The 142,954-nt window shown below is 45.8% G+C and overlaps 3 protein-coding genes and 1 long non-coding RNA gene across 8 annotated transcripts in view; 3 read left to right on the top strand and 1 right to left on the bottom strand.

Annotated features, from left to right (window-relative positions):
- Positions 1 to 1,993: 1,993 nt before the first annotated feature.
- LOC308670091 (uncharacterized protein) lies at positions 1,994 to 62,962 on the top strand. Of its 5 annotated transcripts, none has more exons than XM_081331296.1 (16): positions 2,020 to 2,226; positions 5,880 to 5,966; positions 35,386 to 39,117; positions 39,900 to 39,981; positions 42,968 to 43,032; positions 45,072 to 45,325; positions 47,458 to 47,618; positions 50,225 to 50,377; positions 51,697 to 51,826; positions 52,697 to 52,771; positions 53,733 to 53,822; positions 55,382 to 55,533; positions 56,692 to 56,853; positions 58,323 to 58,393; positions 59,198 to 59,302; positions 62,106 to 62,962. In XM_081331296.1, exons 3-16 carry the CDS (start codon positions 36,639 to 36,641, stop codon positions 62,258 to 62,260), a joined length of 4,134 nt encoding a protein of 1,377 aa, XP_081187422.1. In that variant the 5' UTR covers positions 2,020 to 2,226; positions 5,880 to 5,966; positions 35,386 to 36,638; the 3' UTR covers positions 62,261 to 62,962. The 5 variants fall into 5 exon arrangements, with proteins under 5 accessions (XP_081187425.1, XP_081187422.1, XP_081187421.1 ...); XM_081331298.1 differs by having other exon boundaries at positions 2,076 to 2,113; XM_081331299.1 differs by lacking the exon at positions 5,880 to 5,966 and having other exon boundaries at positions 1,994 to 2,113.
- A 33,681-nt stretch (positions 62,963 to 96,643) lies between these two features.
- On the bottom strand, positions 96,644 to 122,659 carry CD9 (CD9 molecule). The gene is made up of 8 exons (XM_081331076.1): positions 122,285 to 122,659; positions 106,065 to 106,167; positions 102,179 to 102,276; positions 100,885 to 100,959; positions 99,956 to 100,048; positions 99,137 to 99,205; positions 98,114 to 98,197; positions 96,644 to 97,037 (listed from the first exon to the last, which is right to left on the bottom strand). Exons 1-8 carry the CDS (start codon positions 122,348 to 122,350, stop codon positions 96,972 to 96,974), a joined length of 654 nt encoding a protein of 217 aa, XP_081187202.1. The 5' UTR covers positions 122,351 to 122,659; the 3' UTR covers positions 96,644 to 96,971.
- On the top strand, positions 121,740 to 128,522 carry LOC308669985. Its single transcript, XR_014026901.1, has 3 exons — positions 121,740 to 121,771; positions 125,850 to 126,112; positions 128,157 to 128,522. It is a non-coding gene; the product is annotated as an uncharacterized lncRNA (long non-coding RNA).
- A 13,807-nt stretch (positions 128,523 to 142,329) lies between these two features.
- VWF (von Willebrand factor) overlaps positions 142,330 to 142,954 on the top strand; it is a 141,675-nt gene continuing 141,050 nt past the window's right edge. The window contains exon 1 of the mRNA XM_081331929.1: positions 142,330 to 142,500. Coding sequence (XP_081188055.1) covers positions 142,471 to 142,500 — 30 coding nt within the window. The 5' untranslated portion in view covers positions 142,330 to 142,470. The remainder of the gene's footprint in view (positions 142,501 to 142,954) is intronic.

Genomic DNA, 142,954 nt, shown 5'->3' on the forward strand with positions numbered 1-142,954 from the left:
TGTTGCTAAGAGAGACATTTGCTAAGTAAGTTTTGCACCATATTATGACCTATTTTGCCACAGTTGTTAAGTCGATCACTGCATGTGTTTAGCAACATGGTCCTTAAGTGCCTCTGGCTTCCCCATTGACTTTGTCAGAAGGTTGCAAAAGTGGATCACTTTTGCAACCGTCATAACTATGAGTCATTCAAGCCTCTGAATTTTGATCACCTGGCCAGGAGGATGCTGCAATTGTCGCAAGTGTGAAAAAACGGTCCTAAGTCACTTTTTCCCTGTGCCGTTGTAACTTCAAACATTCACTAAATGAACTGCTGCAAGTGGAGGGCTACTAATAATCCATACTTAATTATCAACCTGATCTTGAGTAGGCAAAAGGATTCAAAAGCCAGTGTCGGATTTTGGCAGGTGGAAACCAGTCAACACAAGGAAGAATTAGAAGTAGCATCAGAATTACAGAGTTGGAAGGGACCCTGTAGGACATCTAGTCCAACCCCCACCCCACCCAAGCAGGAGACCCTAGACCAGACATGTCAAACACAAGGCCCGGGGGCTGGATCCGGCCCGGGAAGTGGTTTCATGCGGCCCGCGAAGCCATGCTGTAAACAGTGAGGGAACGGCCCCCACTGCCTTGGCCCTGGCCCAGAGACCCTCCTTCTGCTAGAGACCCTCAGATCTGTCCCACTCCTGCCCAGGCCCCCCATAGGTACCCTTGATGCCAACCACGTAGAGCTGGCCATGCCCACCCAGTAGGCCATACGCACTCTAGCCACGCCCACCCAGTAGACCACGCCCACCCAGGCCACACCCACCCAGCCCCCTGAGGGCAACCACAATGCTGATGCGGCCCTCAATGAAATTGAGTTTGACACCCCTGCCCTAGACCATTTCTGACAGGTGGCAGGCCAGATTCTTCTTGAAAGCTTCCAATGATGGAGCACTCACCACTTCTGGAGGCAGGTTGTTCCACTGGTTAATTATGCTCACTATTAGGAATGTTCTCCTTATTTCTAGGTTGAATCTCTCCTTGATCAGTTTCCTTGGACCCCCTCCTCTCCGTGAGACCCCCTCCAATATTGGAAGACGGCTATCATGTCCCCCCTCGTCCTTCTCTTCGTTAAACTAGACATACCCAAATCCCAGCGACTGTTCTTCATAATGGTTTAGCCTCCAGTCCCCTGATCATCTTTGTTGCTCTTCTCTGCACTCTTTCTAGAGCAGGGATCTTCAAACTTGGCCCTTTTATGACTTGTGGACTTCAACTCCCAGAATTCCTCAGCCAGGTATGCTGGCTAAGAAATTCTGGGAGTTGAAGTCCATAAGTCATAAAAGGGCCAAGTTTGAAGACCCTTGTCTAGAGTCTCAACATCTTTTTTTTTAATAGTGTGGAGACCAAAACTATATATATATATATATATATATATATATATATATATATATATATATATATATATATATATATATATATATATATATATATATATATATATATATATATATATATATATATATATATATATATATATATATATATATATATATATATATATATATATATATATATATATATATATATATATATATATATATATATATATATATATATATATATATATATATATATATATATATATATATATATATTTTTTTTTTTTTTTTAAAAAAACCACCTACTCTTCTCCAGCATTAAAAAAAAACACCAAACAAACTACCAGGGCTTCTGCAAAACCTTGCATCTATCAATCTCCCTAGCCACGATTCCAACCCCTTCTAAAGAAAACTCGCGTGGAGCACTCGAGGCACGGAGCTTCCACCCCCCCCCGCACCCCCTCGGTCCTTTGTGTGTCTCCCCCCCCCTCCCCAACCTGGCCTGGGAGTCGCTATTTCCTCGCTCGACTTTGTGCCTGGAGAAGCCAATCAGCCGGCAGCATTCCTGGCTTCCTGTCTCGGGTAGGTGTGCTCCACCTCCGCGCTCACCTGGAGAAGTTGAGCAGAGCCCGACGCGGAGCCCCGGGAGGGGGGAAGCGGGAGGCGCAGGCAGCCCGGGAACCGCCGCGGGGAGCCCCATGGACTGGCCAGCCTCGCCCCCCAGGCCGAGGAAGGGGAGCCGCTTCAGGTAAGCCACCTGCCTGGGGACTTGGAAGGACTTGGGCAAAGGTTGCTCCGCTGCCACGTTCCAGGCTGAAGGCGAGCGGGGAGACGCGCCGGGGCCTGGCGCAGGAATTCCAGGTGAGCTGCGTCAGGTCGAGCCCGGAACCTGATTGAGGCTGACAGGCAGTTCGTTGCAGGCAAAAATTCCTCCCCCCCCTCTCTCTCTCTCTCCCTCTCTCTCTCTCTCTCTCTCTCTCTAAGTCTCTCTAAGTCTCTCTCTCTCTCAATTTCTTTTTCAAAGTCTCTCAATCTCTCTGTCTCTCTCAAAGTCTCTCAATCTCAGTCTCTCTCTCTCCCTCTCTCAATTTCGTTCTCTCAAAGTCTCTCTCTCTCTCTCTCTCTCTCTCTCTCTCTCTCTCTCTCTCTCTAAGTCTCTCTCTCTCTCAATTTCTTTTTCAAAGTCTCTCAATCTCTCTGTCTCTCTCAAAGTCTCTCAATCTCAGTCTCTCTCTCTCCCTCTCTCAATTTCGTTCTCTCAAAGTCTCTCTCTCTCTCTCTCTCTCTCTCTCTCTCTCTCTCTCTCTCTCTCTAAGTCTCTCTAAGTCTCTCTCTCTCTCAATTTCTTTTTCAAAGTCTCTCAATCTCTCTGTCTCTCTCAAAGTCTCTCAATCTCAGTCTCTCTCTCTCCCTCTCTCAATTTCGTTCTCTCAAAGTCTCTCTCTCTCTCTCTCTCTCTCTCTCTCTCTCTCTCTCTCTCTCTCTCTCTCTCTCTCTCTCTCTCTCTCTCTCTCTCAAAGTCTCTCTCTCTCCCTCTCTCTCCCTCTCTCAGTCTCTCAATTTCTTTCTCTCAATCTCAATCTTTCAATTTCTCTTTCTCTTTCTCTCTCTCTCTCTCAATCTCCCTGTCTCTCCCTCTCTCAGTCTCTCAATTTCTCTCAATCTCAATCTTTCAATTTCTCTTTCTCTTTCTCTCTCTCTCTCTCTCTCTTTCTCTTCCCTCCCCCCCACAGCTGGGGAGACCCCTCCCTCTTCTCCTAAAGTTTGTGTATTGTCTGTTGAGTTTTCCTTCTGAGTTTTCCCCCCTCCGTGGGGAATGATCCACCATCCTGAGCTGGATCCCTTTTGTGGGAACAAACGCCAGGCTGGAGATGCTGGCATTCCCACGCTGGCCGGGAATTGTCCAGGAATCTGTGCGCCCTCCCGCCCCCCCCCCCCAAATATTGGAAGTTGTTGTTGTCCAAGGCTGTTAAAAGGCAAGAAGCTCCTGCCATGGAAACTCCTCAAACTTATGGTCCCCGACTTGACAATAGTTCGTTTAGCGACCGTTCCAAGTTACAACCGTGCTGAAAAAAGGCCATTTTCACACCTGGCAACATCCCCCCAGGGTCATGCGATTTACATTTCGATGCTTGACAATTGGTTCATATCTGTGAGGGTTGCAGTGCCCCCCCCCGGGTTTTCTCTGTGTGTGTGTGTGTGTGTGTGATGTGGTCTCCCTTTTTTTGCGCCCTTCTGACAAGCGAACTCAACAGAGAAAGCCGGATTCACTTAACAACCGTGTTACTAATTTAACAGCTGTAGGGTTTTGCTTAGCAAACATGGCAAGAAAAGTTGTAAGCGTGGGGTGAAACCCACTTAGCCAATGACTTGCTTAGCAACGCAAATTCTGGGCTTATTTCGTGGTCGTCAGTCGAGGACTAATTGTAGTCAGCAAGGGCGCTTCCAGACTTCAAATTTTGGGGGCCACCATCCCCTATAGCAGGGGTAAACAACGGTTGGCTCTTTTATGACTCGTGGACTTCAACTCCCAGAATTCCTGAGCCAGCAGAATTCTGGGAGTTGAAGTCCACGAGTCATAAAAGAGCCAAGGTTGCCTATCCGTGTCCCTCTCCTTCCGGGACCAGGGCAACGACTTAAAAATCTGTGTGCAGGATCCCTGAAAAGAAATCTTTGCCATCCCCAAAGTTGAGGCTGTCCCCCCCCTGCCAAGTGGTTTTTTTCCCCAAGAGACGGTCCTTCCCCCCCCCACCCCTCCCAGCGTTGCAATATCAGCCAAGGGGGCCACTGAGGACAATCTCCAAGGCCAATGAACCCAGCTGGAATTCCAGACACCTCGGCTGGTTTTTTTTTTATTCCCCTGGGATCTGCTGTCTGTCAGCTGCCCTCCTGTGACTGGCTGTCATTAAAGGTGATTAATGCTTTTTTGCACAGAGAGAAAGGGGATATTTTCCTTGTCCACTTCCTTCTCAGAAATTCCTCTGAAATTATTTTCTGCATTTGCCCAACATGGGAGTTTAGGTTGAAAGGAAAGTGGGCAGTTGATGGTTTGTCACCCCTCTGATGGTTTCTCCCTCCCCCCCCCACAGCCCTTGTTGAATGGACTAGGCCAGGGGTAGGCAACCTTGGCTCTTTTACGACTCGTGGACTTCAACTCCCAGAATTCCTGAGTCAGCATGGCTTAGCTTGGAAACCTCTCCCTTTCCCCTCAGCGTGGCTGGCTCAGGAATTCTGGGAGTTGAAGTCCACGAGACATAGAGCGGCCTAGGCCAGGGGTAGGCAACCTTGGCTCTTTTACGACTCGTGGACTTCAACTCCCAGAATTCCTGAGCCAGCTTGGCTCAGCTTGGAAACCTCTCCCTTTTCCCTCAGCCTGGCTGGCTCAGGAATTCTGGGAGTTGAAGTCTATGAGTCATAAAAGAGCCAAGGTTGCCTACCCGTGGACTAGTCGATCAATTAAACCACGCGTAGCTCCATTCTGAAGGCATCATGAGTCAAGTGAATGTAGGACTTTTGTTGACCTGGATTTAAGGTTCATCATATTATTTGAACCCATCCACGTCTTTAAATTATCTATGTTCTTTCTTTCTTTCTTTTACTTGCTCTTCATGTATGCAGTTAATTTATTGAAGTTCCCAATTTTGCAATATTACTCTTCCTCAAAAAAAAATAATCTAAAATAATGTGTACCTGGTTGTTAGTGGAGTATTCTAGCTTTTGTTTACAAGTTTTAAAGTACAAGTATCAAATACATCAAGTATAATTGTCTAACCGGCATTCTCCCTAGTTCTACATATATAAACTTTTAATTATCCTTTTAATTTTATTCTGATTTTGTCATTTAATTTTGTTAAGCTATTTGGTTTCAGGCAGTCAGATCGATTTTAGATTAGTTAACGTTGATTTTACTTCAGCGTAGAGAGAACAATAAAACAGGGAAGACTATAAATGGGTCTAAATAATATACCTTCTAATAAAATAAAGGTAAGTTTCAGGTCTTCTAATTTCTTGAGACCTTTTGAATAGAACTTAAAAATATTTCTAGCATTGGTTGGTAACTGGGAAATATCACCTGGTAATTGGTACATCTGTAGTTAGATATATGCATAAAATTAAAAAAATGAAGTCTGCTTTAGGTACTTGACAAACTTTAGCGATCATCTCAAACCCGACCATCCTTCTGTCTTCATTTGTGCCAAACGCCGCCTCATCTGTTTATTTTGAAAGATTAAGAGAGACATTTTTAACAATCCAAATCTGAACGATTTTTCTTTCCCTGGTCTGGTCCAAGTTGCTGTTTAGTCTTTGCTCCTGTTCTTATGTATTCTCTGGGCGTTATCCCTCATAAAAGAATGGTGTATAGATAGGCTGATTGTATTAGTGAGTTGCAGGAGTTGATACTATATTTTAATTAAGGTGTAGTCATGCTGCTGGAAGCCATAACTTCAACCATTACAGCCCTGCTACAGAAAGGATGTACGGTAATATTTTTGCTGCTGATTGCTATTTTCTAGCTCTTGAGACGGTCTCGGCACTTCATAGATGGCTTGGGTGGTCCATGCTGTTACCAGGACGAGCCAAAAAGTCTGGCCTTGGAGATGGTAGGATCAGTCCTCGACTTACGACAGCTTGTTTAGTGACTGTTCAAAGTGACAATGGTTTTGTCAACGCTGCTAACATCTCTCTCTCTCTCTCATTCTCTGATTCTGTGTTTCTTTCTCGCTTTCTCTCCATTTCTCTTTCTTGCTTTCTCTCTCTCTGTTCCTCTTTCTCTCTCTCTCTCTCTCTCAATCTCTCTCTCTCCCCCAACCCACCTTACAGGGTTGTTGTCATGGGGAAAAAAGAGGAGGAGGAAGGAGTACTATGTATGCTCGCTGCCTTGAGTTACGAAGGAAGGAAGGAAGGAAGGAAGGAAGGAAGGAAGGAAGGAAGGAAGACTGTCTTTGGTATACTTCTGTACAAGCCTGGAGATGTGACGTCTTTAAGAAGCATTTAATGCATGTAGCTCTTTAAAGCAGCTGCATCTTTTTCCAGCTGCCTGCAGTAACCAGAGGGAGGGAAGGAAGGAAGGAAGATGAAGGAGGGAGGGAAGGAAGGAAGGCAGGCAGGCAGGCAGGCTGTCTTTGGTATACTTCTGTACAAGCCTGAAAATGTGACTTCTTTAACAAGCATTTAATGCATGTAGCTCTTTAAAGCAGCTGCATCTTTTCCCAGTCTCCTCAAGTAACCTGCAAAAAGGCCCGCTGCCTGTGGCAAGCAGAGAGATGCTGTGCTTGTACCAGGGTCTCTTGTTTTTCTTGTGATTCCTTCCAAAGCTTCTTAAACCACCTTGGAAAGCCGACTGAAAGTTGCACCACAGCCGTGTACAGCCAGGGTGGACTTGTGGCTACCCTCTGTGCATCGTTTTCTCCAGCGCCCTGGATGCCACAGTTGGCTACCATATTTGGAAGGGAGCAGCTGGTGCTTCCCTTGATGGAACCAAAGCAGCTGCAAGCCCAAGGCTGGATGGGGCTTACATACACACACACACACACACACACACACACACACACACACACCCTCCCCTGGAATGCCAGCATGAAGAGTTCCTCCTTTACAGCGCTCCACCCCCACACTATTTTGGGAGAAGAAGGGGGAGAACAACTGCCCAGGACAAGAGCAAAGAGTGTGATAGACAGGCCACTGTGTCACCCAGTGCAAGGTGATGGCGTGGCCAAGATGACCCTTGGCACAACTGGCCAGGAGGATCTGCAGGCCGAGGGGCAGGATAGCAGGCCCATTCGAGCCGTCCCCAAAAAGAAAAAAGGCCTTTTCACGCAGGTTAATGAAGGTGGAAGCTGTTTGGGTTAAGTTGGGGAACAAAATCCAGGCTTGTGGAATAGCTTGTTCTCTGTTGCCTCCCCTTCTTGCTTGACACCTTATTACTAATTTAACAACTGCAGGGAGTCACAACGATGGGCTGAAAAGTGGTAAAACGGGAGCAAAACTCACTTAACAAATGTCTCACTTAGCGACATAAATTTCGGTAGCCGTGGTTGTAAGTTGAGGCTACCTGTAAAACCTCCTCCGGTGGTGTGACTCTTGAGTTAGAGTAAGCAGCTACCCAGTGAGGGAAACACAAGGTACACGAAGTTGCTGAGGCTCCCAGCTGAATCTTAAACGGGCAATTGTCAGTTGATTGCAAGGTTTGCTGTTAACGAGTTTCTCCCACTCTCACACCCACACCCACAGCACAGAGACCACACCCTTGCCCTTGATTACTTGACAAGCACCAGAGCTTCAGTCAATCACGTCTTTGTCCTCCTCTCAAAAAATGACTTTTTAAGGAAGATAATCACTTCTTATGCATTTTCTGCAGTATATCAGACTGCTATTTATTTATTTATTTATTTATTTATTTATTTATTTATTTATTTATTTATTTATTTATTTATTTATTTAATCAATCAATCCCATTTAGAGCCTTGGTGGAGCAGTGGGCTAATGCCTCCTTAAGTAACACCAGCTGCCTGCAATTAGTGCAAGTTCGCATCCCACCAGGCTCAAGGTTGACTCAGCCTTCCATCCTTCCCAGGTAGGTAAAATGAGGACCCAGATTGTTGGGGGCAATTAAGCTGACTTTGTAATAATGCCGCTTGGGGTGTGTGTGAAAGCCCTAATAAGCAGGCATATACATAGAATGAAGGCTACTGCTAAGCTTGTAAGCCGCCCTGAGTCTTCGGAGAAGGGCGGGATATAAATGGAATTAAAATAAAATAAAAAATAAAAAAATATCCCGCCCTCCTCCGAAGACTCAGGGCAGCTTACAATCTAAAGCACAAATCAATGTGCTTAGCAATATAGCGTATCATATGTGGACTAGCAATATAAATTAGCATGTCCTCTAGGTTTAATAAAACACTTCTTTGTGGCAGCAGCTCAAATCCCGGAATACTGCTATCCTATCTCCCCTATTTCTTCTTTTCTTTAGACTAGCCCAGGGGTAGGCAACCTCGGCTCTTTTATGACTCATGGACTTCAATTCCCAGAATTCCTGAGTCAGCTATGCTGACTCAGGAATTCTGGGAGTTGAAGTCCATGAGTCATAAAAGAGCCGAGGTTGCCTACCCCTGGACTAGCCAAACCCAAGTCCCACAGCCGTTCTTCGTCTGTTTTAGCCTCCAGGCCTTGGATCATCTTAGTTGCTCTTCTCTGAATTTTTTCCAAACTCTCAACATCTTTTTTGTGATATGGTGGCCAAAAGTGGCTGCAGGATTCCAGGTGTGGCCTCACTAGGGCTTTGTAAAGCGGTAATAATACTTCACGTGTGTGTGGTTCCTTAAGAGAATCTGCAGCCATTATTGTTTGTTTATGTATTTGTTAAATTTGTTTGCCACCCATCTCTACTGGGTGTAAGCCGCCCTGAGTCTTCGGAGAAGGGCGGGATATAAATGGGATAAAAATAAAAATAAAATAAAATCTCACTGGGGGGAGGGGCTACTCTGGGCAGTTTACAACAATATGGTTCCTTTTTTATGGATACTTCCCCCCCCCAAACAAAATGCAAGTAAAATAGAATCTAATTTGGGGTGATGGCAATTCAACACAATGCACCCAAATTCCTGAGAACGGATGGACCGAACTTTGTAACGTGTTAAAAAAAACAACACCTTTAAATGTGCAACATAAAGGGTTTTTCCCCCTCATATTTTGGTGTTTCTCCCCCTACACCGAATCACCCTTTTGCACAAAGTTGTACCTTTAGCTTTTCTCGTTTTAGTAATCATGAAGCTTCCAGTTGCCCATGGGAAAAAAAAAAGGTTGTCTCACAATTGCCAAGTGTGACTTTATGTAAATTAATGGAGTCGGAAGTGTACAACTGCATTGCTGAGTCCGTGAGACGCTGAAAATAGCTAATTAGAGGGATGAATCTAACCAGCAAAGCTAGTTTTAAACTAGTCCTACATTTGTGGGCGGTGCACAAATTTGGGATACAGTCACTTGACGTGAACCTCATTAGGTTTCCAAGCTGAGCCATGCTGGCTGAGGAATTCTGGGAGTTGAAGTCCACGAGTCATGAAGGGGCCATAGTTCCCCCACGCTGGCTGAGGAATTCTGGGAGTTGAAGTCCACGAGTCATGAAGGGGCCGTAGTTCCCCCACGCTGGCTGAGGAATTCTGGGAGTTGAAGTCCACGAGTCATGAGGGGGCCATAGTTCCCCCACGCTGGCTCAGGAATTCTGGGAGCTGAAGTCCACGAGTCATGTAGGGGGCCGTAGTTCCCCCACGCTGGCTCAGGAATTCTGGGAGCTGAAGTCCACGAGTCATGTAGGGGGCCGTAGTTCCCCCACGCTGGCTCAGGAATTCTGGGAGCTGAAGTCCACGAGTCATGAAGGGGCCGTAGTTCCCCCACGCTGGCTGAGGAATTCTGGGAGTTGAAGTCCACAAGTCATGAAGGGGCCATAGTTTCCCCCACGCTGGCTGAGGAATTCTGGGAGTTGAAGTCCACGAGTCATGAAGGGGCCATAGTTTCCCCCACGCTGGCTGAGGAATTCTGGGAGTTGAAATCCACGAGTCATGAAGGAGCCAAGGCTGCCTACCCCTGGACTATTCTAACAGAAAATTCCCATCTCGGGATCTGAAATAATTTATGGGTTAAGTGCAGTTTCCTTGTTGTCTAGAATCAAGGGTGGAGATTTGGTGGCCCTACCGGTATGGCTGAATTACACGTCCCAACAGCCATCAGCCAAACCGGTATGGGGAATTGTTATGAATTTATTTCAGCCACAAGTATAAACCGGAAATTCTGTATCCTTGTTTAAAGTAGGACGTTCCAGGAAGTTTCTATACAGCAAATGCGCACAAAACTGCTTTTTAAATCTAATTTCCTTTTCTCTATTCACGTTCAGGTAGAGTTTAAAAACTCATTTCTGTTTACTGCAGCCTTGAAAACATTCACCTCTGCTTGAGGTCAAGGCTGGGCTAGGTAATAAATTAGAAAACTCTTCCCCGAGCCTGTAGTTACAGAGCAGGTAGCGTTTTTCAGCGACTGAGTATGAGTTTCTCCTTGCTGTGGTGGAGAAGGTGTGTGTTGTCAGTTTTCTGTGGAAATGGTTTGCTGGTGGCTGAGAAAGAGACTGGCCCCGTGCCTTTCATGCCTAAGGCAAAACTGGAACTCGTCCTCTCCCAGCCTCCAAATGCTTTGAACCATTCTACCGAGTGGGCTCTCAGTAGCTATTCTATATTCCAACTTTCAAAAGTTATTTTTTTAAAAAAAGGAGAACGAACTTCAGTTTTCAGGGAATGGGACTTAGAATAAAATAGAGCTGGAAGGGACCTTGGAGGTCTTCTAGTCCAGCCCCCCACTCAAGCAGGAGAACCTATGCCATTTCAGACAAGTGACTGTCTAGCCTCGTCTTAAAAGCCTCCAGGGATGGAGCACTGACGATTTCTTTAGGCAAGCTGTTCCACTGGTTAATTGTCCTCACTGTCAGGAAGTTTCTCCTTAGTTCCAGCTTGTTTCTCTCTTGACCATTTTCTACTGAAGTTGGGAACATCAAGAGCAAAACCAGGTTTTTGGCAGTTCCTAGCTTCTGTTACTCGTCCCAGCTTCTGCTACCCTAGCAGTTCGAAAGCACGTAAAAATGCAAGTAGAAAAATAGGGACCACTCCGGTGGGAAAGTAGCAGCGTTCCGTGCGCCTTTGGCGTCTAGTCATGCCGGCCACAGGACCACGGAGACGTCCTCGGACAAGCGCTGGCTCTTCGGCTTTGAAACGGAGATGAGCACCGGCCCCTAGAGTCGGAAACGACTAGCACACACGTGCGGGGGAACCTTTACCTTTACCTAGTAGGCTCTTAGCCTGCTTACTTTGTTCTGGTGGCCCAAATTAGAGCAGGACCAGGAGGATTAACCCATTTAACAAAACACTATGTCACCATGTCTTCTCCTTGCTGGTTGAGTAGCTCCTGTTGATGGAGAACTTCTGCCTTTTCCAGCGAGGTGCCATCTTACCCCTTATTATGTAACAACGAAGTGTCCCAATGGTGCTTTTTCCAAAACGCAAGTGGAGTTTCTTTTTTTTTCTTTGAAAACATTTTGCTTCTCATCCGAGAAGCTTCTTGAATTCTGAAGAACTCAGTTCAATTCCAGAAGCTTCCTGAGAATTCAAGATGCTTCTTGGATGAGAAGCCAAATGTTTTCAAAGGGGAAAAAAAATCAAGAAAGTCCAATGAATTGCTTTTTGGAATAAAGCACCTTTTGGACAACCATGACCTGGATGATTGAGAATCTCCACACACACTGAACAACTAAAATGAAATTGCTGAGGGAGACATCGGTTTGGGTTGAAGTATTTGTGACACATCTCCATCCCTGTCTGAGCACAAAGTAGATATGGGTTCTTTGAGGAACTGGATAGGGCAGGGGTCTTCAAACGTGGCTCTTTCATGACTTGTGGACTTCAACTCCCAGAATTCCTCAGCCAGCCTGCCTGGCTGAGGAGTTCTGGGAGTTGAAGTCTACAAGCTGGGGTCTTCAAACTTTGGCCCTTTGGTGACTTGTGGACTTCAACTCCCAGAAATCCCCATCCCGCGTGCTTGGCTGAGGAATTCTGGGAGCTGAAGTCCAAAAGCAGGGGTCTTCAAACTTGGCCCCTTGATGACTTTGTGGACTTCAACTCCCCAAATTCCTCAGCCGGTGTGCCTGACTGAAGAATTCTGGGAGTTGAAGTCCACAGGTCATAAAAGGGCCAAGGTTGCAGACCCTTGGGATAGGGTGAAAGGCGGCTTAAATGGAAACCCCGATGGGTTCATTTTAAACAGGGTGACCCACTCCTGTGTCAGCAGATCTGGGACCCAAGAGTCCTCCTGCCTGAAGAGCAAGCGGAGGCCACGGCCAGAAACAAGGGCTATTATTGGACCCAACTTGGCCTGGTGTGCCAGTTCTGGGCCTTCTTGGGCCAGGAACCCCTAACCACGATGTTTCATTCCCTTGTCAACTTATGTTTAGTCAGGTATGTCCGATGGGGTGAGGAGCTGCTTCTGACAGTACCCTAGATAAAATATAGCACCCTGGCCACTTAACAAGGAGCAGGTTGACTAGCACTACAGGCACCGTGTGTTTGTGGCATTGACTGCCCAGAGTTTTCCAGTCTGGATTCAAGTTGTTGGTTGGTTAATCTGCAAAGCCCTTTTAAGCTCAGCATTTAAGAAGAGACATTTTCTCCCAATGAGTTTCCATCCCCCCCCTGAAAGGCATCAGTGTTCCAAATTCTGCAGGTTTGGCTTTGTTGTATCCGCTTGTGCCTTTGATTGGACATTGTCAGCCTCCCAGCGTCTTTTGAAGTGGGCGTTGCACAAATTGGCACGCCGATAACATTGGCTGTTGTCTATAAACGAAACGAAACGAAACGACAACATTTGAGAACTGTTGCTTCATGGGAAAGAGCAGACGACCTCATGCAATTCAGATTTTAAAAATGTTATAGCAGGGGTGCGCTTGGCTTACAAATTCCCACAGCTAAGCGAGGCAGTGGCTAAGTGGGCTTTGCTCCGTTTTACGACCTTTTTTTGCCGCAGTCGTTAAGTGAATCGCTGCGGTTGTTAAAGTGAACTGTGCGGTTGTCAGATGAATCTGGCTTCCCCCATTGATTTCGGCTTGCCGGAAGCCGGCTGGGAAAGTTACAAATGGCGATCACGTGACCCAAGGACGGTGCAACTGTCATGAGTGCATGCCAGTTTCCAAGCACCCAAATTTTGATCACGTGACCATGGGGATGCTGCATGTGTGAATACCATAACAAATCAATCAATCAACCAGAATAGAGCTGGAAGGGACCTTGGAGGTCTTCTAGTCCAACCCCCTTCTCAAGCAGGAGTCTCTATACTGGGGCAGGGAACCTCGGCTCTTTTATGACTCGTGGACTTCAACTCCCAGAATTCCTCAGCCAGCATGGCTCAGCTTGGAAACCTCTCCCTTTCCCCTCAGCGTGGCTGGCTCAGGAATTCTGGGAGTTGAAGTCCACAAACCATAAAGCGGCCTAGGCCTAGGCCAGGGGTAGGCAAGCTTGGCTATTTTATGACTCGTGGACTTCAACTCCCAGAATTCCTGAGCCAGCATGGCTCAGCTTGGAAACTTCTCCCTTTCCCCTCAGCACGGCTGGCTCGGGAATTCTGGGAGTTGAAGTCCACGAGTCATAAAAGAGCCAAGGTTGCTTACCCCTGCAACAATTTCAGACAGGTGGCTGTCCAATCTTTTCTTGAAAGCCTCCAGTGATGGAGCGCCTGCAACTTCTGAAGGCAAGCAAAGAACGAATGAAGAAATAAATGGATATAAGGCAAGAACTACCTCTTATTTATTTTAGGACGAGTAGGGAGTAGCCCAGAGAAATACTTCCTCTGCCGTAACCTTTGAGGTTTCCCTGATTTTTTTCCCCTACTAGGCGTTCCTACAACTCGATCATTCTATTTGCTCGACTTAATGATAGTTTGATGTCAGGCCTAAGGCCCCCAAGGCTAGAAAGCAGGAGACTCTGAATTCTACTCCCGCCTTAGGCGCAAAGCCAACTTGCTGACCTTGGGCCAGTCATTTGGTCTCTGCCCCAGGAAGAAGGAAATAAGAGCAAAATCACTTCCAAATCCTTGGCAAGATTTCTGCATGGACTAGTCCAGGCAGTTGCCAGGTTTCAACGCTGACTCAAAAGGCAGAAAAAGAGGGTTGAGGAAGGAATATTTCGTTGGCAGTTTTATCACTACATCGGGGGGGGGGGAACAAGAGCTGGGGCCTGCACGGCTGAAATGCATTTCCCAACGAGCTTTTGTGAGATATTTTGGGGAAGAAAATAAAATTAGATGAATTTTATTTTCCTGAGATTCTCTGTAATATGTCTTAAATTGAGCTTCAAAGCCTGCAATAACTCAATGCTGCCACCAGAGGGCTGCAGTGACATGTTTTCCGCCCCACCTCTGGAAAAAGCTGTAGTCGTGTAATTAGTCAATGGATTAATATATACTAATTTTGCGATCGGTCAGTGCTTTAGTATTAAAAACCACGGATTTTATGTACGTAAAGGAACTGACCAAAATGCCAGTGGCTGATTTGTTCAGTCTGGAGTTCACCAACCCAATGCAAGCTGGGCTGAATTTACTTGGATTTTTATTCTCTGCTGTTCTCTTGAACGACACTTATTAATTCCACCGTTGCAATTTTTGAGGAGAACTCTTACAGATCATCCTTCGCATACAACCGTTTGACCGTCCGATCTTTCACAAATGAAGGCATCAGCACCCCGATCAACAACTAAAAAGCCACACGTACAACCAGGCACCGCATAAATACGACGCATAGAACAGCCCCAAACGCAGACTCTGGTGGGAGGAAAGTTCCTTGAGGATGGGCTTCAGCACAAATCTATAAGCTCAGGTCTCTGAGACTGACCCAGACTGGATCCTATCTAATCTTTTCTTAAAAGCCTCCAGCAATGAAGCACCCCCAACTCCAGCAGGCAAGCTTCCCATTGATTGATTGTTCTCACCGTGAGGAAATTCCTCCTTATTTCCACTTTGGATTTTCCCTTGACTAACTTCCACCCGTTGCTTCTTGTCCTGCCGTCAGGTGCTTTGGAGAATTGGTCCATTCCCTCTTCTTGACAGACCCTCAAGTCCTGGAAGACTGCGATCATGTCGCCCTCAGTGCTTCTCTTCGTTAGGCTAAACGTACCTCGTCCCCTTAGCCACTCATTCTGCGATTTAGCCTCCGGACCTCTGATGCTCTTCTCTGCACTCTTTCTAGGGACTCTGCATCTTTCTTCTATTGCGGTGATCAGAGCTGAAGATAGTGTTCCAAGGATAGCCTCACCGGTGCAGTATAAACAGAATGACAGAGTTGGAAGGGACCTTGGAGGTCATCTAGTCCAATCCCCTGCTCAGGCAGGAGACTCTACATCATTTCAGACAAATGGTTGTCCCATCTCTTTTTTAAAAACTTCCAGTGTTGGAGCATTCACAGCTTCTGGAGGCAGGTTGTTCCACTGGTTAATTGTTCTAACTGTCAGGAAGTTTCTCCTTAGTTCTAGGTTGCTTCTCTCCTTGATTAGTTTCCATCTGTCGCTTCTTGTCCTGCCTTCAGGCGCTTTGGAGAATAGCTTGACTGCCTCTTCTTTGGGGCAGCCCCTGAGATACTGGAAGACTGCTATCATGTCCCCCCTCGTCCTTCTCTTCATTAAACTAGACGTATCCAATTCCAGCAACCCTTCCTTATATGTTTTAGCCTCCAGCCCCCTGATCATCTTTGTTGCTCTTCTATGCACTCTTTCTAGAGTCTCAACATCTTTTTGACACTGTGGTGACCAAAACTGGATGCCGTATTCCAAGTGTGGCCTTACCAAGGCCTTGTAAAGTGGTATTAACCCTTCACGTGATCTTGATTCTATCCCTCTGTTCGTGCAGCCTGGCACTGTGTTGGCTTTTTGGGCAGCTGCAGCACACGGCTGGCTCCTGTTTAAGGGATTGGAGAGATCCCTCTCACAGTTGTTACTATTGAGCAAGGTACCACCTATAAGGCATCTGTGCCTTTGGTTTTCCTTGCCTAAATGTGGAACCTGACTTTTCTCACCACTGAATTTCATTTTGTTGGATAGCGCCCAACGTTCAAGCAGTATTCCTCCTTCACATCGTCTGTATGCCATCCCCGTTGAGGCAGCCAAGGACTGCATTGGCTTTTTAAAGAGTCTTTCCTTATACCCGGGCAGATTTCACAGCAGCACCACAGCACCCTCACACTCACTCCTATGCTCCCTCCCTCCCCTGTTATTTTATTTATAACAACAAAAAGGGCGGGAGACAAAGCTTCCTGCCATTCAGCTCTTGAGGCTGCAGGAAAAGGAATCAATGCAATCTGCAGTTTGCATTCATGCAAACTAAACACTCATCAAAACCAGGGCACTCTCTTTTGGGCCAAAGAATGACCTGATGCAAACTGCACACTGCTGTGAGATATGTGCATAGGTTTTAGCCTCCAGTCCCCTATTCATCTCAAGGTCTTCTCCAGCTTTCATTTCTCTGTAACTGTTCCTTTCTCAGGTGGAGGGAGGTGGAAGAAAAAAAGCAGAAAGCAAACGTTATCCCCATTGAAAGCAAAGATTCCCCCCTCCCAACAAATAAATGGCAGGCCCCAAAGCAAAGCACCAAAGGATCTGTAGGAAAGGCAGACAATAAGGATTTGGGGACCTGACATAACCATTGTGTTTCTTTGACTTTTTTGTGCCAGGTTGCGTTTCTGGGTGGCAGGTGTGGTTTGAAAAGACAAGTGGGCAGTCACAACTGGGCACTCAAAAAAAAAAAAAAGAAGAAGCAAGGAGAGCTTTTTTTTTTTTTTTTACCACAAGGGACTACATACACCCTGCCTTGGTGGTCTCCTACCCCATCTAACCTATCTGTGGCTGATGCTTGCCAGGACTGAAAAATGTAAAAAGTGGAATGCACAATCTATCAGACACCTACAAATAGGTTCACACTTTTATAATTTACAAACTCTCTCTCTCTCTCTCTCTCTCTCTCTCTCTCTCTCTCTCTCTCTCTCTCTCTCTCTCTGTGTGTGTGTGTGTGTGTGTGTGTGTGTGTGTTGATCCTCACACACAACATAGTTTTCCTTTTTGTGCAAATTGTTTCTTGCCCAGGTAGAAAAAGAGAAGTTCACACAATAGTTTTTGACAACACTGTTTAGAAAGACCCATGGGCCTTAAGGACAAATAATGCAACCAGCTATTTTTCCCCTGACCAAACAAATATTCCTCCAGCCTAGAATCCCAAACCAGCTTGCTAAACAAGCAGGGACTTTCATTTTTTTTTTATTAAAGAGTTTTACAAAAACAAAATTTTACAATATATCCCCAAATCCCTCCCACCCCAAACCCATCCACTTCCCCCCCCCCACTTCCCAGAGCTAAATACAGGATTATAGTTACAATAATCATATTCTAAATAAAAATTTATGCATAATATACAATTAACCAAATTCATAATGTGCTTTAACTCCCCTTTAACATAACTACAAACAACGTACCAATAACAATATCCCACTAAAATCTACTCATAAGCTAAATGGAACTTTTTAGTCCCATATTTGTTCTGAATATAATTTATCCATCTCCTCCAAACTGAAATATATCTTTCCTGTGAATGATCTTTCAAATAAGCAGAAATCTTAGACATTTCTGCAAGATTCGAAACTTTAAACACCCATTCTTCTACAGTGGGCAAACTATCCTTCTTCCAATATTGTCCCACCAGTAACCGTGCTGCCGTTATCATGTTCAACATCAAGTTAGTTTCTTTAACATCACAATCTACAACAATACCCAATAAAAACAATTGCGGAGAAAACTTTATCTTTCTCTTAAAAATCTTTTGAATGTTCCACCAAATTTTAATCCAAAAAGCTTTTATATTTCTACAAGTCCACCACATGTGAAAATAGGTAGCTTCTAAACTACCACACCTCCAACATTTAGACTGTAAATTAGGATACATGTTAGACAACTTCTTGGGATCCAGATGCCATCTATAAAACATTTTATAAAAAATTTTCTCTTAAATTTTGAGCCTGAGTAAATTTAACATTTCTAACCCAAATTATCTCCCAGGTGTCCAACGAAATTGGTTCCTGAATATTTTGTGCCCACTTTATCATGCAGTCTTTAACCAGTTCCGTTTCCAAATCCAATTCAATTAAAGCAAACACTCTCTCTCCCTCTCTCTCTCTCTCTCTCTCTCTCTCTCCCTCTCTCTCTCTCTCTGTGTGTGTGTGTGTGTGTGTGTGTGTGTGTGTGTTGATCCTCACACACAACATAGTTTTCCTTTTTGTGCAAATTGTTTCTTGCCCAGGTAGAAAAAGAGAAGTTCACACAATAGTTTTTGACAACACTGTTTAGAAAGACCCATGGGCCTTAAGGACAAATAATGCAACCAGCTATTTTTCCCCTGACCAAACAAATATTCCTCCAGCCTAGAATCCCAAACCAGCTTGCTAAACAAGCAGGGACTTTCATGACCTGATTAACTCAATGCCAGGGAAAGCTTCAGGCCATCTTTCCTTCATTTTCCATTAAAAGATCTAGTGCATTTGTTTCTGAGAACTGGCCAACGTGTTTACACAGGCAGGGGCTAGAAAAAAAAAATGCCAGTGGAGTAGGGAATTAATCAGCTGATAGGCTGTAAGAAGCTGTCCTCAGATGCAATGAATAAAAAATTTAACTCATCCAGCGGGGCAGCGTAAGGATGCTGCCCCTTGGGATGAGTTAAACCTCAGCCTGGCTGAGGAATTCTGGGAATTGAAGTCCACAAGTCACAAAAGGGCCCAGTTTGAAGACCCCTAATCTTTTATGCATTGCATCTGAGGACAGCTTGAAGGCAAATGGGGTGTGTCTACATCTCAGCCCTGAGCTTCAATTGTCCTGATTCCCCCAAAGCAAGGATTTTTCTACTTGGCTGTACTGAACATAGAACATAGAATAAGTTGGAAGGGACCTTGGAGGTCTTCTAGTCCAACCCCCTGCCCATGACAGAAGATGCTATACAATTCTGAACAAATGGCTGTCCAATCTCTTCTTAAACACCTCCAGTGTTAAAGCATCCACAACTTCTGGAGGAAAGTCGTTCTCACTGATTAGTTCTTCTCGCTGTCAGGAAATTTCTCCTTAGGTCCAGGTTGCCTCTCTCTTTAATGATCTATCTATCTACATATTTCTTTTTCAGATGACGACTAGCATTTCTTTTAACAAAAAAGTACTTCTTAATTGAGGTGCGTACATTGCCTTTTTAGACCTAGTGCTATTGCACACTTAATAACTGTAATATAGTGCAAACGTAATTTTCATTTGCATTGGGAAACCGAAAAATGTGCGTGATTCACTTTATTGCAAAATTCATTTTGCTGCGGTGGTCTGGAGCTGAACCCCACGGTATCTCCAAAGTATGCCTCTATTCTTACTCAGATAAATCAGCATGCTTGCAAGAGACACACATACCTTTACAAATGGTCACTGGTGCAAACCATAGGTCATGCAAATATTTAATATTAAACACACACACATACAAAAAACATTCCGGCTATTGTATTGCTGTTGTTGTTCTCCTGTTGGAGATCGCAGTCTCGGCCTCACCCTGTCTTCTTTCTATATTGCTACATATTGATGGAGATGGTTGTTCAGTTGTTTATTGAATAGGCACTTAAGGAGCCACCAAATATGGAGGGGTTGGGGGGAAAAACAGTTGGTGTATGGGCATCTTGTGTTTTGGCAGGCAAGAAAGAATTAGCTTTTTTTTCCGGGGTGGGGTGGGGTGGTTAGCATGTTCGGTCTGGCGTACCCAGTAAGGCTGCCAGAATCAGAGGCAGAATATTCAAGTTCCAGAAAATTGTTACAGCCTTGGACAAAGTTCCCCTTTTCTTAAAGTTGATCCCTCTTTGTTTTTTCCCCACACTTAACGGTCAGGTGATCGAAATTCAGATGTTTGGCAACTGACTCACATTTACGACGGTTGCCGTGCCCCCAAGATCCCCCATTTTGTGACTTTCTGACCAGCAAAGTCAATGGGAGAAGCCACGTTCACGTAACGTGGCACGTTGCTAATTTAACCAGCTGCAGTGATTGACTTAACGGCTGCGGCAAGGAAGGTGGTCAAATGAAGCGAGACCCACTCGACAAACGGCTCGCTTAGCGACAGACATTCTGGGATCGGTTGGGGTGTTAAGCACTGGTGGGATTCAGCCAGTTCGCACCGCTTCGGCAGAACCGGTAGCTAATTTTTTTGTTGCCCAGGTCCAGAACGGACTTCTGGAAGCGGCATCCACGCAGAGAAACTGGTTGTTCCCCTATTTGAATCCCACCACTGGTCATAAGCCCAGGATTACCTGGCGTTTGAAAAGGGCGCTCGATCTGTTGGCTAACCAGGATAGTGTCCGTTTCTAATATTGGTGGGGATACCTCCCCCAAAAGACCTTCAGATAGTCAGAATAGCTGTCTAGAAAACTCTTGTCTCTTCAACTCCTCCTCTGCTTTCTGCAGCTTCTAATGTTAGACCCAAGTATGATGAAACTTCCTGACGAGGCTTGTGTGTCTGTATGTGTGTGTGTGCGTGCACCCATATAGGGAACAAACTCTAATTAAACAGGACATTTGCTTTTAGCTTCACTTAGTCATTGGTGCGGGGTGTGTGTGTGTGTGTGTTTAGACTAAATCTTCAGAAATTGCTCAATGCGCTGACTTCCGTTCAGGCACAGTGAAGAAGTGGATTTCAGCAAACAGAGTTGGATTCCTTTGACTGCACAGTCCTCCTGTTGTGGTCCAGGAAGCAGGGGGAGGAGGACCAACAACAACAATGGCTTTGGGACATCCTGCTGGCTGTTGAAACGCAGGTTTGCTGCCGTCTCCCCTCAGAACAGCTTTTCCTAATGTCTCGCCAGCCAGAACCAGCTCGGTCGCCCCTGCGGCCTTCTGCTCTTTCCCCAAGCGAGAAAGGGGATGGAAGAAGGTCCCACCGAGGAGGCAGGCTTGGCCATCCGACCTGCGCTTAGGGGCTGCCCGCAGAGGCGGAGTGGGGAGGTGGGGAGGTAGCCCTCCTCTTTGTGTGCGTGGCATATGCGTGTTCCTGGATCAGAACAAATGGGATACAAAGGAAGCAAGGAGAAAATGCAACGCTATCTGAGAAAGCCGAGAAAGGTAACGTGCCCTTTTATATTATATTTCTCAGATGGAGACTTTGCTTGGTCAGTAAACTTGCATTTAGGCAGGAGTTTAACTTGCTCCCTGGGTTAGCCATGGAAGGTCGCTGTCCTTCTGGTGAAGCTTCCTCCGTCGGGCAGCACGAACTGGGTAATCCCACCAAGGATGGGTAACAATAACAAAGGAAGTCTGGGATCCTCATGGTTTTCCTATTTGGTTGTTGGTGCAGACACAAGGACCTGTCTCGAAGGCTCTTTGGCTGGTCCAGCAAAGCAGGTCACACATGAGAAGACGGTGTCTACACCACTAAACAATGGCTAACAGAAGAACAGAGTGGGAAGGGACCTTGGTGGTCTTCTAGTCCAACCCCCTGCTCAGGCAGGAAACCCTATACCATTTCAGACAAATCCTTGTCCACTCTCCTTAAAACCTTCCAGTGTTGGAGCACCCCCAATTTCTGGAGGCAGGTGGTTCCACTGAATAATTGTCCTCACTGTCAGGAAGTTTCTCCTTAGCTCTAGGTTGCTTCTCTCCTTGATGAGTTTCCATCCGTTGCTTCTTGTCCTGCCTTTAAGCACTTTGGGAAATAGGCTGACCCCCTCTTCCCTGAGGCAGCTCCTAGATATGGGCAAGACAGCCACATTGTTAGGGCTAAACTGAGGAGACTCCAGCCAAACCTGGTGTATTTACCCTCAACTGATAATTGTGTTGATGTACCAGGGAGTTCACTAATTCTGCGACCCCTGAGAGATCATTTAAGCTGCAAGTGACTGGTTGCCCAAGGACCCTCTTTGTAGAGGTCAGAATCGAATCTTGGCCCTGTGTGAATGGGCAGGGTAAGGTCCTGAAAACCCTGTAGGCCCTCTTCCGTTTTGGACTTGTACTTGTATTCCAGCAAGCCTACATCTGACAATATCTACAGGCATTGCCCAAGACTCCATCAGTGTGTGTGTGTGTGTGTGTGTGTGTGTGTGTGTGGGCGTGTGAGCGAACGCACCCACCCACTCACCCACGGCTACAAAGCATGAACCCATTTGAGCTGCCAGTTAGGCAAGAAGGCTGCCTGCTTTCATAAGACCTCAGCCTGGAGGTCCCCTTGTGTCTGTCTCCTTGAGCCTTTCCACAGCCATTGAGGGAACACATATCCCTCTTGAGCTCCAGGAGAGGCAAAGTTTAGTTGTTTAAAAGCCCCCCTTTTTCCAGGAGGTGGGTCTGGATGTGCTCTGGGGCGGAGTCTGCACTTCCATCGTGGTCCATGTCTCTGCGGCCCCGACCACAGGAATTCTCTTGACAGCAAGGTTTCTGATTATAGGTCTCAACATGTCCTTCTTCTCTGATCACAGTTGTCAAAGGCACTGTGGCCCCAGACCCTAAGTGGTTCCCCAGAACTCAGCACAGCCCCAAATGGGAGTCCTTTAAACCCTTCAGGGGGATGTGATGAAATGACAGGATAGGCCTGGCGTATATCTATCCATATTGTCTGGCCAACTGGAAGTGCATTAATGGTGCCTGTGTTCCACCTTGAAGAGCTATTGCAGCCTCAGCAGGGAGGGAGGGAGGGAGGGAGGGAGGGAGGGAAGGAAGGAAGGAAGGAAGGAAGGAAGGAAGGAAGGAAGGAAGGAAGGAAGGAAGGAAGGAAGGAAGGAAGGCAGGCTGTCTTTGGTATACATCGGTACAAGCCTGAAGATGTGACTTCTTTAACAAGCATTCAATGTATGTAGCTCTTTAAAGCATCTGCATCTTTTCCCAGCCTCCCCCAGTAACCAGAGGGAGGGAAGGAAGGAAGGAAGGAAGGAAGATGAAGGAGGGGGGGAGGGAAGGAAGGAAGGCACTGTCTTTGGTATATCCATCCATGCATCCATCTATCTATCTATCTATCTATCTATCTATCTATCTATCTATCTATCTATCTATCTATCTATCTATCTATCTTGTCATCCATCCATCCCATCTATCCATTCCTCCTTCCCTCTAATCCATCCATCCATCTATCCATCCATCCCCTATCATCCATCTATCTATCTATCTATCTATCTATCTATCTATCTATCTATCTATCTATCTATCTATCTATCTATCTATCTATCTATCTATCTATCTATCTATCTATCCTATCTCGCCATCCATCCATCCATCTACCCACCCACCCACTCCATCTATCTATCTATCTATCTATCTATCTATCTATCTATCTATCTATCTATCTATCTTGTCATCCATCCACCTTCCCTTTGATCGTGTGTCCACCGTGGCCATCTCGATGTTGGGGGCACCCCGCGGAGATGCTCCTGGCTTTTCAGGAAAGCAGAAGGCCTGCAGTAAAAGTAGCAGGCCTTGTAAGGAAAGGAGGAAAATGACAAAGCCTGCCCAGGAAATTTGACAGGAAACAAATGTTTTAACCACTGTTTTCCTCAACTCTCTTTGCTCCTTAACTTTTCCCTCATACGCAGGAGACCCGGCTCTTTTTCTGCTGACGTTTCTGTATTTTGGCTTCAGCAGACCACATTTCTCCCATCTTTCCTCAGATCCCCTTTTAAAGAGCTCCACTAAATGGAGGCCGTTGGTTTGCCTGGCACTCAGCCAGGAATTAATGCATAAAATAATGTACGCAGTATAGAAAATGTGCAGCTAGGGATTTTTTTCCCCTCCACTGTCATGGCCTTTGGATCTGGAATGACCTGCTGACGTGTCCTACAAAGAGGTTCAGGATCAGGAAAAGGAAGAACTGCTTTAGCAGCATCTGGGGTGCTTCCTCACGCAGCTTGTTCTCGGCATGTTGAGGTCAGCAGAAACAGATACCAGTTTGTTGGGAGATGGACTGGGACGGTGAGGACGGTGTAAGAGCTGGTCTTGTAGATGTGACCTTCAGGAAGTAGGCATTCATTGACCACCAGATGTGGTGATGGCCACCAGCGTAGACCGTTTCATGAAGGCATTGGGCAAATTCCAGGAGGTCCACTTTTCAGGAGCTAGTAACCTTGTTGACCTCCAGAACCATAGCTTCTTGTCACAGGGACCATCTGTGGAACAGACCATCCTTGCTCCTCTTCTAGGAGGTATCTGACCAGCCACCAGATGCCAGAAAAGCTCTGGATAGAAAGGTCTTTGGTTGCCTGACTTGTTTCCCACTCATTAGAGCAGGGGTCTTCAAACTTGGCCCTTTTATGACTTGTGGACTTCAACTCCCAGAATTCCTCAGCCAGGCAAGCTGGCTGAGGAATTCTGGGAATTGAAGTCCACAAGTCATAAAAGGGCCAAGTTTGAAGACCCCTGCATTAGAGCATCCGTGTTTACCCTTCAGCCAACTTGAGCCTGTTGACACCACAATGGTACTATGGAGGACCCCTTGGCACATCTGACTTGTGTGCAGCTCAGTGGCCTCCACCACCAAAGTTTTAAGGTTGCGCCTATAGAGTTACAGGCAGAAAGGATTCCTCTTTCACCCATGAAGTATGGATATCCTCTGGAGGCCCTCATTCCTCAAGCCACCTTGGTGAGAGAGCAATGTCACTGGATTGTTCGCCTGAGACTTCTATTTAGTGAAAGTCTGTGAAAAGCTGCTGTCTTTCTCCTAAAGAAGTGTGTGTGTGGGGGGGGAAGTATTATTCATGTTCCAACTTTGGGGAATAGAATAGACGGTGGGGGCTGACTTTCTGAACCAGTTTTTTTTTGAACCCAACTCATTATCTTGTAAGTCCTAATAACCCTGCATGTTGCAAAATCACCCAGCTTGGCCACTTGCTTTCTTGATTCTTGCCTTTAGTGTGTGTGAGTTATGCCTTTACAACAGGGATCCTCAACCTGGGCAACTTTAAGCGTTGTGGACTTCAACTCCCAGAATTCCTCAGCCAGCTTTGCTGGCTGAGGAATTCTGGGAGTTGAAGTCCACAACGCTTAAAGTTGCGAAGGTTGGAGACCCCTGCTTTATAATATATTTTATTGATTTTGTAACATCGTCACCTTAATATTTGGTAAACGGTGTGTTTACATTTAGAAAATGTTCACTAACAGTTGGCTTCTATGATCTATAATCCACATAAGAGCTTTACTTGATTTCCTCTTTTTCCCATCATGTTCTCTTTTGCCAACCTTAAGTTAATACAGTTCTTGTTGTTTGGGTAGATAATAATTGAGTATAATTTTTTTTCCTAATAATTTCTACAAATAATAATCACATCAATATGATGTTTCTTTTCTATCTAGTCGTTTGGGTTGCCTCATCGTAGATCCTGTTTACAGTTCTTGTTTACATTTGTTTTTTTCCTCCACAATGTTCAAGACATTCTTACTGGTTAAGATTTTCTCTGCCTTAGAATATGCATTGTAGACAGTCCTCCACTTATGCTCACTTAGGGATGGTTTGAAGTTGCGGCGGCAGTGAAAATGAGTGACTTATAACTGTTGCAGCAATCCCCATGCTCACGTGATCAAAATTCAGACTCGTATTTATGACAGTTGCAATGTCCTGGGATCAAGTGATCTCCTTTTGCGACCTGGCTTCCTTGGGGAAGCTAGATTCCCTTAACAGCCGTGTTATTAACTTAACAACTGCAGCGATTCACTTAAGAACTATGGCGAGGAGGGTCATAAAATATAAGTTCTCAGACTTATAACTGTTGCAGCAATCCCCATGCTCACGTGATCAAAATTCAGACTCGTATTTATGACAGTTGCAATGTCCTGGGATCAAGTGATCTCCTTTTGCAACCTGGCTTCCTTGGGGAACCCAGATTCGCTTAACAGCCGTGTTATTAACTTAACAACTGCAGCGATTCACTTAAGAACTATGGCGAGGAGGGTCATAAAATATAAGTTCTCAGACTTATAACTGTTGCAGCAATCCCCATGCTCACGTGATCAAAATTCAGACTCGTATTTATGACAGTTGCAATGTCCTGGGATCAAGTGATCTCCTTTTGCGACCTGGCTTCCTTGGGGAAGCTAGATTCCCTTAACAGCCGTGTTATTAACTTAACAACTGCAGCGATTCATTTAAGAACTATGGCGAGGAGGGTCATAAAATATAAGTTCTCAGACTTATAACTGTTGCAGCAATCCCCATGCTCACGTGATCAAAATTCAGACTCGTATTTATGACAGTTGCAATGTCCTGGGATCAAGTGATCTCCTTTTGCAACCTTGCTTCCTTGGGGAACCCAGATTCACTTAACAGCCGTGTTATTAACTTAACAACTGCAGCGATTCACTTAAGAACTATGGCGAGGAGGGTCATAAAATGGGGCAAAACACATTCGGCTAATTATCTTAAGCAACGGAAATCTTGCTTGCAACAGCTCAATTGCGATAAGCTCAGTTGTGTAAGTCGAGAACTACCTGTATTACCCATCAGGTATTTCTTCCAAGAGAGAGATCCTTATTCCTCGGCTATTGTTGGCTGATCAAGTTTCTGGGCAAGATCTGTTTAATTTGTACATATTTTAATTTTTGTATTTTATATTTTAAATGTTACGTCATATAGTATTTTTTAAATTGTGATGCAAGGGAACAGGAGTTTGCTGAACAATGATGATGAAATTGGCTATGCCTAGTCTTAATAAAGGGACGCGGTGGGTCAGTGGGTTAGGACGCTGAGCTTGTCGATCAGAAGGTCGGCAGTTTGGCGGGTCGAATCCCGAGTGCCGCGTAGCAGAGTGAGCGCTTGTTACTCGTCCCAGCTTCTGCCAACCTAGCAGTTCGAAAGCATTTAAAAATGCAAGTAGAAAAATAGGGACCACTACGGTGGGAAGGTAACAGCGTTCCATGCGCCTTTGGCATCTAGTCATGCCGGCCACATGACCACGGAGACGTCCTCGGACAAGCGCCGGCTCTTCGGCTTTGAAACGGAGATGAGCACCGGCCCCCAGAGTCAGAAACGACTAGCACGCATGTGCGGGGGGAACCGTTACCTTTACCTTTAGTCTTAATAAAGAGAAGGACTAGGGGGAACATGATAGCAGTCTTCCAATATTTGAGGGGCTCCTACAAAGACGAGGGGGTCAAGCTATTCTCCAAAGCGCCTGAAGGCAGGACAAGAAAGAACCAATGGAAACTATCCAAGGAGAGGAGCAACCTAGGACTAAGGAGGAATTTCCTACTGGTGGAAACAATCAACCAATGGAACAGCTTGCCTTCAGAGGTTGTGGGTGCTCCATCACTGGAGGCTTTTAAGAAGAGACTAGATAGCCATTTGACTGAAATGGTATAAGGTCTCCTGCTCAAGCTTGGACTAGAAGACCTCCAAGGTCCCTTCCAACTCTGTTATTTTATATTCTATAAAATCTGCTTAGAATAGGAAGGTAGGTAGAATCTACTCTGGATCTCTTGGTCTTCCACTCTGCTACGCTATTGTTGTTTGTCTACACCAGGGGTGTCAAACTCAATTTCATTGAGGGCCGCATCAGCATTGCGGTTGCCCTCAAGGGGCCGGGTGGGTGTGGCCAGGGTGGGCGTGGCCTACTGGGTGGGCGTGGCCAGAGTGCATATGGCCTGCTGGGTGGGCATGGCCAGCTCTACATCGTTCACATCAAGGGTGCCTATGGGGGCCTGGGCAGGAGTGGGACAGATCTGAGGGTCTCTGGTGGGAGGAGGGTCTCTGGGCCGGGGCCAAGGCAGCGGGGACCGTTCCCTCATTGTTTCCAGGTTGGCTTCGCGGGCCGCATGAAACCACTTCACGGGCCGGATCCAGCCTTGTGTTTGACATGTCTGGTCTACACTGTGTGCACTAGGGCCACATAGTAACCAGCACAATTCAGAGCAATAATCACTATATTTCTGCTGTTTAATCAAGTCCCATGTGGAGTCCTTGATGCTCTCTAGAGCTGATGATTTTACCTAGTTTGGGTCATGAAATGTCTACAAGAAAACCACCAAGCTCAGAGAGCACCAAGGACCCCACAGTCCTTTCTCCTCCTCCTTCTCCTCCTCCCCCTCTCCCTCTCCCTCCTCCTCCTCCTCCATTCCAAAAACCCTACTCCCTTCTAACACTGATGATGTTACCTAGTTTGGCTCATGAAACGTCTGCAAGAAAAACCACCAAGCTCAGAGAGCACTGAGGACTCCACAGTCCTTTCTCCTCCTCCTCCTCCTCCTCCTCCTCTTCCTCCTCCTCCTCCTCCTCCTCCTCCTCCTCCTCCTCCTCCTCCATTCCTGCTTGTAGTCTAGAACGGTAAGTGAGCATGGTAAGATTTAAGAGGCAAGGGGTGTTGCGGCAGAATTACTTACTGGGAAATATTTTCCGTTCTCAAGTGCCATCTGCATGTCAGTAACATTGCATACTTATTACAAAATATAGTCAGGGGCCCAAAAAATAAATAATACTGTCATTCTAGCAGAAGCAGCATTGGACAGATTCCTTTTGCTCTATCACACCCACAGGTCTGGAACCTTAAAAACCTCTGGGCATCCGACTGGTGATCGTGATGGCACGAGAGAGCTCTTTCAAATATTGTGCCGCAGTGGTGGGCAATGGGTGACACTTCCTCTTTCCTCTCTCTCTCTCTCTCTCTCCCTGGCACACACTAGCTCCCCTTCTCTTTGCTTCCTCTTTCCCCCTGCCATGTCGGCTGTAGGAAGGAACAACGCTTTGCTCAAGTCAGAATTCATTGTTTGCAAGAGTTGTTTATAATCAGGCTGCCCACAGATGCCTGCAACTATGGGAAGGTTGGATTTAAGGGTGTTCTTAAAGAGGTCGAGAGCCTAGAAAGAGCGGAGAGAAGAGCAACGAAGATGATGAGTGGGCTGGAGGCTAAAACATAGGAAGAACGGTTGCGGGATCTGAGATGGAAAAGCCGTGGTGGTGCGGGGGTTAGAATGCAGCATTGCAGACTAGTTCTGCCGGCTGCCAGGAGTTCGATCCTGACCGGCTCAAGGTTGATTCATCCTTCCATCCTTCCGAGGGTCGGTAAAATGAGGACCCAGATTGTTGGGGGACAATAGTTGTCTCTGTAAACTGCTTAGAGAGGGCGGTGAAGCACTGTGAAGTGGTATATACTGTAAGTCTACGAGCTATTGCCCTTCCTTCCTTCCTTCCTTCCTTCCTTCCTTCCTTCCTTCCTTCCTTCCTTCCTTCCTTCCTTCCTTCCCTCCCTCCCTCCCTCCCTCCCTCCCTCCCTCTGTGGTGGCACAGCAGTTAGAATACAGTATTGCAGGCTCACTCTGCCCACTGCCCGCAGTTTGATCCTGACCGGCTCAAGGTTGACTCAGCCTTCCATCTTTCTGAGGTCGGTAAAATGAGGACCCAGATTGTTGGGGGCAATAGGCTGACTCTGTAAACCACTTAGAGAGGGCTGTGAAGCACTGTGAAGCGGCACATAAGTCTAAATGCTATTGCTATTGCTATGTCTAATTGAATGAAGGACCATGGTGACATGATAGCAGTGTTCCAATATTTAAGTGGCTGCCACGAAAAACAAAGGGGTGTGTGTGTGTGTGTGTCAACCTATTCGGAAGGCAGGACAAGAAGCAATGGAGGCAAACTAATCAAGGAGAGAAGCAACCTAGAGTGAAAAATAAATTTCCTGACTGCAAGAGCAATTAACCAGCAGAACGGCTCGCTTTCGGAAGTTGTGCGTGCTGCGTCCCTGGAGGTTTTTAAGAAGAGGCTGGACAGTCAGTTGTCTGGAATGTTCTAGATCCTCCTGCTTGAGAAGGAGGCTGGATTAGGAGATCCCTTCCAACTGTGTGATTTTCTTATTCTGTTCACCCTCTTCCTTGAGAAAGCTCCTGCCTCCTTGCTTTCCAGTGTTGTGGACACTCTTAGCATGGCAAAGAGCAGTGTGGACTTGCCAGGAAATGCTGGACAATGTTGGAAAAGTCAAAATGCTCTTGCAGTGGAGTCCTCGCTAAGCTCGGTCGTTTGCTGGCGGGTGTTTTGTTATCAGACCAGCTAATATCTCCCCATTCCCGTTGAAACGTCTCCAAGCAAGCAAGCAGGCTCAGAGAGCACCAAGGACTCCAGCGTTCAACCCCATCGTATTCCCTTCCGTTGGCTGTTTCACTATCCTGGTTTTTTTTTTTTTTAGCGTAGAACAGTAGATAGTGGCAGTAAAATTTAGGAGTCAAGAGGTGTTGTGGCTTGTAGTGGACAATTTCTGTGATGGTGGAACGTCTTGCTCCAAAGCTACCGTAGATCACTCCTGCAGCATCTCATCACAATTGCCGTGGTTTAGTTCCCCAAATTTGGCAAAACCCGTACATGTTTTATTTTAGGAAAACTATTTGCGGAAGCGCGATGGTCCACTTTCCCTTCCCAAGCTACTCGGCACCGAGGAAGGGATGGCTGAGTTTTCTAAGAACGTCCTGTTAAGAAATATGCAGATGATATATTGTGGAGTGGAAAAAATGGATTGATTACATCCAGAATAAATATGGGACTAAAAAGTTTCATTTAGCATTTGAATAAGTATTGATGTGATATTTATATTGCTTGTAGTCATTTTATAAGAGTTAAAGTGCGATAGACTTAATAGCTTATTGTTGTTTGCATATGGTAGATTATGATTGTTTTTACTTTTATACCTTGTATTTAGCTCTGGGAAGTCGGGGAGGGGGGAAGGGGAGGGAGGGAGGGTTGGGGTGGGTTGGGAAGAGGGGAGGGGGTTGGGAGGGGTTTTGTTTTGTTAAAGGTAAAATGTACTGAAAAACTTTTCAATAAAAAAAAAGAAATATGCAGATGAGACCAAAGAAAAGCTAAGGTGATTCAGTTCAGGGTGAAGTGAGCCTCTGGTTTACCCAATGTTAGCCACTCACCAGTTCTTCTCATGCAAAGGACAGATGGGGGAGGGGAGGGGTGGGGGTTTGTTTTTGTAGCTATAAATTTGGCAGGCGTAATTCCAGCCTCTTGCCTTATTGTAAAAGGGGTTGTCCCTGCCTTTTCTGCAGGGCCGGTAGCAGGCTGGTACAGAACAGCTCCATTCACCTGATGGACAAAGTCTGCAAAAGGCTACTCAAAAGGCATCGATACCTTGTGTGTGTGTGTGTGTGTGTGTGTGTGTGCGTGCTTCTATGCGTGTGTGCGCACATATATATATACGTCCCTGTGGGTTTCCGTACAAAGGAGACCAAGCAAAATAAAAATAAAAGTTGAACCTCAATCCAGGGGCTGCACAGCCATCCCCACCCACCTTCCTTCTTGCTTTTGAGAAGCTGGATGGATTCTGTATCTGAAAACAGAAAACGTCGGACCAAGATGAGCAGTGAGAGCTACCAGAAAGAATAGGCCTGTGAGGCTGGAGGGCTAAGGATAGGATGCTTGAGCGGAGGGGGGGGGGTTGGACTAGAAGACCTCCAAGGTCCCCTCCAACTCTGTTATCCTATCAGTGTGCTGTTCCGTTAAGGAGAACATCAAGAGAGCTTCCACCACGGATGCTCCCTTTTTTGGGGGGGTCTCCTCACACGTCTAGCTGGTAGCTGCGTCTTTGATTCTGTGATGCCCACTAACGTTCGCGAAGAAAAATTCAGACATGCTTGAAGGGCTGTTTCTCACATGAAAGATCACTTTGCAAGCTCCTGTTGTGATTCAGGGTCAGCCTGTGGGTTCGGCAGTTGGGTCGGACGACTCAGAGGAGGAGGAGGGGGGTGTTGAAGACCTTGCTGAGGGGGTTGGAGATCTTGCTGATGAGAGCCCTCAGCCAGGCCCCTCCCACTTGGTCACCACGGAGACCCAGCTGTGTGAGCCTGACAGCGTGGATGATGACCCACAGCTGGCCCTGTTCAAGGACGCCGACGCAGGAGGCAGTCAATCAGGAGTAAACAGAGGAAGGCAATGGGGCTTCTTGGAAGGAGGCAGAGAGAAGCCACGCCCTGAACTCTATATAAGGGGAATGTGTGGGGAGGGCTGGTTTGCTGAAGGCAACCGCTTGGATAGTTCGTGTTTCTTAAAGCTCCTGTTTCTTGGTTCGTGTCTTGTTTGTTTTTGTAGCTATAAATTTGGCAGGCGTAATTCCAGCCTCTTGCCTTATTGTAAAAGGGGTTGTCCCTGCCTTTTCTGCAGGGCCGGTAGCAGGCTGGTACAGAACAGCTCCATTCACCTGATGGACAAAGTCTGCAAAAGGCTACTCAAAAGGCATCGATACCTTGTGTGTGTGTGTGTGTGTGTGTGTGTGTGCGTGCTTCTATGCGTGTGTGCGCACATATATATATACGTCCCTGTGGGTTTCCGTACAAAGGAGACCAAGCAAAATAAAAATAAAAGTTGAACCTCAATCCAGGGGCTGCACAGCCATCCGTCCAGGGTGCTTTAAGCTGGACTAATTCTGGGAGTTGAAGCCCACAGGTCTTCTGATTGCCAAGGTCGGACCCCCCTGGCTGAAAGGGAGCAGCCTGGTTCTTGCTGCAGTGACATCGGAGGTGTCGTGATGCCATCGCACAAAGGATGCAAATTAGACAAGACGGTTACCCATCGGGAAGCAGCAAACCCTGGCCGACTTCAACCAAATGTTTAAAACATTCCTTATTCCTTCAGAAAGGTCAACCTTTTGGCAGGGGGAAAGTGGCCTCTGAAGGAAGCAGAATGACAGAATCGGAAGGGAGCTTGGAGGTCTTCTAGTCCAACCCTCTGCTAAAGCAGGAGAGCCTATACACCAGGGGTAGGCAACCTTGGCTCTTTTATGACTGGTGGACTTCAACTCCCAGAATTCCTGAGCCAGCCACGCTGAGGGGAAAGGGAGAGGTTTCCAAACGGAGCCACGTTGGCTCAGGAATTCTGGGAGTTGAAGTCCACCAGTCATAAAAGAGCCAAGGTTGCGTACCCCTGGCCTAGGCCGCTTTATAACTCGTGGACTTCAACTCCCAGAATTCCTGAGGCAGCCACGCTGAGGGGAAAGGGAGAGGTTTCCAAGCTGAGCCATGCCGACTCAGGAATTCTGGGAGTTGAAGTCCACCAGTCATAAAAGAGCCAAGGTTGCCTACCCCTGGCCTAGGCCGCTTCAACTCCCAGAATTCCTGAGGCAGCCACGCTGAGGGGAAAGGGAGAGGTTTCCAAGCAGAGCCATGCTAGCTCAGGAATTCTGGGAGTTGAAGTGCACCAGTCATAAAAGAGGCAAGGTTGCCTACCCCTGCCATATACCATTTCACCACAAAACACAGCCGTAAATTGAAATCTCCCAAGAGGCCATCAAGTAGCCTCTCCTCAGTCTCCCCAAGGACTTCTTTTCAAAGCCAGTTAGCATCCCCAAAACAAAACATCTAAGAAGATTGCTAACACTCGCTCTCCTCTCAGGAAAATAAAATAAAATAAAACAGGGTCTATTTTAGCAAGGAATTGGGACGACCAGCAGTGGTGCCACCACCTTCCTTCTGGTCAGGAGAAGCTTCCTTTGCATGTCACTCATAGCCATCTCTTCCATATCCAGCGGGCATTTATCTGTCCGCTGCCGTTGCTTCCTTCTTCAGGAACTGCCGGAGAAGTGAAAGCACCGGTCTGCTTCCTCTCCGCGGTGTGTGACGAGCAGGGAAGTTTTAATGCAAGACATCCAGAAGGATGGTCCCTCGGCTTTCTTCTCAACTCATCTCAGCCAGAGCATGAGGACCAATCAGATTGGCCTCAGAAAGTCTCCTGGAGGAGGACCAAGCCAGGCCTGGGGCCAAAGGTTGGGCCAAAGGGCTTAGCCGAAGGAAGCGCTTCCATGCAATTCAGTGGCCGCTCAATGAATCTGATGCATGGAAGTTACGTGTCTCAACAAACTTGGTTGGCAAAGATGCCATCAGGCGCGCTCTGATTTTTTTTAATTATCTGTGCAATCAACAGGTGATCTGAACAGTGCTCTGAATGGCAAGGAAATAAGGGAGAAGAGCAGGTCTCTCTCTCTCTCTCTAGATGATAGAGAGAGATGATAGAGAGAGATAATAGATAGATAGATAAGAGGTAGGTAGGTAGGTAGGTGGATAGATGGATGGATGGATGGATATAGAGATAGGACACAGGTAAGTAGGTAGGTAGGTAGGTAGGTGGAGAGATGGATAGATGGATGGATATAGAGATAGGACACAGGTAAGTAGGTAGGTAGGTGGATAGATGGATACAGAGATAGATAGATAGATAGATGATAGATAGATAGATAGATAGATAGATAGATAGATAGATAGATAGATGATAGATAGATAGAGATAGGAGATAGAGAGATGGATAGATGGATAGATGGATGGATGGATGAATAGATAATAATAATAATAATAATAATAATAATAATAATAATAATAATAATAATAATAATAATAATAATAATAATAATAATTAATAATAATAATAATAATAATAATAATAATAATAATAATAATAATAATAATAATTTAATTTTTATACCGCCCTTCTCCCGATAGATAGATAGATAGATAGATAGATAGATAGATAGATAGATAAGGTAGGTAGGTGGATAGATGGATAGATGGATAGATGGATAGATGGATGGATATAGAGATAGGACACAGGTAAGTAGGTAGATAGGTAGGTGGATAGATGGATACAGATAGATAGATAGATAGATAGATAGATAGATAGATAGATAGATAGATAGATAGATAGATAGGTATAGGAGATATAGAGAGATGGATGGATGGATGGATGAGTAAAAGATAGATAGATAGATAGATAGATAGATAGATAGATAGATAGATAGATAGATAGATAGATAGAGATAGGAGATAGATAGAGAGATGGATAGATGGATGGATGGATGAATAGATAGATAGAGACAGACAATAGATAGCTAGATAAATGGATGGATGGATGAGAGGAAGATAGTGGTGCACACTTCTTCTGCTTCTCCCAAAACTCACAATTTTGAGAAGTAGCTGGGCTGAGGGACTGACCACAGGGATCCATGTCTGAATGCCGCTTTGATCCTCTGCTCTTCACCACCACGTCACACTGGATCTGGGTGGGCTTCTCACTGTTCCTAATGTCATCAGGGCTCCTGGGACCCCCTGCACGGTGATTAATTAATCTCCCATGAACGTATTTTTCTGTGTGTGCCTGTGTGTAATGAACTTAGCTTTGATTGTTGTGATTTGAAACAACGCTGAGGGAGTAGACATAAATGTTCTTTGAATTCATGTAAATTTGTGTGTGTGGGGGGAGAAAGTTCTATGGAATTGAGCATGGAATTCTATGTAATGCGAAGTACATGAATTTTGCATTCTGTGTATGCTTTTTCTCCATTTTCGCTGTCTTTGTCCATCCTTCTCCTCTTCTCTTGTTCATATTGATTAGCTATATTTTCGTCCTTCCCACAATAACACCCGCAGGCAATATGTATGCGCCGCTCAGTCCTGTTGTAAGTGTAACCAGTGCTTTATTATTATTATTTTTCCTCTTTTTTCTTTTTAGGACGCTTCACTAATGGAGTCTGAGGAGATCCAGAACAGAGATCCTTTCCCGCAGACAACCCATAGGACCCATGAAGCCGGTGATCCTGCCTCAGCCAGAAAGCACCGTGATGTCACAGAGACGATCGTCATGAGTCAAGCTCCTGCAAGTGAGGAGGGGGAAGAGAAAGAAGACTTGTCTCTTTCCCATGATCTAGCACTTCTCTTTGTTATGGAAGAACATCTATGGGATGGATCTTCTAGCTTCGTAGAGAAGGATCCTTCCCAGGAACAGGAAAGAGGGCTGGGTGATTTAGAGAACCGGACAGAATTTTCGGACGGAAAACACAGTCTCAACAGAGGACAGTCCAGCTTGAAGGAGAGCAGAGAATCTTGCTTAATTTCCTTTGATGGGGAATTTGCAACTCATTCTTCAAGCAGTTTCCAGTCTTTCCTATTAGATACAACCAGCCCTGCTTTTACCCCTCCCAGGAGGGTCAGCGCAGGACGAATGGAGGGCCAAGTCCATGAGGTTAGCTTTGGCCAATCGCCAACTCGGTGTGACGTGCTCCCTCAGACATGGCATGAGGAATCAGCAATAAGAGGCTCTCTTCCTCGCCGAGAAGACTCAGTCAATGAACCTCCTTGGGTGATTCATAATATTTCACATTGCCACAAAAGTGCTGATTTTTCCAAATCCAGATCGGCTGAAGATCATTCACGGATGCTAGAGACACTGCAAGAGGAGAACGGACACCGTTACAAAGGAATGGAGAGTGTGGTGAGGGCCAATGAGAATTCCTCTAAAAGGGAAGAAGCGAGTAAAAGACTCAGCCATCCTTCCTCGGAAGAGGAAGAGTTAAATTTAGATGGGACACAAAGAAATGAAGACAACATTTTGTTCCAAGTATCTTCCAAGGAAGTGGAGAATCGTTCAGATGTTGATGATGAAACAGGAGATTTGGGGGAAAACGTTCTCAGCTGCCTTGTTCTTCATCTCCAGGAAGAGGAAGAGAGCGACGTGGAAGTGAGCAAGCCTCTTTCACTAAAGAAAAACACCCCAGCCAATTGTAATCTAAGCAGTCTGAATTGTGATGAATCAGAGTCAGACCCAAAACAGTTATCAACAACAATGAAGCCACAATTTGCAGAGATGGAGGCCCTGCAGTTGGCAGGCAGTGAGGAAAGAGAGAGAAGAATTTGAATGGGAGCAAAACAAAAACAAATCTGGAGGAAGCACAGTTGCCACACAATGACCCAGAAGAACAAGAATGGATGGTGCAAGCAACAATAGCCTCCGTGCCTATCAGATTGTGTCCGGGCACAATTGATTCTTTAGAAAACAGCTTGGCCTTTTCTGGTTTAAACAATACCAGTTCTGAAGAATTTGCTTTCTCTTTTAAGGATGTGTCCTCAGCAGATCACTCTCCAACATCGGCTTGTGCGTTGCCTGAACCTTATGTACAAACAAGCACTAGAATGACCCCTGCAGGGTCCCAGCCAGATAGTAGAAGCTCAGGGACACAGGCTGCCATATATCACAGCTCTGGACAAGTGGAACACTCTGGCATCTATGACAAAACGAGCAAAATGTCCTGTTGTGATCAAGATGGCTCACAAACCACCGTAGACGTTGGAAAAGAGGACACTGGAAAAGAAAATGTAAGGAGTGCTGATGGCGAACAAGTATCACAACTGTTTACAGATGTAGCATTAGGCATCGACTCCCAACGTCTTTATGACTCTCAACCTATGGACTCTTCTTCTGATTCTGAACAGAATCCTGTCCCGTCGTTGAGGACAATAGCAGCAGCCCTTCTGCAAGAAGATCCTAGCAAGGGAGCCACGGATGGGACTGTCACTTGTGCAGGAGATGAGTCCAGTCAACTGGAGAGAGCGAGATGTGATGAAGATTCAGCACTGGACAGTGACGGAGATGATCATCTGCCCGCTTTTGGTGAGGACTTCCTTGAAGACAATCAGAGTTCTACCTCCGGAATCCTCCCAAACCCATCTCTAGAAGAAGGCCTGTCCAATATAGCCAAAGAGATGATAAAGTTAAGTCTGTCTTCCTGGGGTTCAGCACAAGACACGACTGAAAACGATGTGAAGTCCCATCAACAACTGAAGCCCACAATGAAGAATGCCGGGATGTCAGGGAAGGAAGCAGTAGCAGACACACATTGCCTGGAACAAGATAGCTTAACCAGTGAGTCACCGTGTTTTTCAGTTCTTGGAAAAGAGAGAACAGAATGTGACTCTGATGCTGACAGTCTTCCATCTTGCTGGACTCTCTTTGCAAAACCCACCGAGGCAAATCAGCGAACGGAACCTTTGGCGCCAGTTCTAGTCAGAGACTCTGAGCAAACTTTGGCCCTTGCATACGTTTCGCTCTTATCTTCTAGGCAGCCTCTCCAGTTTGTAAGCCCCCCGCCCATGGCAAATGCTCAGCCAATTCCCCCAGGCCTTAATCCCGGAGGGCCTGGCCAACTCCTACAACAACTGCCCTCTTCCAGCCAGGTTAATCCATTAGCCCTCAAATCTTCTGCCAATCAGACTGTTTTGGAGCCTTCACCCTTAGCCCCTGAAACCAGATTATCTGAGCAGCTTTCCACCTCTGAAAATGACTCGGATCCGTGCTGCCAAGTTCCGCATTCTGTACACCACTCTGTGCCACACCATGCCAGTTCACCCGTTCTGTCTAAACGTTCTTTGTTTCCTTCACTTAGTAGCAGTGCAGCTTCCCAGCGGGATAACTCTAAACAGATCACACAATCTGCAGCTGCTGGACCAGGCCGCAACTTCCCGACACAACCTCCACCCATTGCTGTGAGCAGGGGGTCTCACAGTTCCCGATCAGATTCCAATCCCAGGAAGCATCTCGTAGTCAGGGGCAATCCCTCTGCACAGCGGAGGGCGGAGGCTTCACAAAGCAGCCCACTAGTCTCCCGTACAGGTAGTGACGAACAGATACACCTTAGTCCACCGACTGGCAATCACGCCGGTTGGAACTCATCCTCTATTTCCAAACCAGGTGACCTTGTCCTGATTTCAAGCTTGGACGATGGAATGGAAGAGGTCTCTGGTCTTCCGTTGGCCAAGTCAGCTCCACAAAACATGGGTAACACATGCCCTGAGCTGGGTCTTTCTTTGTCGGACTTGCAAGGCGAACTTTTAGGAAACGGTGCGACGGGAGCAGGCTCCTTCAGCAGCCTTCCTGAAACCATGTCCCAGTGTGCAGATACGCCAGATGGGAGGTCTTTTCATTACACTTTCCAGCCCTCAGGAGATCGTGAGGCGAAGCCCACAAATGTAAGGCAGCCTCCTTCTCTTTTAGCTTTTACTAACCCAATCCACTTTCTCCAGCTTGGGCCGCCTTCGCCCCCAAGTGTTCCATATCCAGGGGTGCATCAGGCTGAATTGCAGGATCCACAGTGGCCCAAGCACCAGACCAGGAATGCAGAAGACCCCGTTGCATCTCCCTCTGAAGGGCCAGGAAGGTTCAGAAAAGCCATTGAAAAATCAGCGGGGGAACCTGTTTGCTTGGCCGTTCATAGGAAAGGTGTGGAGGGCAAACACCCACGCCTGGAGAAGTCATCCAGCTGCCCAGACAAAAACGCCCTTGGCTTGGGTACCAAAGAATCCGCTCTCGGCACGAAGAAGCAGCAGGCAGCGGTCAAGCAGCGAGCGAAAAGCAAAGACTGGCATCGACACGGCGTAAGGAAGATTTCTATACCGACCGACGGCACCATAGGTGAGCCTTTTTTTTCATGTCTGATCCCAAGCTGGCGGGAAAAATAAACGCTGTAGAGGAACAAGCAGACAAAACTTGCTTCTCTAAACACTTAAATCTTCTATTCTAGTAGAATGTCTTAGTTTAGTAACACAGGTAGTCCTTGACTTACAATGGCTCTGAAAAATGAGCGTTTTTCACATTGTGGCGATCCTTGTGGTTGCGTGATCAAAGTCCAGACGCTTGGCAACGGACTCATATTTATGACGGTTGCCATGTCCCAGGCTCATGCGACCAATGTTTGCGACCCGCTGACAAGCAAAGTCCACGAGGAAGCCAGATTTCAGTTAACCAGGTTACTAACTTAACGGCTGCAATGATTCCCTTAACCAGGGTAGCAGGAGCTGTAGTAAAATGGGACGAAAGTCACTTAACCAATGTCTCACTTAGCAACAGAAATTTGGAGCTCAGCTGTCATTAGTTGAGGACCGTCTATCTGCATGTTGATCAGCGGTGCCTGCAGGGTGGGGTCAAAAAAGGCAAGATGGCGGTAATCATCTTATTTTTTTAATAGTTTTATTTTAAAAGTCTTTTCTTGACAGAGGTGAAGATAAAGTGAAGGTAGAAGGGAAAAGTCATAAAAGTCATTAGCCACTTTTTCAGTGCCTGCAATTAGTTCTCAGATCTCTATGGATCTCAGTGCAGCTGTGCATTTGGTCATCAGTGACCTGGTCTGAGAGGCCTTGAGTGAATCTCAGAGATTCCACTCTTTAACTTCTGTGCCTCCTGTTCTTCCTTTTCAGAAGTCCCAGCCCCTCCCCACTCGAGAGAGGAAGCCGTGGGACACAAAGACAGAGCCAATCACTTGGACTTTCACAAATATGGGTGAGTCTCTTTGCGTCAGTTCTTTGCCTTCCATGCTGGGGCAATCCTCTCTCCCACAGAGGTGGCCCTGTGCAGAAGAGGGGTAGGGTAGGGTAGAACATACAACATAGAAAATGAATAGAATAGAATAGAATAGAATAGAATAGAATAGAATAGAATAGAATAGAATAGAATAGAATAGAATAGAATAGAATAGAATAGAGAAATGAAGAATAGAATAGAGTAGAGTAGAATAGGTTATAATAGAATAGAACAAAATACAATTAGAATAGAATAGAATTAGAGTTACAATAGAATAGAATTAGAATAAAATAGAATAGAGAATAGAATAGAATAAGAATAGAACAGAATAGAATAGAACAGAATATAGAAATGAAGAATAGAGTAGAGTAGAGTAGAGTAGAATAGAATAGAATAGAATAGAATAGAGCTGGAAGGGACCTTGGAGGTCATCTACTCCAGCCCCCTGCTCAAGCAGGAGAACCTATACCAGGGGTGTCAAACTCAATTTCATTGAGGGCCGCATCAGCATTGCGGTTGCCCTCAGGGGGCTGGGTGGGTGTGGCCTACTGGGTGGGCGTGGCTAGAGTGCGTATGGCCTACTGGGTGGGCATGGCCAGCTCTACATCGTTCGCATGAAGGGTGCCTATGGGGGCCTGGGCAGGAGTGGGGCAGATCTGAGGGTCTCTGGCAGGAGGAGGGTCTCTGGGCCAGGGCCAAGGCAGTGGGGGCCGTTCCCTCACTGTTTCCAGGATGGCTTCGTGGGCTGCATGAAACCACTTCGCGGGCCGGATCCGGCCCCCGGGCCTTGTGTTTGACATGTCTGGTCTATACCGTCTCAGACAAGTGGCTGTCTAGTCTTATTTGTGAAAATAAGAAAGCCAGGATATAAATAAGTGAATCAAAAAGGCTCATGGAGAGGGAAGCTGACTTCTGACTCAGAAAAGCTCATCCTTCTTGGACCTTAGGATATAAGGGCTGCTGGCGTGGACCATCTCAGAAGGGCTTTCTTAGTCAGCAAGGAAGGATGACCATTTATGGCAGAGCAATCTGGGTTCAGAGAGTTGAGAATGAAGCCACGTGGCTACAAAAGGCAGTTCTTTCTCAGGAAGCAATGAGCACATTCTTATAGGTAAACAGTGTTAATTCTGATTAAAAGAAAATCTTGAGCCAAGTTGTAAAAGACAGGCAGTACACAGGCAGTCCTTGGCTTGCAACTGTTCATTTAGTGACAATGCAAAGTTACAACGCCGCTGGAAAAAGGGACTGACGACCGTTTTTCCCACTTACGAACTCTGCAGCCTCCCCGTGGTCCTGTGATCACAATTCAGACGCTTGGCAACGGGTTCCTATTTACGACCGTTGCTACGTGCCCAGGTCATGCGATCCCCTTTTTGCGACCTTCGGGCAAAGTCCGTGGAGAAGCCAGATTCAGTTCACAACCCTGTCACTAACTTACTAACTGCAGGAGTTGCTTAACTGTGGCAAGAAAGGTCGTAAAAGGGGCCAAAATTCACTTAACAAGTGTCTCGCTCAGCAACAGGAATTTGGGGCTCCGTTGTGGCCATACGTCGAGGACTCCCTGCATTATCTTGGTCAAAGCAGACATAAAGTAAGGCTGCTAAACTTTGATCCAGTCCCCTTACGAGACAGCCGCAGAGTAACCTTAGCAATCTTTTTTAAGACGCGTGGACTTCATCTCCCAGAATTCCTCAGCCAGCACACTACTTAGGTTGAGAAAGACTGCTCTAACCTTTTGCTGCCATCTACTGGATCAACTGAATTTTGCAGCTCAGATCTGACAGGATTGTGGGTTGATGGGGTTACTTAAGATGGGGTGGGGGGAGGACAACTTTAGGACTGCTTCCAAGTTCAAGGGACAACTTGTTTCCCTCTTTAAAAATATGCTTTGTGGCTGGGGCCTTCATACTTGGCCCTTTGATGACTTGTGGACTTCAACTTCCAGAATTCCTCAGCCAGCATATGCTGGCTGAGGAATTCTGGGAGTTGAAGTCCACGAGTCATCAAAGAGCCAGATTTGAAGACCCGTGTTTTAAGGGGACCTTATAGGGTAATTGAGAATATTCTAAGGCAATTGCTACTTTCATAAAGATAGGAGATCTTGATGTAGAGCAGGGGTGGCTGAAGAATTCTGGGAGTTGTAGTCCGCAAGTCATAAAAGGGCCAAGTTTGAAGAAAGACCCCTGCTTTATGGGGAAGGAAGCACACAAGAGGCAGTGGGAAAAACCTCAGCAAAAACAGCAGTCATCTGGAGTGCCTCCAGCTGTTCTTTGTCAATTAAGAGTAAGATTTCACAATAAAAGTCCACAGGTGTAGACACTTGATATCAAGGAGACCATTTTGCATGGCTTCATTCCAGGGGTGGGATTCAGCCGGTTCGCACCACTGCGGCAGAACCGGCAGCTAATTTTTTGTCGCCCAGGGCCAGAACGGACTTCCGGAAGCGGCATCCACGCAGAGAGCCGGTTGTTTACCTATTTGAATCCCGCCACTGCTTAATTCTGAACTGCAGACAGTCCTTTTGCAAGCGAAATAAATTCTTCACCTGATCTTTAAAAAAAAAAAAGCAGTTCCCACGGCTCGTTTTTCTTAACTCGTCGCCCTGCAGGTTGAGTAGATTTGAAGGCGCCGTTCTCTCTGTTCACTTTGGCCCACACTCCCCTAGCATAGCTTTTGCTTTGTCCATTTTTCTCCTAATCTTATGCTTCTTTATGTGCGCTTTCACCAAGGCGTGCATTTTCCCGCACGTGTTTTCGGCTGCAAACTATCCTGTGGCCTCCAGAATAATAATTTTTTAAAAAATGCGATTTTTTTCCCCTCCTGTCCACGTGCAATTAGAACAAATTCAAATAACAATCTAAACAACTGTATTTTGCCCAAATGTTTAGGTGTAATTGATAAAAACCAACCCCTCTGGAGGACTTCTTAATTTTCCTTTTTTTTAAAAAAAAATTTTCCTTGAAAGAGAGAAGAAAACAACAGACAATATAGAAAATATCAAACGCCGACGCTCCAGGCTGATTAATTCATGTAAGTGTTATTTCTCTTGGTATGCTTGTGGCTTTCCCCACCCCTTCCCTTAAACAGGGGTTAAACGTGTTCCTTTAATTGGGCTTTGATAACAGGACTTACAATAGTTGGTTTAGTGGCGGTTTGAAGTTACAACGGCGCTGAAATATGTGACTTAGGACTCTTTTCCACACAACCATTGAATTTATTTATTTTATTTTATTTTATTAAATTTATATACCGCCCTTTCCCGAAGGACTCAGGGCGGTTTACAGGGTATTTTAAAATCAAACCAATACAAAGTACAAAAGTTAAAGAATAATTTAAAAAGATTAAATTATCCCTTAAAATAAAAACCCCAGTTAATACTCTCAGTCCAGGCCAGAAAGCTTGAAGAGCCAGGTCTTCAGGTCCCGGCAGAATGAGCGAAGGTCAGGGGCAGTCCTAAGCTCTACAGGCAGCTGGTTCCAAAGGGCAGGCGCACCCACAGAGAAGGCCCTCCCCCTGGGTATTGTCCGCCAGCAATCTATTACCGGCGGCACCCTGAGAAGACCCTCCCTGTGGGAGCGCACTGGACGAAGGGAACTTGATGCCGGCAGCAGGTGTTCCCTCAGATATCCCGGACCCAAGCCATTCAGGGCTTTATAGGTCATCACCAGCACCTTGAATCTCACCCGGAGGGCAACCGGAAGCCAATGCAGCTCGCGGAGTAGAGGTGTTACATGGGAGTATCGGGAAACCCGAGTACTGTAGCACCCCCATGATCACGTGATCAAAAAATTCAGAGGTTTGGCGACTAATAATAATAATAATAATGTTGGAAGGGACCTTGGAGGTCATCTAGTCCAACCCCCTGCTCAGGCAGGAAACCCTATACCAGGGGTAGGCAACCTCGGCTCTTTTATGACTCATGGACTTCAACTCCCAGAATTCTTGAGTCAGCTATGCTGACTCAGGAATTCTGGGAGTTGGAGTCCATGAGTCATAAAAGAGCCGAGGTTGCCTACCCCTGCCCTATACCATTTCAGACAAATGGCTGTCCAGTCTCTTCTTAAAGACTTCCAGTGTTGGAGCATTCACAGCTTCTGGAGGCAGGTTGTTCCACTGGTTAATTGTTCTAACTGTCAGGAAATTCCTCCTTAGTTCCAGGTTGCTTCTCTCCTTGGTTAATTTCCATCCATTGCTTCTCTTAATATAGAGGTCTTCCACAATAGAGGTCTTCTCCGCTCCAGATAATAACTCAAAACAACCAGCAGGCTCAGAAAATATTTGTGCCGGTTGCAGTGTCCTGGGCTCATGTGATCTCCTTTTGCAAACCTCTTGACCAGGAACGTCCATGGGGAAGCCAGACTGGCTAAAATCGCCTTGCTAATTTAATAAATGCAGTGATCCACTTAACAACGGAGGCAAGAAAGGTCATAAAATGGGGCGAGATTCACTCAACAACCTAGCCCCAAGAATCTGGGCCTCAGTTGTGGTCATACGTCAAAATGGATAAAATATTTTGAAGAAAACAGTATCCTTGGAAAAATCCCAGGTGTCCTGTTTTGTATGTAGTATTGGAAAGTTGAATGTGAAAAATATAACGCAACTCTTGAACCAGAGACACACAGCTGTGAAGTGAAACTCTGCAGTTGTTAAGTGAGTCACATGGCTGTTAAGTGAATCTGGCCTCCCCGTTGATTCTACTCGTCAGAAGGTCGCAAAAGGAGATCACCTGATCCCAGGACACACTGCAACCATCATAAATACGAACCACTTGCCAAGCAGCTGGATTTTGATCATGTAACCATAGGGATGTTGCAATCGTCACAAGTGTGAAAAACAGTCATAGATCACTTTTTTCCGTGCTGTTGTAGTTCCAACGGACCTGTTGTAAGTTTGTTTCTTTTTCCATATATTTTATTGATTTTTTTTTAAACATAAATCACTCAATAGTTGGTAAACAATGTGTTTGCTGCCGCGCAGGATCGGAAGTCCACAACCTGTTGTAAGTTGAGGACTATCTGGAATTGCAATAGACTTAGGATCTCTTATGGAATCCGTTTTTTTTCCTACAGCCAAATTGCTCTACCAGGAATACAGCGACGATGCCTTGAACAAAGCCATCCAGAGCCAAAAACAGGTGGATTCACTGTCCGAAGAGGTGGAACCGCTATCCCCAAAACTGCGGAGAAGAGTGCCTATCTCTCAGGACTCCTACTTGCAACGCCTGTCCGTCTCGTCAGGCTCTTCGCTGTGGCAGGACATCCCCATGGTGCGAGGGAGTACCATGTTGCTTAGCATGACACGCGAGGAGCAGAAGCTGCAGGAGGTAAAGGACGAGAACCATCGTCGGATCTAGAGGGTTGCGAGCACCGGGTGGGACGTGGCAATGAATAGCAATGGCACATAGACTTATATACCGCTTCATAGTGGTTCACAGCCCTCTCTACAGAGTCAGCATACTTGCCCCCAACAATCTGGGTCCTCAGAAGGATGGCTGGCTGAGTGAACCTTGAGCCCCATCAGGATCGAACTCCTGACAGTGGGCAGAGTTAGTTTGCAATGCTGCATTCTAAGCACTGAGCCTGCATGGCAATTAGACTTATATACCACTTGACAGTACTTTACAGCACACTCTAGGCCAGGGGTCTTCAAACTTGGCCCTTTTATGACTTGTGGACTTCAACTCCCAGAATTCCTCAGCCAGCGTGCCTGGCTGAGGAATTCTGGGAGTTGAAGTCCACAAGTCATAAAAGGGCCAAGTTTGAAGACCTCGGCTCTAGGCGGTTTACAGAGTCAGCATATTGCCCCCGCCACCTGAAATTATCTGGGTCCTCATTTTACCGACCTCAGAAGGACGGAAGGCTGAATCAACCTTGAGTCGGTCAGGATCAAACTCCTGGCAGTGGGCAGAGTCAGACTGCAATACTGCACTCTAACCACTGCACCTTGAAATTCCTAGCTCTGTCCTAATATTGCAGAGATTTAGGGTAGGAAAACAGCCCCCCCTGCCTCTTTCTGACCCCTGAGGGCAACAAAAAAAGATTGGAGCCATTCCAGAGGAATGCAGTAAATGTTGAATAAGTGATACGGTCATTTCTTGGCTGGAAAGAACCAACACTTGGCTGGAATCTGCTCTGATCTAATAGGTCAGTGGTGGAGAAACTTTCAGAGACCGAGTGCCCAAACTGCAACCCAAAACCCACTTATTTATCGCTGGGTGCCAGGTGGGCGTGGCCCACTGGGTGGGTGTGGCTGTGGTGGTCATGGAAGATTGGGTGGGTGTGGCCAAGGTGGGTGTGGTCATCTCAATGTTGCTTGTGGGGAGGGACACCTGTGGGGGGGTGGGCAGGGTTGGGGGAGCTCCAGGAGGTCTCTGGCAGGTGGGGCAGGAGGCAGGAGGCTCCTCCTGTGGGATGAGGCGAGGCAGGGTGGGGGTGCCATTGCCATGGGGCAAGGCAAGGGCTGGGGCAGCTGCTGCCTGACACCATCGGCCCCCGCACACAGAGGCCAGCGAGCGCATGGAGGCCAACGGTGTCCGTCAGTAGCCACAGCCTGCCAGCCCCTCGACAGACTCACTCTGGGGCTCCGCAGCCTGTCGCCAGCAGTTCAAAGAAGCCGCCTCCAAGATGGATGGTTGGCCAACAGCTGAGGAGGCGATGCAGTGGGTCGTGCCTGGGGAAAGGAGAGCATGCGAGGCCAAGAGGGACGGGATCGGGGGGAAAGGAAACCAGCCGTGCCGGGATGCATCCAGCTCTGTGGGACCTTGGCAAATTAGCAGGTGGCTGGTTGAAGAGAGACAGTTGCCACCTCTGGGGCATGGCACGGGTGCCCACAGAGAGAGCTCTGAGTGCCGCCTCTGGCACCCGTGGCATAGGTTCGCCACCGATGTAATAGGTGGTCTCAGTTAAAAAGGGAAAGATATTTCTGCTACACTAATAAAGAACTCAACTCTTCTGCTGACTTCGGTAGAGGTTACACCCAAGTTAAATGCATGAAGGATTTCAATCTCAAAGCTGAGGACAATGAGATCGCGGAGGTCAGCAGTCTGGCAGAAGTGGAACAGCCAAAATAATGCAAAGCATCTCTCCGTTTTTTTAAAAAATGATCCCTAAAATAGATCCCTAGACAGAGAGGACTGGAAAAGAGAGGGCTGATAGTGGACAGGCCTATAGAAAGAAAGAGAGCCATTAAATCGGACTGGTCTTAATCTGGGCAGGTAGAAGGCAGGGCTGACTCCCCCAATCTAGCCAGTTTTTTTTTAAAAAAAAATCTTCGATTTTACTGCAACGACTGATCTGATTTGAATTGAGCCAGAGGTGTGTCCCATCTCTCTTCTGGAGGATGGGATCAGGAACAAAATGCTGGCTTCTTCTCTGTCAAATATGGCTTTTTCGTCTGGAAGGAAATCTAATTGCGGCGCTGGGGACGCGCTTTTCCCCTCTATCTTCTTAAAAACAGGCCAAGTTTGAACTAATTGCATCCGAGGCCTCTTACCTGCGGAGCCTGAACGTAGCCGTGGACCACTTTCAGCACTCCCAGGAACTTCAGGGGGTTTTAACCACTCAGGACAAACAGTGGCTTTTCTCTCGTCTTCAGGATGTCCGGGACGTTAGTGCCAAGTGAGTTCTCTTTCTCCCTTTCTCAAAAGCCAACCGCTAATGCACCGAGCAGAGGGCAGGAGAAGAAGCAGTGGGTGGAAGCTTATTAAACAGAGAACCAACCTAGAAGGACTTCTCCTTCTCCTGCTTGAGCAAGGGGCTGGACTAGAAGACCTCCAAGGTCCCTTCCAGCTCTATTCTGTTCTATTCCCTTCCCTTCCCTTCCCTTCCACCTAGAATACTGCAGCCAATTTTGATCACCATATCACAAAAAAGACGTTGAGAGTTTGGGAAAAATTCAGAGAAGAGCAACTAGGATGATCCAAGGCCAGGAGACTAGAATATATGAAGAATGGCTGTGGGACTTGGGTTTGGCCAGTCTAAAAAAAAAGAAGGTAAATAGGGGACACATGATAGCAGCGTTCCAGTATTTGAGGGGCTGCCACAAAGAGGAGGGGGGTCAAATTATTCCCCAAAGCACCAGAGGGAAGGACAAGAAACAATGGTTGGAAGCTGATCAAGGAGAGAAGCAACCTGGAATTCAGGAGAAACTTCCTGACAGTGAGGACAATTATTTTTTTTATTTATTTTATTTTAATTCCATTTATATCCCGCCCTTCTCCGAAGACTCAGGGCGGCTTTACAAACTTAGCAGTAGCCTTCATTCTATGTATATGCCTGCTTATTAGGGCTTTCACACCCCCCCCAAGCGGCATTATTACAAAGTCAGCTTAATTGCCCCCAACAATCTGGGTCCCCCAACAATTAACTAGTGGAACAACTGCCCTCCAGAAATTCTGGGCACTCCATCACTGTAGGTTTTTAAGAAGAGGCTAGACAGTCACTTGTCTGAGATGGTATATAGGTTCTCCTGCTTGAGCAGGGGGCTGGACTAGAAGACCTCCATGGTCCCTTCCAGATTTCTATTCTATTCTGTTCTGTTCTGTAATTCTATTCTATTCTATATTCTATTCTATTCTGTAATTCTATTCTATTCTATTCTGTTCTATTCTATTCTATTCTATTCTATTCTATTCTATTCTATTCTATTCTATTCTATTCTATTCTATTCTATTCTATTCTATTCTATTCTATTCTATTCTATTCTATTCTATTCTATTCTATTCTATTCTATTCTATTCCATTCCATTCTATTCTATTCTATTCTATTCTATTCTCAAGGAGGAATTTTCTGACAGTGAGAACAATTAATCAGTGGAATGACTTGATTCCAGAAGGGCTCCAGCACTGGAGGTTTTCAAGAATGGACAGCCACTTGTCTGGAATGGCATAGGGTCTCCTGCTTGATCAGTGGGTTGGACTAGAAGACCTCCAAGGTCCCTTCCAATCGTGCTATTCTACTTTCTAAGTAATGGGGTCATTATTTAATAAGAACTAGGCTTCTCTCCTTCCCATCTTCACAAACATCAAGGAAAACCTCATAGCATAGTCTTACAGTGCTACAAACCTTTGTTTCATATAATACCCTTTTGTCAACATCCAGTTCGAGAATACAAATAAAACTCCAGGTTCATTCCCTCTCTGAAAATCTTACTCTTTATCAGATACACTGTATTGTAATGTTGAAGCAAAACCAACTCTGAGGTTCCCAGACATCAATTCCTAGATTTAAACAATAATTTTCCCAGCGAAACCCTCAACGTCTTACATAGTCCATATAAACAAGTTTCCTTTGTTATGGGAACCGTCTGCTTCAAATCCACACCTGTTTTAGTGTACTTGAAAAGGTTTCAGGGTCTCACAGTCTTCAGAGGAATCATAGAGGTTTTGTTTCTCCATCTAACCCACTCGAAAGTAACACCTCCCCCCCCCTTACTCTAAAGGCAAGTTGAAACGCAGAGGCATGTAGCTGCCAAAGTTTCATCCTTGAATTGGGATCCTGCTCTTACCCATGTTTTCTCCAAAGAGTAGAATAGAACAGAACAGAATAGAATTCTTTATTGGCTAAGTGTGATTGGACACACAAGGAATTTGTCTCCGGTGCAGAAGCTCTCATTGTACATACAAACAGCAAAGTGGTAGGTCATAGATCATACGGTAAATCATTGTTACACTCATTAATCATAAGCTCCAAACGATGTGATAAATCATAAGATACCAGTAGGAAAAGATAGTAGGAAAGATGAGAAGATGAGAAGGATAATAGCAAAGCAGGCCTACTACATGGGTAAATATCTTTAGTCCTGAGGGAATTAGGTGTTCAGCAGAGTGATGGCACTGGACCACCACGGAGCCTCCCTTACTTAGGACAGCCAATATCCTCATTCCCTGTCTATTTCCTTCTTCCTGTTGAATTACGGCAGAATTAGTATATGGGTTTCAATCCACAATTTATGTCTAGGTGTAGTTTTAGAGCCTGCTTTGCCTCTGTTGTATTTGACTTCTACCATAATTAGTGGTGAATCTCTCCTGTTTGGCATGTTTGTTTGTTCAAAGTGTCACTTCCCTCAGACCAGCCTACCCAAGTAAGGTGGTTTCCCCCCCTCCCCCATTGGGGTCAACAATGGCCCTTCCATTCTTCTGAGAGAAGGATCACAGGTCAACCCCACAAATGCAATAATGGCGTTCTGCTTCTCTTTCATGATGTAACCTGATGATGCCTGCAGCTTCCTCTTTGAACTGGAAGAGAAGCTTGAGGAGAACATGTTCACCTTCAACGTCTGTGACGTGGCGCTCAAAAATGCACCAGAATTTCGCAGGGTTTACTTGCCGTATGTGACCAACCAAACGTATCAGGACCAGACTTTTCAGAGACTGATGTAAGGACCTGAAGATGCCTTCCAGCTTGCTTCTCCCTTTTTCTAGTGCTCTGCAAAAGCTTTTTAGGCGAACCTGAAGTCATATTTCTTCTCCCGAAATTACAGCTTTCTACTGTAATTGATGCACATTCGAATGTTAAGGCAGGGGTCTTCAAAATTGGCCCTTTTATGACTTGTGGACTTCAACTCCCAGAATTCCTCAGCCAGACTCCATTTTGTTTGTTAGATTTAAGACAGGGGTCTTCAAAGTTGGCCCTTTTATGACTTGTGGACTTCAACTCCCAGAATTCCTCAGCCAGACTCCATTTTGTTTGTTAGATTTAAGACAGGGGTCTTCAAAGTTGGCCCTTTTATGACTTGTGGACTTCAACTCCCAGAATTCCTCAGCCAGGCACACATGCATGGCTGGCTCAGGAATTCTGGGTGTTGAAGTCCACGAGTCATAAAAGAGCCAAGGTTGCCTACCCCTGGACTAGACTCACAAATCAGAGACAAACCAAAATTCAGTTGAATGGTCCTTTGTATCTCGGTATTGGGGAGGCGAAGAAAGTTTGTTCCTGGAATCATTTTACAAGTTTAACTTTTCATTGTAGGCAGGATCCAATCTGAGTCGGTCATCAGGACTAGAGGTTTAGTCTTCTGAGCTTTTGGACTCGTACTGGCGCCCATCCTCAGGGAACATCTCTCTACTGGAATGTGTGCTTTGGGTTATTCTATGCATCATATTTATGTGGCATTCCTATTGGTTGATAGGTGTGTTGAGGACCGGTGATTTGTGTTCTTGTTTCTTTGTGCTGCCAAGCACCTGATAAGCTGGTGGTAAATTAACACTCCTGTTGACTAGCAAGGGGCCCATTTCCCAGGCTTCCATCATTTCCCTGGCTGTTTTTGTACCTGTTCGGCCAACAATTTTAGTAGCTGCAAAATTGAACGTATGTCCTTGTTCATTACAATGTGAGGCTACCAATGAGTTTGGGTCTCCTGGTCTGACCGCTCACTTGTGTTCTTGCAATCTGGTGGTTAGCTTCCTCCCCATCTGTCCTACATAGTCACAGGGACAATCCGTGCGAGGGATCCAGTAGATTACATTAGAAGTATCTCCCACATCCAAGTGATTTTTTGCAATGCATGGTTTCATTGCATGCTTTATAATATAGATTAGTTCTGATTTCGGTGGGAAATGTCCAGCAGTTCTTGACAAATGTGTTATGTTTTGATGAGCTGGACCTCAAGTCTTTCCCACTGAGCCTCTTTTACATCCCAGCCTCCGATTCCTACCGCACAAAGTGTCACACCTCCCTTTTTCTTCCCCTGCCTAGGAATGGGGTTCCTGCTTTCCAACAGGTCTTGGAGAAACTGGAAAGTGACCCGGTGTGCCAGCGCCTCTCCCTCAAATCCTTCCTCATTCTCCCATTCCAGCGCATCACACGACTGAAGCTCCTCCTCCAGGTAGGAAGACTTGCCTGCTCAAAGTTCCCTATCCTATCCTATCCTATCCTATCCTATCCTATCCTATCCTATCCTATCCTATCCTATCCTATCCTATCCTATCCTATCCTATCCTATCCTATCCTATTATGTATTTCTGTTCTATTCTATATTTCTATTCTATTCTATTCTATTCTATTCTATTCTATTCTATTCTATTCTATTCTATTCTATTCTATTCTATTCTATTCTTATTCTTATTCTTATTCTATTCTATTTTTCTATTTTATTCTATTCCATTCCATCCCATTCCATATTTTCTGTTCTGTTCTGTTCTGTTCTGTTCTACTCTTCTCTACTCTTTTCTGTTCTGTTCTGTTCTATTCCCCTCTGAGAAAAAGAGAGGAGATGTTAATCAGGTTCTCTAGCAAAGATCTCTAGATAGAAATTGTGGTGTTGCCCATTTCCTGTTGTCAAGATGCTGGCGAGAAGGGGTTGTGAGATTAGTTTGAGTTCAAAACCGATGACTAATTTTTAAAAAAAAAAAAAGGGATTAGAAAATATAAAAGCCTTCCTTCTTTTTTTAGCTTTTCACAGCAAGCCAGTTTGGTTTAGTGATTAAGGCACCAGGCTAGAAAATGGGAGGCTGTGAGTTCTAGTCTCGCCTTAGGCATGAAAGCCAGCCAGGTGACCTTGGGCCAGTCCAGCTCTCTCTCTCTCTTTCAGTCCAACCCACCTCACAGGGTTGTTGTTGTGGAGAAAGGAGGAGGACAAGGAGGAAGATGTGTTGGATAGGTTTGCCAACTGGAGTTATTTGTAAAAATGATAAAGGCAGGATACAAAATGAATGAATGAATGAAGTAACAAATAAATAATGCTTTCCTCCTGCAGAACATCTTAAAAAGAATCCCACCTGGGGCCGATGAAGAAGTTCAAGCCACCCAGGCATACGATGCTCTTGAGAAGGTAAAAGCCGCTCAGAATCTGTTTTTCAGACATCCCTTGTCTTTCCTCTCCCCACGCAAAAATCTCCCTTCAGTTCAGAAGCTGAAATAGCCAAGGTGGTGGTGGAGTTTTATCCCCTTTTTGGAATACAGAGGCATCATAATACTCTACCACTTTGTAAGAGTAGGAATGGAAAGGAAAGCATTTAGTTTGACCCTGAATGTAAATGTATTTAATGAAGAGAAGAGAAGAGAAGAGAAGAGGAGAGAAGAGAAGAGAAAAGAGAGAATATATAGAATAGAAAATATGGAATGGAATGGAATGGAATGGAATGGAATGGAATGGAATAGAATAGAATAGAATAGAATAGAATAGAATAGAATAGAATAGAATAGAATAGAATAGAATAGAATAGAATAGAATAGAATAGAATAGAATAGAATAGAATAGAATAGAATAAAATAGAATAGAATAGAATATAGGAATGAAGAATAGAATAGAATAGAATAGAATAGAATAGAATAGAATAGAATAGAATAGAATAGAATAGAATAGAATAGAATATAGGAATGAAGAATAGAATAGAATAGAATAGAATAGAATAGAATAGAATAGAATAGAATAGAATAGAATAGAATAGAATAGAATAGAATATAGGAATGAAGAATAGAATAGAATAGAATAGAATAGAATAGAATAGAATAGAATAGAATAGAATATAGGAATGAAGAATAGAATAGAATAGAATAGAATAGAATAGAATAGAATAGAATAGAATAGAATATAGGAATGAAGAATAGAATAGAATAGAATAGAATAGAATAGAATAGAATAGAATAGAATAGAATAGAATAGAATAGAATAGAATATCTTTATTGTCATTGTGTCATTGTCATTCTTTCATAGTAAAAATTGGTGATTCTTCAAATAATTCCCCCCCCCCTTCTATTTTTCTAATCTGATGGCATTTTCCTCTCTATAGCTCATCAAAGATTGCAATGTAAACGTCCAGCGTATGAAGAGCACCGAAGAATTAATTCACTTAAGTCAAAATATGGAGTTTGAATGCAAGGTAAAAAAAAATCCTGCAAGGAATCTGTTTTCGGTTCACAGGTCTTCTAGATATATATATAATCTTCCCCCATACCCCATGCCCAAAGGTTTTCAGAATTCGGAAACCCTTGCCCAAGATTTGCAGAACTAACATCCTTTTAACTTTTGTTTCAGTTCATGGTGCAAACAGAATTCTCAGGACCACAGTGGTAGGTGGGGGCTAGATCAATACCTCCAAATGCAATGTACAGGTAGTCCTCGACTTAACGACAGTTCATTTAGCGACCTTTTGAAGTTACAACAGCACTGAAAAAAATTAGAATAGGAAAGAATAAGAATAGAATAGAATGCAGAATGCAGAATGCAGAATAGAATAAAAAAAAAGAATAGAATGCAGAATGCAGAATAGAACAGAACAGAACAGAATATAGAATAGAACAGAAAATAGAACAGAACAGAACAGAATAAAATACAGAATAGAACAGAACAGAATAGAACAGAATAACAGAGTGGGAAGGTACCTTGGAGGTCATCTAGTCCAACCCCCTGCTTAGCCAGGAAAGCCAATACCATTTCAGACAAATGGTTGTCCAAATGACATATGACCATTTTTCACACTTATGACCGTTGCAGCATGGTCACGTGATTTATATTTGGATGCCTGACAGCTGACTCAGATTTATGATGGTTGCAGTGTCTCGGTGTGTGTGTGTGTCACGTGATCCCCTTTTGCGACCTTCTGACAAGCAAAGCCAACGGGGAAGCCAGAATAACAACTGGATTACTAACTTACCAACTTAAGAACTTCACTTAAGAAATGGGGCAAAACTCACTCAACAAATGTCTCAGCAACAGAAAAGCTTGGGGTTTGAGGGGGGCCGTGAGTGGGGGCCTAACTCTATAAGTTCATGGTGATCAGCAGGGAGCGGATAAAATTGTGAGGGCTGTCCGAAAGTCCCCGTGAAGTCGACAAAAGTTGAAGTGAACTGGCTGTGCGATTCCAGGAATCGTTGCAAGCTTTGGGAGGCAGCAAAAGCTTGCGTGTCCACAGAGGTTACTCACTCACTCAAGGAACTATTAGTCACTCCAAATCCACACACACAAGATTGTTTCCTTCGGCAGAAGCAGCTGACCACGTTGAGGACAGATGTACTGCTCTGACGTCACCCAAACAGTCTGTCTGTCGAATTGCTTTCGTTTTTCAAGCACGGTCCTCTTAATCTGAGCTTCCTCAGGGCCCCGTTTCCTAATCCTGCTAGTAGGTAATACGAGATCCAGAGTGTGAGTCACAGAGCACGGAGAGGGCACAATCTTTTAGGAAGCTCTCTGCGTGGTCATGACTTATGCACCAGATGTACATGCTGCTCATCTTCGCTGTGCGAGGCGAATGCCTTCACGGAGACAGGAAATCTTAATTCCTCCCTGACAGCCTTCTTGTGCACAGGCCGTAGTCCTTGACTTACAGACTTTTGTTTAGGGACCGTTTGATGGCAAATGGTCATAAGTCGGGGACTCTCCGTATTTTTAAAAGAAAGAAAGAAAAGGGCACGTCTAAAAGGAGAATACTTGCTTTTGCAGATTTTCCCACTGGTCTCGCAGTCCCGGCGGTTAGTGAAACATGGAGAACTTACAGCTCTGGAGTATAACATCAGCTTGAAGTGGAAACTGACCACCCGACCCATCTACCTCCACCTCTTCAATGATTACCTGCTTCTATCTCGACCCAGGGAGTAAGTTTTTTTTTTGGGGGGGGCGGTGGTCTCTGAAGAATCCAGGGCTGTCTGGACCCTGTCAAAGAGAAGCAAAGACGAAAGGGTTTGTGGCTCATGGCAGCTTCAGACGTTGTTCTTCTTTCCAATAAGCTAGATGGCTATAGAGAGGTGGTAGATGGCTAGCCTTTTCACCTGCCCTCTTGAGGGTAATAATAATAATAATAATAATAATAATAATAATAATAATAATAATAGTAATAATAATAGTAATAATAACAACAACAACAACAACAACAATAGTAATAGGCGCCTTGGGTGCAATCCCAAAACAACTGGAACACCACTTGGACACCATCATCGACATTGACAAATTCGCCATCAGTCAATTGCAAAAGGCGGCCTTACTAGGAGCTGCTTCCATCCTGTGACGAGATCTGTAATAGCATCAAACATCCACATCTGCCTATCCCGGGTCCTTGGTAAGGACTCGATAGGTAGACAAAAAGGCCAAATCCACTCTGAACATCTGGCTGACTGTGCAATGATTAATAATAATAATAATAATAATAATAATAATAATAATAATAATAATAATAATAATAATAATAATAATGATGATGATGATGATGATGACTTGGAAGGTACCTTGGAGGTCATCTAGTCCAAACCAGGGGTAGGCAACCTTGGCTCTTTTATGACTCGTGGAAATTCTGGGAGCTGAAGTCCACGAGTCATAAAAGAGCCAAGGTTGCCTACCCCTGACCTACACCATTTCAGACAAGTGACTGTCCAGTCTCTTTCTTCAAAGCCCCCAGTGATGGAGCCCCCACAACTTTTGAAGGCAACTTCTGTTCCACTGCTTTAACAGAATAACAGTATTTCAGAGTTGGATGGGACCTTGCAGGTCTTCTAGTCCAATTCCCCGCTCTTGCAGGTGTTTAAGAAGAGCCTGGACAGCCATTTGTCTGAAATGATGTAGGTTCTCCTGCTTGATCAAGGGGTTGGACTAGAAGACCTCCAAGGTTCCCCCCCCAACTTTGTTATTCTGCTAAGCTGAAATCCAGGCCGTTCTTTCTGCATTCTCCTGTGTTCTTAAAATGAAACTAAACAATCTCTAAACAATCTCGGCCCAGAGCAGTGAATGTTTACCCCTGTTTTTCTCTCCCTGTCCGCCAGGAATGGGCGCTTCATTGTGTTTGATTACGCCGCCTCCTCGGACGTGCGCGGGGAAAAGTGTGAAATGAAACTGCACGGCGACAACAAAAATCTTTTCCGCCTTTTCCTGCTGCAGAACAACCAGGGGAAGAAAGTGGAGTTCCTCTTCCGCACAGAAACACAGTAAGACTTGCACTCAGCACCCAGCTCACTTTTTACAGGAGAAGCTGGTTTACACAACCAGCAAATTCGGAGCAGCACCGAAACCTCTTCTTTAAATAAGGGGTCTTCAAACTTGGCCCTTTTATGACTTGTGCTGTAGTGGCACAGTGGTTAGAATGCAGTATTTCAGGCTGACTCTGCCCACTGCCAGGAGTTCAATCCTGAGCAGATCAAGGTTGACTCAGCCTTCCATCCTTCCGAGGTTGGTAAAATGAGGACCCAGATTGTTGGTGGGCAATACACTTACTTACTTACTTACTTACTTACTTACTTACTTACTTACTTACTTACTTACTTATTTATTTATTTATTTATTTATTTATTTATTTATTTATTTATTAAATTTTTATACCGCCCTTCTCCCGGAGGACTCAGGGCGGTGGTACAGGGCAATAAATATCGAAATATAAATACAAAAGTTAAAAAAGATTAAATAATTATGCCCAATAATACAATAATTAAAACTATGTTAAAACCAAATCCAAACCCCAAACCCATCAGACCAGGCCGGATTGTTCAAATAGATAGGTTTTTAGATCGCGGCGGAAGGAGCGAAGGTCGGGGGCCATCCGGAGCTCAACCAGAAGATGGTTCCATAAATCCGGCGCGCCCACAGAGAACGCCCTCCCCCTGGGGGCCACCAGTCGGCATTCTTTGACCGGTGGCACCCTGAGGAGGCCCTCTCTGTGGGACCGTACTGGGCGAAGGGAAGTTGATGCCGGCCGCAGGTGCTCCCTAAGGTATTCCGGACCCACGCCATGTAGGGCTTTGTAGGTCATTACCAGCACCTTGAATCTCACCCGGAGGGCAACCGGCAGCCAATGCAGCTCGCGGAGCAGAGGTGTAACATGGGAGTATCGGGAGACCCCCAACACCACTTGCGCGGCTGCATTCTGCACCAGTTGAAGCCTCCGAGTGGTCTTCAAGGGCAGCCCCATGTAGAGAGCGTTGCAGTAGTCCAAACGGGAGGTCACGAGCGCATGAGTGACTGTACGCAAGGCATCCCGGTCTAGATAGGGCCGCAACTGGCGCACCAGGCGAACCTGGGCGAAGGCCCCCCTACTGTACACTTGACTGTAAACCGCTTAGAGAGGGCTGTAAAAGCACTGTGAAGTGGTGTATAAGTCTAAGTGCTGTCGCTGTTGCTGGCAATCCACTGCCACAAAAAATGACTGGGATACTGGCCAATTAATCAGCAAACCCGGCTCATCTTGGTTTGTTATGCCACCAATGGGTTCCTATTGAGGAATCGGGATAAAACTGTTGCCCCAGGAATTTATAGTGAATGATCTGTGAATGCATCCCCATGTGGCTGACATAACAAGCCAGGTTTTAGCGCAGCAGAGGCACCACAGCCGAGCATGTTTGAAAATCAAGGAACAGAGTATCCGAGTATCTCGCCATCTGACCGCTTTCTTTGCTTTTCCTAGGAGTGAGAAACTGCGATGGATTTCTGCTCTGATGCCACAACAGCCGGAACCTGACCTGTTGGATGATTCTGGTAAAAAATAAAATAAAATAAAAAAAGCTCAGGGCACAAATAAAACCAATAAAAGAGAATATTTGTAGCTCAGGGTTGACCTGTGGGGTCCTTAGTGCTCTCTGAGCTGGGTTGTTTTCTTGTGGATGTTTCGTGACCCAAATTCAGTAACATCGTCAGCATTGATGAAGTTGCCTAGTTTGGGTGATGAAACGTCTGCAAGAAAACCACCAAGCTCAGAGAGCACCAAGGACCCCACAGTTCCTCGTCCTCCTCCTCCTCCTCCTCCTCGTCCTTGTCCTCCTCCTCCTCCTCCTCCTCCTCCTCCTCCTCCTCCTCCTCCTCCTCCTCCTCCATTCCACAAACCCTGCTCCCTTCTAGCACTGATGATGTTGCCTAATTTGGGTAATGAATTAATGGGTAATCGTGAGCTCCAATGCAATGCATGGGAAAAAGAGGTGTGGCTTTTGTTGTCCAATTCGGGTTGCCCTCTTGATTTTTGACAACCTTCCTACGGACCGCGCTCTTCTTGAAAGCAAACTTTCATTAAAACAAAAGCACCAAGACTCAACGATTTTAGATTTTAAGGTGGTGAAAAACAGAATCCAGAAACCATGGCCCACCCATCGATGTGGAATCCCAGGATACGAAATAGGGCTAAATGTTTTAGGATAAATATTTTAACCTGCGTCAATCCTCTTGACTTTTGAGCATCTTTATTACGTGATGTAGAAAAGGGAGAGGTAACTTGTACTAACCAAAACCCATTTTGAACCAGCTTAATTTTCCCCAAATGACCATCCCTGCATCCCATCCCATTTCCAGATGCCCCCCAGGTGCAGTGCGTGAAATCCTACAAGGCGCGAGAGCACGATGAGCTGACACTGGAGAAAGCCGACATCATCATGGTCTTGCGGCAAAGCAGTGACGGTGAGTTGACCCACATGGGGCTGTGGTTGTAGAAAGCACATTTCTGGCCTGGCCACTGGTTTTCTGGTGGTAAGAGGCTCCTTCTCCTTGCAAAATTGGAAGTGTCCGTAGCGCAAAAGGGCCCAGGGCAATGATATCTTAACCAGTGTGATGTTATGGGCCAAGCCTTTCCCTGCGGACTCTTCGTTCTCCATCCTCCTACCGAGTGGAAAATGTGTGGGATCCATATTTTTCTCCCCAAGTGGTCAAACTCATGGGTTGGCTCTGGATGAAAAACCAGGTGGCGGTGGTTGCAGCTGAATCCCAAACCTGCGGAGGTGTCTTCTCTGATTTTCAAGCAAGGATTGAGTTGCTTGGAGCATGGGCCGCTATACCGAAAGCGCTTTTGAAAAGGCAACTGGGCTTTCTTGGGGTGTTTTTTCCCCCCTTGAAAACATTTCGCTTCTCATCCCAGAAGCTTCTTTAGTTCTCTGTCAGAAAGTACGGTTGCTTTTCGAAAAGCACCTTTGGGACAACCATGTCCTGGATGACGGAGAATCTGTGTAAACTTCCTGCCACTGTAATAAGCCAGCAGGCTGTGACTTTGCTTGCGGCTTCTGTTCCATGCCACGTCCCCGTGTGCCCTCTGGTTGAGGCAGCAGTGGCAGGACAGGGTTGGTAACGGTGGTTCCAGGGATCCTGTGAAAGTAGTGATTTAGAAGCTAACCAGGTTGTATAAGGTGAGATGAATGATGCAATGATAGGAATGACTCAGCAGGAGTCTGTATCCCTTTAAGAGCCCGAGTATAAAAGGGAAGGTTGCTGCTGTGTTCTTTCTCTCTCGTCTGTTCCCTGCTATAATTGCTGTGTATTGGAGTTTGCTGATTGACCACATGTGTATCTTGTTTCTAGTGTATATTTGTAGATAGTGTAATATAAAAAACTACTTCAATAGAAATCACCGTGTACTGTATTTACTCCTGAGTTACCTCAGCGTAATAAGACTGTGCAGGCTCTGACAGATCCCTTTGTGATCTGCTTTGGAAGCGGTGACGCAGCCTTGCTCCCCCCATGAGCTAAACTTGGTGGAAGGAGCCTCTGAGTGTGATGCTCTCCGTAAGGATGGAATTAAGGCAGTGGAAGCTCTTTTCATGGAATTGCCCAATGCTGGCGGGGGTGTGTGAGAGATTTCTCTTTGGAGAAACCCCGTTGAGTGAAAGGCCACAGCAACTGTCCACTTCTGGGTGGAATCTGCTTGGGGTAAGCTGAGGGCCAAAGAGGTAGGAGAAGATGGAGATGAGAGCCAAGGAGGGTTCAAGAGAAGTCAATCCCTGACCGATTGAGGTTGGGTCCTTTGTATGCATCCCTTTGGAGTCTCAGCAAAGAGTGGGCCAGGAGGAAATTACTGTAGTAGCCTAGAGCACCAGTGCATTTTTTTATTTTTTTATTTTATTTTAATTCCATTTATATCCCGCCCTTCTCCGAAGACTCAGGGCGGCTTACAAGCTTAGCAGTAGCCTTCATTCTCTGTATATGGCTCCTTATTATTAGGGCTTTCACACACACCCCAAGCGGCATTATTACAAAGTCAGCTTATTGCCCCCAACAATCTGGGTCCTCATTTTACCTACTTGGGAAGGATGGAAGGCTGAGTCAACCTTGAGCCTGGTGGGACTCGAACCTGCACTAATTGCAGGCAGCTGGTGTTACTTAAGGAGGCATTAGCCCACTGCTCCACCAAGGCATTTGAGTTCGCGTGTGCACTTAGAACCTGTGGAGCTGCTTGACCACGATTTCCACTTATGATCAACCCCAGAAAAAACTCTGGGCTCAGATGCAGTGGGAAACTCCTCTGCACCAAAAGTGGCAGGGGCAGAATGAAACTCATCCTTGGGTTGGCCAAACTTGTCTCCAAGAGTCATGACATCACTTGCACCATTGATACAGGTGATGTCGCTAGGGATTCCGCTAGGCATTTATGCAAGAGAGCGACAACATTCCTGTGCGTTATTAGGAATAAAGCTATTGAGCAGATAAAGAGAGTGGTGCAGTGGTTAGAATGCAGTATTGCAGGCTACTTCTGCTGGCTGTTGGCAGTTCGATCCTCAGTGGCTCAAGGTTGACTCAGCCTTCCATTCTTCCGAGGTCGGGGACAATTCTGATTGTTGGGGGAGGCAATAGGCTGACTCTGTAAAACGCTTAGAGAGGGCTGTAAAGCACTGTGAAGCGGTATATAAGTGCTATTGCTATCTAAGACATGGTGATGCAGTGGTGAGAATGCAGTATCGCAGGCTGACTCTGCCCACAGTCAGAAGTTCGATTCTCACTAGATCAAGGTTGACTCAGCCTTCCATCCTTCCGAGGTCAGTAAAATGAGGACCGGGATTGTTGGGGGCAATAGATTAACTCTCTAAACCATTTAGAGAGGGCTGTAAAAGCACTGTGAAGCGGTAAGTGCTGTTGCTATCTAAGCTGTGATGGTGCAGTGGTTAGAATGCAGTATTGCAGGCTGACTCTGCCCACTGCCAGGAGTTTGATCCTGACTGGCTCAAGGTTGACTCAGCCTTCCATCCTTCAGAGGTCGGTAAAATGACGACCCGGATTGTTGGGGGGCAAAATAGATTCACTCTGTAAACCATTTAGAGAGGGCTGTAAAAGCACTCTGAAGCGGTATACAAATCTAAGTGCTATCGCTATTACTATCCTTTACATCAGGGTAAAAATGTGCATGAAGGCGCTTAATTTTTTAGTACGACTAGATAAGTTGCAATTACTCAAAGCGTTCTCCAACCGAGCGCCTGATTTGCTTCTGATCTCTCTGCAGGCTGGATTAAAGGCGTGAAGCTCTCAGACGGAGAGAGAGGGTGGTTTCCTTTGGATCACGTGGAGGTCATCTCCAGCAAGCAGATCCGACAGATGAACCTGAAGGAGGAGCAGCGGGTGAAAAATGCCAAACAGCAGGTCTTTCACAGGAGATAAGGACCCCCCTCTCCAGAAGACCCCCACCACCACCACTCTCTCCAACCCAGGAGGAGGTTACCCAGATCTACAAGGGGTTAAAGGGCCCCGTGAATTATGAGACGGAAGGGGGGGGGCAAAGCACAAACTGGTGTTACTGGATAGGTTGTACCAGTCTGTCCCCTGTACTGGTAAAAACAGGAGAGAAGAGCTGCACAATTTTTCTCGAGAGGATTTGCAGAGAAGAAAGAGCCAAAGAAACAAGCGGGACCTGCAGAGGAGCTGATCTTTGCTCTGACTCGTTGAAATGCACAAACCGCTGGCCAGGGAGGTCGCTTCAGCTCTGCAAAAAAAGAAAAAAAGAAAAAAGCCTTTAGCCCACCTCACAGAAAGATGCGAGGTTAAAATGTTAATATTTGAACGTGCTTTGAACTGTCTAGCAGAATGCAGTAGAGGGGGGAAAAAATACACTTTGCGGTATCAGGAGGAAACGGTCTCGTCTTTCCATTTTAGCGCAGGCAAATAATATTCCTACCAAGAAACACTTGCCTACGTCAACCCCCCCCCCTCGTTATGCATACACACAAACGCACACATTCCTCAAGGGAAACACTTGCTCACTAGGAAAGCTTTACCTGTTCTTAATTCCTGCTTGCTGGGTGGTATTAAAGGAACAGGATGAAGACAAAATGAAGAACGACTGCAGGAATTGAGTATGGCTAGTCTAGTCTAGTGAAAGAGGGACGCGGTGGCTCAGTGGGTTAGGACGCTGAGCCTGTCGATCAGAAGGTCGGCAGTTTGGCGGGTCGAATCCCGAGTGCCGTGTAGCAGAGTGAGCGCCTGTTACTCGTCCCAGCTTCTGCCAACCTAGCAGTTCGAAAGCACGTAAAAAATGCAAGTAGAAAAATAGGGACCACTCCGGTGGGAAGGTAACAGCGTTCCGTGCGCCTTTGGCATCTAGTCATGCCGGCCACATGACCACGGAGACGTCCTCGGACAAGCGCCGGCTCTTCGGCTTTGAAACGGAGATGAGCACCGGCCCCTAGAGTCGGAAACGACTAGCACGCATGTGCGGGGGAACCTTTACCTTTACCTTAGTCTAGTGAAGAGAAGGACCAGGGGCGACATGATAGCAGCCTTCCAATATTTGAAGGGCTTCCCCAAAGAAGGGGGTCGGGGAGGTCAAGCTATTCTCCAAAGTACCGGAAGGCAAGAGAAGAAACAATGGTTGGAAACTAATCAAGGAAAAAATAATCTAGAACTAAGGAGAAATTTCCCGACGGTGAGAACAATTAACCAGTGGAACCACCTGCCTCCAGAAGTTGTGGGTCACTTTGTCACTGGAGGTTTTTAAGAAGAGACTCTCTGAAATGGTGTAGCGTCTCCTGCTCCAGTAGGGGGTTGGACTAGAAGACCTCAAAAGTCCCTTTCCACTCTGTTGTTCTATTCAAAAAAAAAGTGGTTTTGACCATTGCCCTTTCTTCTTTTTTAATTTCTTTTTAATTACGAGATAAAAATACAAAAGAAAACGAGAGTTAGAAAAGTGAAAGAAAGGAGGAGAAAGGTGCAAAGGAAAAAAAACAAGAGGCACTTCCCACTTTTTTTTCAGCGTGCAAGAAAAAAACGAGAAGCAACCTCAGCCTTTTGCTTTACCTTTCGCAACATCCCAGGTCATTTCTGCCACCACAAAATCATTCTCCTCCTTGGAAACCTAAAATCAAAGTTTCTTTCCCCCCCCCCCCAGTTGTGAGCAAGAACTTCAGAAGCGGTTTCCAAGTCGAATAATAAAGGCAGGGGGGGTTGGACTAGAAGACCTCCGGGGTCCCTTTTATAGCCCTATGATTCTAGAAAGAAAACTACATAAATCCTTCCCTCTAATTAAAGCCGTCCATTTTGCCACCTCTGCATCACTTTTACAATCCACTCTTCCATTGCGGGAATTAGCCGCCTTTCCTTCTGTCTGCCTACAACAGGGGTAGGCCACCTTGGCCCTTTTATGATTCGTGGACTTCAACTCCCAGAATTCCTGAGCCAGCATGGCTCAGCTTGGAAACCTCTCCCTTTTCCCTCAGCCTGGCTGGCTCAGGAATTCTGGGAGTTGAAGTCCACGAGTCATAAAGTGGCCTAGGCCTAGTCCAGGGGTAGGCAACCTTGGCTCTTTTATGACTCGTGGACTTCAACTCCCAGAATTCCTGAGCCAGCATGGCTCAGCTTGGAAACCTCTCCCTTTCCCTTCAGCGTGGCTGGCTCAGAAATTTTGGGAGTTGAAGTCCACGAGTTATAAAACAGCCAAGGTTGCCTACCCCTGATCTAGTTTAATGAAAAGAAGGACTAGGGGTGACTTTGTAGCAATGTTCCAAGTTCTAAGGCAGAAGTAGGCAACCTTGGCTCTTTTATGACTCGTGGACTTCAACTCCCAGAATTCCTGAGCCAGCCATGCTGAGGGGAAAGGGAGAGGTTTCCAAGCTGAACTATGCTGGCTGAGGAATTCTGGGAGTTGAAGTCCACGAGTCATAAAAGAACCTGGAACGGTTTCCCCTCACTGGCAAAAAACGCTGTTCAGTTCATACTGAATAGCAACGGCGGTTGATCTGAATTGGACAACGGGCATCGTGGTTAGCCGTCAACCTGGTTAAGGAGCTATGTTGGGTGAGAGTGGAGAGGGCAACCACGGTTTTTCCGTAGCCAGTGAGGTTATAGGACCGAGCTCAACTGATCCCCAACATCGGGGAAGCAAGGCTGGACTTGCCAGCAACCTGGTCTGCAGGAAGAAGTCAACTTTTTGGGATTGATGGGCACAGGGAATGTTGGGGGGGGCATCTCACAAAATGGTAGCCTTGTCCTTCTATGTTCAACTTACGATGACTTGTTTAGTGATCATTTGACAGTGGAATAGCACTGGGGGAAAAAAGTAACAACTTATGACCGTTTTTCACTTAGAACCATTTTGGTCGTGTGATCCAAATTCAGAGGCTTGGCAACTGGCGTGTACTTAGTGCAGTTGCAGTTGCAGTTGCAGAGATCACGCAATCCCCCTTTGCAAACTTCTGACAAGCCAAGTCAATGGGGGAAGCCAGCTTCGCTTCGCAAGCGTGTGACTAATTCTAAAAGTGATTCACTTAACGACAGCGGCAAGGAAGGTCGTAAAATGAAACTTAACAACTGTCCTGCTTAGCAAAGGAAATCTGGGGCTCCGTTGTAGCCATAAGCCCAGGGCTGCTTGTATGAGGTTTGCTCAGGCCATCCACGTCCTGGTATTTTGTAACTCAGGGATTGATTGTGTTCCACAACCCACTAAACCATTTTACTTAAGATTGCTTCCGTTTGTGCTGGACTGGGAGAATATGCTAAGCCACAAGCCATCTTTCACAAACCACAATGACTGGGTTTCGCAAAGCACCCTTCTTCTTCTTCATCATGATATTGGTAATAACCGCCATCGTGGTAGTTGGGTACAGACAACACAGTCATCCCCTATCTAACATCCTTGGCCAAGATGTCCAGACATTGGAGCCAAAGTAGGTTAAGATCTTAGGATCCAGCATGGTGTGCCTATAGTACAATTAGTCCTTGACTTACAAAGTTTGTTTAGTGATCTTTCAAAGTTACAGTGGCACTGAAAAACCTGATCTACACACTTATGACCATTGCAGCATCCCCGCAGCCACCTGATCAAAATTCAGACGCGTGGCGACTGGCTCATATTTATGACGGTTGCAGCATCCTCGGGGCTGATGTGATCCCCTTTTGTGACCTTTGGACAAGCAAAGTGGTGAAATGGTATGGGGCAGACATGTCAAACACGCGACGTCGCGCGACGTATCAGAGGCTTTTCCCCCCCTTGCCGGCAATGGGGTGGGCGCAGTTTCCTTGTGACGTGTCCAGCCGACGGGCTGGCACTTTGACACCCCTGGTATAGGGTTTCCTGCCTGAGCAGGGGGTTGGACTGGATGATCTCCAAAGTCCCATCCAACATTGTTGCTGCTGTTGTTATTATTGTCAATGGAGAAGCCGGATTCGTTGAACAGCCGTGTTACTAATATCAAAAAAAGGACTGCCTGTATTTATTTATTTTATTTTATTTATTTATTTTAATCCCATTTATATCCCGCCCTTCTCCGAAGACTCAGGGCGGCTGAAAACATTTATATAGCTGCCCATCTTAAAAGCCGGTCTGCCCCACCCTCTCTTCTTGTCAAATGCATCCCGCTGACTCGCTTTTAATTCGTTCAATAACTGAAATATAATTTCGAGTCATAACGGCATGGGCAATTCACACGGAGCAGAAAAAAAACACTGTTCCGTCAAGCACATAAGACACCCCCCCCCTGCAACTATGGAATCCCCTGGATTATCCAAGCAGTTTGCATTTTGAAGAAGCGGTCCTTGAGCAGCAGGATCATGCAGGGATCCACAGGAGATCCCCGGGAGATCCAGAGACCTTGGATCAGGCAGAGGTTTCCCTTGAGAGATTCCAGCTAATTAGCAAACTGGGATTCCCTGCAGCCTCTCCTCCAGGTAGATCATCCTCAAATTTCAATCACAACTGATTGAATTTTGCCCCATTTTAGATAGATGTAGAGAACCTTTATTGCTTTTTTTTTTACTGTGGGCACAACGACGCACCTTAAAAATGAGATTTAGTCGCTTGCTCTCAAAGCATACACATGCGTAGCACACATTTTATGACCTTTCTTGCCACATTCGTTACGTGACAGGGTCGTTAAGTGAACCTGGCTCGATTTTGCTGGTTGGAAGGCCGCAAAAGATGATCACATCGGACACGGCAACCGTCGTGAACACAAACACGCCAGTTGCCCAGCGAATTTTGATCACCTGACTTGCGTGGGTGCTGCAACAGTCATAAGTGTGGAAAAAAAATGGTCAGAACTCACTTTTTAAAAATTTTTCGGTCACTAAATGAATGGTCGTAAATTGAGGAAAATCTGTATCCCTTCCAAGGTTGCTCGATTTTTTTCGGAGATCAACCAGGATTGCCTTCATTGTGTGTGCAACATTCCTGGGAGAGCACAAAAGCTGCAGCTGTAAGGTCAACGCTGCTGAATTCGACTTAGGTTTCCTCTGCTTTTGAAATTGGCATCCTGTCTGCCTTTGCGTGGAGGATCTCAGAGCGATCCATATTTGCGCGGCTCTCACAACCGCGCGCTCCACGTCTCGCCGATCCAACCCGTTTAACCTTAAGGCCAGGCCAGGGAGAAAAAAGGGTGGTGGCAGAAACCTCGCAGACAGACCCCGAGGGGAAAATCCGATCCAGACGTGCTGATTGACCCCCCACCCCCCCATACAGCTCATCTAAAAGACGGGGAAAGCCAGGTTTGGGTTCAGCCGGGCGCGATCCAGGCGGCTGGAACCGCGCGGAGGCGCCCAGCTGCGCGCAGCCAAGAGGGGCCGAACGCAGCTCTCCAAAAGCGGAGCGCGGGAAGGCCGGCTTGCAAAGTCTTACAGCATAGATAGAAGAGCAGACTTGGGAAGGGACCTTGGAGGTCATCTAATCTGACCCCCTCCCCTCCCCTCCCCCGGGGCCGTCGCAAGTTGGAGCCACCGGCGGCCCGTCCCCCAGCCCACCCCTCGGCCACCTGCACCCGCCGCGCAGCGCTAGCCAGGAGGGCGAGCCGCCTTTCCCGACCGGCGCATCTGGCTGGCCGGCCAGCTGGCCTTAATGAGGACTCCCGGCGGGGCCCAGGCCGGCCTCTGGCGCCGCCTGGCCGCGGGGTCGTATCTCGCGGGCTTCCCGGCGGCTGCGGCGGCTGCTGCGCGCACGGCACGCGAGGACGGGCTGGCGATGGAAGGGCGCGCCAGGCGGGACGCGGGTAAGGCAAAGGGCCCCGCGCCTCTCCTTTCCCCCCGGGGTCCCCGAAAGGCCGGGCCGGGCCAGGGGCGCACCTGCCCGGCCCCCGGCTGCTGTTGGGGACCCCTTCTTGTCCCGCCTCCTCCCCAAAGACCCCCCTGAGCCCGTCCCGTTTGGAAAGGAGGCGCGCTTTGGCTAACAGTCCCGGACCAGGTTTGGCTTCACCTGGGGAAAGGGTTCCGCTTTGCAGCCGGGAGGGCCCGGGCGGGGACCACAAGACACCCCCCCCACACACACACCCACACACAAAGAAATGACCCCGCTAGGGGGCTGTGGGTTGGGGCCGGTCTTCCGAATGGGACCCCTGCCCCGTGGCTGGAATGCCGGTGGGGTAGGCTTCCCTTTGGGTGGAGGGCTGGGCTGGGCTGGGCTTCCGGCACTGTGCGAAACCTCCCCCCCCCCACACACACACCACACGCAGTGCTTTCCTTGCAAAGCCTGAATCTCGGCTTAATAGGGGACCCGTGGGGAATCCGACGAAGCGCAGCAGCGTGGTTTGTTTGTGAAGCCCTGATTAAGCTTAGCGTGGGATGGAGAGCCTTGGAGAGCCTGGTTGTGTTGCAAGAAGAAGACAAAAAAACTTTTTTACTTTCAAGGGGATAAACTAAAAGGAGGAAGAGCTATTTTTTTCCCCATCTGTGTAAAGGGCAATAGACTTATCTACCGCTTCGTTGTGTTTTACAGCACTTTCCAAGCATTTTACAGTCAACAAATTGCTCCCATCCCAGCCACGGTTTTGGCTGGCCAGAAAAAGTTTTTTAGTCATTGTATCAACCGTTCTGTTGCATGTATTTCCTAAAGCCACTGGGGGGAGGGGCTGCTGGTGAAGGATTCCGGGGGGAGGGGGACTCTGCACCCACCTCCCTTTCTCAGCCTGGCCTACCTTGCAGGGTTGTTGTAGAGGAAGGTTGCAAAAGGACCCCTGTGTGGGCAGGAGGTGGTGGGAGAGCTCTTGGACCCTTCTCCCCGGCAGGCCACAGAAGCCTCTGCACAGGGGGCCCACTCACCCAGGGGGTCAAGCTGTTCTTGTTGGGGGGCAAATATGCTGACTCTGCAAACCGCTTAGAGGGGGCTGTAAAGCCCTGTGAAGCGGCATATAAGTCTTAAGTGCTATTGCTAAGTCTTAAGGAAGGAAGGACGGAACGGAGGGAGGGAGGGAGGGAAAAAGAGAGCCGTGGTGGCACAGTGGTTAGAATGCAGCATTACAGGCTGACTCTGCCCACCGCCAGGAGTTCGATCCTGACCATCTCAAGGTACATTCAGCCTTCCATCCTTCCGAGGTCGGTAAAATGAGGACCCACATTGTTGGGCAAATATGCTGACTGTAAACCGCTCAGAGAGGGCTGTGAAGCCCTGTGAAGCGGTATATAAGTCTAAGCGCCAAAGGGGGGGTCTTCTGAAGATGGTGCTTTTTGCAATTTCATCACTAAATGTTTAAGTCAGAGTTTGGGTTTCTGATAGGAGAATGGTTTGAACGTGGAGTGGACAAGCTATTTTGGCCACATCTCGGAACAAATTACAGCATGTTTCCAGGTCAAACTCGCTCTTCTCCTGCTGCCTTCCCACTTTAGAATTTGAAAATTGAAAACTTCTGTTGTTCGGTTGGCCGGTGCTCACGATAACGTGGACTCCTTTCTTTATTAGGGTACGAGGATGAATTTGAGGAGCCAGAAGAGAAGGGATCAAGAGAGTCACTCCTGTGCACTGAACGGTTTGTTCAAAACGAAAACCTCCTGAATGAGGCTAGAGCTGAAAGTAGCTCCCTGGATCCAATTGTGATCCTTGATGATCCATCTGAGAAGATCCTGAAGAAGGAAATGAGTCCTGAATTTTCAAAGGAGGAGGAGGAGGAGGAGGAAGATGAAGAATACTATCTAGACTCCAAGCCGCAATCCCATCTTGCACAGCCGTCGCCTTTAGATTCTCCTCCCCTCGCTTTCTACCAAACGTCCAACTTAACCGCCTACTTCGGCGAGGTCAACCCGGATCCCCCTCTTTCCGAAACGGAACACAACCAAGGACTCGCGGAGCCCTCAAAATCAGAAGAAAAAGTAGACCCGGGCCGCTTGAATGTGACACAAAAGGAAACCACGAAAAAGAAAGCCAAGAGGGTTCTCGCGCGGGCTTCCCAAAATGCTTCTTGGGTGGTGCTGGAGAACGTAGACAACCCAGACGTCAACCAGAACCTCAACCTGGGCCATCCCACACGCAGGTCAGCCAGATGTGCCACGGCCATTAAAGTGGACGAGTCGTCCTTCCGGCTCTCTTCGCTTCTCGTATCCAAAAGCAGTCTGGGTGGAGTTCAGGACAAAAGAGATCCCGGTTTGCTAGAAATTGCCGAAGAGTGTGCTCCGCCTGCTCGGAAGAAAACACGTACTTTCTACAATGCTAGTAAGTTGCGAAGAGTAAATCGCGGCCGGTTGGTATCCTTGGATACTACCGGGAGTCCACCACTCACGGGCACAGCTGAGCTCCAAATTTTGGTTGCTGGGTGAGACATTGGTTAAGTGAACGTTACCCCGTTTTTACGACATTCCTGCAGGGGTCAACTTAGTAACGTGATAGTTAACTGAATCTGGCTTACCCCGTTGACTCGGCTTGTCTAGAGGCCGCCAAAGGGGATTGATCGATCACGGGACCCCAGCACACTGCGACCGTCATAAATATGAGTCCGTTCCCAGGCATTGGGATTTTGATCCGGTGGCCCTGGGGATGCTGCAACAGTTGTAAGTGGGGGGGGGGAAACGACCCTACGTCACTTTTTTCAGTGCCGTTGTAACTTTGGACGGTCGCTAAATGAACTGTTGTAAGTCGAGGACTATCTGTATTCTCCCATTTGAGCAGGAGGTCTTGGAACACAGCTGCTTTCCTTGTACTTCTAGGGCTTTGGGTGGTTTCTTCTGGTTTCCAGGTGGGCCTACTCACTTTGTAGAGCAGACGAATACTTGCAGTCAGAAGTGGCGTTCGTCTCCTCGAGCCCTTAGCAACCTTTTTGAACTGCCTGAGTTTATTTTAGTTTCAAAAACTTAATTCATTACCCTGACCCTGCGCAGAATAATTTTTCCCCCAGGTCAGCCTTGACCTTGTAGCTTGGACAAACCAATGGCTCTGAGCCACACAAATTTCCACCCAGGTGGCCAGTGAAAAAGATCTAAAGGAGCTGGAAGGCTGAAGGTTATCTACTCCTCTCAGCTCTTCGAGGCAGGCAGGTCAGGAATCAGACCCCTCTAGGATTTCAGAAATCCTACTTTATTGTCATAGGGCGGGACTCTCCAAACTTGGCAACTTTTAAGACTTGTGGACTTCAACTCCCAGAATCCCTCAGCCAGTTTCTTGTTCGTTTGTTCCCACGCCTTCCTCTTTTCCCAGGAGTTGTTTACTTTCCCATAACGCTTCTTTTAATAAAAAAGGGAGTCCCTGTGGATTTTACTCCGCAAGTCGTTTCCAACTACAGGGGGTGGTGCTCCTCTCCCTCTCGAGGCCATTGAGCCGGCGCTGTTTGAAGACATTTCTGTGGTCACATGGCCAGCCATGACACCAGTGTGCTGTTATTTTCCCACCGAAGCGGTACCTGTTTATCTACTCGCATTTGCGCGCTTGCGAACTGCTAGGTTGGCGGGAGCTGGAGCGAGGGACGGGAGCTCACCCTTTCCAGGTGGCACTCAGGTCTCAAACCTGGGCTGCCCGCTTTCCAGCCGACAAGCCCAGCATCGTAACTCTTGCATTATTCCTTCATCGAGGTTATCTTTTCATTCTGTTGCCCCCTGCTCTGCTCTCTTGGCAGCTTCGTCAGCTCATCAGCTGCCCTCCCCCCTTTCACCCCCAATTGTGAGATCTTTGGGCCATGGGACGTAAAGGGAGAGAAAAATGTGGTTGTCTTGGTGAGATTGTAAAGACTGTGCGTGTTTTAAAGGTCTGTGCATTTTAAAGTCGATGAATATTAGCACGCGGATTTTCAAGCTGGTCACACGTATTTCCCTAATTCTTTGGTTCCATTTCCCCTCCCTCCTGGTTGCTTGGTCACATTGTTTTGTTAATTGATGCCCTCACTTCCAGAACAGCTACAGGAATTGGAGAAAGTGTTCCAAGAAGATCATTATCCTGACAACGAGAAGCGTCAAGAAATTGCTGCCTCGGTTGGTGTAACGCCCCAACGCATTATGGTGAGTTCAGTCCCGCTGAACAGCAGAAGCAACAGCCCTTAGACTTATCTAACAATGCAGCGTTGCAGGCAAACTCTGCCCACTGCCAGCAGTTCGATCCTGACCGGCTCAAGGTTGACTCCGCCTTCCCTCCTTCCGAGGTCGATAAAACGAGGACCCGGATTGTTGGGGGCAAATATGCTGACTCTGTTAACCGCTGAGAGAGGCCTGTGAAGCAGTGTGGAGTCGTATTTAAGTCTAAGTGCTATTGCTAAATGCTAAAGACTTCCCCTGTTTTTCTTAGGTCTGGTTCCAAAATCGCCGAGCCAAGTGGAGAAAAATAGAAAAGTTGACGGTGAAGAGCAATAAGAAGTCTTCTCTCTCGGCACCTGCTTTGCCAGTGGATCCCCAGCGAATGCCGCAAGGGTGAGAAGGTCTTGCCTCGGGGGTGGGGGGACCCTGGTGCTCCCTGAGCTTGTTTGTCTCCTTGCAGACATTTCATTATCCAAACTAGGTGACATCACCAGTGCTAGCCCAGTTTTAGTCAGTAGCACTGATGACGGTACCTAGTTTGGGTCATGAGACGTCTGCAAGAAAACAAGAAAGCTCAGAGAGCACCAAGGACCCCACAGTCCTCCTCTTCCTCCTCCTCCTCCATCGTTCCACAAACCCTACTCCTTTCTAGCACTGATGATGGTACCTAGTTGGGTCATGAAAAGTCTGCAACGTCATTTCAACTCTGAGCTATAAATATTCCCCTTTATTAGTCCTCAAGAGAGCACCAAGGACCCCACAGTCATTGTCATCTACTCCTCCTCCTCCTCTTCTTCATCTTCATCTTCCTTCTCTCCTTTCTAGCACCAAGGACCCCACAGTCATTGTCGTCCTCCTCCTCCTCCTCCTCCTCCTCCTCCTCCTCTTCTTCTTCTTCTTCTTCTTCTTCTTCTTCTTCTTCTTCTTCTTCTTCTTCTTCTTCTTCTTCTTCTTCTTCTTCTTCTTCTTCTTCTTCTTCTTCTTCTTCTTCTTCTTCTTCCTTCTCTCCTTTCTAGCACCAAGGACCCCACAGCCATTCTCCTCCTCCTCCATCGTTCCACAAACCCTACTCCTTTCTAGCACTGATGATGGTACCTAGTTGGGTCGTCAAAAGTCTACAACATTTCAACTCTGAGCTATAAATATTCCCCTTTATTAGTCCTCAAGAGAGCACCAAGGACCCCACAGTCATTGTCTCCTCCTCCTCCTCCTCCTCTTTTTCTTCATCATCTTCATCTTCTTCCTTCTCTCCTTTCTAGCACCAAGGACCCCACAGTCATTGTCCTCCTCCTCCTCCTCCTCCTCCTCCTCCTCCTCTTCTTCATCTTCAACTTCCTTCTCTCCTTTCTAGCACCAAGGACCCCACAGTCATTGTCCTCCTCCTCCTCCTCCTCCTCCTCCTCCTCCTCCTCCTCCTCCTCCTCCTCCTCCTCCTCTTCTTCTTCTTCTTCTTCTTCTTCATCTTCATCTTCAACTTTCTTCTCTCCTTTCTAGCACCAAGGACCCCACAGTCATTGTCCTCCTCCTCCTCCTCCATCATACTACAAACCTTACTCCCTTCTAGCACTGATGATGTAACCTAGTTTGGGTAATGAATCATTTGCAAGAAAACAAGCAAGCTCAGAGAGCACCAAGGACCCCACAATCCTCCTCCTCCTCTTCCTCCTCCTCCCCCATTCCATAAACCTTTAACACTGATGATGTTACCTAGTTGGGTCGTGAAACATCTGCAAAGTCATTTCAACTCTGAGCTACAAATATTCCCCTTTATTAGACCTAGAGCTGCCAAGCACTTCATTATTTGGATAAAGTGCTGAAGAAGCCGTTTAGTATCTTTATATTGCCTCCTTTATATCCCACTGGCCCAATTCTGCTTAAGTTTTATTCATTGCTTTGAGCATAATCTGTGCCACAAAGCTGTAGCAGAGATCTCACAGTAACTAACTCTTGGGGCTTGGTATATATTTCTTGCAGACGTTTCCTTACCGAACTACGTAACCTCATCAGTAACTAACTCTGATTAAATCTGATTTTAAAGGAAAACGCACAAGAGGGAACACATTTAACCCTTCCCGAATGAACAAATAATTTAATTCTGCTTTGGAACAAAATGAGGGCATTGCTGTCCCAACAAGTCCTTCCTAGCTGAGAAACTAGCCTCGTTAAAGAGGAAACATCTTGCTCTTTCTTGGGGTGGTCCAGGGGACCCCTTGCTAAGAAGTGACACAATTCTGTTTTCCACCGTAGGCAAGGAAGACCAATAACAGGTAGCAGAAAGGGTGCTTAGATGTTGCCTTTCTAGTCGTTGTGTTTTCCTTTCCTTACAGCACAACTGTGTTGGCTGTGACTCAGCTGCCTCACCCTACGAACAGTCAACCTAACACTGTATCTGTGACCTATTCTGGGGCCCTGAGTGGACCATCCATCTCATTGTCCACCACCTCAGGTGAGATAACAACAACAGAGTTGGAAGGGACCTTGGAGGTCATCTAGTCCAACCCCCTGCTCAGGCAGGAAACCCTATACCATTTCAGACAAAGGGCTGTCCAGTCTCTTCTTAAAAACCTCCAGGGTTGGAGCATTCACCGCTTCTGGAGGCAAGCAGTTCCACTGGTTAATTGTTTCTCCTTAGTTCTAGGTTGCTTTTCTCCTGGATTAGTTTCCATCCGTTGCTTCTTGTCCTGCCTTCAGGGGCTTTGGAGAGTAGCTTGACTCCCTCTTCTTTGGGGCCGCCCCTGAGATACTGGAAGGCTGAGATCTGTTACACCTTATCAGTGAAGCTGCTCATGTTCTCCTTTCTCTAAAAAGCTGCTTAATGTCTACTCTTCCTTGTTGTAAGACAACTTCACACACCATACCACATCACACTGATGTTGACATTTATATGGTTATATAACATGTTTAGCGTATCCATCCTTTAAGGCAGGGGGTGTCCAAACTTGGCAACTTTTAAGACGTGTGCAATTCCCAGAATTCCCCCAGCCGCCGCCTCCTCCTCCTCCTCCTCCTCCTCCTCCATCATTCCACAAACTCTACTCCTTTCTAGCATTGATGTTACCTAGTTTGGGTCATGAAACGTCTGCAAGAAAACAAGCAAACTCACAGAGCACCAAGGACCCCACAGTTCTCCTCTTCCTCCTCCTCCATCATACTACAAACCCTACTCCCTTCTAGCACTGATGACGTTACCTAGTTTCGGTCATGAAACATCTGCAAGAAAACCACCAAGCTCAGAGACCACCAAGGATTCCTCATTTCAGCCCTGAGCTACAAATACTCTCCTTCGTTGCAATCAGGACTGAGCATTCTTACAGCAATAATTTATTCAGCCAGCAGATGACACCATAAGACAATTGTCGGCTCTTCAAATTTTTGTCTCTTAAAGGGTGGCCAGCGATTCCTGTCTCACCTTTAATCTACAAGTAAATAAACAGGAAAAAAAGGGGGCAGACAGGTATAGAACACTCTTTCAACAAGATTTCTGGGGTCCACCTGGATCTCCCAAGCTTTCTTGCAAAATAAAAATGAGAGGTGGGAGGTTGAAAACCGTAGCTTACTTTGACTGTCCTGAAATGGAGACATCCTTGGCTTAGGCGGGCAGGAGAAGGCTGATAACAACAACAATAACAATAATGAAGTTGGAAGGGACCTTGGAGGTCATCAAGTGCAACCCCCTGCTCAGGCAGGAAACCCTATTCCATTTCAGACAAATGGTTGTTCAATCTCTTCTTTAAAATTCCCAGTGTTGGAGCATCCACAGCTTCTGGAGGCAGGTTGTTCCACTGGTTAATTGTTCTAACTGTCAGGAAATTTCCCCTTAGTTCCAGGTTGCTTCTCTCCTTGATGAGTTTCCATCCGTTGCTTCTTCTCCTGCCTTCAGGTGCTTTGCAGAATAGCTTGACTCCCTCTTCTTTGGGGCAGCCCCTGAGATACTGGAAGGCTGCTTATCATGTCACCCCTCGCCCTTCTCTTCATTAAACTAGACATAACCAATTCCAGCAACTGTTCTTCATAGCCTCCAGTCCCCTGATCCTCTTTGTTGCTCTTCTCTGTACCCTTTCTAGAGTCTCCACATCTTTTTTACATCGTGGTGACCAAAACTGGATGCCGTATTCCAAGTGTGGCCTTACCTCAACCACAGACTTCCTGGATGAGGAAATTTTTTTGGATTGCTAACAAAGAAAACATCCAGGAACCCATACTTTGGAAAACGCCACATAATTGTGATCTTCAAACCCACCAATGCACCGAGGCAGAGGCTTGTCCACCCTAAAGATCGTGCAGCAAAACACAAGAAGAGTAGTGTAGTCTATGTAGTCTGTGTGAGGGGCGTTCACAATTCTGCCCTGGAGAAAGTAAGAAGCCTTTAGACCAGGGGTAGGCAACCTTGGCTCTTTTATGACTGGTGGACCTCAACTCCCAGAATTCCTGAGCCAGCCACGCTGAGGGAAAAGGGAGAGGTTTCCAAGCTGAGCCATGCTGGCTGAGGAATTCTGGGAGTTGAAGTCCACCAGTCATAAAAGAGCCAAGGTTGGCTACCCCTGCCCTAGGCCTAGGCCGCTTTATGACTGGTGGACTTCAACTCCCAGAATTCCCGAGCCAGCCACGCTGAGGGAAAAGGGAGAGGTTTCCAAGCTGAGCCATGCTGGCTGAGGAATTCTGGGAGTTGAAGTCCACCAGTCATAAAAGAGCCAAGGTTGCCTACCCCTACCCTAGGCCTAGGCCGCTTTATGACTGGTGGACTTCAACTCCCAGAATTCCCGAGCCAGCCACGCTGAGGGAAAAGGGAGAGGTTTCCAAGCTGAGCCATGCTGGCTGAGGAATTCTGGGAGTTGAAGTCCACCAGTCATAAAAGGTCCAAGGTTGCCCACCCCTGCTTTAGACCAAAGGAAGGCCCAGCCTGGAAGAAGTGGCACCACAGCGAGCAGAATCAGCAGTAAACCTTCACTTAAAAGGAAAAGGATGGTCTTTTGAGGACCATAATAGAATAACAGAGTTGGAAGGGACCTTGAAGGTCTTCTAGTCTCTCTCATCCAGCTCTATTCTATTTTCTCATCTCTACTTTCAGAAATAGTAGGGCTTATCCCTTTTTGGAAAACACTTTTTGCCCTTGAAATGTTCAATACAAGTAGCCCTCGATTTACGATTGATGAGCCCCCAATTTCCGTCGCAAAGTGAGACATTTGTGCAGTGGGTTCTGCCCCATTTTATGCCCCGTCTTGCCGCCGTTGATAAATGCATCACTGCAGTTGTTAAGTGGGTAACACGGTTGCTAAGCAAATCCGGCTTTCCCCCCGTGGACTTTGCTTGTCGGAAGGCCGCCGAAGGGGATCACGTGACCTTGGGCCGTTGCAACCGTCGTAACGTACATGCCAGTTGCCAAGCTTTTCGAATTTTGATCACGTGACCGTGGGGATGGTTGTGTGGAAAAAAACCCCCAAACAGTCATCGGTCACTTTTTTTCAGTCCATTGTAACTTGGAACGGCCACTAAACGAGGCCCCGTCCAAAGGGATTGAGGAGGCCGTCGAGGTGCAATTGAAAAGCAAGCCAATGTCCACTTTGTCTCTCCGTCTTGAAAGCTTTGGTTGGCCCTTGATTGCCCTTGTTGACTTCCTACACTTTCATATTTTCCTTGACCTTCCAGAAGTGAGTGTTCCACGACCGGCTTACGCGCACCGGGGGATCTGTTGTGCGAGAGGCGCTTCGGTGTTTCTCTTCCCGCCAACTGCTGGGAACTCTCGGCCTTTCCCTTTATCTTTCATCTCCCCAGTTCTCTCTCTCTGTTTTTTTTTTCTTTTTTCCTTTGCAGGCACCTCGCTTACCGGCAAGACAAGCTTTTATGACTCCCTCCCGACAAAGGCAACCTCCCAGGGGGCCTTGGGATCCCTCCGGGAAGAGCTGTTTCCTGCCATTCCAAGCCCGCCGCCCATTCGCCGGAGCAGCCTTCCCCTCAACATGCTCCTGAACCCGGATTACCACATAGTTCCGTTGATGCTGGACGACAGCCTGCCCAGCGAACGCAGCCCCTCCAGCCAGGAGAGCAGCTCCAGCGAGGCCCTCACCTTCAGCATCCAGGCACAAAGGTAAGTAAGTGGCCCAGGATCGGCAGGGGAAAGGGGGTCCCCCGGCCACTTGGTCCCTGGGGAGCAATAATGACCCATCACCTGGAATGAAAAAGGGGGTTCCCCTGCACTGCTTCCCGCTCTCTTCTTTGGAATAGCGACTCCCAATCGGTCCCAGGCCTTTCTTGCCTAAAAGATGCATCAGGCAGTCTGCAATACAGGTAGTCCTCAACGTACGACCGGTCATTTTAACAACCCCTGCAAAAAGGGTTATAAAAATCAGATGTGGACGCCTGGTATCCCAACTCAGCCCAAGCAGCATGACTCAGGACTGTAATGCTGGGCTGGTGGTAGGAAGTCAAGGACGGCTGGGTTAATGTAGAGTCTTGAGCTTGGTTCTAGCACTGATGACGTTCCCTAGTTGGGTCATGAAACGTCTGCAAGGAAACCACCAAGCTCAAGAGAGCAACCAAGGACCCCACAGTGGGTCTATGGGGGGGGGAGCGATCAAAAACACCCTGATGGAACTGCTTCAGAAGTCCTTGGGTGTGTCTAGCGGTGTGTGGGCGAGCGTTGTCGTGAACTGACACCACACCAGTGCCACAGAAAATCCTGCCAAATGTGAAGAGGCCAAAAGAGTAGCTCCTCGTGAAGTTCATGGAGCTGGTTCGACCCTCAATTCAGACGTCCGCTGTGAAACGTTACAAAAACTCAGACGAGCCATCCATAACGAGCGTCGGGCCCTGCTGACTTCTGGTGTGGTGTCGGTTCACGACAGTGCTCGCCCGCACACCGTTAGACGCACCCAAGAATTTTTGAAGCAGTTCCGTCGGGATGTTTTTGATCACACACACACACCCCGATAGCCCAGATTTGGTGCCGAGCGACGACGACTAAGGAATTTAAACCTTGTAAGACGTTACGACAAGGGCCTCAATTTGAATGGTGTTTGTGTCCAAAAGTCATGTCCTGTTGTAGTTTTTTAATGTGCATAATAAAAGTTCTGCATCTTGAGTGTCTGTCATGGATACCCAAACGGAGGTTGATTTCCGAATTGCCCTCGTATATGATATAAGGACTCATTGCCAGTCCTGCTTCCGAACGACAACCAGTAAATTTCTTTTCTTTCTTCTACCTGAGCGCCAGTTCTCCTATGGACTGCAATTACCCCGAACAACTGGAGCCTACGATCAACCTGGAGACCCCCTCTTTTCACCCCAATAGCCACCCTGGTCTGCATCAGCACGGCCACCAGTATTCCCAGCATGAGATGTCCCACTTCCCAATCCATCTTTCTGGCAGTACCTTGCCCAGTGTCCGACTCACAACAGGCACGCCCAGTAAGTCCACCACTTTTTTCTCGCTACCTGGCAGTAGCGGACTTGTGACCTATGGAGCAGCAGAGTATTCTCAAGGGTTCGTACAGAGCCACATAGGAGCTCACCTCCTACTACAACCATCGGCTGGGAGCTCCGGTGAGTATCTCCTAGCAGAGGTCTAGCTGGTGGGGGGGGGCTTATATTCCAAGGGCTGGCAAAAGGCGAACAAAGGACCTTCTTTGGTGTTACTATTGTCTCCCTAACGGTGAGAATGATCAACCAATGGAACGTCTTGCCTTCGGAAGTGGGAAAACTTGCTTCCAGAAGTTTGAATGCTCCATCACTGGAGGCTTTCAAGAAGAGACTGCACAACCGCTTGTCTGAAATGGTGTCAGGTTTCCTGCTTGAACATGGGGTTGGACTAGAAGACCTCTAAGGTCCCTTCCAACTCCATTGTTCTATGTTCCGTCACAGAAGCAACTTTGGCTTCCCCAAATGCTCCCAATATAAAAATAGAGTGGAGTGGAGTGGAGTGGAGTGGAGTGGAGTGGAGTGGAGTGGAGTAGAGTAGAGTAGAGTAGAGTAGAGTAGAGTAGAGTAGAGTAGAGTAGAGTAGAGTAGAGTAGAGTAGAGTAGAGTAGAGTAGAGTAGAGTAGAATATAGAAAAGTAATAGAAATAGAATATAGAATATAGAATAGAATATAAAATAGAATGGAATATAGAATAGACTAGAAAAGAAATATAGAATAGAATAGAATATAGAAAAGAAAAATAGAATATACAATAGAATAGAATAGAATAGAATGGAATGGAATGGAATGGAACGGAACGGAACAGAATGGAATGGAATAGAAATATAGAATAGAATAGAATAGAATAGAATAAGGAAAGAATAAGGAAAGGAATAGAATAGAATAGAATAGAATAGAATAGAATAGAATAGAATAGAATAGAATAGAATAGAATAGAATAGAATAGAATAAACTGGAATGGAACGGAACAGAATGGGATAGAATAACAGATAATAGATTTTGGGTTCCATTCTGGTCATCAGTCAAGGTTCACTTGCACCATTAGTTAGATTTGTTTCTGGACTAGTCGATGTTTTGGGTGCCGATTAAACGAGTGTTTTCTCTCCTCCTTTCCTTCCTTCCTTCAGGCTGCCTCCCGGCCTTTCAGGCTTTCCCCTGGAATGAGTTTTCCACGCAAGGAGCCTCCTTCACCCACTCCTTCTCCCCCCCGATGCCGCATTCTGGCTTGGCGACGGTTGGCGGGGGCCCTTTGCAGCAGGCTCCCTTTGCCCCCAGCCAGACCTGCTTCCTCCAGCTGCCCAAGATCCCGGGGCCTGGCGCCACCTTGTTGTTTAGGACCAAGCCGGTGGTGCCAGCCAGTTTGGATCCCCCGTCTCAGCCGCTGCCCAAGATGCTGACAGAAGAGGACTCGGATCCTGACGACGCCCCCCAGGAGGAGGAAGGTGAGTCATTGCCAGGTTGGTGCAGAAGATGCTCACCTTGAATGTGTCTAGATGGGGGTTTGGGTGCATTCCTCCGGAGAAGATACCGTTACCGTTCTCCGTATGTTTTAGCCTCCACCTCCCTAATCATTCCTGTTGCTCTTCTTTGCACTCTTTCCAGAGTCTCAACATCTTCCCAGGTATAGATTCTCCTGCTTGAGCAGGGGGCTGGACTAGAAGACCTCCGAGGTCCCTTCCAGCTTCTATTCTATTCTATTCTATTCTATTCTATTCTATTCTATTCTATTCTATTCTATTCTATTCTATTCTATTCTATTTTCTATTCTAATTTCTTATTCTATTCTATTCTATTCTATTCTATTCTATTCTATTCTATTCTATTCTATTCTATTCTATTCTATTCTATTCTATTCTATTCTATTCTATTTTCCTATTCCTATTCTTCTCTATTCTAATTCTAATTCCATTCCATTCCATCTATTATTATTATTATTATTATTATTATTGTTGTTGTTGTTGTTGTTGTTGTTGTTGTTGTTGTTGTTGTTGTTATTACATGGAGGGCTTTGAGGACAACCCAAGCAACAGATAAGCTCCTAAATGACCAGCCCCTCCCCCTTTAATTGCACCTTGGTTTTGACTCTCCTTCCACCCAGACGGTGCCTTCACAAGACTGGTCTGACTCACCGATCTTTATCCTTTCAGAGTTCTCCGAAGAAAGCAAGATCTGACTCAACTCTTCTCCTTGCCAGACAGGAGATGAAAGGAAAAAAAAACCCCAGCCTGATTTTTATTATATTATTATTAAGCCGTTCTTGGCACGATCAGCAGAAACATTATCTACTTTTGAAGGCAAACCACCTGGAAAACTCCAGAGAAGGAAAAAAAATACCACTCTCGTCACTTGCAGGACTCGTTCTTACTGTTGCTGCGTTGGTTATTATTTATTCTGGTTGCTGCACTTATTATCCGCTGAGATAAAGAAGTGGTAATAAAGCAGGTCTAATTCCTTCCTTTGCGCGTGAGAATTATTCACACACACACACACACGCTTCTTCCAAAGCCCCGATGAGCAAGGTCCTTTCCAAAAGGAGGCGACTCTGAAAAGTCGAGACGATGGCCATCAAAGGTCCAGGTGTTTGCTCACACCTTGTAAACCCCTGAAAAGGGAGAGGTAAACCTGGTTCTGCTCAGGACAGGCCCCCAATTCTGCCTTTGAACGGTTGGAAGAGGCACTTTACTCCCGCCTGTGCTCTGGTTGAAACCTAAGCGTGGCCTCCAGACCGTTTCTTGAGTAGCCACGGAAATATCTAGCCAAAATCTCTCCTCCGGTTCTCTCCCTTCTCGTTTTTTGCAAGCTCCGTGGGGTTCACTTGCTGAAATCCCTCGTTCACCGCCACCGTCGTCGTCATAAGGACGGAAGAAGGACCGTCGCGCGAAGGAATATTTTTGCCTTGGGTGTCCCACTGACTGACTCTCTTGTGTGTCTCCTAGGCTTGCCCGAACTCTTCTTGAACATCTCTGGGGACCGAGATGCTACGTTATTAACAGAGCAGGTTGTTTTTTGGCTTCTTTGGACAATCCTGAATCTGACTTTCTGCTCTGGCGGTGTTAAAAATTCCTGGAGATGGGTTGGCGGAAACACAGGCTGAACAACCACCCAGCCCCCCCCTCCCAACACACACACACACACACACACACACACAGACACACACACACTCCAAGGGTGTCCCTAGACACCTCAACTCAGCCCAGACTGCCAGGAATTCGGACTTCTTCTCACATACCCACAACAAGGAGGTGGCTTCGAGCCGTTTGTGTGTCCCTCAGCTGGGCTGGAAGGGTGTTGTTACAGTGACTTCGTTGTCCCTTTCACACACCGGACTTAGGAAACACCTGAAGGCCGAGGGTTTGTTCCAAGAAACAGTTTAAAGCTATTGATAAGTAGAAGTCAGAAGGATGGGGGAAAGAGGAAAATTGGGAACAAAGGCCATTCGTTAAACTGTAGAGTTGCAACAGTTCACAGGGATCTGCTAGTTCAACCATCTGCGGTGGGGCCGGAAACTGAATAACCATCCTTGGGAGATGGCCCACCCCTCCCCTCCCCTCCCCTCTACTTCCAACTCTCCTCCATTCCGCTCCTGTCCTCCCCCTCCTCTCTCCTCCCCTCCGCTCCCCTCTCCTCACATCCCCTCTCCTCTATTTCCACCTCTCCTCCATTCCCCTTCTGTCCTCCCCCTCCTCTCTCCTCCCCTCCGCTCCCCTCTCCTCACATCCCCTCTCCTCTACTTCCACCTCTCCTCCTTTCCCCTCCTGTCCTACCCCTCCTCTCTCCTCCCCTCCGCTCCCCTCTCCTCACATCCCCTCTCCTCTACTTCCACCTCTCCTCCTTTCCCCTCCTGTCCTACCCCTCCTCTCTCCTCCCCTCCGTTCCCCTCTCCTCCCCTCTCTTCTCTTTTTCCCCTCCCCTCTCCTTCCCTCCTCTCCTCCACTTTCCTTTCCTCTCTTCTCTTTCCTCTACTTCCACCTCTCCTCCGTTCACCTCCTGTCCTCCCCCTCCTCTCCCCTCCCCTCCTCTCCCCTCTCATCCTCCTCTCTCCTCTTCCTCCCCTCCCCTCCCCTTGTTTTTCTCTCCTTCCATCCTTTTGTGTTTTCTGCTTTGTAGGGGGGGGGGGAAACCAGGACAAAGAGAATTAGCTGCCCATTCCTGAGCACCATAAAAGCTCATAACTTTCCCGAAGGTCATAGATCATCAAACAAAAGCTCTCCCTTTCACTGGTGAATGACGAGGTTGGTGTCCAGGGTACCCAAAAGGACAACGAAAGATGGATGAAGTATTGTTCTGGGTTCGAGGTTCATCTCGCTAGACCTTCCGATGTGATTCTTGGGCTCGAGGCCGCTCCGAAGTCTTAATTCTCCTCGTGTTTGGGGCCAAAAGATCAGCCGGTCTCTCTACAATTCAGCCCAACACAACAAAGATTAGTTTGCTTGGCGGAGCAAGTTAACTTCCTCTTTAAAATGGCAGGGAAGGGTTTCTTATCTTAGGGAAGGCCGGCATTTCCTCAGTCAAATGTTATCATCCAGAGACGGGATTAATGCCTTGCTCTTGACGGATGCATCCTGTGCAAAATAAATTGGCCTTTAGCAAAATATTAAGGCAGCAAGTTAGAAATGCGTCACGGTGGCTATTTCAGAAGAGAACTTGTTTATTACCCTCCAACTCTTTTTTTTTGCGAGGCAGGCAAGAACCAAATGGTGTTTCTTTTCTTTTATAGCCTATTTAATTAAGCCATTATTCCCGGCAGTCGCCATCAGAGCTAATTCTATTACTGATATATTATGATGAATAATTCCACTCGGGTAAATGATGCTGTCAGAGCGGAAGAAGCTTCTGGGACGAGAAGCGAAACGTCTTCGAAGAAAAACGAGACAGTCCCGTTGCCTCGTGGGGAAAAAAAAACACGCATCGTTCCGACGTCCACAACCTGCTTGTTTTACAAGGAGGTTGAAGAAAGAAGCTGTCCTTTCACGACACTGGCCCTGTTAGTAAGCTTACTCGCCTTGAGGTCAGCCTGCTCCAATTGTGGATCCTTCTAGGGTACCTGCACCCCACGGCTCAGAGGGAGCAGGCTGGCGATGCTTCTTGAGTCAATATTGCCATCCCAGCACCAGCGGTTGGGTGGTCCAGAGGGAGATGGACAAGCTTTGGGAAGAGGATGTTGAAAAGGTGGAGAACAGGAGGGAAAATAGAGTAGAGTAGAGTAGAGTAGAATAGAATAGAATAGAATAGAATAGAATAGAATAGAATAGAATAGAATAGAATAGAATAGAATAGAATAGAATAGAATAGAATAGAATAGAATAGAAGAATAGAATAGAGAGTAGAGTAGAGTAGAGTAGAGTAGAATAGAATAGAATAGAATAGAATAGAATAGAATAGAATAGAATAGAATAGAATAGAAGAATAGAATAGAGAGTAGAGTAGAGTAGAGTAGAGTAGAGTAGAGTAGAATAGAATAGAATAGAAGAATAGAATAGAGAGTAGAGTAGAGTAGAGTAGAGTAGAATAGAATAGAATAGAATAGAATAGAATAGAATAGAATAGAATAGAATAATAGAATAGAATAGAATAGAATAATAGAATAGAATAGAATAGAATAGAAGAATAGAATAGAATAGAATAGAATAGAATAGAATAGAATAGAATAGAATAGAATAGAATAGAATAGAATAGAATAGAATAATGAAGAATAGAATAGAATAGAATAGAATAGAATAGAATAGAATAGAATAGAATAGAATAGAATAGAAGAATAGAATAGAGAGTAGAGTAGAGTAGAGTAGAGTAGAGTTGGAAGAGACCTTGAAGGTCTTCTAGTCCAGACCCCTGGTCAAGCAGGAGACCCTATAGTACATATCAGACAAGTAGCTGTCCAGTCTCTTCTTAAAAACCTCCAATGATAATAGCACCCACAATTTCTGGTGGGAAGCTGTTCCACTGGTTAATTGTCCTCAAGGTTAGGAAGTTTCTCCTTAATTCCAGGTTGCTTCTCTCTTTGATAATTTTCCAACCATTTCTTGACTTACCCTCCGGTGCTTTGGAGAATAATTTGACCTCACTCTTCTTTGTGGCAGCCCCTCAAATACTGAAATGCTGCTGTCTTCTTTTCTTTAGACTAGCCAAGCCCAAGTTTTAGTCTCCAGGCCTTGGATCATCTTAGTTGCTCTTCTCTGATTTTTCCCCCCAAACTCTCAACATCTTTTTTGTGATAGGGTGGCCAAAACTGGCTGCAGTATTCCAGGTGTGCCCTCGCTAGGGTTTTATAAAGCGATACTAACACGTCGCGTGATCTTGACTCTATGCCTCTGTTTATACGGAGAGCTGAGGAGGCATGCCTCTTCTCCACCACTGGAGAGTTCAAGTTCTCCTCACCAGCCAATAGGTCTTTCCCTCCAGGCAGCCAGCAGCTTGCAGGAATCTCCTTCGAGATCCATCTGCTCCCTTTGAGCAGGCAGAAAGAGTTCCCAGATGTGTTATCCTCAGCGACAGGATTAGCCAGCACAAGGTGGAGAAACATCTGCCAATACCTTGCAGGTGTTTACACTCCTTCCCAACTCTCCTTCCTGGCAGAACATCCCCCACGGCAGGTGAGGTAACTCAGAAGACGGAGGAGATGCCAAGATGAGATCACCATTTCCTTTGGTCTGGCTGAGTGAGGGGCTTCTCCCCCTCTAAGGGAACTGGGGACGTCAGAGGATGCCATGTGCTGCCTCCACACAGATGATGGGGCTCTGCTTGCACATGGCATGCATGAAGCAACTGAACGAGATGTGCAGGCTCTAGGGCCCTGTGTGATTTAAGAATTAGAATGACAGAGTTGGAAGGGACCTTGTGGGACATCTAGTCTGACCCCCACCCCCACCCAAGCAGGAGACCCTACAACATTTCTGACAGCAGGCAGTCCAGTCTGTTCTTGAAAGCCTCCAGTCATGAAGCTCCCACAATATCTGAAAGCAATTTTTCTTCCGTTGGTTGATTGTTCTCACTGTCAGGAAATTTCTCCTTATTTCCAGGTTGCTTCTCTCCTTGATTGGTTTCCATCCGTTGCTTCTTCTCCTGCCTTCAGGTGCTTTGGAGAAGAGCTTGACTCCCTCTTCTTTGGGGCAGCCCTTGAGAGACTGGAACTCTGCTATCATGCCACCCTTGGTCTTTCTCTTCATTAAACTAGACATCCCCAATTCCAGCAACCGTTCCTTATACGTTTTAGCCTCCAGTCCCCTATGGATGGGAAATGGACTCCAGTTTTGTTTTGCCTTCTGGTGCTTTGGAAAATAAGTTGACTCCCTCTTCTTTGTGGCAGCCCCTGAAATATTGGAAGACTGCTATTATGTCACCCCTCATCCTTCTCTTCATTAAACTAGACATACCCAATTCCAGCAACCGTTCCTTATATGTTTTAGCCTCCAGTCCCCTAATCATCTTTGCTGCCCTTCTCTGCCCTCTTTCCAGAGTCTCAACATCACTTTGAGCTCTATTTTTACCCCCTTTCAGGGCATGACGAAAGACACTGGGACCAAAAGACAGGCCAGCAGCCCACCTACCCCTTATTTTTTTAACAGTGGGACAAAGAGATTTTTTTTAAAAAAAGAAGAAGCTTTTTTTCACAACAGTATTTTGGAGAAGAATTGTCTCACACCCTCAATATAATCCACATTCTAAAAGAAGGTAAGAAAATGCTGTTTTGTCTAATTGAAGAACCGGCCCTCTATTTTTCCCCTTGTAACTTGAAATCTTACTCTTCATTGTAAGATCCTAGATTGGACTGCAAGGCTCTAGCAGGACACAAGATGTCAGCAAAGAGTTATGGAAGGGCCTAGAAACAGATTAATAGATGTGGAAGGGACCTCGGAGGTCTTCTAGTCCAACCCCCTGGTCAGGCAGGAAATCTAATACCATTTCAGACAAATGGTTGTCCAGTCTCTTCTTAAAAACTTCCAGTGTTGGAGCATCCACAACTTCTGGAGTCCGGTTCCACTGGTCAATTATTCTCACCTTCAGGAAATTTCTCCTTAATTCCAGGTTGCTTCTCTCCTTCGATTAGTTTCCATCCGTCGCTTCTTGTCCTGCCTTTTGGTGCAAAGAGGTTGACCCCTTCGTCTTTGTAGGAGCCCCTCAAATATTGGAAGATTGCTATCATGACATCCCTAGTTCTTCTCTTTATTAGACTAAAGGTAAAGGTAAAGGTTCCCCCGCACACGCGTGCTAGTCGTTTCCGACTCTAGGGGCCGGTGCTCATCTCCGTTTCAAAGCCGAAGAGCCAGCGCTTGTCCGAGGACGTCTCCGTGGTCATGTGGCCGGCATGACTGGACGCCAAAGGCGCACGGAACGCTGTTACCTTCCCACCAGAGTGGTCCCTATTTTTCTACTTGCATTTTTACGTGCTTTCGAACTGCTAGGTTGGCAGAAGCTGGGACGAGTAACAGGCGCTCACTCTGTTACGCGGCACTCGGGATTCGACCCGCCAAACTGCCGACCTTCTGATCGACAAGCTCAGCATCCTAACCCACTGAGCCACTGCGTCCCTTCTTCATTAGACTAGACATCCCCAATTCCAGCAACCGTTCTTTCATATGTTTTAGCCTCCACCTCCCAAATCCTCTTTGTTGCTCTTCTCTGCACTTGTAGTGACCAAAATTGCACGTCGTATTCCAACTAAGGCTTTGTAAAGCGGTACTGGAACGTCCCGCGATCTTGATTCTACGCCTCTATTAAAGGAACCCAGGATTGTGTTGGCTTTTTTGGCAGCTGCCGCACACGGCTGTCTCCTAATTCTTTCCAGTAGTCCACTGTTTTTTTGATACCCAGCTCTGCCAACCCTACCGTTTTTCTGTCGGCCAGCTTTGACCCGAAGGTAGTGAAAGAACAATCTGGAATCTGCAGACCAGGAAGCAAGCCATGCCAGGTTGTTGACACCCTCCGATCGCTATGCCAAAGGGGCAGGTCTCTGCCTGTTGCTCTCTGGCTCCCAAATTGCCCTGAAGGGCCCAGGCTGTTATGGTGTCCCTGCCAAGGTGAGAATTTTGGCAATAACAAAGCCACTGGCCAGGGAATCTTGTCCAACAGCCTTCCTGTTCTGGCAAGATTTACCGGTCACTGCAGAGAAAGGAAAGCAGGACCATTTTACAGATCTGTGGCAAAATGGAAGCTAAACCTCATCGCTCATCCCCACCAGGGTTTCTATCCTTCCTCGGAATTTTATTTTAAAAATTTCCTTTTCTGGAAGAAATTTTCCCTCGGGTTAAGAATTCAAAACATGAACTTTCAAACAAAGACGCAAAGGAAAAGATGCAAAAAAAAGCGAACCAGACAAAATGTCACCGGGATGAATCAAGAGTTCAGGTGCTAAATGAAACATTTGTTAAGGGAGCATTCACACACACACACACACACACACACACACACACACACGTTTTACGGTTTTTCTTGCCATGGTTGTTAAGTGAATCGCTGCAGTTGTTCGCTTAGTGACACCGGTGTTAAGTGAATCTGGCACCAGCCCCCCCCCCCTTTGACTTTGCTGTCAGAAGGTGGCAAAAAGTGATCATGTGACCTCGGGACAGGGTGACCGTCGCAAATATGAGACAGTTGCCAAGGGCCTGAATTTTGATCATGGGGATGCTGTGGTGGTCATAAATAAGTGTGAAAAAATGGTCATAAGTCACTTTTTTTCAGGGCAGCTGTGACACTGAATGGTGACTAAATGAACAGCCGTGTGCTGCAGCTGCCCAAAAAGCCAACACAGTGCTAGGCTGCATTAACAGAGGGATAGAATCGAGATCACTTGAAGAGTTAATACCACTTTACAAGGCCTTGGTAAGGCCACACACGAAATATTGCATCCAGTTTTGGTCACCACGATGTAAAAAAGATGTAGAGACTCTAGAAAGAGTGCAGAGAAGAGCAACAAAGTTGATCAGGGGACTGGAGGCTAAAACATATAGGGAACGGTTGCTGGAATTGGGTACGTCTAGTTCAGGGGTAGGCAACGTTGGCTCTTTTATGACTCATGGACTTCAACTCCCAGAATGCCTGGCATTCTGGGAGTTAAAGTCCATGAGACATAAAAGAGCCTAGGCGGCTTACCCCTGGTCTAGTTTAATGAAGAGAAGGATGAGGGGTGACAGGATAGCAGTCTTCCAGTATCTCAGGGGCTGCCCCAAAGAAGAGGGAGTCAAGCTATTCTCCAAAGTGCCCGAAGGCAGGACAAGAAGCAACGGATGAAAACTAATCAAGGAGAGAAGCAACCTAGAACTAAGGAGAAACTTCCTGACACTTAGAACAATTAACCAGTGGAACAGCCTGCCTCCAGAAGTGGTGATTTTTTTTAAAAAAAAATCCCATTTATATCCTGCCCTTCTCCGAAGACTCAGGGTGGCTTACAATCTAAAGCACAAATTAATGTGCTTAGCAATAGCCTTCATTCTATGTATATGCCTGCTTATTAGGGCTTTCGCCCCCCCCTAAGCGGCATTATTACAAAGTCAGCTTAATTGCCCCCAACAATCTGGGTCCTCATTTTATTTATTTATTTTATTTCCATTTATATCCCGCCCTTCTCCGAAGACTCAGGGCGGCTTACAAGCTTAGCAGTAGCCTTCATTCTATGTATATGCCTGCTTATTAGGGCTTTCACACACACACCCCCAAGCGGCATTATTACAAAGTCAGCTTATTGCCCCCAACAATCTGGGTCCTCATTTTACCTCCCTCGGAAGGATGGAAGGCTGAGTCAACCTTGAGCCTGGTGGGACTCGAACCTGCACTGATTGCAGGCAGCTGGTGTTACTTACGGAGGCATTAGCCCACGGCTCCACCAAGGTTCTTCAACACTGGAAATGTTGAATGCTCCAACACTGGAAATTTTAAAGAAGAGACTGGACAACCATTTGTCTGAAATGATATAGGGTTTCCTGCCTGAGCAGGGAGTTGGACTAGATGACCTCCAAGGTCCCTTCCAACTCTGTTGTTGTTGTTGTTGTTATTAATAACTGTTGAAAATTGAGGACTACCAGTATTTATAGATTTCAGGAAAGGAAGAGAAAAGGGCATGGCTATACTGGTGCGTAGGTAATAGATGATATAAGTATAGATATTCATAATTAGCAAGCCTCACATTTACTTTCCCACACTTCTACTCTTTCCCTATCAAGAAAAACATTATTGTCTTAATAAACAGAAACATACTAATTGCATTACTATAGGAGCTTTGATTTTAGCACTGGGAACTGAGCACTTCATGGCTGCAATTAGCACATATTCCTGCTATCTTTCTATCTTGCTAACCACGCTCCCACCCTTCCGAGAAATTGTTTTCCTCCTAAGAGCCATTCGGTTTATTTAAACAATCTACATACTATGACGAGTACTATTTTGAAACCCGGGATGATAGAACTTTCTTAATGGTAACCCTCCCTTTGCATCCTTCTAAAAGTAATAAAATAATAAAATAAATAATAAAATAATAAAATAAATAATAATAATAATAATAATAATAATAATAATAATAATAATAAATAAAATAATAAAATAAAAAGTAATAAAAGTAATAAATAATCCTTCTAAAAGTAATAAACGCGGTGGCTCAGTGGGTTAGGACGCTGAGCTTGTCGATCAGATGGTCGGCAGTTTGGCGGGTCGAATCCTGAGTGCCGCGTAACAGAGTGAGCGCCTGTTACTTGTCCCAGCTTCTGCCAACCTAGCAGTTCTAAAGCACGTAAAAAATGCAAGTAGAAAAAATAGGGACCACTCCGGTGGGAAGGTAACAGCGTTCCGTGCGCCTTTGGCATCTAGTCACGCGGGCCACATGACCACGGAGACCTCCTCGGACAAGCGCTGGCTCTTCGGCTTTGAAACGGAGATGAGCACCGGCCCCTAGAGTCGGAAACGACTAGCATGCATGTGCGGGGGAACCTTTACCTTTACCTTTTTAAAAGTAATGAATAGGAACTTGGCCACTGCTAAAGAAATTGGATCACAGAGAGGATATTTAACATGCGTTGTTTTAAATGTCCAGGAAAAGATGTTAAAGTAGGATTAGAATTAGAATTAGAATTAGAATTAGAATTAGAATTAGAATTAGAATTAGAATAGAATAGAATAGAATAGAATAGAATAGAATAGAATAGAATAGAATAATTGTAGAATCATATCGAATCAGATCAAATAGGATAGGATAGGATATAGAACAGAATATAGAATAGAATAGAGTAGAGTAGAGTAGACTAGAGTAGACTAGACTAGACTAGACTAGACTAGACTAGACTAGAATAATAGAATAGAATAGAATAGAATAGAATAGAATAGAATAGAATAGAATAGAATAGAATAGAATAGAATAGAATAGAATAGAATAGAATAGAATAGAGCTGGGAGGGACCTTGGAGGTCTTCTAGTCCAGCCCCCCACTCAAGCAGGAGAACCTATACCACCTCAGACAAGTGACTGTCTAGTCTCTTCTTGAAAATCTCCAGTGATGGAGCACCCACAACTTCTGGAGGCAACTTCTGTCCCACTGGTTAATTGTCCTCACTGTCAGGAAGTTTCTCCATAATTCCAGTTTGCTTGGTGGAACAAAAATAATTCTCAGTCGAAATGCTTTGCAAGTAAAAAAAAAAGACCTCAGAAATTTTTGCAGCAGCAGGGAAAAAAAAAGCTGGAATTTAGGTGGCTGTCTGAATGTGCTTCATCAGCTCCCTGCTTTTTGCACAAATATCTCCAAACCTCCAGCAAGTGGCATTTCCCTTCATAAAGCCTCCAGAAAGATTGGGGAGTTTCCTATTCTGCCCAGATGATTCATTGAGCTTATAAAAATGCCTTGTCAAGAAAAAAATAAAATAGCGGTGGAGTCGATTCATCCAGCAAACACCCAGCTTCTTCTCAACCCCCCCCCCACCGCCTCCCCCCAGCAAGAGGGGCCCCTCCTTTTGTGTCTGAGCCAGGCCTGGCTTTATTTACCATGTTTCTTGGGTGATTAATTGCGAGGCTTGCAATTTGAGCGGAGGAAGGAATGTGCGAGGTTTATGTAAGCAGTTAAAAAAATAAAATGAAATGTCCCGGAAGCGCAAAGAACAAACAGTAGAGAAAGACAAGTCTAGGAAAGAAAAAAATAAATAAACGTTGAGGCTTTTGGAACAAGTGCAGAGGAGAGCAACTAAGATGATTAAAGGCCTGGAGACGAAAAGGTGTGAAGGATGGTTGCAGGATTTGGGGGAATGGCCAGTCTAGAGAAAAAGAGAAATAGTGGGGAGGACACGATAGAACAGGTTGCTTCTCTCCTTGGTCAGCTTCCAACCATTGTGTCTCCTCCCGCCCTCTGGAGCTTTGCAAGGATTCGCTTAACAAAAGCGGCGACAAAAGCTGCGAAAGGGGGCCAAGCTCGCTTAACCAACGTTTCACTGAGCGACCTACACTTTGGGGCACAGTTGTAAACCGAGGACTACCCAAGTGCAAGTCATAAGCCCGTGCCATTGTGACTCCAAACGGTTGCTAAGCAAGTGGTTGTAAGGACGATCTGTAAGCTCTGAAGGTCAAGGAAAGCCGCCACTCAACCTGCCCCCAAACTGGTCAGACAGGTAAAAAAAAACAACCACCCAAATCCTTCTCGAATCCCCAAGGACAGGGTCCCTGGAAAAACTGGCTGACTCTGGTTCCTGTGTGACCCTGCTTTGCAGGGGAGAGTTGTCAGAAAGAGGCCTTGTCCTTGACTTCTTCACAAAAGTCATTGTCTAAGGCCACGCGACACAAAAATCTTGATAAGACTGAAATGTTTTGGAACAAACCGGTGAAGCAAAAATTGAATGGTTTGGCTACTTGCAGAGATATTTGAGAGAGAGAGAGAGAGAGAGAGAGAAGGGGGGGCATTTGAAGAAAAGAACACCTTGGTGTTCATTAAACACAGATTATGGGCTGCAGGTTCGAATCTCAGAAGGGTGTGGCTGACTGATGAAAACAAATAAGTTTGAAATGCATATCAGTCTCCCTTTAATTCTTTGTTAGCAATCTAAAAAATTTACACAAATATGAGCTGTCACTGTTGTGACTACTGCCTGTCGATGGCCTTGGGTTAGGCTGAAACAGGAAATAAAGATTTGTCCCATGTTTGGGGCCTAGCAAGGTAATCTAAATAGTTAACAAGCATATATATATGCTTGTTAACTATTTAGTTAACTATATATATATATATGCTTGTTAACTATTTAGATTACCTTGCTAGGCCCCAAACATGGGACAAATCTTTATTTCCTGTTTCAGCCTAACCGAAGGCCATCGACAGGCAGTAGTATATATATGGATAAGCAGTTGTTTTAACCCCTAGGCTACAGGCTCTCTCTCTCTCTCTTTGTTAGCTGAGAAGCAAGGGAGATATGTGCTAAATGTTTGTTAACACTCAAGCAGGAGAACCTATACCATCTCAAATGACTGTCCAGCCTCTTCTTAAAAGCCTCCAGTGATGGAGCATCCACAACGTCTGGTGGCAAGCGGTTCCACTGGTTAATTGTCCTCCCTGTCAGGAAGTTTCTCCTTAGTTCCAGCTTGCTTCTCTCCTTGATGAGTTTCCATCCGTTGCTTCTTGTCCTGCCTTCGGGTGCTTTGGAGAGTAGCTTGACTGCCTCTTCTTTGGGGCAGCCCTTCAAACACTGGAAGGCAGCTACTAATTTAAAAGTGCAAACTCTGCAGTAACCAGATCAGCTGGGAATTTGGGATAAATGTCAGGATGGCCTCTCATTCCTAAAAGGCCAGCTGTGGTCTTAATTCAGATCTCTTGACCATCAAAGAAGAATATCAGTCAAGGCATGCATTCATGCCCAATGAATGGCTTCCTTGTTGATCTATTTTCAGTAAGTCAAGAGTCCAGGCATTGCTACCCTGATCCCACGCTGGAAAAAATCTGGGCCTGTTTTACATATTTGGTTACTAAGCATATCAAACAGATTCTTGACCTTGATCAAAGTTAGACTAGTAAACCTCCAAGGTCCCTTCCAGCTTTATTCTTTCCCCAAATGGTACCTTTGAAAAAAAAAACAAAGAAGAGGGGGGGGGTCCACCTATTCTCCAAAGCACCTGAAGACAGAACAAGAAGCAACAGATGGAAACTAATCAAGGAGAGAAGCAACCTAGAACTAAGGAGAAACTTCCTGAGAGTTAGAACAATTAACCAGTGGAACAACCTGCCTCCAGAAGCTGTGAATGCTCCAACACTGGAGGCTTTTAAGAAGAGACTGGACAGCCATTTGTCTGGAATGGTACAAGGTCTCCTGCTTGACCAGGGGGTTGCATTACAAGGCCTCCAAGTTCCCTTCCAATTCTGTTATCCTGTTCAGTGTTGGAACTGAATAAGCAATAGGATATACTCTCGGGCATTAAAAGAGAAATCTGGGCTCATGCTAAAAAAGGAGATAGGACAGAATAATACCCTTAGTTTTTTGCAGAGTGACTTAGCTCCCCCCCCCCAATTTCTAGGATGTGGCAGGTTGCATGAAAGCCACATATAAAGCATTGTTGTTTGTAGGGCTCAGGATGAGAAAGAATGCAGAGAAGAAAGACAAAGATATTAAAGCAACCCCATGAAGAATGGTTATGTCCCAGGTACTGGGTGTGTTTACTCTAAACAAAAAACAGAAGAAGGGCATAAGTAATCTTCCAAAACGTGAAGGACTGTCTCAGAAAAAAGGGTACCTATTTATTCCCTAAAGCTCCTGCAGGTTTGTCAACAGTCAAAGGATTTACAAAGAGTGTCAAGGGTGAAACTTTAGTAACTATGTCCCTCTTTGTTTCAACTTGCCACTAGAGTAAAGGGGGGGAGGTGTTGCTATAAAAGGGGTTAAGAGGGAGAAACGAAACCTCTATGAGTCTGCTAAAGACTGTGAGAGCCTGAAACCCTTCCAAGGACACTGCAGCAGGTGTGGAGAGGGAGCAGACGGTTCCCATAATAAAGGGAAATTGTTTACATGGCCTTTGTGAGATGGGGCTTGGCCGGAGAAAGTATTGTTTACCTTTGGTCCTTCAGACACACTTAAAATACTGCTTTTGCAGAATTGCTTTTGCTTCTGCAAAAGAAGAGATCAGAGAATTGCAGGACTTTTTGAGTGTTTGGTTAAATTGCTGTAAGAATCAAAATGGAAAGGTAAAGAGGGCAGAGTCCAGCCAAGGAGAAAACACCCACTTGTGATTGCAAAGGTTAATTACTACTATAGGGCCATTATATATCAACAATTGCACTTTCTGGTTTTGTTCCGTGTGTCTGTGCTGCTCTCTGTCCTTTTGGCTTGATGGATTGATCGACCAAGCTTGTTTTGACCTCTCAATTTGGCTAAGGCCAGATTTTCCCTTTGGCTTGGAACATTGTAATTGGCTTGGAATATTCCCTTTGTATTGAAATATTGCTGCTCCTAGTCCCAATCCGTCTTTAATGGGAAGTGACAGATACACCCTTAAGATAGTAGCCCTTCAGATTTCCACCCATTAATTTATCCCCCAAATGAACAGGAGGATAAAGGCTAACTTCAAGAATTTGAAGTTGTCCATAGCTATCCTGGTAGAATAATAATAATATATAACATACCATATATACCATAGATAGATAGATAGATAGATAGATAGATAGATAGATAGATAGATAGATAGATAGATAGATATAGAGGTAGGTAGGTAGGTAGATGGATGGATGGATGGATGGATAGATAGATATAGATAGATATAGATAGATATATAGATATAGGTAGGCAGGTAGCTAGATATAGAGAGATAGAGAGAGGCTAACCTCAAGAATTTGAAGTTGTCCATAGCTATCCTAGTAGAATAATAACAATATATAATATACCAATATAATAACAATACCAGAATAATAATAATAAAAAACATTTGGAAGATGTCCCCATGAAAAACTAGCCCAACCATTGGGTTAAAATTGGTAGGCCAAAAAAAGAAATTTATTTACAAATATATGGTCTTAAATCTTTATTAAGTATGAAAATTTCTCCAACTTAAATTACATCCCAGTTTTAAAGAAAGCAAGACGTCAATTTAGAGACAAAAACTTTATATACAAGTGGGGCGGGCTTTAGCTTTACAAATATAGTATCTTTTCACGAGTAGATTCCTTTTTAAGATTTATAAACTTACAAAGCACAAAAAAAAAACAAAACCAAGAACATCCAAACTAAATAAAGCCTTTAAAAACGAATATATACTTTTAGAAATGCCATTTTAAAATGCTAAGTTAATAACTGGAGATTCTTTGGATCAGGAGACGAGACTCCCTCAAATGGATTCAGACCATTTCTCGGTCTCTTCGGATAGCACAGCAAAGAATCATGCTGAAAATCATGCCAAAGATCTGGAAAAGAAATAAGAAAAGGTTTTGGTTTTTTGGGTAGAATTAGCCACAAGTTGCAAGACAAACCAGTGAGTTTAGGCATGTTTTTGAAACAACTGAAATGTTAGTAAAACTGAAGTAGCCACTTCAATGTTTCAGGACCTCTTGGTCCCTAAAGTAAATATTTACAGAGCTCTTTGGCAGAGTCTACTGTATAGAAATATAGGGTACCATAATTACTAAGCCAACATTCAGTCTCAAAATTTGTCAGTCAAGTGTGGTTTGTAGTTTGACTGAGCCAACACCTGAGAGGACAATCATTTAGAGAACTAGGAATTAGGTATGGCTAAGCCTAATGAAGAGAAGGATTGGACTTGACAGCTGTCTAATTTTATTTTTATTATTTTATTTATTACATTTATTGGCCACCCATCTTAGTGCATGTAACTCTGGGTGGCTTAAAGCATTTGCAAAGCGGTATTATTTTTTTAATTCCATTTATATCCCGCCCTTCTCCGAAGACTCAGGGCGGCTTACAAGCTTAGCAGTAGCCTTCATTCTATGTATATGCCTGCTTATTAGGGCTTTCACACACACACCCCAAGCGGCATTATTACAAAGTCAGCTTAATTGCCCCCAACAATCTGGGTCCTCATTTTACCTACCTGGGAAGGATGGAAGGCTGAGTCAACCTTGAGCCTGGTGGGACTCGAACCTGCACTAATTAATGCAGCCTAGGATTGCGTTGGCTATTTTGGCTGCTGCCGCACACGGCTGGCTGTTTAAGGGACTGTTTGCTAGGACTTCAAGACCCCCTCTCACAGTTGCTGGCATTAAGGCAAGTTTCACCTAGTCTGTTACAGAGACAGTTGGTTTTTCTTGCCTAAATGTAAAACCTTCCTTCTATCTACGTTGGATTTCATTTGGTTAGATAGGGCCCAGTGTTCTTCCCTGAACCTTACCAGGAAGGCATGTTTCCCGTCATCAGTTGATGCTCGGAGTCTTCCACTAGGTCAGTTTACGTAGATTTTATAAAACAAACCACCACATTTGTCATTAAGCCAGGATCCAAACAGTAGGCAACAGCCATAACTTACCATCACCACAGCAACCCCAATGCCCACGGCTGCAATCACATTCAACTTGTTTTTGAAGAACTCTTCAATGGCTTTGGGGCATGGCTGGAAGAGAAAGGAATTTTGACTTAATCGCACACTCAAACAAAATATTGGAGGGGGCTCCGTGGTATCCGAAGCAGAAAATCCAGATTCAGTCATAGTTTTGTCCCACACAGTATTAAGCTTGTGAACTCTCAAGCTTCCTCCTTGCGTTATGTATTCAAGATGGACAGTGACTAATAGTTATATGTTACTTATATCATGTAAGGTGGTAGGTCTATACATATGTTGTGTAGAGTATGTTTAAATGTGTGTTACATATGTGTACACTTTGAGAGCAAGCAACTAAATTTCGTTTTTAATGTGTGCCATTGTGCCCACAGTAAAAAAAATGACAATAAAGGTTATCTATCTATCTATCTATCTATCTATCTATCTATCTATCTATCTATCTATCTATCTATCTATCTATCATCTATCTATCCATCCATCTATCATCTATTTCTGGTGGCAAGTTGTTCCACTGGTTAATTGTCCTATCTATCTGTCTGTCTGTCTGTCCGTCCGTCCGTCCGTCCATCCATCCATCCATCCATCCATCCATCCATCCATCCATCCATCCATCCATCTATCCATGGCTGGCTAAGGAATTCTGGCAGTTGAAGTCCACGAGTCCTAAAAGAGCCAAGGTTGTCCTACTCCTGGGATAGATGGATTATTTTTGGGAAGGTAAGAATAAAATCTTTCTCTTTCTGCTTGTGAGCCCACCCTGGCCCCCATCTTACAATTCTTACAAATTGCAAATGAGCTTTAATTGGCAACCCCCCTGCACATGCAGAGACCTTGATAGCGCTGGGAAGCGGCATTAGCACTCAGATCCTTGGACCTTCCAATCCAATATCAGCACGGAATATAACCTGCTTCTCTTTAAAAAAAAATAAATCTGACGTGCTATATCCACAAGTCGAAATGCACAAATGCACTTTGCACCCCAATACATACCTGGGGATTTTCAGGGCAGGTATCTTGATAATCATGTTCGGGAATACCAGTAGGACCACAGCAATTCAACTACAGCAGAAAGGAACACAAGAATTGTTTATCCCGAAATGAGATGCAAGAACAACTCTAGCTGGCATGACACTCTAGGCCAGGGGTCTTCCAACATGGCCCTTTTATGACTTGTGGACTTCAACTCCCAGAATTCCTCAGCCAGTGCTGGCTGAGGAATTCTGGGAGTTGAAGTCCACAAGTCATAAAAGGGCCACGTTGGAAGACTCCTGGCCTAGGCAGAATCGACACAACACTGTTAATCTCCCCCACCCATTAAACGACTCCGCAGCAATGTGACTGCGAATCCATAATGCACTGCCGATATAAACCCAAGGACTAAGGCACCCTCCCCTCCTTTTTTTTTTTGCTATAAGATATTAACGAAATGCTAATGCCAGGCACAAGAAATCCAGATACCAGGCTTGTTCGAATGAGTACAAGTCTAATCCATGCTAGATTCTACAAGAATCTGAACTCTTAATGGCCAGAGCAAACTGGCCATAGATAAGGGTCAATGGAATTCAAGGAAGGCTGGGCTTAGATCCTCTTGTGAGCCTAAAGGGATTCAAGACTGATGACACCCTTGATGCCCTCCCTCATTGCTCAGCCTGGTCACCTCTTACATCTAGCCTCCTTCAAGCCAAGGATCTTCATCCAACGGGTCTTTATTGTACTATTTAGAACGGCCCTTGGAGGGATTGTGGCCGCTCTCCAAGAAACGCCCTGCCCAAAGTTAAGAGTAAAGACGCCAATCAAAGAGAGACTTACTGCGAAATGGAAGGCTTTTAGGCTGCTTTTCACCTTGGGGTCCTTTCTCTTCTCATACAAGCCTGAATAAAAAGTCTTTATTTCGTTAGGGACCTGACGAGAGAGAAGATAAAGGAGACGATTTGCAGGTCAGGGTTGACATGAGGGGGTCCTTGGGACGCTCTGACCTTAGTTGTTTTCTTGCAGATGCTTCATTGGCCAGACTAGGTAACATCGGCTGGCAGTGAGAACAATCAACCAGTGGAGCGATTGGCCTCCAAGGGGGTTGGCGTAGAAGACCTCCAAGGTCCCTTTAGAATAGAATAGAACTGGAAGGTACCTTAGAGGTCTTCTAGTCCAGCCCCCTGCTCAAGGAGGAGAATCTATACCGTCTCAGATAAGTGACTGTCTAGCCTCTTTTTAAAAACCTCCAGTGATGGAGCGCCCACGATTTCTGGTGGCAAGCTGTTCCACTGGTTAATTGTTCTGTCCGTCTATCTATCTATCTATCTATCTATCTATCTATCTATCTATCTATCTATCTATCTATCTATCTATCTATCTATCTATCTATCTATCTATCTATCTAATCTATTATCTCTCTCTCTCTCTCTCTCTCTCTCTCTCTCTCTCTCTCTCTCTCTCTCTCTCTCTCTCTCTCTCTCTCTCTCTCTCTCTCTCTCTCTCTCTCTCTCTCTCTCTCTTTCCTCTCTCTTCTTCGTCATCCAACCCACAATAAATTCTGGAACTTATCAGGACAGGAATATTTATTTCTGGCTTCCTTGAGTCAGAAAAACGGTGGCACTGTGTCAACCCGAATAACACAACTGGGCCAGTCAACTTTAGAGTTTTGTTGTCATCAATTTGAACTGTAGCCCCCACCCCAACCCCAGAGAATATCCCGCAAAGAATTTTTTTTTCTCTGAAGGGTAAGTATTTAAAAGTTCTACCTCTTCTTTGTTGGCAAATCCCCAGATGGCAGCTCCGACTTCAAGAGCAAAAATCACGAGGAGAAAGGTGAAAAACTAAGGAAGAAGAAGGGAGATAAAGGGACAATTATAGTGAGGCGATGACTGAACACTTTGAACCAATGCAGAAATATTACTTGACTGTCTACAGTTCACAGGAGGCATGAACACTGAGTGGACTTTGTATGTTTTGTCTCAGGCCCACAAGCAAAGGCTTCATGGAGGGGTCAGGTGACTTGATAGGCTGGGCAGATGGGCTGAGAGGAAATATTTTGGCCTACAATGACGATAACGCCATCATTTCATTTTTAGATGCCCCCTTCCTTCCGAAGAGATTCGGGGCAGGGTACCAAAAATTGCTTAACAACCAACTCTAAGAACAGTTTGATAAAAAGCAATTGACCAAAACAAGCTCCTTTAAGCTCAGCAAATCAATGAGTCTTAAAAGGGCAGCAAAATAGCAGCCATTCAGCAAGCTGAGCTGGAGAAAGGGGTCCACGCTTAGCATCCTGCCACGTGGGAAGGAATAAGGACTCCGGCCTAGGACTGCCCTTTATGATCCTGTGCCCCACTGTTTGGGGAGACTTTTAGGATAGCCTCGTGTTGTGGTCTTTGACACGGAAGCTCACATCAATTTTCTAATGAGCTGGAACAGGGCAAAGTATCGTATTTTTTTTCCTCTTGACATCGGATGCGTTTCGCACCAAACAAGTCGCACCAAACAAGTCTCCAGGGCTGGCAACATCCTAAATTTGCCGTGGTCCTTCAGAGGAATTGGGGTGGGAAGGAGTTAACGCAACTCCTCTTAAAGGTCGCACTGCTGAAAAACAAAGGTAGAAAACCTTTGTCTTTGTCTTTTTTTTTTGCAGTTGTCATCTTTTTCTCAACCAGGGCAAACTTACTCTCCTTTCCTCCAAATCTCAACCTGGATCTCAGCTTCCAAATTGATCTCTCTCTCTCTCTCTCAAATGGTCTGGGCCAATTGGACCACCATCACCATCTTTGCAAAATAACTCTCTGCTTGAAAAGCACTGGGATGTTATGCAAATAGGAACCAGTTCTGTGGCACAAACACAATCCTAACGCACATCCCTCGCTGGGTTTGGAGCCACGCCAGGCAGGCAGAATGAATTAAACATGTTTCCTAGGATCTATTTTTAGACCGGGAAAAAAAAACATACACGAAAGCTTGAGGAATGAAATGGTCCAATTTTAAGGCCTGGTCTGTCTGTGTGTGTGTGTGTGTGTGTGTGTGTGTGTGTGTGTGAAGACTTACCAAGCCAAGCATACACTGGGACTCCTGTATCGCTCCACAGCATCCCAAGAAGCCAACCAGCATTATGAGGGCGCCAGCACCAATGAGAATGTAAATCCCTATGGAGGAGAAAGGATGAGGAGGAGGAGGAGGAGGAGGAGGAGGAGAAGCATAGGAACAGGAGGAAGATGTGGAGGATGAGGAAGGAGAAGGAAAAGAAGAAGAGGAGGAGGAGGAAGAGGAAGGTGAAGATGTGGAGGATGAGGAAGGAGAAGAAGAAGAAGAAGGAGGAGGAGGAGGAAGAAGAAGAAGAAGAAGAAGAAGAAGAAGAAGAAGAAGAAGAAGAAGAAGAAGAAGAAGAAGAAGAAGAAGAAGAAGAAGAAGAAGAAGAAGAAGAAGAAGAAGAAGAAGAAGAAGAAGTAGGTCACCTGGAACATAATTACTCCTTCAGGCATCTCCTGCTGCCAAGGAGTTCAACCAAGGCAGCAGCATTGACCTGGCCAAGGAGGACCACCAGTTCTGCCTTTCTGAAGGCCTGACTGGGTTCCGTGTGTCTGTGGATCCACTCCTGGCCATCTTCTGTATCTTGACTGCATTTACACCAACGGCTGTAATCTTTCCTAGCAGTGCCTAATCAATTTGGTGGACCCTTTTTGCCTCTTCTCATGTGGAATGATAAGCGGTTTGGACTAGCGGTTAGGGTGCTAGCCTAGAAACTAGGAGACGGTGAGTTCTAGTCCTGCCTTAGCCAGCTGGGTGACTCTGAGGAAATCACAAGAGACCATGAGTTCTAATCCTGCCTTAAGGCAGGAAAGCTGGATGGGTGACTTATTGCTAATCCCGCTCTCTCTCAGCCCAACCCACCTCACAGGGTTCTTGTTGTGGAGAAAAGAGGAGGTATTAGTCTAATTAATTAACCAGTGGAACTACCTGCTTCCAGAAGCTGTGAATGCTCCAACACTGGAAGTTTTTAAGAAGAGACTGGACAGCCATTTGTCTGAAATGGCATAGAGTTTCCTGCCTGAGCAGAGGGGGGTTGGACTAGATGACCTCCAAGATCCCTTCCAACATTATTATTATTATAAAACATGAAACTCAGTGAACTGAACACTCAAATTGACTGGCACTAATGGTTGACATGGGTTGCTGCCAGCATCCTATTACTATTATTACTATTATTACTATTACTATTATTACTATTATTACTATTATTACTATTATTACTATTATTATTATTATTATTATTATTATTATTATTATTATTATTATTATTATTATTATTATTATTATTATTATTATTATTATTATCCTATTTGCCCCCTCAAGTAATAATAAAGTAATAATAAAGGCAGGCTAAAATTCTCACAAATGAACAGATAAGGCCCCAACTGCAATCTCCTATCAAAATTAACTTAGCATTTTACATTTCTAACAATTTCAGGATAGAAATGTCCATGCATCCATTTTGCAGAATTGATACCAGGGGCTACCAGGATAAACAATATTCCATCCCGGCTGCTTTAGCCATTATTAAAGCCATTATTCTCTTCCGCTCCCCAGTTCTACCTGCAACACCAGTTGCACAATTTATTCCCGCCCCCCCCCCCACACACACAAAGGAAGCCAAGGACGGTTGCTTACAATCCAGCAGAAAGTGGTTTTTTTTAATCAGTTAATAGCTGCCCATTTTGCAAACATTCTTTTCTTATCTTCATTAAAGCACTTCCTGGTTGACTTCAAAGGAAAACTGAGTGTTTAGGGCTGGGCAGGCCTTAAAAAAAATGATTCATGAGACCTCACAGAAAGAAGGGGAGAAAAAAGAGATTTTGTCTCTGCTGGGAGGATCCATGTAATGTTTATTCCTGCCACTTTTTCTTTCTTTTTAAGTTCACACAGAAGCTTTGAAAAAAAAAAAGCATAAACGGTTTTAGCGGATAGTTTTGCTCAGGTCAGCCCTTCTTTCACCGCCCTCGTTAAGGGCTAGTGAAATTTGCAAGGCGTCTTCTGGCATTAAAATTGGTTTTTATTCCAATTACCAGCGCTCTGTTTGTCGGATTATTTAAAAAAAAACACCCATGGAAGAACAATCCTGAAATGTTTTAAAGTTTAAAAGGAATTCTGCAACCTCAAAGCAAAACCTCTGGGTCGCAGCTTTTTAAACCTGATTCACCTTTTCAGAAAACGATCAGAGGAGCTGTGTTGTGTATACCCAGGAGCCTTACCCAAAGGCTGTCCGACAGGAATAAACTATTCAATGCCTATAACAGGCTAAATATCCATTTACTAGGATCAAGCCACACGCTGGAATTGGGGAGAAACTTCCTGACAGTGAGGACAATTAACCAGTGGAACAGCTTGCCACCAGAAGTTGTGGGTGCTACATCACTGGAGGATTTTAAGAAGAGACTGGACAGTCACCTGTCTGAGATGGTATAGGTTCTCCTGCTTGAGCAGTGGGCTGGACTAGAAGATCTCCAAGGTCCCTTTATATTCTATATTCTATATTCTATATTCTATATTCTATATTCTATTCTATTCTATTCTATTCTATTCTATTCTATTCTATTCTATTCTATTCTATTCTATTCTATTCTATTCTATTTTATTCTATTCTATTCTATTCTATTCTATTCTATTCTATTCTATTCTATTCTATTCTATTCTATTCTATTTCTGTTTTCTATTCCTATTCTGTTTTCTATTTCTATTCCATTTCTGTTTTCTATTCCTATTCCTATTCTATTCCTATACCGTATTCTATTCTATTCTACTCCATTTCTGTTTTCTATTCCTATTCCTATTCCTATTCCTATTCCTATTCCTATTCCTGTTCCTGTTCCTGTTCCTATTCCGTATTCTATTCTATTCTATTCTATTCTATTCTATTCTATTCTATTCTATTCTATTCTATTCTATTCTATTCTATTCTATTCTATTCTATTCTATTCTATTCTATTCTATTCTATTCTATTCTATTCTATTCTATTCTATTCTATTCTTTATTCTATTCTATTAATGGACTGGCATAGTTCATTAAAGTTCCTTAAAGGGTGCCATACAGTTTGTTCAAGGAACACAGCAAGTGACAATCTTCGAAGGTTGACATGCTTTATAAATTGCTGACTGTTTCTCCTCCTGATCACATTTTATCTCTTAGTACATTGGGGAACCTGCAGCCAACGTTATGCATACCGCCAGCCTTCAACTTAAGGGTCATCTTCCATTTCCCACCCATTTTAAAAGCCACTGTTCCAGGATGAAGCTGGACAAAGCTTTGTTCTCCTGGGTGTGTGTGTGTGTGTGTGTTAAACATTTCTCATTTTTCCAACTGATGAATGCTGTAAAGAATGTGGCCAGGGATAGGGACCTTAAGATGGGAAGCTACAGAGACATTTAATACACCATTGAGTTTTGTTGGTGGAGTCGGGAATATTGTGGGACTGCAAGCACGGGGCTAAGGTTGCAGAAAGTAAGAGAACCACATGAAATTATGCCCGATGTGACCGACTGTGGACATCACTCAAGACTGGCTGACACTTCAGCAGTCCCAAGTTTGAACGAAAGGATCTGCCCCTAATCATCTCTTGCGCAATGTTTTTCAATCTTGGGTAAGCTTAAGAGAGGTGGACTTCCAGAAGTCCACCCATCTTAAACCTCCCAAGTTTGAAAAAAGCTGCTCTCCTGCCTTCCAAAAGGGAATGGCGGATGTTTAATCCCCGGTCTATATGTCCTAGATTTGTTCTGATCTAGCCTTAACAGGAACCAAAACAGAACTCACGAGATGGATTATTATTTTTTAATTTGCAGCCCTCTCTACCCCAGGAGTGCTTTACGAAGTTGTTCTCTGCATCCTCCAGATCAGCCCTAAGAAACAGCTGCGTTTCCCTACAAACCCTTCAGGATTTACCTGTATAGAAGCTCGTATTATTTTCCTCCGACTGAAAGATATCCTTGGTCTGTGAATCAAAGCGAAGCCATAGTCCAATTCCCAGGACCGCTGTGCCAGCAAGCTGTGGGGAAGTGAAGACAAAGATCCTCAGTGTTTGACGTGGCGTGAATTCCCCATTCAAGGTAGGCATCAAGTCCAACTTTGCTCAACCTACCCTTCTAGTTCTGTGAGTCTGTGGCTTTTTCTTTGAAGACCTTTTGCTTCTCATCCCAGAAGCTTCTTCAGCTCTGACCAGATGGTGGGGAAGGGAAGGATTTATACTCCTTGAAGACAGCTGTTGAGGCCATTTTGAGGTTTATAAATGACTGAAGGAGTGTAAATCCTTCTATTTCCCCACCATCCGGTCAGAGCTGAAGAAGCTTCTTGGATGAGAAGTGAAATGTCTTCAAAGAAAAACAAGAAAGTCCAGTTGCCTCCTGAAAAAAGCACCTTTGGGACAATCATGAACCGGTCTCCCCCTTCTAACTCTCATATGAATTGACATTCCTCCTGAAGGATGCCTAGAACTCCAGCTTCCAATTCCAACTGTTATAAATATTGATCTGCAGAACCCAGAAGCAGCTGGAGTGGGTGACAAATACACCCTAAGCATCGTTTTCCCTCCTGCAGTCCTGAATATCTCTCTCTCTCTCTCTCTCTCTCTCTCTCTCTCTCTCTCTCTCTCTCTCTCTCTCTCTCTCTCTCTCACACACACACACACACCACACACACACACAAGAGAGAGAGAGAGAGAGAGAGAGAGAGAGAGAGAGAGAGAGAGAGAGAGAGTGTTCAGGAACAGATAGCAAGAAAGATGGTTAGACGTAGAGGAACATTAAAATGGACCCAGTCAAGCCCAAATTAAGAGGACCCACGGAGACGACGAGGTGTCTTTCTTGTATTGCACCCCAAAGGTGCTTTTTTTCAGGAGGCAACTGGACCTTTGTTGTTTTTCTTTGAAGGTGTTTTGCTTCTCATCCCAGAAGCTTCTTCAGCTCTGACTGGATGGTGGAGAATGGGAGGATTTATATTCAGTCATTCATAAACTTCCAAGTGCCCTCAAGGACTCCTGTAAAAGAAGGCAAATGACCAGCCATCTAAAAGGAGTATAAATCTTTCCCTTCCCCCCACCATCCAGTCAGAGCTGAAGAAGCTTCTGGGATGAGAAGCGAAACGTCTTCAAAGGAAAAACAAAGAAAGTCCAGTTCTTCTGTGTCTTTTTTCTTACTTATTTTTTAAGACATGAAAACAGATTTAAATGCTTTAAGGTAATTAATTCTGGGAAAATTTTAACCAGTGGAAATGTTTCGAACATTGTAGGGAAAATAAATTTAAACAAGAATGGTAAACAGGATTTATGATGAGGCAACCAAGATGACCAGATAGAAAAGAAGTATGATATTGATGTGATTGATTATTGGTAGAAATGTTAGAAAAACCTTTATATTTAATTGTTTACCTATCGAATTAGTAAGAACTGCATTCATTGAAGGTTGCAAAGAGAATATTATTGGCAGAAGAGAAAATCAAGCAAAGCTATTATGGGGATTTCAGCATATGGAAACTAACCTAGTGATTGCTTTGTAAATAATAAACCCAGACAACACGCTGTTTACCAAATATTAAGGTGCTTATGTTAAAAAAAATCAATAAGATATATGTTTTCTTTTTTAAAAAAATCCTTCCATTCCCCACCATCCAGTCAGAGCTGACGAAGCGAAACGCCTTCAAAGAAAAACAAGAAAGTCCAGTTGCCTCCTGGAAAAGCACCTTTGGGATAACTATGACCTGGATGACTGAGAATCTGCATAGATATTGTATTGCATCTGCAAAATAAACTGGTGTTTATTCTTCTTCAGCAAAGTGGATGGGGAGGTGGTGGTGGAAACCCCAACTTCTGATGGAGTTTGCGTCGCCCTTGGTGGACAAAAGGCATCGCACCTGCCTTGCCTCACCTTCTTCTTTTGTGGTCTTGTCGAGTGAAGGATTCTTCTTAGTTTCTCAGGAACGTGGCGAGGGCTTTGGAGGCATCGGAGCTAACTCTGCAGTTTCCTGAACTGCCGTGAAGGGTGACTGACGTTACAAAAGGGGAAACGGGCGTTGGACTTGGACCTCGCCAAGCATTTATCAAACGTTCAGCCAGGGGGCACCACAAAAATAACTAAACGGCTTTTGCAATCCCCTGGGGGGGTCACCCCCAGGCACCTGGAGCTGTTTTAATGCCCGTCCCCAGCTCCATTGTAGTTCCACGTGGACGACAAAGGTCCAACGTTTCTATTCCTGAGAGTTTTGGCCACGCCGATTCTGAACCCTCTAGTAGCAGTTTTGACGGTTTGAAGTCAATTTCACAACCTTCCTGTTTGTTTTTTCCTAGGCTGAGCAAGCAATTGTGAGCCCCCCAAGTCTTGCCTCATCCTTGAAGTGCACCATTGTTTTCCCTGCAGATGTCTACACTTCACCGCGACTCAGAAAGCACCTGACTGTGCAACAATGGATCAGGCCATCGCTGAGCTTTCAAAAGGAGAGGAACGCAGAAGTAAATCCAAGTAATAACAGGTCAGGGAAACACAATTCAGTGTGCGCAGTGAGGCGTGCAAGCCTTGGTGGGGCGGTGATGAGAATGGTTAGCATTCAGTATTGCCGGCTAACTCTGCCCACTGGTCAGCAGCAGTCTGGTTCTGGTGAAGCTCAAGGCGAATTCAGCCTTCTGTCCTTCCGGGGTCGGTAAAAGGAGGACTCAGATTGATGGGGGCCATAACTTGAATCTGTAAACTGCTTAGAGAGGGCTGTCAAAGCACTGTGAAGCGGTAGATACGTCTAAGTGCTATGGCTAAGTGGGAGGGAAGGAAGGAAGAAAGGAAGGGAGGGAGGGAGGGAGGGAGGGAGGAAGGAAAGGAGGGAGGGGGAGAGAAGGAAAGGAAGGAAGGAGGGAAGGAAAGGAGGGAAGGAGGGAGGGAGGAAGAGAAGGAGGAGAGAGAAAAGGAGGGAGGGAAGGAAGGAAGGAAGGGCCATGGTGGTGCATTGGTTAGAATGCAGTATTGCAGGTTGACTCTGCTCACTGCCAGCAGTTCGATCCTGACCAGCTCAATGTTGACTCCGCCTTCCATCCTTCCCAGGTCGGCAAAAGGAGGACCCAGATTGATGGGGGCCATAACTTGAATCTGTAAACTGCTTAGAGAGGGCTGTAAAGCACCATGAAGCGGTATATAAGTCTAAAGGCTGTTGCTACTAGCCAGAATCAATGGCAGTTTTAGTCCATCAACCAGCACAATCCAGTCAGCCTCTCTGCAGTTTATTTACGAAACCAAACTTAAGTCATAGATCAATATTTAGGTGTCTATTTAGTATCCCTACCCAACATACTGACTAGGCAGGTTTTTTCCCCTCTCCCCATAACTGTTGGGTTAGTCCCTCTTGGTCCCAGCCAATGCAGCAAGGAGGTTAATAATGAGGATTCATCTTATAACTATTTGAGGTTTGGCATTTCCCATAAATTTTCAGCTAGATCCTGTTTTCATTCATGCAGGCACAAAACCAAAGCTCACATTAAAGGGCGTGTAGTCCACAGTCAGCGCACTTTACAACCAGGCAGGCTTCAGTCTCCGTTATCTACCTTTTACGCCTAGTGGACTTCAACTCCCAGAATTCCTGATGCTGGCTCAAGAATACTGGGAGTTGAAGTCCACGGGTCACAAAGGGGCCACGGTTCCCCACCTCTGATCTATATCAACGCAGCTTCCACTGCGCATAGATGTTAAACTGGTTCATCTGAAACAAGGAACCTCACAATGTGGCAATAGGCCCCGCCCCTTTTGAGTGTGCATTGCAACATTACATGCACGCCCAGAGCGAGGGCTTTTCCGGGTTGTGTTGCATTTGTGTGTAGCCAGTGTCTCGAATACCATGGTTGAAATCCACACCCACTCCACTTGCTCCACACTCAAGCAGACTGGGTCCATACACGATGCCACGGGTGGACATCATGTCCCAAAGGTGCTTTTCCGAAAGGCAACTGGACTTACAGATAGTCCTTGACTTTACAACAGTTGTGTTATGGCTCCGACAGATGAAACTGTTCAAAGAACTTCGAGGCATTGTTTACCTTAAAGAATCTTTATTCCAGAAGCATAACTTTGGCGCTAACATAGTCAAAGCCAAAACCGAGTTCCCCTCCTCTGAGCATAGTATCAAAGCACAATTCCCTCCTCTAATTCACAGTTGTAAATCACATTCTCCAATTAGTTTGAAAGGCAGTTCTCCAGCCTGCCAATTCTTATCATCTCTTATTTCAATAACCTTGGTTCTCATGCTAGGTTCGGTATTGTTATGCCTAGCTAAACTCTCATGCGCATTCCTCCCCACCACCCTCACAGCAGCATCTAACTCTAATTCTAAGAGTAAAACAGGGAAGGAAAATGGTCGCAACTCCATATGTTGCCAAAGCAAAAACGTCCGATGTTAGCAAGTTCATTTAGTGACTGTTCAAAGTTACAACGGCACTGAACAACGTGACTTATGACCGTTTTTCAGTGTTACCTTTGCAGCGTCGCCATGATCAGGTGACAAAATTCAGAGGCTTAGCAACCGGTTCATATTTATGACCGTTGCTGTGTACCAAGGTCACGTGATCCCCTTTGGCAACCTTCCGACAAGCCAAGTCAATGGGGAAGCCGGCTTCACTTAACCCAGGGGTGTCAAACTCAATTTCATTGAGGGCCGCATCAGCATTGCGGTTGGCCTCAGGGGGCCGGGTGGGTGTGGCTGGGGTGGGCGTGGCCTACTGGGTGGGCGTGGCTAGAGTGCGTATGGCCTACTGGGTGGGCGTGGCCAGCTCTCCATCGTTCGCATCAAGGGTGCCTATGGGGTCCCGGGCAGGAGTGGGGCAGATCTGAGGGTCTCTGGCAGGAGGAGGGTCTCTGGGCCAGGGCCAAGGCAGTGGGGGCCGTTCCCTCACTGTTTCCAGGATGGCTTCACGGGCCGCATGAAACCACTTCGCGGGCCGGATCCGCCCCCCCCCCCCGTGCCTTGTGTTTGACATGTCTGACTTAACCCCTCGGTTATTAACTTATCCACTTAACAACTGTAGCAAGAAAGGTCATAAAATGGTGCAAAACTCACTTAACAAATGTCCCACTCAACAGCAGAAATTTTGGGCTCAGTTGCGGTCATGTTGTTGTTGTTTTTCCCTTTGAAAATGTTTTGCTTCTCATCCAGGAAGCTTCTTCAGTTCCAACTGGGGAAGGGTAGAACTGAAGAAGCTTCTAGGATGAGAAGCGAAACGTTTTCAAAGGGGAAAAAAAAGAAAGCGCCAGAAGGCAGGACAAGAAGCAACGGATGGAAACTAACCAAGGAGAGAAGCAACCTGGAACTAAGGAGAAACTTCCTGACAGTTAGAACAATTAACCAGTGGAACAACCTGCCTCCAGAAGCTGTGAATGCTCCAACACTGGAGGTTTTTAAGAAGAGACTGGACAGCCATTTGTCTGAAATGGTATAGGGTTTCCTGCCTGAGCAGGGGGTTGAACTAGATGACCTCCAAGGTCCCTTCCAACTTATTATTATTATTATTATAAACCCAAAACAAAAGTAAGTCCAATTGCCTTTTTGGGGGGGAAAACCAACAACCCACCTTTGGGATAACCAGGAGCTGAATGATCGAGAACCTTCATAGACACGGGGACATCATGACTCAGTCTGTGATGCTACGGGGTTCAATCAGCCAAGATTAAAAACCTGCCCATATTGCACAACCACACCAGGGGAAAAACCCAGTGACTTCTCCACTCCTCTCACCCTCTTCCCAGTTCATTCCGGCTTTACTGGAACTGAAGGGGAATTTCAGAAGGATAATCCCTGGAAAGGTGTGAGATGGGAATCAGCTGACCGAAAGGGGAAGCTATCCACCTTCTCCATGTCCTGGAGGATGGGTGCGGAAGAGGCTTCTGGAAGGAAACCGGAGCGAAGGAAGAACAGCTGTGTTGACAGGAAAATTTTCATCAGGGTCCAGTCCAAGCCGGGAATAAACAAAACAGAGGGCTCCTTTTGAAAGAAGGTTGTCGTTTGTTGAAGAGCAGAACCACGACAGCATGTGGTTCTGGGACAGCTGAAGAAATGGGAGTTGGGAGTGGGCGGGCTTTTATATCTTCTTGGGCTTTGTATTTGAGGTTCTTCCTGTTTCTGTGCCATGAACTTTGACCTGAGCTTTTGGGTTGTGCCCTTTTGGTATTCTAATAAGGTAAAGGTTCCCCCGCACATGCGTGCTAGTCGTTTCCGACTCTAGGGGCCGGTGCTCATCTCCGTTTCAAAGCCGAAGAGCCAGCGCTTGTCCGAGGACGTCTCCGTGGTCATGTGGCCGGCGTGACTAGACGCCAAAGGCGCACGGAACGCTGTTACCTTCCCACCGGAGTGGTCCCTATTTTTCTACTTGCATTTTTACGTGCTTTCGAACTGCTAGGTTGGCAGGAGCTGGGACGAGTAACAGGTGCTCACTCTGCTACGCGGCACTCGGGATTCGACCTGCCAAACTGCCGACCTTCTGATTGACAAGCTCAGCGTCCTAACCCACTGAGCCACCGCGTCCCTTTTGGTATTCTAATGGTGGTGGGTTAATCCCATTATGTCCTAAAAGTCATGTCCTGCTTCCCTGGGGCTGTGGCTGATGGCTATGTCCTGTGTTGGATTATTTTGGGGGGCGAGGGGTTGCTGGTTCTAATCCCATCACTCTGCTGTTGTTAGCTATCAAATCTTGCTCCAAGAGACTTCGAAAGATCCTGCCTTGAGTGGGTTTCTGCAGGCAGCATTTGTGAATGGGGCCTGTCTTTCTGAATGGGATGATCAAATCTGCATTTCTACAGAGCTGGCCTCTGCCCGGGGGGGGGGGGAAAGGGGGAGGGACTGGAGCTGGTTTCTGGGGGCTGGTTCCTGTCTTTTAAGATGTTTTTTTCTCCATTACTGTATTCCTTTGGGGAAATATAATATTCTGCCTGTTTGGGATATCTCCCAAAATATTTCTTTCTCTGGTGGGCTGTCATTCCTACAGCTGGGATGCGGGAAGAAGACCAGGCTGTACTCTGAGCAGAAAGCCTTGGTCCCTCCCAGCCTGCAACAAACCAGGAATGATGGGAAGTGGGGGAGGAAGCAAAGGGTACCAGAGACCCCGTTTCTACCCCCTGCAATGGGCTTCCCCTTCCCCTCCTGCACCACGACAGCAAGTGACAGTCCCTTCTTCAAGGCTATAGCACTTGAGGGTCATCTCTGTGGTGGTGTCAATTGCACTTCAAAACCGTACCATGCAAAATATTTTGAATTGTTCCAGAATTTCGCTCCCTTTACACTCCTCCGAGTTAAAACAACACTGTCTTTCGGGGGTGGGTGGGAAAGAGATTGCCTGCTTGTAGTCTATATACATGACTTTTCTCCCCCTCCTCCCTGTGCATATTTTGTTGGGCTTTCCACTTCATGTAAATAATATTCGGTAACCAAGCCAGGTGTACCTAGTCTCTTCCTGCATTTATCCCAGGCTTTTAAAAATGCGGTTTATTATTGCGCAACGCCTCCTAAAGTGTGGTTTCCGGTTTGTATCGGCTCAAGGATGCAAAGATTGTGCAGCCAGGAGTCCCACAGATATAGTTCTACCTTAGGAGGCTGTATAACTCAATCAATAATCTCACTGAAATAACTACTTGAGCCTTGGTGGAGCAGTGGGCTAATGCCTCCTTAAGTAACACCAGCTGCCTGCAATTAGCGCAGGTTCGAGTCCCACCAGGCTCAAGGTTGACTCAGCCTTCCATCCTTCCGAGGTAGGTAAAATGAGGACCCAGATTGTTGGGGGCAATTAAGCTGACTTTGTAATAATGCCGCTTGGGGTGTGTGTGAAAGCCCTAATAAGCAGGCATATACATAGAATGAAGGCTACTGCTAAGCTTGTAAGCCGCCCTGAGTCTTCGGAGAAGGGTGGGATATAAATGGAATTAAAATAAATAAATAAATAAAATACTTGGATATATGTACATGTTGTATGATGTATGTACATATATATGGTATATGTTATTCCTGTTTTTTTTTTAAAATTCCATTTATATCCCGCCCTTCTCCGAAGACTCAGGGCGGCTTACAAGCTTAGCAGTAGCCTTCATTCTATGTATATGCCTGCTTGTTAGGGCTTTCACACACACCCCAAGCGGCATTATTACAAAGTCAGCTTAATTGCCCCCAACAATCTGGGTCCTCATTTTACCTACCTCGGAAGGATGGAAGGCTGAGTCAACCTTGAGCCTGGTGGGACTCGAACCTGCACTAATTGCAGGCAGCTGGTGTTACTTAAGGAGGCATTAGCCCACTGCTCCACCAAGGCTCTTTCTTTGAAGAGGTTTCCCTTCTCCTCTTGAAAACAGCAAAGTCCACATTTTGGACAGAGAGGGCCGCTGGTTTGAAAGAGGGGTCGAAGAGGCCATCTAGTCAAAATTGAACAGCCCTCTCTCAACAGATTGGGGTGTGTGTGTGAAATCAGACATCGTCTATCTCCAGTGTGCAACACAATCCTTCCAGCAGTTCCAAAAAGGCTCCACACCCATTTGCACCCCTACTCAGGTGACCTTCAGGACACAGGTAAGCCTCCGAGTGGCCTCAACGACTCTTCAAAAGAAGGCAAACGATCAGCTGTCTGCAAGGAGTATAAATCCTCCTGTTTCCCACCATCCATCAGAGCGGAAGAAGCTTCTGGGATGAGTAAGCGAAACCTCTTCAAAGAAAAAACAGAAAGTCCAGTTGCCTCTTGACAACTGACATCTTTGGGACAACTAAAATTACAGCCAGTACTATAAAAAAATTTGTCGCCTTTTAAAGCAGACATTTGCAGGCCCGTTGTATATAAAGCGTAATTCTGTATTTTAAATGACAGCCAGAAGTTTTACGGTTTATACCGTCTTCTTGAGTATTGCTGCGGACATCCATCTATTACTATTACTTGGAGCTTAACAATGACTGGCAGTTTTTAAAACAACCCAGTATATTCTGTTATTTAAACTAATTAAACAAATATTAGATTGTAAGCTGCCCAGAATCACAACGGGGGACATAAGAAAAACAACAAACAAACCATAGAATATTGAAAACTTTAACCTAACTCTATGTCTGTAAACTGCCGGTTTATCTACCTTTTGTTTTATTTTTCTCTCTCTCTCCTTTTGCTTCCTTTCATTTGTGTCTTTTCCTTTTTTTATTTCTTTCTCCCTTCATAAAAATAAAATCACAAAAAGAGGTTAAAAGTCCTATCAACATATTTATGCTTGAAAGGCAAACATTCCGTTTTTATAGCATCTTGCCAACATCTCAAGTGAAGGCATTGCTGGTTTCACCCACCCAGAGCGAAACCCCCTTTTAGGATCCCGAAGTTGTGTTCTGATTTTAATCTGCCAATTAACAGAGGCAAACATTAAATCCCAGCCCAGATTAGTAGCAAAACCTGTTCCCACAACAGGCTCCCATTGGCCAAATAAAAATAGGTTTTTGCGTCAAACTCTTTTGTCTGTGTGAACCAGCGTCTGTGTCTGCTCTCTTTTGGATTATGGAAAATGAAATAAAGTTAGTCCTCCATTTATGACAATCGAGCCCCCAAATTTTTGTTGCTAAACGAGACATTTGTTAAGTCAATTTTGCCCCGCTTTATGACCATTCTTGCCACCGTTGTTATGCAAATCACGGCGGTTGTCATGCCGGTAACCCGGTTAGTGAAACCGACTTGCCCCCTTGACTTTGCTTGTTGGAGGGTCACAAAAAGGGGATCACGTGACCCCGGTACACTGCAACCGTCGTAAACACGAGTCAGTTGCCAAGCCCCTAAATTCTGATCGCAAAGATCCTGCAAAGGTCTTAAGTGTGAAGAAAAAATGGTCACAAGTCATACTTATTCAGTGCGGTCACTAAACACCCCGTTATAAATTGAGGACTATCTTAGCTCCCAACGGGAAGATGAAGGACACCCGATTCCAAGCATTCAAATCTTGGGGTGAAAAAAAAAAAAAAAGAAGATGGCAGGACCGCATTTTTTTTTGAGCCAGCTGAAAAAGCCATTAATTAAGGGTGACGAATTTACAAATGGGGAATATATTGCAAGGTTTGATAAGGCTGGAGGCTTCCTTCCCATTTTGTTAGTTCCTTTAAAAAGTGCAAGGTTGTGTGGCCGGCTGTTTTGAGAGTTGCAGTTGATAATCAGAGTTGGGAGATTTCTCCACAGAACCCCCCTCTTTTTAAAATAAAAATAAAAGTGAATGCTTTCACGGAATTAAATAATGAAGGGGCATAAAAGCAATCCAGGCAATTTCTACCCCGCCGTAAACCTTTCCCGGATAATAGCTTTGTGGCCGCAGCAAACAAACAGCTCTTGGGCACTTGGCGATTTTTAATAGCACCGAGAAAATATATTCTATCGAGACGATTGCCTCGGATGTAATTGATCATTAGGGCTTAGCAGGAAATTTTTAAGGCCTTCGACTGAAAAGCAAAACACATCTAATTGAGTATTTTGTCCCCATTTCAGGAGGAACATCGTTCACACAGCGTGTACAGCCAGCAGGTACCGACAATTTTCAAAACTCTGCTGATTAAAGTATAGGTTGAATACTTTAAGTTCCTAATTAATTCAAGATCCCCCCGGGTTTTTTCCCCCTCCCAAATCCACACCATAGCTCGCTGCTTTATTAAACAAGCTTGTGGTTTTGCTAAAATGGAAAATGCTTCGGATTTTAAAGTATACACCCGATTGAAAATAGGCCAGGGGATATAGGGGTTAACGGTCAAAATCTTATGGGGCCTCCACTGAGTTTTGTTATGGTGCTTGGTTGCCATTTTATATTTTCTGATCTTATAAATTTCAATCTTGTTGTTGTTTTGCTTCATTGTTTTTTGTCACTGTGCACCACCCGCTTTGTTTTCCTTTGAGCAGCGCACCCATTCCTGTTTACCCTTGCCGCTTCAGCCATGTTAGCACAGTCCCAAAGGTGCATAGATACTATGGGGTCATCTTCTGACTTTCTTCTAACATGGTGACCCACAGGGGATGTAAAAGTTTTGGGATCTAGACAGCGCTACCGCTGAAATAAAATAGCAATAGCACTTAAGACTTATATACCGCTTCATAAGGCTTTACAGCACTTTCTGGGGAGGTTTACAGAGTTAACATCTTGCCCACCAACAATCTGAGTCCTCATTTAACCGACCTCAGAAGAATGGAAGACTGAGTCAACCTTGAGCCCCATCAGGATCGAACTGCTGGCAGTGGGCAGAGTCAGCCTGCAATACTGCATTCTAACCACTGCGCCACCAGGGCTCCTACTAAATCTGTCAGTTACGGGGAAATCAATCAAGAGCAAGGGGGGATCTTTAGGCTGAGCATGAAAGTGTCTCCCTGAGATCATCCCACTTTTAATCTTATTTCCCAAAGTATAGACCAAAATCGAGTTTAAGCTGATCCCTCTGCATTTGCCCACTTTGCACTGAATCTGAGACTTGAGACCCTTTTAATAAATGAAATGAAGAAGTAGACCAAAACCTGCTCCTTCTCCACCATCAAAGGGCAACTATTTTCTGTTGAGGTTCACCTCCCTTTGAAGGCATCTGCTGAAACCAGATGAGGCTTCCCTTTCCCTCTTTATGCTAAGCCTCTTCCTTTCCACCCAGATAGAAGACAAATACGGCGTCTACCAAACGCCATTGTCGATTATACTAAAAAGTTGCCTGAGAATGGGATAACAGTTGGCCAAGGACTTCACTCAACCCTCAAAGCTCATGTTGGAAAAGCCAGACCTAGAGGTAACACCAAGCAGGCTTCCTTCACAGATCACATGGAAGCTACAAGCCAAAAAGGACCTCTTCTCCAAAGCAGCTGAAGGCAGGAGAAGAAGCAATGGATGGAAACTCATCAAGGCAACCTGGAATTAAGGAGACATTTCCTAACAGTAAGAACAGTTAACCAGTGGAACAGTTTTGCCTTCAGAAGCTGTGAATACTCCAACACTGGAGGTTTTTATGAAGACACTGGTCAGCCATGTGTCTGAAATGGCACAGTGTCTGCTGCGAGAGCAGGGGGTTGGACTAGAAGACCTCCAAGGTCCCTTCCAACTCTGATGATGTTCTAACTGTTCTAAATTATAGAAGAACCAGCATCCTGGAGAACCTAGGTCCGTAAAGTGAAATATCCCCAGGTTTGAGAATTGCGTTCCCTGTATTGTGAGGGACGCTGCGCCTTGTGGAAAGAGACCCTTTGAGAGACGGTCATTCCCAAACCATGAAACCCTTGTTATTTTGTGTTTCCGCTCAACAAAATTGCAGGTCCTGATGAGGTTGTCATCCCGGCAACACACCACAACCTTCTCAAGTCATAAGAACCCAAGAAAGAAGGCCGGCAAACGTGCCCAGGACACCTTCAGACAGCCAAGACTGTGCAAAGTGGAGCAATCCCAACTCAGCTTTTTCAGAAGAGAACAGCTCTGTCCCACCGCATACAAACAACAGTGGTACCTACTCCACGGACGTTGCTCTTTTCCCATAAATCAATGAATGGCCTCCCACTCTTACAGTCAGCTGCCAGAAAGAGTCCATTGTGAGCTATCTGGTCCAGTTCACTATCATCTATTCACTAAGCCCCATTGTCTATTCCGCTGTCTGATTGACACTCAGTTTCTGAGAGCATGGAAACAGTGCAGCCCCAGCCAGGGAACCGAGAGCATGCAGAGACACGTTTGCAGACACACACACACACACACACACACACACACACACTCAGGCAATCCCTGTTCTTTGCTTCACTCCGGAAAGGAGACTTAAAGGAACGTGAAAAGACAAGCTTGCTAACTTGTACACAAGCCATTCTATCTGCAAGTATTGGCTTCTTCCGTGAAATGTATTTTGCTTCTGTTTTCCTAGCAAGGGAAAACACAGGAATTCAGCAGGAATTCAAGTCCGACGGGGACCACCCGCATTTCTTCAGTCAACTAAGATGATTAGAGGCCTGGAGACTAAAAAACGCATGAAGAACGGTTGCAGGAGTTGGGTCTGGCTAGTCTAGAGAAAAAAAAGGACAAGGGGTGACATGATAGCAGTCTTCCAGTATTGGAGGGGCTGCCACAAAGAAGAGGGGTGTGTGTGTGTCAACTTATTCTCCAGAGCACCAGAAGGCAAGACGAGAAACAAGGGATGGGAAGCAACCTGCAATTAAGGAGAAACTTCCCAACAGTGAGGACAACTAACCGGTGGAACAGCTTTTCTTCAGAAACTGTGGTTGCTTCATCACAGGAGGCTTTTAAGAAGAGACTGGACAGCCCCTTGTCTGAAATGGGTCTAGGCCAGGGGTAGGCAACCTTGGCTCTTTTATGACTCGTGGACTTCAACTCCCAGAATTCCTCAGCCAGCACGGCTGACTCAGGAATTCTGGGAGTTGAAGTCCACGAGTCATAAAAGAGCCAAGGTTGCCCTACCCCTGGTATAAGGGTCTCCTGCTGGAGCAAGGGGCTGGACTAGAAGACCTCCAAGGTCCCTTCCAGCTGTATTCTGATTGAGTTGAATTCAAACTTCAATCAACTGCCTCAAAGTTCTGTAGCAGAGTAAAAACTGGCATTTTTCTCTGATGCTTGCCCGTCTCTACCTGGAGGGAGATTTCCTTCAACCAGAAAAGTCACATTGTGTACAAGTTAGGTAATCTCCCCATCTGACTAATGCTGCAAGGAGAGGCAGAGAGTTTCAGAGGGTGTGGAAAATCCTAGGAGAACTTAGTTGAGGACATCCGTGTAGCCTCATGACTCAAAAGCCTTGCATGGCTTTTCAGAAAATGAATGAGCTTAAGCAGCATCTAGAGACAGTCAAGCATAGAACAGAAGACTCCCCAATATTTCCTGGGGTTCAGCTATCATTTGGGATAGGGAGCTGATGTAAAGGGAAAAGAGGTTTCCCCCCCCCCCCCGAAAGCAAAGGTCAGGCAAAACCCAACACACAACACCAAGGTAAAACCCAACACACAATTCCACGGTACAAAGCAGAAACTCCAACCCAAAAAGTACAGTCTACTATAGGGTTCTCCAACCCCTGGTCCGTGGACCGGTACCGGGCTGTGGCATGCCAGCAACCGGTCTGCACAAACAAGCAAAGCCCCATCCGCGGGATGCAGGCAGCACACAAAACTACACACTCTCTGGACCACGGAAAAACCTCTCTCCACGGAACCGGTGGTCCCTAGTGCCCAAAAGATTGGGGACCTCTTGTCTACTACACACCTAAGAAAAGAAAGCAGGATTTCCTTCTTTCGAGCAAGCCTCTTCACAATTAATTGTGCTTTCGAACAATTGAACAACTTGAAAAGAATTCCAGAAGTCTCCAATAACTCCTAGCGAGGTCACAAAGTCTTACTAGAGACCTTAAAAGTCAACAAGACTCTGTTTGGGGTTTCCACAATGCCCCATGTGAAGACCAGACCAAATTTGTGGGTTGTTCCAACACTGAATAAGCTAGCCAACATCTGGATCCATCTAGAGCACTTTCCTACTCTCGGCAACTTGCAGACTCAAGGCCATGAGCAACCCAGTCAGAAGGGCCAATCTTGGAGAAGATGTAGATCACGGGCCTTCAGACCTGGCCCTTTTATGACTTGTGGACTTCAACTCCCAGAATTCCTCAGCTGAAGGAAGTCCACAAGTCATAAAAGGGCCAGGTCTGAAGGCCCATGATGTAGAAGCTCCTCAATCAATCAATCAATCAATTCCTTTATTGGGGTCAGGAACCAGCTTACAACCAAGAAGGAAATCAAAACAGAAGCATCTGACACACAGAAGCATATTGGATTACTTTCTGTGCATGGGCATTAAGATACTTTTTGTTGCTGATGCAATTTAAAAGACTAGAGTAGACCCTCATCGTAACCATGGTCTGAGCAAGTGGTGGTAGGGGTGTCAACTCAAGCCAACATGGCAGCCACGACTGCATAACACTGGAAGTGATGCAAGGGACAGAGAGATGGGCTTCCTTTGTTAAGTTTTAGTCTCCATCTTGACTTCTTCTTTTTTTTTTTGGACTCCCTGGGGAAAATGGTGTAGGTGTAGAAAGGGTGTAGGGACTCCTGCTTGGGCAGGGGGTTGGACTAGATGGCCTCCAAGGTCCCTTCTGACTTCTCTTCTCTTCTCTTCTCTTCTCTTCTCTTCTATTCTATTCTATATAGTCTGTTCTGTTCTGTTCTGTTCTGTCCTGTTCTATTCAGAGCCCCCTCCCAAAGAAGCTGGGGACTATACCCCCACCTTTCATTTTTCTCACAAGGCCTCTGTGGCCAAGGCTGGAAATTAAGATCGCTTCAATTAAGACCAATTAAAGCTGGGGGGGGGGGTTTCCCCTGCCCAGGACGCTGTTTTCCAAATTACTTTCACTCCTTTCCCCCCCAGGCAAGGGTGGGCGAGGCTGCCTCCCAGACCCCAGACCCAATCAGACCCCATCGGGATCGATCCGCCCCCGTTTCTCCCTGCCTTGCCACGACTATCCCCCTCTCCTCAAATTGCAAGGCGACGCTCTGACCCCCCCACGTCCCCCCCGAGCCCCTCCAGCGCCGCTGACCCCGCGGCCCTTCGGGCACGCGCTGGCCGGCTCGTGCCCGCGGCGGCGGCGGCGGCGGCGGCGGGAAGCGCCCGGCCGGCTCTCACCTGGCGTCTCAGGTGCGCGGCAGCCCGGAAAGAGAGGCTGGGGGGGTGGGAGGGGGCTTCCCTGCCGGCTCTTCCTGACGGAAAGCTCGGCGTCCCCCTCCCCAGGCTCTCTGCATATGCTCAGAGCCACCACCACCCCCTACCGGACCTCCTCTAGCACCCGTTTTTTGGGGGGGGGATGGAAGCCCCTTCCCCTCGTCTTCCAGCTCTGCCCTCCCCTCCCTCCCCAGGCTCTCTCTGCACTTGCTCAGAGCCCTCCCCCCCACCGGACCTCCTCTAGCACCCGTTTTTTTGGGGGGGGGATGGAAGCCCCTTCCCCTCGTCTTCCAGCCCTGCCCTCCCCTCCCTCCTTCCCCAGGCTCTCTGCACTTGCTCAGAGGCCGCCCTCCCACGCCCAGGATCCCTCGAGTCCCCGTTTTTGGGGGGAGAGGGGGGAATGTTGCCCCTTCGCCCTTCCCCACCCCCTCCCCCGGTCTCCCAGCCCCCGAACGCCCCCTTCTTCCCCGCCGAGCTGTGCCCACCTACCCAGAAAACGAAGTTGAAGCCGAAGAGCAGGTATTTGATGCACTTGGTGCCTCCTTTGACCGGCATCGCGCCGGACGGACGGACGGGCGAGGCGGAGGACGGGCGGCGGCGGCTTTGCTACTCGGCGGGACGGCTGAGTTGGAACCGGTGCCTCTCTCTCTCTCTCTCTCTCTCTCTCTCTCTCTCTCTGCCTCTCTCTCTCTTTCTCTCTCTCTCTGTCTCTCTCTTTCTCTTTCTCACTCTCTCTCTTTCTCTCTCTCTTTCTCTCTCTCTCTCTGTGTGTGTGTGTCTGTCTCTCTCTCTCTTTCTCTCCAGCAGCTCCTCCGCTCGGCCCTTGCCGGAGTCGAGCCTCGCCCCGCTTCTCCGACCGCCCAGCCCAGCCCTGCCTTGCCCTCCCTTCCCTTCCTCCCCCCGCAGCGCTCCAGGCCTGCCCTGCCCCTCCCGCTCCCTCCCCCGCCGAGCCACACCTTCTGCCCGGCCCGGGAAGTCAGCCAAGGACTTGCGGGATTTCCCCCCCCCCCAACAACAACACACCCACCACACCCACACACCCTTTGCCCGTCCCGCCTGCCTGGTTCCGAAAACCCCATTTGGCTGTTTTCAAGACAGGTGGGGGGGGGAAGAATAAAAACAATAGATTGGATGGGGCACCTAGACCCAATTGCCACAGAGAAGGATTGTGGGAGTGAGGATGCTTCTGGAGTCTAGACTGGAGTCTAGAGACCAACAACTTTAAAGCCTGGCGGACTTCAGTTCCCAGAATTCCCCAGCCAGCGTGTTTGCTGGCTGGGGAATTCTGGGAGTTGAAGTTCGGTGGTCTTAAAAGTTGCCAAAGTGGGAGAGTCCTGACTCTAGACTCTACGACAGGGGTCTTCAAACTTGGCCCTTTTATGACTCGTGGACTTCAACGCCCAGAATTCCCCAGCCTGGCTGAGGAATTCTGGGAGTTGAAGTCCACGAGTCATAAAAGGGCCATGTTTGAAGACCCCTGCTCTGCAAGCACCGTCACCCCAATAACCCTAGGGCAATTGGTGCTGTTTCCCCCCCCCCCCCCCGCCCCGCATGGTGGGCAATCTCTGAATTTCAGCCAGGAAGATGAAAAAGGATGAAAAAAGGAAGCACGCCAAAGTGGCCGGGAGTCCTCGGTCTCTTCTGACAGAATTTATTTGCAGACCCCTGCTCAGGTTTCTTTGACTCTTTCTTGAAATCCGTTGGTCTGAACTGGATACATAATTTGAGGAAGGGTCTGATCAATGTAGAATGGACTGGAAGAGTAACTTCCCTGGATTTGGAAGTTGCTCTTCTCTGACTTGATGATTTTAAAGGCCTTTTGTTTATGGTGCATTTGCCTGCTGACTCAAATTCCACCTGTGATCATTTACATCATTTTGAATTTTGCTCTTGTAGAGTATTAGTAATCTGGAATAGAACAGAACACAATAGAACAGAATAGAATAGAATTACAGAATAGAATTACAGAATAGAATAGAATGGAATGGAATGGAATAGAATAGAATTACAGAATAGAATAGAATAGAATAGAATAGAATAGAATAGAATAGAATAGAATAGAATAGAATATAGAATAGAATTACAGAACAGAACAGAACAGAATAGAATAGAAGCTGGAAGGGACCTTGGAGGTCTTCTAGTCTAGTCCCCTGCTCAAGCAGGAGAACCTCTACCATCTCAGACAAGTGACCGTCTAGCGCAGACATGTCAAACACAAGGCCTGGGGGCCAGATGCGGCCCGCGAAATGGTTTCATGCGGCCCGTGAAGCCATCCTGGAAACAGTGAGGGAACGGCCCCCACTGCCTTGGCCCTGGCTCAGAGACCCTCCTTCTGCCAGAGACCCTCAGATCTGTCCCACTCCTGCCCAGGCCCCCATAGGCACCCTTGATGCGAACGTTGTAGAGCTGGCCACGCCCACCCAGTAGGCCATACACACTCTGGCCACGCCCACCCTGGCCATACCCACCCGGCCCCCTGAGGGCAACCGCAATGCTGACGCGGCCCTCAATGAAATTGAGTTTGACACCCCTGGTCTAGCCTCTTCTTAAAAACCTCCAGTGATGGAGCACCCACAATTTCTGGTGGCAAGCTGTTCCCCTGGTTAATTGTCCTCACTGTCAGGAAGTTTCTCCTGAATTCCAGGTTGCTTCTCTCCTTGATCAGCTTCCAACCATTGTTTCTTGTCCTTCCCTCTGGTGCTTGGGTGAATAATTTGACCCCCCTCCTCTTTGTGGCAGCCCATCAAATACTGGAACGCTGCTATCCTGTCTCCCCTATTTCTTCTTTTCTTTAGACTGGCCAAACCCAAGTCCCTCAGCCATTCTTCATATATTCTAGTCTCCTGGCCTTGGATCATCTTAGTTGCTCTTCTCTGAATTTTTCCCAAACTCTCAACATCTTTTTTGTGATACGGTGGCCAAAAGTGGCTGCAGTATTCCAGGTGTGGCCTTACTAGGGTTATATAAAGCGGTACTAATACTTTGCGTGATCTTGATTCTATGCCTCTGTTTATACAATCCAGGATTGTATTAGCTTTTTTGGCCGCTGCTGCACATGGCTGGCTCATGGTCAAGCGGTCGTCCACTAGGACTCCAAGGTCCCTCTCGCAGTTGATGTTTCTGAGCCGGGTCTGATTCAGTTATTCCTTCCATTTCTTCACCTATGTCATTAGAGTCCAGAACGGAATCTTGTGCCTCTTCTCGATTCCTCATTCCAGCTCAGTGACGAACTCTTGAAGAGTCCGCCTTGATCGTAGTCAAGGGAACTGTTTGAGCAACAATAACCAGCCCTTCCCATTGTGACTTCAGTGGGTGTCATCTAAAAATACAGACGTGGAGCTTTGCAGGGAATCAGTGACAACACACGTATCACAATGTCATCACTTACTCCAGTGATGTAAATTTCGAGGGGTCCCTGGTGCTCTCTGAGCTTGGTTGCTTCCTTGAAGATGTTTCGTTACCCAAGCCAGCTAACATCAATCAGTGATTGGCCTTGATGATGTTACCTAGTTGGGTAATGAAATGTCTGCAAGGAACCAACCAAACTCAGAGAGCACCAAGGACCCACAGTTGTTGTTGTTGTTGTTGTTGTTGTTGTTGTTGTTGTTGTTGTTGTTGTTGTTGTTGTTGTTGTTGTTCTTCTTCTTCTTCTTCTTCTTCTTCTTCTTCTTCTTCTTCTTCTTCTTCTTCTTCTTCTTCTCCTTCTTCTTCTTCTTCTTCTCCTCCTCCTCCTCCTCCTCCTCCTCCTCCCCCTGCCCATGCCCCTCCCCCTGCCCCTCCTTCTTCCTCCTCCTCCTTCCTCCTCCCACCCACTGGTGATGTTACCTACTTGGGTAACGAAACGTCTGCAAGAAAATAACGACACTCAGAGAGCACCCGGGACCCTCATTTCAACCCTGAGCTACAAATATTCTCCTTTATCGATGCAAATTTTGTAATAGCATAGAATTCTCCAGTTTAGTGCACAGCTATAGGTCTTGATTGCTACCACAGATTGCGCTGTTTTCATGCTCACTGTTTTAAGGCACCATTTCTTTATATCTTGTCCCTCCAGGTATCTTTACTCCCTGGTAAAAACCGTGTTGAAAATGGTTGGCTTCTTCTTGATCCATCTGGAGAATAAACATAGCATCGCTACATCTCAAACTTGGGTAAAGGGGTGAGAACTTAAAAGTCCAGTCCAGAGGAGAACGATGGAGTCGGTTCACCAAAATTCAACTCCTGCACGGAAATTGGAAGGAAGAGTCTGAAGGGGCTGGAAGAACAGATCCACAAACTGTTTCTTGGCTGTCGTCAAGATTCCCATAGATGCCTATGGTAAGGAGTGCTTTTATACACTTAGTGTGGATGGCTGAGTCTCTTCTTGAGGTGGTCCTATCCCCTGAAGCATCGTCTTGAAAATCCTAGGAAAGTTGCAATTGGTGTAAAATATAGACCACAGCTAGACTGATTATCAAACAAAGATTCCATGATGCCCCTTTGGAAAGATCGGCCTTGGTTGCCAATTACTCTCCAGGCAAAATTTTAGGTCTTGGCGTTACTACCCAAGGTCCTAAATCTTCTGGAGTTGCCATTCTCGCTGCCTTTAGAAGCTCTTTTGGGCCATTAGAGTTCAAGGAAGCTGCCCCCAAACAACTTTGGCCTTGTTTTTAAACTATTCACTGTATCCAATCTTCATTTTGAGCACAAAGGCCGCTGATAAACCGAGGAGGTCAATAGATAATGCTATCTTGCTGGTGGCTAGAGAAGTTCCTTCAGAACTCATCTGATGGAGAAATTGTCTACCGACTATCCATGTTGGAGCTTTTTGCTGTGTCTCCTTCTTTTCCCCCCACTGCTAGTTGGACTGGTTTGGCAGCATTGCTGCAGGCTGGAAAAGGCCAAAGAGGCCTGTCCTGTTTACTGTGTACGACTAATTGGATTCATTGGTGTTTAATCAAGGGGACGGGCACTTAGGAGTAACTACCACAGCGGAACAGTGGAAAAGAAGGATTGTTTATATGCCGTTCCCTGTTTTCAAGTCCTGGTGTAAGTAACGGTGGGCGAGGAATTAATAACAGATCTTGAAGGCTTCCCCTGCCTGGCCTAAAAGTTCCAGGAGCTCCGAGGCTTCGTTTATTGGGTTTATCTTCCAAACTGTATGACCTCCCAAAGAGAATGGCTGCCGAAACTCGCCGTTAGGATTTTTTTCCTCCTGATGTCCAGGCAGCCCTATGAGAATGGAAGCCCTTTGTTCTTTGCCCTGTCTTCTCCAATGTTGCTAAACGATTCTGTCCTCCACACGGCACTTCGGATGCTTAAAGACCGCCATCTTGTCTCCATGTAGTCTTGTCTTCCACTCTACATACTTCCAACTTTCTCAGTTTTTCCTTCCTCCCTCCCTGCCTCCCTCCCTCCCTCCCTCCCTCTTTCTTTCTTTCTTTCTTTCTTTCTTTCTTTCTTTCTTTCTTTCTTTCTTTCTTTCTTTCTTTCTTTCCTTCCTTCCTTCCTTCCTTCCTTCCTTCCTTCCTTCTTTCCTTCTTTCCTTCTTTCTTTCTCTTTTTCTTTCTCTCTTTCTCTTTCTTTTCTTTTTCTTTCTATCTCTTCTTTCCTTCCTTCCTTTTCTCTTTCTTTCTTTCTTTCTTTCTTTCTTTCTTTCTTTCTTTTCTTTTTCTTTCTTTCTCTTTTTTCCTTCCTTCCTTCCTTCCTTCCTTCCTTCCTTCCTTCCTTCCTTCCTTCCTTCCTTCCTTCCTTCCTTCCTTCCTTTCTCTCTCTCTCTCTCTCTCTCTCTCTCTCTCTCTCTCTCTCTCTCTCTCTTTCTCTCTCTCTCTCTCTCTCTTCCTCCCTCCCTCCCTCTCTCTCTCCCTCTCTTTCTTTTTCTTTCTTCTGCATCACATTGTTGCCTCATGTTCATCTTATGATCCACCCAGGCAGTCCTCAACTTATGACCGCAACTGAGCCCATGGTTTATTTTGCTAAGCAGAGAAATTTGTTAAATGAATTTTGCCTCATTTTACGACCTTTCTTGCCACAGCTGTTAAATGAATCACTGCAGTTGTTAAGTGAGTGACACGGTTGCTAAGTGAATCCCGCTTCCCTCATTGACTCTGCTTGTCAGAAGGCAGCAAAAAGGGTATCACGTGACACACACACACACACACACACACACACACACACACACACACACACCGGGGACACCACAACTGTCATAAATATGAGTCAGTTGCGAAGCATCTGAATTTCGATCCCTTGACCATGGGGATGCTGCAATGGTCGTAAGTGCGAAACATGGTCATAAGTCACTTTTTCCGAAGTGTTACTGAACGAATTGTTGTAAGGTGTGGACTAACATTCTATATTTGTCTATCTTGATTTTTCCTAGACACAAAATTGACCTTTGTGATTGCTGAAACTCATCGTGCTGGTTTGAGACTTTGCTGCAGTTTATCAAAATTCCCCTTAATGTTGCCCTCAAAGGTCTCCTTTATTGTGATGGACTCTCCTATCTTAAGGGTCACCTGCAAAGGTAAAGGTGGCATTTTTTAATACCTCATCCAAGTCACTCATTTCCTTAAAAGGAACCCTGGGAAGATGTCACATTTCCTTGGAAGGAAGCCATTGAATTGCACTTTGGGGGGCACAACTGCTAGAACATACGAAGAACGGCTGCGGGATTTGGGTTTGGCCAGTCTAAAGAAAAGAAGAAACAGGGGAGACATGATAGCAGCGTTCCAGTGTCTGAGGGGCTGCCACAAGGAAGAAGAGGGGGTTAACTTATTCTCCAAAGCACCTGAAGGCAGGACGAGAAACAACGGATGGAAACTCATCAAGGAGAGAAGCAACCCTAGAACTAAGGAGGAACTTCCTGACAGTGAGGACAGTTAAGCAGTGGAACAGCTTGCCACCAGAAATCGTGGGCGCTCCATCACTGGAGGTTTTTAAGAAGAGACTAGACCAGGGGTAGGCAACCTTGGCTCTTTTATGACTCGTGGACTTCAACTCCCAGAATTTCTGAGCCAGCATGGCTAAGCATGGAAACCTCTCCCTTCCCCTCAGCGTGGCTGGCTCAGGAATTCTGGGAGTTGAAGTCCACGAGTCATAAAAGAGCCAAGGTTGCCTAACCCTGCGCTAGATAGTCACTTGTCTGAGATGGTATAGGTCCTCCTGCTTGAGCGGGGGGCTGGACTAGAAGACCTCCAAGGTCCCTTCCAGCTTCTATTCTATTCTATTCTATTCTATTTCTGTTTTCTATTCCTATTCTCTTTTCTATTTCTATTCTATTCTATTCTATTCTATTCCAATTATTTATTTATTTATTTATTTTTAGATATTTTTATTTTAATTCCATTTATATCTCGCCCTTCTCCGAAGACTCAGGGCGGCTTACAAGCTTAGCAGTAGCCTTCATTCTATGTATATGCCTGCTTGTTAGGGCTTTCACACACACCCCAAGCGGCATTATTACAAAGTCAGCTTAATTGCCCCCAACAATCTGGGTCCTCATTTTACCTACCTGGGAAGGATGGAAGGCTGAGTCAACCTTGAGCCTGGTGGGACTCGAACCTGCACTAATTGCAGGCAGCTGGTGTTACTTAAGGAGGCATTAGCCCACTGCTCCACCAAGGTTCCATTATTCTATTCTATTCTGTTCTGTTCTATTCTATTCTATTCTATTCTATTCTATTCTATTCTATTCTATTCTATTCTATTCTATTCTATTCTATTCTATTCTATTTTCTATTCTAATTTTCTATTCTATTCTATTCTATTCTATTCTATTCTATTCTATTCTATTCTATTCTATTCTATTCTATTCTATTCTATTCTATTCTATTCTATTCTATTCCTATTCCTATTCCTATTCCTATTCCTATTCCTATTCCTAATCCGTTCCAGATTGATAGCCTCACCCAAGGCTACCTTTTCCTATCTTCCTTATTAGCATCTTGTAAAAGGGTTTCTCAAATGTTTTGCTCCGGTGTGAGTCCATGACATTCCAGTGATCTGCTAAATTTGGGGCTCCGAAACTACAGCTGGTCCTCGTGAGTCTGTTTAGTGACCCTTCTAAGTTACAACTGCATTGGAAAAAAGCGACTTAGGACCACTGAAAAAAGGTCGTAAAACGGGGCAAAACTCACTTAACCGCCGTTTCCCCTTAACAACAAAAATGTCTGCGTTCAATTGCGGTGGACTTCCCGTAATCGGCTCTCATAATTTTCAGAGTCAATAAAAAATTCGAACCCGTAGTAGGGCGACGAAGAAGACTCGGGAAGATTCTAAATTTAGCCAAGAGGTTGTCTTAAACCGCCGGTTTAAAATTACCCTGGGAAAAAGCTGTCATTGTTCTGCTTGTTTTTGTTGCGGGACCAAGGGGGCTGTCGCAAGGCTGGTCCTACACAATGAGTAACATGCACGGTCTTGCACAAGAGTTAAGTCAACACCCCGAAACAGCCACGTCATTTTCCAACTCAAAAGGTGGGGGTGGGGGCAAAGGGTGTTGCTTGAAAGCTCAACAGAGATCTGCAATGAAGGTCTTGTTCCTCTACATTTATAATCGTTGGGGGCGGGGGGGGGGAAATTGCAGAATTTCTTCGCTACACTTTAAGTTTGCGTTAATTAGGGAAGCTAAAGAGCCACCGATGGATAATGCACAGATAGTCCTCGATGTACAGCGGCCCATTTAGTGACCGTTCACAGTTACAACGGCTCTGAAGCAACCTTTGCAGCTTCCCCATAATCATGTTATTAAAATTCAGTGGCTTGGAAACTGGCATGTACCTACGACGGTTGCACTGTCCCTCTGTGTGTGTGTGTGTGTGTGTGTGTGTGTGTATGTGATGTGATCATCGTTTGCAACCTTCTGACAAGCAGTGGGGGAAGCCAGATTCACTTAACGACCGGGTTATTTAGTTCAACAGCTGCAGCGCTTTGCTTAACGGCGGTGGCAAGGAAGGTCGTAAACGGGAGCAAAATTCGCCTGGTAACCGTCTGGCTTAGCGACACAAATGTCGGCTGAAAGTTGAGGAAAACCTTTATTCAAAAAAAATAAAAATAAAGGACAGCTCTGCTAGGGCACTTCGTGGGTAGAATCTGTGTGTGGGGAAAAAAAAGTGTGCTGCAAGTTGTTGGTAACTTTGGAAGGGATGTGTGTGCCGTCTCTTTGGGAATCTGGGAAAACCGTTCCGTTGTCCATGCAGAAATGCTGAGCGTCACTCATTCAGTCTGTCTGGCTCAGAACCATGAAGAATCCAGATAATTTGGCTTCATATCATAGAGTCATCAGAATGGAAAGGCCCCTGGACATCTACTTCAACCTCCTGCTCAGTCACGAGAACTTTCTTGTTGTTAGCTGCGAAGCCGTGTCCGACCCCTCGCGACTCCATGGACAACGTTGCTCCAGGCCTTCCTGTCCTCTACCATCTTCTGGACTCCATTTAAGCTCACGCCGACTGCTTCAGTGACTCCATCCAGCCACCTCATTCTCTGTCGTCCCCTTCTTCTATTGCCCTCAACCTTTCCCACCATTAGGCTCTTCTCCAGTGAGTCCTTCCTTCTCATTAGGTGGCCAAAGTATTTGAGTTTTAGCTTCATGATCTGGCCTTCTAAAGAGCAGTCAGGGTTGATCTGCTCTAGGACTGACCAGTTTGATGGCCTTGCAGTCCTAGGGTCTTCTCCAGCACCATAGTTCAAAGGCTTCATAGTTCAAACCCCATGGACAGTACCAGCAGGAGACCTTACACCACCCCAGTCAAATGTTTGTCCAATATATATTTTTTTAAACTTCCAGCAATGGAGCACCCACAACTTCTGGAGGCAAGTACTTCCACTGACTAATTGTTCTCACTGTCAGGAAATTTTTCCTTAAGTCTAGGTTGGATCTTCTTCTGATGAGCTTCCATCCATTGCTTCTTGTCCTGCCTTTTTGTTCTTTGGAGAAGAAGTTGGTCCTCTCTTCTCTGTGACAGCCCTTCAAGTCCTGGAAGACAGTTATCACATCCCCTTTAATTCTTCTCTTTCAATAGCGCTAGACAGACCTAGTGTCAAAGATGAAACTTTGGCAGCTACCTGTCTCTGAGTTGCAACTTGCCTTTAGGTAAAGTTGGGGGGAGAAATGTTACTCTCAAGTGGGTTAGATTGAGAAACAAAACTTCGATTCAGCTGCAGACCGTGGGAGCCTGAAGCCTTGTCAAGGATGCCAGAACAGGTGTGGATTTGAAGTGGACGGTTCCCATAACGAAGTCGACCTGTTGATATGGATTACGTAAAACTTTGGGGCTTTGGCTGGGAAAACTGTGGTCTATGTCTATGAATTGGTATGGGAACCTCGGAGTTAGTTTTGCTTCGACATTAACCACGCAGTGCATTCAATAAAATGTAAGTTTTTGAGAATCGGAATTATTTGCTGGAGTTTTATTTGGATTCTCCCGCTGGCTGTTGACACCTAGCTCCCTCAGCCGTTAATCCTACAGTTTAGCCTCCAGACCCCTAGTCATCTTTGTTGTTCTTCTCTGCACTCTTTCTAGGGTCTCGGCATCTTTCTTGTAGCGTGATAAAACTTAAACCTAAAAATGGGGTTGAGCAGTCTATAGCTAGCTTGCATGTTGTGTGAGCTCTGCTGTTTGAATTCCAGGGTCCAGGATTGTCTTCTGGGTTTGACAAATGAGAGTTGAAACTTGCTAAACAGATGTTTTGTTTTTGGCTGGCAGGTTTCTTGCTTTAGGATTAGGTTTCGAAAACCCACTTTAAGCCGGCGACTGCTGCTGTCAAAATAGCAGTAGCAACCACCACCACAAGGAACTTCTTCATTTCAAAAATTTCAGGATGGCCTAATGGGTAAAAAACAGGGCTTTTTTTGTCATAGAACGCCCAGAACGGAGTTCCAGCACCTTTTTTGGATGGAACATTGTAGGGTAGGCAAGGCAGGTTGTATGACATGTGTGAGTTCCGGCACCTTTTTCTTTTACAAAAAAAGCACTGGGTAAAAACAACAACAACAACAAGCCCTCATCAGCAGGAGCTGATTGATGCATTCTTGGTCACCAGGAAATTCCTCTAGATGTTGCGCGGAATTATTGCTTCTTCACTTCCGGGACAGACATCTCTTGTGACAAGTGGTGAAACATTCTCCATGATGTAACCATGTCTAGGTTGTGAAAAGCAGCCCTTACTGATCTAGCTATCCTGCAAAGAAGGCACTTTCCGAACTCAGGGCCAGCTCCTCAGTTATATGTCTAGGCAGATGGTCAGTCCTTCCGGTCACAGTTATCCCAAAGATTTTTCCCCCCCCAGGAAGCAACTGGATTTCCTTGTGTTTTTTTTTTCTTGGAAGACGTTTCGCTTCTCATCTGAGAAGCTTCTTCAGCTCTGACTGGATGGTGGCGAATGGGAAGATTTATACTCCCACAGAGAATGCAAATGAGCAGCTCTCTGCAAGGAGTATAAATCTTTCTAATCAGAGCTGAAGAAGCTTCTTGGGTGAGAAGGGAAACGCCTTCAAAGAAAAACAAGGAAGTCCAGTTGCCTCCTGAAAAAGCACCTTTGGGACCCCTCAGTTATAAGGACTTCCATCCTTGGACCCTATTGAAGGGCTCTCTGAATGAGGGGACGTTTGTGTTTCTTTTAGACAGAAAGACTGGAAGTTTGAGCCATGGCAACTGGACTCCTTTTCTCATTGGTTCGCGATATTTCGCTGCTTCTCCAAGTAGCTTCTTCGGTCCGGACCAGTTGGTTAAGGGGACCTCGTATATGTCCTCCGAGGAAGTTTCATTGATCTCCTAATCTCAATGGGCTTCTTAGTAAGGAGGCAGACCGTTGTTGCTTCTAAATCCCTTCTCCCAGGTGGGTCCTTAAGTGTGGTGGTCAATTAATCATGAGCCAACCCAAAAAAGCTTAATGCAATCCTTGGTTATATAAACAGAGGCATAGAACCAAAATCACGTGAAGTACCGCTTTATAAAGCCTTAGTAAGGCCACCCCTGGAATACGGCATCCAGGTTTGGTCACCACGTTACAAAAAAAGATGTTGAGACTTTGGAAAAAGTGCAGAGAAGAGCAACTGAGATGATTAAAGGCCTGGAGGCTAAAACATGGGAAGAACGGTTGCAGGAACTGGGTGTGGCTAGTCTACAGAAAAGAAAAGTTAGAGGTGACATGATAGGAGTATTCAAGTGTTTGAGAGGCAGCCACGAAGGAGAGGGGATCAACTTATTTTCCAAAGCACCAGAGGGCAGGCCAAGAAACAATGGATGGAAATTAATCAAGGAGAGAATGAAGGAGAAACTTCCTAACAGTGAGAACAATTAACCAGTGGAACGACTTGCCTCCAGAGGTTGTGGATGCTCCATCACTGGAGGTTTTTTTTTAAAAAAAGACTGGACAGTCACTTGTCTGAAATGGTATAGGTTCTCCTGCTTGAGCGGGGGGTTGGACTAGAAGACCTCCAAGGTCCCTTCCAGCTCTATTCTGAGTTGAAATCGCTGAACCCGTGTTCTTGATCTTCCTGGGGACCTAATCTTCCTGGGAAATTGCTTGAACTTGGTTAAGCAGCAAAATGTTTCAAACCGATATGAAATCCCTTTGCAATGACTCAACTTCCAGGCAACTCTGCCCAGATGGATGAGACCCTTGATTGACGTTCAGACAGAGAGGTGGGGAAAACAAAGCTTACTTTGGGCCCAGATTGTTGGGGGCAATTAAGCTGACTTTGTAATAATGCCGCTTGGGGTGTGTGTGAAAGCCCTAATAAGCAGGCATATACATAGAATGAAGGCTACTGCTAAGCTTGTAAGCCGCCCTGAGTCTTCAGAGAAGGGCGGGATATAAATGGAATTAAAATAAAATAAAAATAAATAAAAAATTACTGACACTTTTAAGGTTTAAGGTTAAGGTTTAAGGTTTATTAAATTTATATGCTGCCCTTCTCCCTGAGGACTCAGGGCGGCTCACAACAATAAAAAGTTAAAAGATATAACTACAAAAATTAAAAGAGGATTAAACAATATAAGAAATAAGAACAATTTAAACCAATAAAAAACCAAATTTAAAAACTATGATCAGTCCAGGCCCGCTTGTTGGAATAACCAGGTCTTTAGGTCACGGTGGAAGGACCGAAGGTCAGGGGTCGTCCGCAGCTCCAGAGGCAGCTCGTTCCAGAGGGTCGGCGCGCCCACAGAGAAGGCTCTCCCCCTGGTGGTCGCCAGCCCGCATTGCCTGGCCGACGGCACCCTGAGGAGGCCGACTGTGGGAGCGAACCGGGCGATGGGAGGTTGACAATGGCAGCAGGTGGTCTCGCAAGTACCCCGGGCCTAAGCCACATAGGGCTTTAAAGGTGATTAGCAGCACCTTGAATCGCACCCGGAGGGCAGCCGGAAGCCAATGCAGCTCGCGCAGGAGTGGAGTAACATGGGAGTATCAAGATACTCCCATAAGCACCCGCGCGGCCGCATTTAAACATAACAATTTAAAGAAACAAAATTGGAAGGATCAGGGCTGGTACCCACAATATTCAAGGACCTTAGAAATGTCCCCATAAATGCAAGTCTCCTTCTTAACTGGACATAACTTGAATTCATCAGTCTTTCTGCCATCTGGGAGATGATTTTCCTGAGGGTCCATTATCCACTTCCTCCCCATATGCTGTGCCACGTGGAAAATTGGCACCCTCCGAGTAAGTATGTAAGTTAGTAAGGCCGCACCTGGAGTAATGCTTCCAGTTTTGGTCTTCGCATTAGAAAAAAAAAATGTTCAGACTTTGGGGGGGGGGCGGAGGAAAAGTGCAAAGAAGAGCAAAAAAGATGATTAAAGGCTTGGAGATAAAAATGTACGAAGAACGGTTGCAGGACTTGGGTTTGGCTAGCCCAGGGGTAGGCAACCTCGGCTCTTTTATGACGCATGGACTTCAACTCCCGGCTAGGCTGACTCAGGAATTCTGGGAGTTGAAGTCCATGAGTCATAAAAGAGCCGAGGTTGCCTACCCCCTGGGCTAGTCTAAAGAAAAGAAGCAGTAAGGGTGACAGGATAGCAGTCTTCCAGTATTTGAGGGGCTGCCACAAAGAGGAAGGGGTCAACTTATTCTCCAAAGCACCTGAAGGCAAGACAAGACACAACGGATGGAAACTAGTTAAGGAGAGAAGCAACCTGGAATTAAAGAGAAACTTCCTAACGGGGAGGACGATTAACCAGTAGAACAAAAGTTGTGGGTGCTTCGTCAATGGAGGTTTTTGAGAAGAGACTGGACGGTCACTTGTCTGAAATAGTGTAGGGTCTCCTGCTTGAGCAGGGGGTTGGAATAGATGACCTTGAATGGACCTTCCAGCTCTATTCTGATTCAAAGGCCACTGGATTCCTCTTTATTCTCAGTGGAACTAGGACAGGCGTGCCTGCATAGAATAGATATGATGCTCTCCTGTGTCTTCACTGAGACTTTTGTACACGGGATGGAGAAGACACAGCCTTTCGGTGAGCAGTTGACATTATTGTGTGTTACAGAGGCCTCATCCATACCACGTCCTTGCCCAAGCTCTGTTGACCAACCACTAGTGCTTTGTTGAGGACATGTTCCGAATCAGCATTGTGGTTGCATAGTCCTGAGCCCCACGGAAGCCAAATGAAAGTGGCCAGGCAGGAAAATTAGGGTCATCTGTTGGAAGGAAGACACCTACGCTTCGTAACTGACACCCATCAATGTTCCTGGGTAAGAAGATCAAACTGAAATTAAACCAAGACGAAACAGGCTATTACGTAACTAGAAAGCTATTCCTCTTCCTTATTAATCTGATCCATGAAACCAAAAATCCATTTCTGATAGCTATTCTGTCAGAATAGAGTAGAATAGAATAGAATAGAATAGAATAGAATAGAATAGAATAGAATAGAATAGAATAGAATAGAATAGAAAATAGTATAACATAAAGAATAGAATAGAATATAGAATAGAGTAGAAACAGAATAGAATAGAATAGAATATAGAATATAGAATATAGAATATAGAATAGAATAGAATAGAATAGAATAGAATAGAATAGAATATAGAAATACAGAATAGAATAGAATAGAATAGAATAGAATAGAATAGAATATAGAATATAGAATAGAATAGAATAGAATACGTAGAATAGAATAGAATAGAATAGAATAGAATAGAATAGAATAGAATAGAATAGAATAGAATATAGAGATACAGAATAGAATAGAATAGAATAGAATATAGAATATAGAATATAGAATATAGAATAGAATAGAATATGTAGAATAGAATAGAATAGAATAGAATAGAATAGAATAGAATACGTAGAATAGAATAGAATAGAATAGAATAGAATAGAATAGAATAGAATAGAATATAGAATATAGAATATAGAATAGAATAGAATAGAATAGAATAGAATAGAATAGAATAGAATACGTAGAATAGAATAGAATAGAATAGAATAGAATATAGAGATACAGAATAGAATAGAATAGAATATAGAATATAGAATAGAATAGAATAGAATAGGAAATATAGAATAGAAAATAGAATAGAGTAGAGTAGAAACAGAATAGAACAGAACATTACAGAACAGAATAGAATAGAATAGAATAGAATAATAACTTTATTGTCACTTTGAATGTACACTAATTGGCATACATTAAAATGAAATTTCGTTGCATTCAGCTCTCAGATATGCACTACCTAAATATGGCAAAAATAAATAAATCGATGGAGAATGTGAGAATGAAAGTTATTGTCTGGATGCGCATAATCAGATGTTGGCTAATGAGCCGATATTTCCCCACTAGCCTCTTAAACCCTGTATTGGCAGAAGCTTTGGTCTCCCAGCTGGAAAGAGGCCACGAAATCCAAGCTAGCCTCTTATGGCGTCTCAGCCAGCTTCCTCCTTATCTTGGGTCACGAAAAAGCCAAACCAGACACCACCCTTTCAAAGATAAATTCTATGGAATACCAACAGGAGGTCAATCAGATGCCACATAAAACAGCAGAAATATTTGCTAGGCAAATATTTACCCTCTCCCTGCTTCCTTCTTGGCTGTATTAAGTGTTATTTCCAGGGCTGCCTCTGGGCAGGGATTCCAAAATCTGTTTCCCAAATGGTTTGAAGGAGGTTGTACTGCTGTAATGTAGTTCCTATAAGAAGGTAAAGTACCCTTATTTCACCTTTCTGTAAAGAATGTAAGGCGGGGCTCTTCAAACCTGGCCCTTTGATGACTTGTGGACTTCAACTCCCAGAATTCCTCAGCCAACGTGCTTGGCTGAGGAATTCTGGGAGGGGTCTTCAAACCTGGCCCTTTTATGACTTGTGGACTTCAACTCAGCCAGCATTGAAGTCCACAAGTCATAAAAGGGCCAAGTTTGAAGACCCCTGATGTAAGCATCCAGGATGGGTGGGACTTTCTTAAATAATTCTGCTTTTGGACTGTATTAGGCCCAGTCCAAGAACAACATCTAGCTAAAGTACAGTTTGTTTCTTTTTTATTTGCTCACCGCATATAGACCAGAGGGGGGTGTGTGTCTCCAAACCAGGCATCTTGAAGTCTTGTGGACTTCAACTCCCACAGTCCCTGTGCTGGCTGACGAATCCTCGGAGTTGACCTCCACAAGCCTTAAAGTTGCTAATTTTGGAAACCTTGGATACAGAAAAATCTGACCAGACTAAATCTATACAAAGGGCAACACAGATGATCAGGGGACTGGAGGCTAAAACATATAAAGAACAGTTGTTGGAATTGGGGATGTCTAGTTTAATGAAGAGAAAGACGAGGGGGGACATGATAGCAGTCTTCCAGTATCTCAGGGGCTGCCCCAAAGAAGAGGGAGTCAAGCTATTCTCCAAAGCACCTGAAGGCAGGACTAGAAGCCATGGATGGAGAGAAGCAACCTAGAACTAAGGAGAAATTCCCTGACAGTGAGAACAATCAACCAGTGGAACAACCTGCCTCCACAAGCTGTGAATGCTCCAACACTGGAACTTTTTAAGAAGAAATTGGACAGTCATTTGTCTGAAATGGTACAGAGTTCCCTGCCTGAGCAGGTGTCAGTATTTGGTGACCAAAGACTTTGAGCTTTCAGCATCAGGATCTGTCCCAACAAAAGAACAGTCAGGATTGGTTTCCTTTAAAGGTAAAGGTTCTCCCCGCACATGCGTGCTAGTCGTTTCCGACTCTAGGGGCCGGTGCTCATCTCCGTTTCAAAGCCGAAGAGCCAGCGCTTGTCCCAGGACGTCTCCGTGGTCATGTGGCCGGCATGAATAAACTCCAAAGGCGCACGGAACGCTGTTACCTTCCCACCGTCGTGGTCCCTATTTTTCTACTTGCATTTTTACGTGCTTTCGAACTGCTAGGTTAGCAGAAGCTGGGACGAGTAACAGGCGCTCACTCTGTTACGCGGCACTCGGGATTCAACCTGCCAAACTGCCGACCTTCTGATCGACAAGCTCAGCATCCTAACCCACTGAGCCACCGCGTCCCTTGGTTTCCTTTAGGACTGACTAAATGCACTACTTATTATTCTGTTTTGCCTGAAGGCAGACTTTAGCTAGTTACTGATAGAATAAATAAGAGTTGTGACATCTGACAGGCTCTTGAGGAATTGAAGTTTTCAACCTTGGATTAGCTTGGTGTCATCAGGAAATTGACAGGTAGATTTGCAAAAGCCTTCCCAGAAGATTGTCTAACTTTTTATTCAGGTTGCAACGCTGCCTGAGTAACAGATAAGCCATTCTCTTTGCATCTGTTTCAAAGGCATGCTGCAATGGGAAACGGCGCCTATTTTTTGCGAGATTACAAAGAATCCATTGCTTTTTTAAATTCCTGCGATACTAAGATTGAGAAGCAATAGCCCCAAATTCTCTATTCCTTGCAAGTTTGCTGTGAGCTGGATAATTTCTTGCGGCTGTTGAATCTTGAATGTTATATGCTCCCATCTTTTGGATGGGTTCGTCGTGTAGACTTTAATGCACGCAACCTTCACTGCTAACAGCAAGGCCAGTATCCATTAATTTGGGTTGTGTGCCAAGAACACAACAAAGGCAAGCTTGATGCTCACACTATTCAGTGCAAGCCACAATCTCACCGTGCAATCAATGTCCACCAACTAAGACAGTAGTCCTCAACTGGAGCGGCTTGGTGGCCTGGCTGGAGGGGAAGTGAGGGGAACCGGGCTGTGCGAGTGGCAGGCCAGCATGCGTGTGTGTGTGTGCGTGCTCATGCAGCTTGAGTTGTGTGAATGGCAGGCTGGTGTGCACATGTAAGCTTGGCTGAGTGTCCGTGTGCACATGTGCCAGCCCGCCACTCACGCAAGTCAAGATGTGTTTGTGTGTGCCCGGGGTTGGGGACCTCTGAGATATATGTGGTCTATTGCCATATAGTTTGTTTTACACATATGCTTTATATTGCTTTTGTTCTGTCTATAAGCAAACTATAAAGAAGAAGCTACGTATTTTTTTAACTGTAAGCAACCAAAATCAGGAATTTGTGATGGGCTGTAGTATAAATTGAGATAATAAACAAAAGCGAAGGACAGACATGCATCTGATGTAGTCAGAGTCTGACTCAACTTCCATTTCCGAGACTGCAGTGGGGAAAAGTCTCATTAAAGTCAGTGTGACTTCTCGATAGAACAAACTAGTGTAGGATTGTGTTGCCAAGTTGCCTAAATAGAAGCAGGTTTGGATCGGAAGCGGGAGAAGAGACACCGGGACAAGGGAATTGGTGCCTCCTGCTGTCAAGATTGAACATGCTGTATTTATTGGAAAGGGATTACCAATGCATTGGACAGGCTCACATTCACCGATAGACAAAAGTTTTGGTCACCACGATGTAAAAACGATGTCGGGACTCTGGAACGAGTGCAGAGAAGAGCAACAAAAATGATTAGGGGACTGGAGGCTAAAACATATAAGGAACCGTTGCTGGAATTGGGTATGTCAAGTTTAATGAAGAGAAGGACGAGGGGTGACATGATAGCAGTCTTCCTCTATCTCAGGGGTTTCCCCAAAGAAGAGGCAGTCAAGCTATTCTCCAAAGCAGGGAGGACAAGAAGCAACGGATGGAAACTCACCAAGGAGAGAAGCAACCTAGAACTAAGGAGAAACTTCCTGACAGTTAGAACAATTAACCAGTGGAACAACCTGCCTCCAGAGGTGGTGAATGCTCCAACACTGGAAGTTTGTAAGAAGAGATTGGACAACCATTTGTCTGAAAGGGCATAGAGTTTCCTGCCTAAGCAAGAGGTTGGACTAGAAGACCTCCAAGGTCCCTTCCAACTCTGTCATTTTGCTATTCTGTTAAAGACACTGTTGAAAAGTGAATGGGTGACAAGCAGCTGGAATGGAGGGAGGTGAAGGGGGCCCACCTGTAAAGGTGAGCATCCTGGAGAACTGGTGAAGTCCTAGAAATATCAGGGGTGTCCAACTGCCGGCCTGCAGGCTGGACGTGTCATCCGGAAGCCATGCCCACCCCATTGCCAGCAATGGCAAAACTCTCCCAATACGTTGCGTGATGTCACGTGACGTCGCGAGTTTGACATGTCTGTTAGATGGCACCTTGAGGAAATGGACAATGTTAGTGAACAACAAATTCTCATTGCAGTGGAAATCTGGAGAAGATTCTAGAATGACACTTAATGGACCAAGGGATTGGTTGGGCACAGAAGTTACTGTAAAATGCCCTTCCTAAGTTTCAGAGTGCGGTAGATCATATGCATCTTATTTTCAGGAAAGCCTTTGATGAATTAGCCAATGACATGCTGATTAGCAGTGGATCTGTGACCGGCTTGCAAATTCATGATGAAAACAAACGTAAAGGAAGCATCAAGTGCTCCAGTCTTAGTCCTATCAACTCCTTAACATTCTTATTCATGAGCTGGGTGATGAGGTGGAAGTAATTGCTTAATTACTCATAGTTCTGACTCCATAGCACTTATCTGAGCCCCATTTACTCATTCATCTAGGTACGTAAGAACAAATTTGTACCAGTTAGATGCATCCCTTTGCACTTCTCTCCTAACACACAGTTTTCCCCCCTGATTCACTTAAACTAGATAAATGCATAGAAAAAACTGAGAAATATTGAATTTATGATCCATTCACACAGTCTGGACTGTAGAACATAGAATCATAGATCTGGAAGGGACCGCAGAGGTCTTCTAGTCCAGCCCCCTGCTCAAGCAGAGACTATATATCATCCCAGACAAATGCTAGTCCAGTTTCTTCTTGAAAACCTCCAGTGATGGAGTACCTACAACTTCCAGAGATAAGCCTTTCCAACTGATTAATTGTTCTCAATGTCGGGAATTTTCCTCTCACTTCTAGGTTGCCTCTCTGTTTTAACAACTTTCCGCCCATTACTTCTTGCCCTGCCCTCTGGTGCAAGCGAATCCCAGCGTTTCCCCCTTCTTTTAATGGACTTTCACATCTTACTTGCCATACCCCAGCAGAATTTTTATTTCAAAGGTTGATCCGTCCTGCAAAAGTATTTAATACAACTTCCTTTCATTGTTCCTTGCGCACCATTAAAGCAGCTGATTTTCCTGATCACAGCATTGTGTGAAGGACTGGGCGGAAGCAACAGCCTGCCTTTATCTTCCCTTCGAACGGACAAGAGTTCCTGCCTGGCTTGTACAATTGGAATAAATAGTCGGCAAGGCCAGTCCAATGTAGTGTCCTGAAGCCGAACAGGCTCCGACAGGCTCACAAGTGATGGGCAACGGATTTTGGCACAAAGCAAAGGTATCTACGCTCTTCTTAAAAAGAGACCACATGGCCAACACCCAACGCAATTGAGCATTGGCCAACAGGCAGTTGAGTGTTGGCTAGGGTCTGTCAATAAATGTGAGGAGGGGGGGGACCTTTAAGAGGAATACTGGCTTAACCTTATGGTTCTGATTTTATTGGAGGCAAGCAACTATGCCTGGAATAAGGATTGGGCACTTTTAACGAAACAGAATTCCCGACGAACAAGGTGTTGGGCGCAGTGATCCTTCTTGAATTTTGGATAGCACCAGGGTCACTAGAGCTTGGCAGATTGCTATTCTTGCATTGGGTGTTGGATTTCTACTGGGCAGTCAAGTTCAACTAGACTGTCTCCTCCTAGGTCCTCCAATGGGATCCTTTGCAAGGTTGTGTTCAGCTCAAAGTAGTTTAGAACTTCTTCTGATTTGCGATTCAAAATAATAATAATAAT

This window comes from Vipera berus (assembly GCF_964194415.1).
Source record: "Vipera berus genome assembly, chromosome: 6".
In the NCBI taxonomy this organism is placed as follows: Eukaryota; Metazoa; Chordata; class Lepidosauria; order Squamata; family Viperidae; genus Vipera; species Vipera berus.

Coding starts and splice junctions, on each gene's coding strand:
- LOC308670091 (XM_081331299.1), top strand. CDS start 36,639: ATGGTGCAAGCAACAATAGCCTCCGTGCCTATCAGATTGTGTCCGGGC. Junction 53,823..55,381: donor ATATGGAGTTTGAATGCAAG/GTAAAAAAAAAT, acceptor TTGCTTTTGCAG/ATTTTCCCACTGGTCTCGCA. Junction 58,394..59,197: donor TGACCTGTTGGATGATTCTG/GTAAAAAATAAA, acceptor TCCCATTTCCAG/ATGCCCCCCAGGTGCAGTGC.
- CD9 (XM_081331076.1), bottom strand. CDS start 122,350: ATGCCGGTCAAAGGAGGCACCAAGTGCATCAAATACCTGCTCTTCGGC. Junction 106,168..122,284: donor GCTTCAACTTCGTTTTCTGG/GTAGGTGGGCAC, acceptor ACTTCCCCACAG/CTTGCTGGCACAGCGGTCCT. Junction 100,960..102,178: donor CCCAGTGTATGCTTGGCTTG/GTAAGTCTTCAC, acceptor CTTCTTCCTTAG/TTTTTCACCTTTCTCCTCGT.